The following is a 138,529-nucleotide window of genomic DNA, read 5'->3' on the forward strand; positions in this document are numbered from 1 at the left end:
ACTAGCAAAACAGATGTCAAACGCACGCCTGTGTTCATTTTCCCTGGCTCTCCCCTCGCTTGCACCCACCTCTCAAAGCTCTCGCCATGGACTGAAAATTCATTGTGCATAATATCACTGACCTTAACTCATTAAGAGCTTAGGCTTATAGGCAAATATCAAGGAGCGAGGCATAAGTGTGCCTCTTAAAAGAAAAAGTCACATTTAAACTGCCAAATAAAGATCAATATCGTGAGTCAGTGTCACTTCTTTTCAACATCATGCGTACTGCCGTTTGCGTTTTGATATGACAGCAGTGATTTACGGCCTTGTAAAACGGTGCTCGCGGACACAGAGGAACCTTTATATTATGTAGTGCATGTGTGTCTCTGTCTGTAATATACGTTACCCAGCACCGCTTGAAGGAGATTTTGTTTTTCTTGTGAATGTTCTGGCCCACTGTAACAATTCGGGATTAATTTATTATTCCACATTTAATAATGAACTGTTATTTTTAGGCTTTGTATAAATAAAACATGTTTATTGATGTTGTATTGTTTCCTTTATATTTCTAAAATACTCCTTAAACGATGATATGACCATGGATTGGATGATTTCTCAATTGCTCTCAGTTTTTGTTTATTACCCAGCACATTCAGCGATCTAAGACTGCTAAATCCTTAAACTGAATCTGTTTTATCTAATTTAATAGGCGATTATCAACTGCCTTTGATTTTTTTTTTCATTATTATCTTTGGAAATACAGCTAAGGCTTTTAATTGAAATCAGATCAGAAAACAACAATGAACATGAACATTATTGTTTTCAAGAAGTGATTAGATTATTTAGCTATTGCATGAATTATCTTATTAGGCTTTTTATTTTGTTTGTTTTACCACTTATTACCACTAATCCTTAGAGGGCTGTGGAAGCCTATCCCAGCTGACATTTGACGAGAGGCGGGGTACTCCCTGTACAGATCGTCAGTCTGTTACAGGGCAACACAGAAAGACAAACAACCATTTACACTTACACACCTACAGACAAATTAGAATCACCAGTTAACCTAATGCGCATGTCTTTTTAATGTGGGAGGAAGCGACACAGAAAACCTGCACAGAAACGCATCATAGACATTATATGATCCAAGCTCCGCATCAGTGTTATTTTATGATGTTAAAATGATGTTCAGCTTCATTACGTGTTTTACAGTCTAAATCAGAGCATGCAAGGTTAGGCCTAAAATCAGAATTGAGTTTTACTGTCTAAAGCTTAACTCTTACTGTCTGTTCCCAGTACAACACAAGGTTTTTGGTATCAGCGCAAGGAACTACACATTATGCAATCATTTAGGCTGTTTAGATGTTTACATTCTCATACACAGCACAGTATCATGAGGTGAGGTGTGTGATCGATCCCAGATTCATTCATTAGCATGACAGTGACCACAAACATACAGCCAGGGTGATGAATAACTATCTCCTGCTAATGCGTAATTTATGCTTCAGCGCTCAAGTGTCGCAGAGGCTCCTGCGTTATAAGTCTTATGCTGTCATGGAGTTTACATGGAGAGATATACATTCAACAAGCTGCTATTATACAGCACTTCTGTCACTGTGTATGTAGGTTTATTTCTCTCCCCCTCTCTCTCTCCTTGCATATATATACACACACACATATATGAATGTGTCTGTGCTTGTGTATATGTTTCTATATATTTTTTTTAATATTATTCTATAGAAAATTGATAATCATCATTAAATTTTGAAAATATATAATTAGAAATAATGAGCCAGTATGTTAGTGATACAAAAGGGAGCTACATTTGTATAGCACATTTCACACAGAAATATGGCATGAAAAACATAAAAAATAAACAATAAAAAGCCTGAGCATCATAGTGAGAAGGAGTGTTGATTCAAAATAAATAAGGACCATTTAATAACTAATTCCTTAAGCCTGGAAACCAAATGAAGACTTTGTTCTCCTCCTAACCCACTGAATGATTAGAAATTATTTCATATATACACACACATATATATAGATATATAATATTGATTTGATATTGATATATAATATTGATTTATTTTTCAGAACCTATGGAACTGACCCATGGAGGTCTGGACCGACTAGTCCTTGCTAAGAGTTGGTTTTGATCTTAGCTTATTCTCGTCTAAGACGTGCTTCTGATGAGGCCCCAGTGGAAGACATGAACTAATTCAAGAAGTCACAATCAGGTCAAATCTGAAGGGTTTCCAACTAGTATCAGCACGGCAGCAGGAGTCCTCTGGACTTCCTGACATTTCAGGGACTGAGGTATCACACCTCTGGAGCATGCTTGCACACATTTTCTTCGGTCATGACTCCTTTTTGTGAAATATTTTAACGAGATTTCATTTCATTTTTAAATGAACTACACCCGAGCAAAAGTCTTTATTTGAAAATATAAATAAGATACTGGCATTGAAGGCTTGAAAAACTATTGGGATAAACTATTAACTGTGATTCTCCAAACCTCTCGTTGTTATGCCAACGTCGCTTGCCGTACATTTACGCCAACTGTCGCGAAATGACGCAATGGCCATGACGAGGAGGGACAGAAACGGAAAACAGCGGGCTTGTTTGAAAGGAGGAACTGCCGTCTCCCTGGTTACTAGCGTCGGTGTCTTCCACTGACAAAGTTTATTTTGTGTTTGTAGAAAAGATGCTCTGGACACTTTTTTCTTGGGTGATTAAACATAAAACCGCTGGAAACATGTCGTGACGTTGCCCGGAGCAATGACTTCCCGTGGAAAGCTGTCAACTAGAAAAAAAGGAAAATATTGCTGTGATTAGGGGCTAACGTTAGCTAAGCTAGCTACAGTAGCACTGCCCTGTATGGAAAACAACGCAGTGTTTTTGTTAGCGGTTCTGTCACGGTGTTAAAACTCAACTGCTTAGAAAGTTAACGAAACGGGTGAGAGACAAACTGCACACTGCAATCTTTGCCAAAAACACGTTGCGTTTATTATTAAATAAAAACACAAATCCTCTGCTAGTATTGCTTCTTAAGGCTGAACTGATTTCAGTTATATATGCTATTGTTGACTACACATGTCATCTGTAAATGTGTAATCCTGTTAGTCGCTCCTACAAGTGTCTGTCTTTTTCTTGACTGCTAATCTAATCTCAACGTTTTATGTTTCTTCTCTTTAAGTCTGAAAATGTGCTCCAACGACGTCACTTACATCCTCGATCTGGAGGAGCAGGTGAAGAATTTGTCAAAGGAGTTAGTAGAATGCCAGGTATGTATGAATATGAATGTATTCATGTGCACACGCTTCTCTATGGCGCATATCCACGATCAGAAGAAGCTTTTGTTAAGCTGATTAGTATCTATATCATGAGTATTTAGTTGCATCTGTCTGAATTACTGAATGTTCACTCAGAATTCTTAAGGCCTATTGACAGTTCAGTTCACATTGAGTGCACAAGTACCATCATGATTATATCACTATCCAGTCTCCAGGCAGTGTTTTTCTCTAATTATTAAATGATGCAGGAATGAGCAAAATGCATTAATGCTGACAGTGTTAAACAATGTTATTGACCATACATTTTGTATGATGTGTCACTACAACAAAACATCTGAGGTTTAAACCCTTTTCTCCTATTTATTACAGAATCTCACCTTGTGTTTTTCATAAAGCTACTCTTTTCCTTTCTCTTTTTTTTGTCAGACCTTTGTAGTCTTTGTTACCTATTGTAAAATTTTTGCTCTGACAATATTGTCAACCCTCATTAAATAGAAATTGAGGGTTTGTGGGAAGATAATATTACATGCTAGAAATCACTTCTTTTTTTTGGCCCAAAAATGTGCCTGATAGTCATTCACGATTTAAAGATGAGCAAAATCACTAAAATTGTGTATAGCATACCACCAAATGTGTGTAAATGTCCTGACCATGCTGTACTGAATTCAGCAAATGCAGTAAATAGTGTGAGTCTACTGAAATTTTAGTTCAGATAAATCCAAACAGAGGCACGACATGCCCATGAGCAGATATGAGAAACTTTCGTCTTCACTTTGTGAGTTTGTGATTGAGGGAGTCCTTGCATACTCACCACCAGGTGGTGTCTAATAACATGAGTGACTTGATCCCAGGATTTATCACTTTGCATATCCACACTACCTTGCCACAAAGGTACGTAGACCACTGTGGGGTTCAGCAGATGAGGTGCATTTCGGTTTTTATTAGAGCATAGAAACCACCTGACACACAAAAACATTTGTTGTGCTGCTGTTGGGCTCTCTCCACATCTGTGCCTGTTATTGTATTTGTCCAGTGTAAAAACTTTGGTTTGACTTTAGAGTTTATTCAGAAAACTGTCAGATCTTCATTCCTTGATGTGTCTTTACGGATTTTAGAGTCAAGCAAATCCATGCATGCACCTGTGGGATTTTATGAGTTAAAGTGCAACACATGTTAGTATTCAGTGAGAATAAGTTATGTTTTTAAAACTTAATTTACTTTTATTCAATATGAAACAGAAAACTGAATGTACAACAACTACATCATGATTTCAGCAAATGTTTCTGAAGGTGTTTCTAGGCAATAGATAAATCTGTATGTGACCAAGTCAAGCACAGCTACTTTTATAATTTATCATTTTATAGGTAATAATCTCAGAATTAAGTATGACATTTCATTTTAAAGCAGTGCTTATGAGATTTCCTTTCAAGTGTAATACCATTTTTGATGTTTGTTTCAGTTGAAACGCACTGCATTATAGTGCTACTACTTTATCAATACGCTTTGTTCGCTTCAAACTAACGGTTCTCGTTGCCGTACGTTAAACTGACACGGAAGCCGTCCTTGGTGGTCTGGGCTGGAGTGGAACATCAGTGATTCCGTGTATGTAATAAGGACCTTAAGTTGTACAGTGCACAATTTAAATAGTGGCATTTGAATACCACTGATGTCTTAAGTCTCTGGCATGATGTGTTTCAGGACAGCCATTAACTACAAAGAGTCTCATCTGTCAGCCGGCAAATGTTCCTACTAGACCGGGCTAATTTCACTAATATGTGCTGAATTTCAGTGGCTCTCACTGGTATGTTTAGCCCATGGTGTTTCAGTGTCTGGATTGAGAATGAATAATTCAGCGATCATCAAACACACATTCAATGCATCTTTAAGTACACATACGGCAGAGGAGAGCTCTTGATGAGGGTCCTGGTTGAACATTTGTCAGTGCAACGGTTAATGGCAGCCAAAGGCCAGACACGGGGAGACCGCGTATTTTGAGTAAACCACGATGCTTAATTTCATCGTTAGCCGCGTACCAGCGTTGATTCGGTGAGATCCCTGTTCCCCTTCGCCCCGCTCCCTCTGCGCATACATGCACACACACCAACACCCAGATGCGTATAGAGACAGGGATCTACAGTCCTTCCACTTTATATGTTCAGCTCATGGCCTTATCAAGGTCTGCTTCTGCCATTTTAGTAAATAATTGATTAGACACTTTTGAAAAGGGGGTTAAAATTCATGTACTAATTGGAGACCAGTAGATTCCAGTGGGAGGAATGACTTTTATCTTATGATGATGTGAACATAATTTATCAGATAATTTTATATTAAGTCGATTTGGTATAATTCTGTCTTTTAATGTCAGAAAATGTAGTTTTTAGATGTCCCTCATTAAATGTAATGTAGCTTAAAAATGTTTGAAAAACCAGCGAGACAATTTGAATTGGAAATGTGTCAGGGGCTGGCTGGGTTTTTCCACTTGAAGATGACTCTCTCTGTCATCAGTTTTGAGTTTCTTTGGGGCTAGTTACTTTGGAGCTGTAGAGGAAAACATATCTGGAGTGCAATTGATTAATAAGGAAAATGCAAGCTCGACTGCTGTGTTTTGATTTGGATCCCAGCTCTCCCCAGTCATAAATAGTGCATAATGACAAGTGTCAATGCTCGCTCCCCTTGAGTCGAAGGTCACATCTCAGCGATGGAGATTACTGCTAAGAGAGCCTCATGATTAGAGAAGGCAAGCCAGATAAAAAAAAAAAAAACTATTTTGTACAAGATGTTTGAATTATTGATTGACTACCCCTACTGTCGTATGCTAATGTCACTGAGCATCCAGTAATTATTTATTTATTATTTTTTTTTGTCTGAATTGCAATGCGCTGCTGCTTTTCCTTCTCCGGAATCCAATTTATTACATTTATAAATAACATTTAATGTCAATTAACAGCCGAATCCGTTATCTTCGCAGGCAGACAAGGAGTTTGTGTGGTCCCTGTGGAAACGTCTGCAAGTGTCAAATCCGGACTTGACCGAGGCCGTGAGCCTGGTGGTTGAGCGGTGAGTGGATTCGTGTCTTTCACTTTGCTACCTGAGAAGCTCAACAGCTGAGACGTTCCTTTTTTTCTCACAAGCGAAGAGAAATATGTGTGAAAGTCGTTCAAGGGGTGTTTAAAGCACCTTGGCCGTTCTGCTGGGGTTATGACGGAATCTGGCGCAGATGCTGATATAAGCCCTCTTATCCCCGGTCTCGCAGTTCAAACAATGGAAACCCTTTTAATGAAAACACTCTGCCGCTCACACGCTGGACAGTTCGAGCAGTCCTTCGAAATACTTATCTTCGTCGGATAAATTGCGAGATTGAATGTGGCCTCTTTTGCAGGATGGCTAAACCACTCGAAACGCAGCGGCATGGGAACGATCGGAAAATTATTTCCTTCCCCTGATGATACACATTTGGATAAATGAAATATGTGTTTTTTCGGAAGAAAAATGTGACTTCTTTGATTCATCACTGAAGTTTGAACACTGTTTTTTCAACTCGTTCCAACAAATTTCAATTTATGTACACTTTACTCAGTACTTTGGTTTCTACTGACGTTGTTCATTAGGTGATACATTAGAATTACATTTGCCTTCACTGATGCTTTACTTTTGAGCCCTGTCAGTTGCTAGTAGACGCTTAATAGAGGTAAAATGCAGTGCAGCAGCATGCAGAGAGTTCCTCAGTACCTGTGCCTCTCATTTCTCTCCATAGCCTCTTCAGTTCCTTATAGCCCCTTAGGAAACCCATCAAAGTATGTTGGTCCGCTGAGACAGGTGGGGGAACATGCACCCAGAGAGCGTATGTGTATTGTATCACCTGATGCGCAGGGGGGATATTGACATGGTAATTGTGTCGACTCCAGTCAAGCGCCGGTGCCCTCTGGGAGCCGCCATTCATCCTTTCCCTCCCCTTTCTGTGTGGATCTTGTAGAGTGATTGGTTGGTTGCTCAGGACATGGTGAGCGCAGCCCAATATACAAGGAGATGCAGCTAGGCCTGCCTGTGTTCCTGCCCCTCCAGAGACACCAGATACTTATTTCAGTGTCTGCCAAGAGAGAGGGCTGATCAGAAGAGGCAGGGAGACTATAGAAAGGGCCTCAAAGATGGGAGGTGTACAAGGAGCAAGTGATGAGTGGAGGGAATGGCTGGTCCCTGGCGATCTAAAGCAGTTGAAACAAACAGGTCCCCAATTGAAGCCTTGTTTTTGTCTCCCTAAAAGTTCATTATGATAAAAGAGGTGCTAGTAGTGGGCTTGAGAGAATTCTTAGAGTTTGGTGCTGCAGCGTTGGATTACTGTAGTTCTGCTTTAGTAGTGAACTTTTAGTTTTATTGACAAATGAACATACATGAAAATAATAAAACCAACAATAGTAGCATACTGATGGATGCTAAGGAATCCTCTTAATTTGCTTTGTGTAGTGGAGTAGTGAAGTAGTAAATGACTTGGTACCGGTACCATATTTTGCTTCTTTTTTCCCCGCTACTTTCTTTCAGTGAGAAGCGCAAAGCTGAGGCTAAAGACAGCAAGGTGTTGGAGATCCTCCAGTGTAAAGACCACAGGATACAAGAGCTGGAACAGGTACAGTATGGTTCAATCAAACAGGGTTTACCAGACATTTGTATTAAGAAAAATGTCTGGAAGATGGCAGACACAGGAATATGGAGGGCATCATTGAACACTTAAATATTAATTAATTAATTAGTGGGCTTTAACTGTAAGGAGCGGGGTTAATAAAAAAAAAATCAAGGATGCATTATATTCAGAAAGTAAGTTGTAAATATCTGAGAGAGGTGTTGTTTGTAGTACAATTGTATTGACACGTTTCTGTTATTGTGACAATCCCATTTTAGTCAGTGTGCTAGACTAAATACCAGACTCACTTTTGTATTTCAACATATAGTACATCATCCAAAATAGTCCTTCACTTTTATTATACTGTTTCAGCATAAAATGAACATTATAAAGACATGGAGAGGGATTTAGTGCTGTTCTATGGGGCATATATCCTGCGTTTGTTTTCATTAGTGAACCTACTGAACCTGCAAGTGAGTCAATGTATCAAGGTATCACTGCTTTCAACAAATGATTTATAAACTTAACATTATTGCAAACCAATTACAAATCAGGCAAATCAGCAGGTCTACTGAGAATTAGATATCCTCCGTATAAACTTGACCACAGGTCCAAAAGTAGGACACATCGTACTTATTTCCTCTTACCACTTTAAATCTCCAGCTAAAACTAATGGAAAAGTCAGAAGCCTTTATGTTGAGATTTTAGTCATTGTCATTTTTGTATATATACTAATTTAGTTTTATTTCAGATTTTTATTTTTCATTGTCCCCTTTTGCCCTTTCTTTGATTGTTATTACAATCAATTGTTTATTCCCAGTTTGGTTAAATATTAACTGAAACTTAAAAAAAAAAGAAAAAAGAGAGTCTATTTTTAATTTGATCCCCTTAGCACTTTTCGTATCTCTTACTTTACCTGCTTCGGCCCTGGAATAATATGTCTTGATAGTGTGATGGCTAATGATAATGACATCACTGATGTAATTTACTCCAAATCATCATCCCTTCACTGAAGCATCTGTCAGTCTCCTTCATTAGCGCCCTTCATCCAGAATCGCGTTCATTCTTAATGAGACTGGCTGTAATGGAGTCATCAGCTTGCCAGGGCTTTTTGACATTACCCTCCTCAGCAATCCTAATAGGAGCTTGTAGGACCACAAGATATGTAATTATGACAAACTTCATTATAGTACGAGATGTGTGCCTTTAGACTGAAGGCAGTTAAACAATGCGGGAGGCCGACGGTTCTCTGACAGAATTCACATGGACGTGAACAAAATATCCCATTAGCACGGGGACTCCCAAGTACTGTAGCACAGCCCTGATTGATTGTCCCCTAGATGTAGATTTATTATCATTCAAGGCAATGCTACTACGTTGTATACAAGAGGAATAAATAGCATGTGTCAGTGTTGCAATGTTCATAACAGTACAAAGTTATAATGGATAAAAATGCCAACTGGCAGCCCTATCTCTATCTAGCTTAACTATATCATATGAAGGAATAAACTATAGAACATAATGAGATAAATAATGTGGACTAACAAGGTGTTAGAATGGTTCCCATTCTGTAACTACTGTTGTTGTGTTTTTGCATAATTTCAGTATAATTCACTACCCACCAAGTTTTCAGTCACTATGTCGTACAGTAATAAGTGGTGTAGGCTTCTGCATCACTTTGATCCCGTAGCTATGGCGACAGGCCAGACCCTCCACAGACCCTAACGCTGTAGCCTGACATGCACCTCCCCAGATATGTAACAGTACAGTAAATGTCGTGGCTTTGCCGTCTGCAAGAGCTGTGATTGGTCCGCTTGATAGTAGCTTGTTCCCACTTAGGTATCTTTGGCTGCTTCTCCATCTCCACAATTTTCTAACTGGCCTGTTGACATCTTATTTCATTAATGTATTGAAGGAATCCTGAATATGCTTTTCCAAAATCCTTTTTTTTTTTTTATTTGAAATTTGCAGTTCGTTAGAAAAGCTCATTAATAGCACCGATCTGTGTCGCCCCACCCTCAGACAGTTATCGTTTCATTGACGCTTTTGAGCCGTACCCACATTGTGATTAATTGGTTTTTCCCCTCTTTTTTTTTTTTTTTCTGAAATGTGATGGTCTGCAGAGTCCACTCAGGATCTCACATTTTTCTTAACGTATCAGCTCTCCCAATTTGATGTTTTGTTCTTCCACCTCTTTCTCACTATACTTTTGTAACATAATTAGCTTTCATTTTTGAGCTGCAATGGGAATTTTCAAATGCTAATCTCTCTGTCCTAGACCTCTTAACTTGGCAGCCCCCCCCTTCTTTCCCCTCTCCTATAAATTGAGTGCTACTGGGGTTCAAATTGTTCTTGCCTATCTCATTATCAACGTTTGAATTTATTTTCTGCTCTCCAGTATAAATCTCTATTAAAGCCCCTCTATTCTTAACACGGCGAGCTAGAAGTAGCGAGGAACGCTAAATCCACTATCTGGATATATCTGAGTGATTTCCCTCAACATGGCAATTAATTGCATCCCAGAGCTCAGTGTTATTGGAGAGGAGGGTGTACCCACAGAAGGCTGTGGATTACCAGCCAATGCCAAACCCCAGCTGATGCAGTGTTGAGAAGCTACCCCCCCCCCACTAAGGCCACAAAGGCTGCCAAAAAACATGAAGTGAACATATACTAGCTGCAAAAGTGGGTGGTCATTAAATCATTGTATGATTTCTGCTGCCCTCTGGTTTGATGAATCTTGAAAATCATTAAATTGATCATCTTATGGGTTTTTTAATGTTCTGTGACTCACCTCTTAAAATAATAATACTGAGGAGTGGTTATATCTTTATAGCTGAGTGTGTAAAAATTGTGTGCGAAAACTAATTGGCAGGTATTTTGATACTAAATTGTTTAATGATATTTTGTAGAGGGAATGATTAAATATTTGTCGTATGGTAACAGGTGCTGTATGTTTGTCCTTATTTGGACAGTTATGCTTTAATTCAGAGCATATATTGTACTGTATGATCTTGTTGGTTTTGTGTTGTTCACTTCCAGTCGGGACATATTCCGCACCCTATCTTTGATTTGTTTTTTTTCCAAGAGTTAACAGTACAATGTAACCCGTGGCTCCTTTTTCTCTTATTTCTGTGTGTATTTCCGTCTCCCACAGACGGTGACAGAGCAGCAGCAGGAGATGAACAAGATGGCACAGAGCAGGACGACGGTGGAGGAGGAGAGGGATTTAATGAAGAGGGAGCTGACAGCTCTGCGTGAACAACTGGTCAATAAGAGTCAGGAACTTCAGGTCGGTGGAACAAATTTTCTTTGGCAGTCTGGGCCCTGGATTCAAAAAGTCTCTTTTCTGTGTGGCGCTGAACACGACACGTCCCCCGTGGCTGTAGCCTCGGGCGTTTGAATCATTTAGAAGAGAAGGAGGATTGTTCAGCCTTCTTGAACACAGTGTCTGTGTCTTTGTGGCTTCTCCTGTCATTTTCACCCTTTCTTGCTTTTGGCTTTCTTTCTTTCTTTCTTTCTTTCTTTCTTTCTTTCTACTGTCGGAGAACACCATACAGCTGGAAAGACTGTGTGTGAGAGATACAAAGAAGCAGGAAAGCAGGTTGTTAACTTGTAGATAAATACTTAATGCCCCCTTCAGTTGGGAAAAGGGGGAAATTGTGCAAGAGGTGGTGTGGCTTCTCCCTAATTATGCTTAGATGGGACATGGCTATGATTAATTGATAAAGGAATGGTCCTTACACAGTCTTGGTGAGGTCTCATGGCGAGAAATCGTGGGGGGACAGCATCAAAGGAGACCTAGGTTGAGTCTAATGGGTTTTGTAACAAGCACCATTCTCATTAGGAGCCTGTCATTAAAGTTGACAGACTGGCCTCTGCACCTACATGAGCCCAACTCTTATAGTGCAGCTCGGCCTTCGCCAGCATCTGTCCGTGTGGGCCCCGTCGGCACGGGTGACCTTGGCCAGTCAGAGACCCATGCAGGGGTCTCCCACAGAAAAGCCGCTCCACTCTTTACATATTCATTGAGCCCGAACCCCATGGGTTGCCTCTTTTTTTTTTTTTTTTTTTTTTTTTGTGTCTCCATCTTCTATCTTTTCATTTTCTCCTTTTGAATTGTTACTTTTTGCGCTCCCGCTCTTTTGTCGCCATTGTTTTTCCGGCCCCGCTGACCTCCGCTCTCCTCCAACACACACGCGCCCCTCTCTTATCCAGGAAACGGAGACGGAGCGTAGGAGGAGAGCGGAGGAGGAGCGGCAGGTGGTACGGGCTCTGGAGGAGGAGAAAGAGGGATTAACGTCCCGCTGCGCCGCCCTGCGAGCTGACCTGGAGGAGAGGCAGAGGCAGGCCGACAGCCAACGAGACCAGAGGGATGCTGCACAGGCCAGATTAAAGGTGTGAACACGGGGACAAGTCTGTTCAGACACACACACCTTGAACCCTCTGATCCCTCACACCCCCTTTTCTCCTCAGCTTGTGAATATAAAGAAGATCTCTGTAGCAAAGTGCAGAAATAAATATGCAAGGACTCCATTCAAAGGGAGAAGAAATATGATTTAACATGGGGGAGACAGGTCTTCTGTTGGCACGTGTGGCTTCGAGTGTTCGTGGTTGATGAGGAAAGACGAGGAGCAACCAGCAGGTTGTGTGTTAGCAGGTCATTTTCAGAATCCGTCGACTACTCCTTCGCGTCATTATTGATCCACAGTTCTCGTCGCTGTGGACGTGATAAATTCTGTGATCGGACAATGGCGGTGTTTTAAAAATTCATCCAATCAAAACGCATTCAAGCAAATCCCAACAAAAGTCCTTGAAGAGTTTTACATTCCCTGAGGTTCCAGCTTCTTGCCGGTGCTAGAGACTCAGGACAGAAGAGCCGAGGAAGAACCTCACATTCTTCCCCTTACTTTTAGCCCTAATTGTTATGAAACATACCCCTCGCCTAGTCAAATGGAGTATGGATGGAATGGACAGAAAGTCTTGAATAAGTCAGGACTGCAGAGTAATTACACTTGGACGGGATGTAGTGCGGCGACTAGTATATGCACATCCATCACTGCCTAAGATGCTCCACCTGTTCCTCATTTTTGTATCATCCATTGATTTGGAAGGTGGAGAATATGGGAGGCACACAGGATACACCATGCTAGTTTGTTTGACATGGCAAGGATTTCTCCAGGATTTTATCATTTGATCCTTTGCATGCATAGATAAGATACACTGTTATTTCCATAAACTGAACAGAAGCGGAAAAAGATGAAATAACACATCGTCCTGAAGTGAACACACATTTAGCATTTCATCCAGTGCTAGAAGTGGAAAGACGGCAAACAAGTATGATTGTCGTTCAGGTGTACTCAACGTGTTATAGCGTTTTTGTCTCATAATTGTCACTGATTTATTAATGTAGCATAGAATGCTCTAATGTTTATTCATAATCACAGCAGCTGCACATCTAACAAAAATATTGACTCAGTCAAATAGTGACTCGTCTAAATTCTGCTTTTTGCACCCTTTCACATCTAGTTTGTGGTTCCAAAACTCAGAGCAATTTAATTTCAGTGTGAACACAAATTAAAAAGAAAGATTTGACCTACTATCCAGCAGCTTATAATTATGTAACCATGAAGTATACCTGATGCAAAATAAGGAATCGTGTGCCTCCAGAGCGCACCTTCTCCTCCGAATATGTCTGGCAGCAGCAGCAGCAGCAGCAGCAGCAGCAACGCACCATCTCAGCATATAGATCCTTGATGAAGCTGAACACGCTGTTCAAATACACAACCACAGAAGGGTAATTAATGCCAGTGTCCACACTCATTGCAGAATCTCCATTTTTTTGATGGGATTATTTCCGGATTTCCTGAAATCCAATTTTCCCACAAAATTACGACCAATTATGTTATTACCACGTGTTATGCTATAATGTAATGAACGAAACTGTTTACGAGCTCGTAGTTTTCTAAGCTTGTCAGAACTTTGTCTGAATTGCCCGTTGAACGCATACACAACCACGGCTAAATGGAGCCCTGAATCAGAAAAAAATATATGTGAAAGCACACTTTGATCCGTTTTTTTTTTCCAGTCACTTCTTTTTTCCTCGTGTTGTATTGTTGCACAGAATTTCTCAGTAAGTGTGAGGTACAGACAAACAGTAACAGTCAGGACATTCTAATCTGTATATAGTGTCCTTTTTAGTTTGTTTGTTGTACATGCCTTGTCTAGTTTAGTTATTTACTGAATATTTATCTTTTGCACTGACGGGAGAGCTGTACCTCAGTTTCGTTGTGCAATGTATATTGTTATATGCTACCATGCAATGACAATTAAGACTCTAATCTAATGTACAATGTTTAATATAAGCACTATATCCATATGAATTATGTACAATAAACCAAATTTTACGAATTACATTTTGGAAAATTCTCACAAATTTGTCTGGACATTTTTAAAGTTGCTTGTACTCTTCTACACCAGGGTCTGGAGGAGGAACTGCACAACGCCTGGCAGCAGCTGTCTGCCGCCCAGAGCCGCAGTAGCAGTCTAGCAGCTGAGCTTTCTTCCAAAGAGCAGGCGGTAGCAGCAAAAGAGGAGCAACTCGATCAACTTCGGTGAGCCCTACCAACCGAAGCTGCGCCTCTGTTGTTGTGACCACTGCGCCGTAGCAGATGATAGTTCTGGGTAATTTAGTTCGTCAAAGGCAGTGTGGATCTGTCCTGGTTAGGCGTACGTGTTTATATCACTTTACCTGGGTTACTGCATTGAGGAGTTGCTATATCGCTCTCTTCGCTGTGAGGCTTGGGGGTGACACAGATTCCTTCCATCCCGGCTCACCTAAAGCCACTTGATAAGCCCTGCATAGAGGATGTGCTTTAAAAGAGGGAGAAAGGGAAACAGGGCCGGCTTTGGCTAAGCTTTAGTCGATATGATAAAAACTGTGAGAACTGTAGGAGCCTTAGTGGTAATCTCAACCTTTTTTAACTACTTTTCTGTTTTAATGCCAGAGGCACTCTGTCATGTCAGTCACACCGGGGATAGAGAGTGTTCTTAAGGTTTTAGCGAGGTGATTAAAGATGTCCTTATAAGTTGAAGGATCACATCTTGGTGATTCCATGGAAGGACCCGTCCAAATTTCAGAAATTAAGTCATTGCTGTCAAAAGATGTGGAATAAGAATGTCCATGATTGAGTACAGGGATGAATTTGCAGCATTTTCAGTGTAAGTTTATGATTATGAATGTTTTGATTGATATTACCATCATTGCTTTTGTGTGTAATATGTACTTATTTAAAACTAATTTCCATCCTGAGCAATAAAGACTATATGTGTAAAAAATAGAACATATCAAACTGAGTGAATAGGTTTATTCTGAGTCAAATGTACATCTCTGAGAGGCTCACATGTCCTCTACTTTATAGCATTTTTATATGATATAATGAAAATGTTAGTGGATAAAGTTTGGTTGGAAAAATGATTACAGTGCTACGCATACACACCATATTTTGACTGCAGCGTTGTTACGCCCCTTGTGCGTCTGTAGTCGTGAGTTTGCGGAAGTGCAGACTCTGTACAGGCAGAGCACGGAGCATGCGGCGGAGCAGAGCCACCTGATCAAGCAACTGGAAGGACTCAACCTAGACACACAGCGAGTCCTGAGGAACCAAGAAGAGGCTCATTCTGCTGACACCACCTCCTATCAGCGGGTACTCGCACACGTGCCAAACCTCAAGCTCATCACTATCATGGCCACTCTGTGGCAAATCACTCAAGGCCTCATTCACTGTGGTGATTTATTTCCAAGCTCGCTTCAACATACAATTATTTTACTTGTTCCAGAAAAGTACTTTTCCCAAAGTATCTTGTTACAGTGAACGGGTTCTAAATTTATTGAGTGCTACAGTCTGTTGACTGTAGCACTATTCCACACACACTACACAGGGACGTGTATATAGAGACATAGTCTAGATCATTAGCCATGGCCATTAAGTAACGCACTTCATATTTTATTCTTCACGTTATCTTCTTTGCATGCTTTGTTTATTCTGGTTGCCCTGTGATGACATCCACTCTCTGGTTAACCTGCCTTGTCTCCTCTTGTCCTTTGCCTGATTTTTTTTTTCTGTCGTCATCATGTTTCCCAACAGCTCTACCAGGAGTTGAGTCAGTGCTACCAGACTCTCATGTCTGGTGAGGCCAAGCTCCGTCAGAGTCACCAGGAGCTCAGCAACCAGTTGACTCAGAAAGACCAACGCATTTCAGAACTCCAGGCCCAGCTGCAACAACAGCAGGAACAAATCCAACTCCAGCAACAACAGCAGCAACAAATCCATCTTCAGCAACAACAGCAGCAACAAATCCAACTTCTGCAACAAATCCAGCTTCAGCAACAACAGCAGCAACGTGCTCAGCAGGCAATTAATCCCTCACCAAACAGACAAACCAACTTTAAGGTAAGCAGTCTTGACCATCTCCGCTCTTTTTAGAGTTAATCAGTGAATAAATAACACAGTGTATGTACAGTACCTGTGGTTCACTGAATAGCGTACGCACAGCAGTCAGATTATTTTCTATTTTCTGGCGATGGTGTCTAATTGTCCTAAAGTCCGATGTGTGTAGGCGGACTTAGAGAGCACCGTAATAACTGCCGAGACCAGCATGGCCCTGCCTGTGGTGTGGTCTTTAACTCAGAATCATTCTTTTGATATTGCTCCGTTTCACCCTTGATCTATCCATCACTCTTCTCACAGTGTCTTTAATGTCAGCTATCTGATCTTCTCTCACCCTCAGTCCCGGGCACACGTGCACTCTCTGACTTACTTACTTTATCATCCTTCTTCCTCTGCTCCCACCCAAGTAACTGGAAATCCTTTTAACGCGCTCAGCTCAGATAGCAAAGACAGATACGATGTCGGGAGAGGTGATTTAATTGGAGCCCAGTAATGTTCTTGAAGGTGATGTTAGAGTTACAGTTCTACATCTGTCAGTCAGCGGGAGTTTAGCTTTAGCTCGGTGCGTTTGAACCGTCACCCCAAGGCGATAGAGGCTTTTAATAACTCCTAATGATATGGTGATAAGTGTTGGACCACACCATGTCAAACACTTGGTTTAAAAAAAAATAAAAATAAAAAATGACGGTTGTCTGTAGCTTGTACTCGAGAGCTACGCAACCGCGTTCCGTCGTTGTTGTTTATTACAGCACTCTGCGTTATAAGGAGTCCCTCAGTGTGTCTGCAGATTGGCTTTTTGCTGCTCTGTTTGCGTAAGATACTATTTTTCCAGCCATTGACGGCTCCACAGACTGTAATTTTCTAATTTGATTGGCTGATATTTTCTTGAAGTGCCGCCTCCGGACTGGGGAAGTTTAAAGATATAAGCTCGCGTTAAGCGAGTTACAATCGCGTGGTCTCACTTGACCCTGTTCATTTAAATGGATCATTTAGTCAGTAATTAAATACAGTACTGCAGTGGTTTTTCCAGTAATTAATACTACATTTACAGGAGATGCAGCTCAGTTTTGCTTGTGTAGTGTGTGGATGTATGCACACATGCTTGTATCTGTCTGAGTGCACCCCATTCTCTATTTGACACTTAGGTCAGAATGAAGAAAAAAAAAAAGAAACTGTCGACACCACGTCACTGCTAATTAATAATTACAAAAATATCACATGCATAATAACTAAGAACAAATAAAAACTTTTGTTTACCGAACACATGTAGCTGCTGTCTGGCTGATTTGTTTCTTTAACTTTCTTACCTACTGACATCAAAGTGAACAGATCAGGTATCCCAAGGTATAGCACTCAGCCAGGAGGGCTTTCTGTTTCTCACTCTGTAATTTCACTGACAGGTTGCCGGCGTGTGCGTACGCCTGTGTCTGCGCGGGCGCGCGTCAGACTGAAGGTGTGTGTATCCGAGCACATAATCGCAAATTCTGTAACAACTTCCTCCCGAACACCTGTTAAATTCAAATGCTCTGGTTGTTAAGGCAGATTTGATTTTAATTTTAAATGTTTTGGTGGAAGTTACCATTGGAGGCGATCAAAGTGTTGATCGCAACAGGAGCACAGGGGGGAGACGCCGTGCTTATTTGAATATGGACCAGAGTGACGGCTTTGAACACCCTTCCCGCCGCGGTTTTGTGGTGGGGGTGGGGAGAAAGGAGGAGGGTGAGAGGAATAACACCCATTGTGTGTTATACTTTCATGCTGTTCACTAAGATTGACTATGGGTTCTCTCCCGTTAATTCTTTAGAGGATGCCTGATAGGACTTTAATATGAACAATGTATCTCGCCTCGCTGTCTGTTGATGTTGTTACTCTGTTTCCAGTGATCTAATGACACCTTTTACATCAGCCGTTAGGAAACCGCAACATTTTATGGCTGCGTTCACACTGAGAGCCACAAAAGCTTGCTAAAACTACAACCTGCTATTCATTATCAATGGAAGTTGGCAGTAGGAAGCAATATTTGTATGTAAATAGTATATGTAAGGTGTCCATGCGCTGCTTTTAGTGTAGTTTTCTGTGTTTGTATTTTGAAAATGGTGAAATATCTCATCCTGGAAATGGCCTAACGCCCTGATCTTCTAGCTGTAGGGCCTGGCTTATCATCAGGCACCTGGATGACCCACACACACACACACACACACACACACACACACACACACACACGAACACACACAATGAGATGCAGTCTGGACAAACTGCCAGGTTAGGGAGGTTTCGGTTGCCAGGTTGGGTGGTCACCATCACCACACAGAGGCAGAGGAGACCTCTCAAAGGTTGACAAAAACTATTTGGAGTGAATGTTTAATTATTTACGGGCATATTTATAGTGTTTGTAGTAGTGTAGTGTTTGGCTACTGTCAGCGCGGAGCAGTGATTAAAGACCAACATTAGAATCCATAGCAGACCTCAGGCTTTCTGGATTCATCTCCACACTAAATGAGTGGTAAGTTGTTATTCGTGTGGGCAGTCATTCAAAGCTCTGGTTATTCCCTCGTCAACTTTGGGAAGGGAAAAACAGGCAACGCACTCCAGAAAAGTTTGATCTAAATATAATAGAAACAAGCACCTTTGTCTAGTGAAATAGCAGGGAAGGCACGAATGGAAAATATGAAATTAACGATTCCAATTAGCTGGTTTTAGTTTTGTTTTTTTGTTTTTTTGTGGTGTGTCTCCCCGGGACACTGACTGCCGAGGAGCCACCATTAAGTAGTTTATAGTACACACTTGTACTTTTCCAAAATATTTTTAAGTTGACATTTTAATTCAGCATTTGCATCGGACACACAAAATGTAGCTAACTGCTAAAAAAATAAAAAAAATCCCTAGTCGACCAGTCTTTTGGTTTCAAATTGAACCCCACATGTTGCATCTGCATTAGCTTGCTGTGATGTGTTAAACATCTGGTTCTGGCTTGTTATTTATTAGCAAATCTAAACGCTTTTAGATGTGCAATTAAAATGCTAGTTACACACACATTCGTATACACCCACTTTTTTTGCCAGGTCACCTTTGACTTGGGTGAAGCGTTTCTTTTGATCATCATCATTAATAGCAAACATCAAGTGTTAATGGTGAAACTGATGCTTGCTACATGCAAAGTTACTTTTTTTTTTTTTTTTGCCAGGGGTTCTTGATATTGTATTCCAAATGTTCTGCATCTTTGTATTTATGTACTGTACAGATATGAAGTTTGTTATGCTGTTTTTTTGTGCTTTGCAGAAAAACATAACGATATAAGAAGTAGAAAGTAGAAAGAAGGAGCATGGAATTAAAACTGTACTTTTTTTCCCATCTTTTTTGAATAAGCTGGAAAGCATGAAATATTGTTACAGCTGTAAACACCAATAACACAAATGGTTAAACACAAATGATGCACAGTAAAATTTTTCCATTCAGTTTCCATGTAATAAAACATCAAGACCTGCACGTCAAGAAATATTTTTCAGGACAAATTTAGGACTAGTCATATTGAGTTTCATTTTCTCTGTCATTGAGTGATTTGAATTCTCCAGCTGTAACCACCACATTTTAAATAGTCATTTTATTCTAAGCTTTCTTCTCCTTCTCCTTCATGCAGCTCAGTAGTAGGTGATGTTGGACCAGTAATCCAACTTATTATTTTTTCTTTTTCGTTTCCTTTTCTTACGCTTATCCGAGTCCAGGTCGCGGTCGAGTGTGTTATTTTTTTGTTAAAGTTATTTATTTTTGTTAATATCAGTCCCTCATGCGACTACTCAATTTATCCCAAAGCTGATTCTCTAACCACGTGTCCACTATCTACATACAGAAGAATGTGATTTAAACCTTGGATAAGTCTGACACTGACTGCATAAGTCAGTGTGTGTGTGTGTGAGTGTGTGTGTCATCACAAAATGTCACCCTGTTTGTTGGTCTTTGGACAGATTTTGTCAGCACAGTAGTTTCATGACTGTGTACGATGCAGTCACAAATCTTTACATGTATGTAGCTGAGATAAAAATTAAGGCTCGTGTGGACCGAGGTCTTACTCAGTACTCAAGGCAGGGTCAGTATGTCAATATGCACTATTGAAGAGCAGTTAGTGTAGCCTCCTGCTAATGTCTCAGGTTGCAACTGGACACTGTGTAGTTCGGGAGTGGAATTGACTTTTGCACCAGCGTCGTAAGATATCTAGCTGCCGTCTTAGTCCGACTTTGCTCATGATCAAAAACTCAGGGCGGTGAGTTGCTATCTTAATAAGGCTGGGTATTGTTACGGATTTTCTCAATCGATTCAATTCCCACTCACAAGGTCGAGATTAGACATCAGCATCGATTCATTTAGAGATATTTGAGCTTTGAAACAATTTTGATGAGATTCGATGGAGGAGGTTTTCACCAAACTAATGTTGAATGGTTGAAGACATTTGTGGTATTTCCTGAATACTTCACCTGTAGCTGAGACGTCTTGCGTGTGGCTTTGCTTGTGTCCAGCTCAGCTCGGTTGTTATTCCCCCGAAATCCGAAACACTGCCACACTTGGGCTTCAGGTCTGGACGGCGCTCTCAGAGTCGTAACTTCTGTCGTGTTTTGGATCTCCCTCACATGTGAGTGACTAATCTCACCGCGTGGTCTTGTGAGACTAGTCATGCAAAACAAGTCACGCCAGGACGCAGGAAAGTCAAGCGAAGATCAGTTCGAATGGGAAAATAGATTTTTTTTTTTTTAAACTTGACCCTGTAATTCAAGGTTAAATCATCCCAAAATCTTGCTTTAACACAAATGTCTGATCCTCCTTAAGTGTATGTTTTATGATTGTATATACATGACTCTACTTTTCCAGCGATTGAGTTTGAACCCTTTGATTCGAAAGTATTGTGTTAAGGTTATGAATATAAATCACGCTCAAAAATTCAGTTTGATGACATGCCACGATGTTTTTTTTTGTCAACCCCTGATCTCGCGTATGCGGAGCGTGTTATCCGCAAATAGCATTGTCAACATGAATTTGGGTATTACCGTGTGTTTGGAGCGGGGGCCACGTCCAGGGCCAGAGACATACTAATGACATAGACGCCAGTGGTGTGTTTTACAAGCTCAACAGCTCTCATTAGATGAGAACCTCCGCGTTGCACAGCTCGCCTCATTAATGAAGCGCAGCCATGTGCCGCTGCTGAGACATACACTCGCTCGCCGAAGCGCATACACCCGGGTCAAACAGGCTGTGTGGGAGGACTCAGGGCTGTGTACACACACCGAAAATATACACGCATCTACATCCTACTCACTGCGCGCTGTCCTTCTGTAAAGTCCCTTTCCGCTGCGCTCCCAGTAACACGCCTGCTCATACATACCGTGGTGTGTGCACACACACATTCTTTGAAGAATCACCACCTTGAATATAAAGTGCACCTGGCCTGGTGGGGGAGCGTGCCCCTTCCAGCCCCCCCACTTTCCCAGGCCTCTCCAATCACTTTCGCGTACGCCGTCACTCCGCAGATGGACGCGATTGTGCGCGGGCGTGTTTGTATACGCTCGGTGTTCTGCGCGCGCGCGCGTCTGTGCGAGCGCGGCGGCGACGGCCCCTCCTGATTATAGCTGCTCCATAATTAACAGTGATCAGATTTGTTTTGTGGCATAAATGGTGCATGTGTAGAACATTAGGCCTGGCAAGTCTCATTTCAAATTCAGCTCAAGGGCTCGGCAGCAGACGGGTCACGAGCTTCGGGGAGCACAATCACAAGCCTCGCTCCATATGGTCCTGCCTGCCGCATCCTCACCAGCGAGGGCGGCGAGTGCCAGACAAGTTCCCCCAAGAACCTAATCGTGTTCAGTAATTACCAAGACCAGCTTTTCTCCTTTTTTCCTCCCCCCCCCCCCCCCCCCCCCCCAACCTCCTCCCAATCTCTTGCTCTTTTTTTTCACCACACCTGCACGCTCTCCCCTCTCCTCACGCTCTCTCCCTGTCTGTTGGTTTCTATAACCTTCTTGTTTCTATGTTTATTTTTTTCCCTTCTGTATCTTTGCCCCCTTTACGGTTTCCCTTTTTTTTTTTTTTTTTTTTCCTGTTTTCTGCTGGATGAAAATCCGGACGGGGACGGGAGAGAAAGATGGGGGGGGGGGAAGTCAGACACTCCCACACCGGTTAATTTCTAAATTGCTTTATGTGGCTGATGCCGAAAAACTCACTCCATCCTCCTGCCTGCCTGGAAATTATAAATAATTGTAACAGATGCGCCAATATGGCCGGCCTCCAATAAACGAGGCCCCAGATAATTTGACCAACCCCCTTTGACAGGCCAATTTAATAAAACATGAACAAAATCTTCCTCACTAATAATTTATCATCCCCTCTCCTCCCCTTTGGTTAAAGTTGATTACCCTGGCAGTTAACAAGGTCACGCCCAGATGCCAGCTTTCTGATAATGCAATCAGGACTTGTTGGGGAAAAAAGGTGATGACATCCTGTGTGGTTTTTCTTCACGACCTGGCCCTCTCTGTAAAGCACACTTGCGAAGGCCTTTGTTTGTCAAAAGGCTTTGATTTGACGTGTTAAGTAGAGGTGTTGTTGATAGCAGCAGGAGAGATATTTTTTATTGTTTTGCACCTTTTTAGTAAGAATTCAAGAATAGACGCAGGTGATAGAGTCAGGAAGTATGCGAGGGTAGATGTTCGTCGATGAAGCGCATCCATTAATCTCATACAAACTGGGTATGCAGCACATGTCCTTAGGCACTTGAACGTACAGTAGCATACTGTACTTGGTCCATTAAAGCTTTAAAGCATTATGAGCTATTTCCACCCCTTCATAACAACCACGGTAAGATGTGTGCATCACTCCTCTGTACTTTGACCATTTACTTCATACTTGAAGGTGTGCAGAGGATGAGGATAGTGGCTAATAGATACTTAAATATTTTTAGCACTCACATCGCACTCGTGCTAGTGGATCGTGGAACTGCCCCAATGCTGTATGAAACATCTGGTTTTTGACTATAGCTAACAAAGGGGTCAGTCTTCTGAATTACTGAGTAAATAGATTCATAATATTACTAGTAATCTTTCCATTTCTGTTGTGTGTGTGTGTGTGCAGTGGCGTTCCTAGATGCATGTGTTCTGTCTACCCCAGACTAAATTAGAAAAGATCTGTTAAGGGGAAAGGTGGGATAGAGTGTTGCAGATGCACTGTAGGGTTTTCATCGGCTTCAGGTAGTCATTGCAATGTATGCTGAGAGGTGCACTGCACCCTCTTCCCTATAAGGCTGTCTCATCTAGCCACATACACTGTCACTCTTTTCTTTCAGGCTGTGGGATCAGACCAGGCAGATGTGGCAGCGCAGAGACCTAGCCCTCACTCGGACCAGGCCTCCTCTCGAAGTTCAGATCCTAAGCCAGAGGACCAGAGTCTCCACCGCAGGTCCACCGGCTCTGTCAGTAGACAGCAGGTAGGTCATCACACACTACTGGTAATTATTCCAAACATAGCACATGGGTGAGCAGCTAACTGGCCCACTACACTTACCCATTACCATTTGGTCGGATTAGATCAAAGCCATAGAGAAGGGATATAAAGGAGACGGTCTGTTGAGAATCATGGGATTTATCAGACTCAGCCTTTGACAACCTTTGTCCTGAACTTCGCACAACCCACACACACACGCACGCACACACACACACACACACAGATGCCCCTCCTACTGTGACCAGGCCGGCGTGTGCTGCTGGTTTCACGCATGCCTTGGGCTCAGGCACTGGCTAATTTACCGCTTCAGCAGCACATTATGAACAAGAAAGAATCTTTTGATCTTCTCAGTATCGCACTCATAAGTTTGGCAGGACATGTTTCTAGATGGCCTCGCTCACTCTGACACTGGCCCGAAGACAAATTGTTTGATTTTTGCCGCTGACCTCATTATATCTTATATCTCCTGTTCTTGCAGTTTATTTGTGCGTTCTGATTATACTGTATTGTGCAGGATAAATAAATAGTATTGAAATTAATTGATTTGAATACTGTGGTTCCGTAGGTGGAGGAAGCTGTCCACAGACCGAGGTGTCTGACGTGTCTGAACCTTAAGTTGCTCCCACTGCATCTGGTGTAGGAGTGTGTGTGTGCTTGTGTGAGTGAATGGGTGACTGTAGGTGGTAAAAGCGCTACATAATAACGAGACCATTTACCATCATTATGTTTTCTTAACCTCTAATTAATTCTAAAGAAATGTGCCAAAATGGATCATAGTGCTGTAGCCCTGACTTAGTTTCAGACTGAAATGTAGCATTGATATACTACATTTTTGTTACTTGCTTCTAATGAATAAAAATGTAAATCTCAACTTCGTAAAACAACATATGAATTTTGATCTATGGAAATACGAGTCCCCCACAATGCTTGATTTACGACATATACGTGCACAGCTTTTCTACATACATAGAAGTGTATTCATCGACAGTGGAAAACCTTAAAATTAATAAGCTCCTAAGTTAATTGAATCAAAGTTTAAGATATGATTTTGAGTTTTATTTTTCACAATTTGGTTTCATTTTGGCCACTTTTTGCTTCTGTGTCCTGAGACGTCAACGCACTGACTTTACACTTTTAGACTTTTAAGGCCACTTGAGATGAAGTGGACATAGCACACAAAAAAACTAAAGCTTTTGCTTTTACGCATGTAGACATTATATTAACTTCATAAATCCCGTCCAGTCCTTCTTTAGAAACATTTTCAGTTGTATTATTTCTGTTGTATTGGATGATGGTTAAAAGAAGTAGTTTGTGCTACTTAACCATGTATTGAAACAGTAATACCAAACAGAAAAGTCAAAAGCTTATATAGTGAATGTTCTCTGTAGCCCACTGCTACCACCTTGGACACAATTTGCAGCTCTTTCAGTAAGTGTCCAAAGTGAAATGTGATTATTGGCTGTGGCGACGAGTAGTTCACAGTGGTGCGTGGCTCACAGTTTGCTACATTCAGTTAGTCTTAAAGTTATGTCGGCCATTTCAGAAATTACAGCCTCTCTTGTCTCCCAGGAAATAACCTCAGTGTGTGACCTACGATTTGAGTGAATAAAGTTTTCCTTGGATCTGGGAAAGTCTGATTTAAAGGAATTCGTTAATAGTCTTTTAAGATTCATAAGCCTATGAGCAGCTTTGATTAGAAACACTTTTTAAAAATGGATCTAACTAAAGTAGTTTATTTGAGCGGTCTGCCAATGAGACTGATGTTGCTCAACTTCAAGCTTGTGCAGTTTTCAAACTTTGGTTGTTTCACTTTCACTCCACTATTTCATGTATAACTGTGCCACTTATATTACCTGCATCTACACATCTGTGGTTACTAGCTCTTACATCAGTCAGTTGTTTAGAAGTGTGTCTTAATAGTATTTTCTTGTGCTGATGTACATTTGCTTTGTGCTCAGGTGTGCACCCATGTGAACTGTACGTCTCTGCATCAATGTGTGTGTCACTATCTGTGCATGTGTACAGTGTACAATACATATTCACCAGGGAACCTGCACAAGTTGAGCTTTGAGAGCTCCAGGCACATGACATGCTGCTATAAAGAAACCCATTGATGACAGTGACCCCTGTCCACGCGGGTTAGAAGAAGAGAGTGGATCAGAGGTGAAGGGAAGAGGGAGACAGCTGATTAAATGTCGCTCCGCTGAGCCGTCAGTAAAGACTTTTGCTCAAGTAGACATACAAAAACTGTTTAGATGCTAGCATTTTTTTTTCCAGATTTCCCTCTCACTGCTGTACATGCCCCTCCATCTGCTTTGCCGTCGTGTTTACACAGTTATCACAGGGGGCTGCGCACATGTCAGGTCATGGCCACCAAGCAGCTGCTCGGCTGACGTAGTAAACGTCTTTCTTTTCCATGTCCTCTTTCTTTAGGATCTTCCCTCACAAACAGAGGTCATCCGTATGTCCTCTGGTCCTGTGGCAGACAGGCGTCCAACTGGACCAGAGAGAACATCTGCACCAAATCTCAGTCATTTGTCAGTGTCGTGTACTCCCTCAAACAAAGCACACAACAGATCATCTCCTGTAGTTACCAGTTTGCTCGGTGTTAAATAGTTCATCCAAAAAAATGTATTTTTAGCTGAAAACCAATTTAGAGTTCATGCTCAGCATGTCATACTTTATAATTGGTCATCTTTACTTTAAGTTTAGGGCTTTTAGTTGGTTTGGATTCCCCTTTTGGCCTCTGTGTTTCCCCCTTGTACATACGCACTAAGCCAGTTGGCTTGCCACTCATCAGGAATATGCAGATCAATCTGCTAATTAGTTGCATAGAGTCATTAAGGCTGAGTTAGAACACATGGTTGGCACCCATACAGGCATGTTAGCAGAGCCTGGTGCATCAGGTCACTGGAGTCAACTATAGCCCCAGAGCACATTCCCAAAGATGCTTACAACAGATGTACTGTACATTATTGTCACATGCTGTTGTGCACGGTAATATTTTTTTAAATGCACCTCATGTGTTCTGTAAATACTATATATACTATACTGTAGTTTTAATTGTTACTGAAGAATGCAGTTAATGTTTACCTTTCACTGTAATTTATCATGTGCTGCATATTAACCTATCAAATGGATTCGTTTTGATCTATTCTTTTGGACTGTGGCTGCTTGGTAAACAGATACGCCGGTTGCTGCTTTTCAGTAGCAGTAGTTAAACAGGTTAATCTCCGTGTATTTGATGCGTGAATGGTTTTAATTAAAACACTGTGATCCAAATCATTTACGCATACTTGCTGTTTTCAGTACTGGACAACAGGTGTCACCATTCCAGAAAAGACTGGCAAGTTTTTAACTTCAGCAGATAACAACTTGCCAACAGCCATAAAAACAACATTTCAGAGGGTGGGGTGTTACTGATCCACCCTCATATCGTTAACCTCCTCGCTCCACCATCACCATCACCTCCTCCTGTACGCATCATCCTCTTCCGCCCAAGGACTGTTGTGCATTTAGTCGCATTGCATATTTGAGCCTGCCATCTGGTCAGCCCTGCCCGTCTCCGCAGGGGGCCTCCCATCCGCTCATATTCATATTCCGCTAGCATATTGTTCCCACTGCTTTTTCTACTGCGCGGCCCCAGCACTTCTCCGTTTCTTTATTTATTTCTACACGAGAGGCTGGCTAGCAAACTGCACCCCCTCCTAATCGGCGGCTCTTCCAGTTGTCCTATCAAGTGTAACCTGGAGGCCCCTAGTAGAGCAATTAGAGCGGCCTCCCTGCCCACCTCTTGTAATGAAGCCCAGCACATTCTGGAATCTATAGCCCCTTTAGTCTCCCCTAATGGGACATCATTATTGTCAAAGAAACAATGTAAATGGAAATGAACATACTCATTAGCCAGTCGCAGGGAGAAACCTTTGCTGCTCTCAGCTTGCAACTGCCGCTTTCCAAACACACATACACCCGGACACACACGCAAAAGTGAGCCTCCTCCCTCCAGCTTTGGTGGACTGCTGCTCCGGCTCGCTTTATTCCTCCGGCAGCATGTTTGTTTGTGCGTGCATATGTGTGCGCCAAGGAAGACGATGTTCATGTTTTCACTCAAGGTGAGAAGGGAGTGGAGTGAACATAGATAATCTCATTATTGGCATTCACTCAGTGTTTCTACAGATGCTAATTGCTTGCGCGGGTTTTTGTAAGTGAAGTGAATCCAAGTTTTCACCCGAGTGCGTCTTTGCTTACCTGTCCCAGGGTGCACCTGTGCAGAGGTCCAGGTCTCTGTCCCCAGCCAGCAGTGTGGGGATGGGAAGTGGGAGGATGAAAGCAGCAGAACAGAAAATGCAAGACCTCGCGGAGCTACTGCAATTGAAGGTAACTACGCTAAAATGCTGTTCTTCCATAGTAAGTCACTACTCATGGTTTAACTATTTATATTTCTTAAGGCTGCGTCATTCCTGAATCTTTTATCCCAGCTTCCTCACCAGCACATGACTAGCACTGAAGTGCATAAAGGTATTGTTTGCAGAATAAGACACATTCTTCAGCATTGTGTGGTGTCCATCTGGAGGACACGTGGAGCACCAAACATGTCTAATGGAGCTGATTGTTGCTGTGGCCGCTATCTTACATATGATTGCTGCTATTAGAGGCTGGGGTTTGTAAAGAGGTTTGTAGCAGTGGAACCGTCACGCTTTCCAAAAGGTTCAATTGCACTACCTCTGCCACTGCCTCCTCCATGACCTTCTCGCACGGCGTCTTTCACACACACATAAATACACAGAGTGTGCGTAGGCAGTGAAACAGCAGGAGAGGAGCTGCTCTGGTCAAAGTGGATGCAGCAGGGTTTTTTTTTTTTTTTTTTTTCTTAAACGAATCAGCTTTATTGGTCTTTTAACCTTCACATGCTCTGTGATTTTCTTCTCACACTATTTTTCAGTCCCATGAGCCTTTTCTTTAGTTCTTGCTCAGATTGACCAGAACTTGAAATATGATAAATTTTTTCCTCTGCCTTTTTTATTTGGACCTTCCCCTGTACCTGTCCTCCCCGGTGCCTTTCCTTATCCTGCCCATCTTTGCGTCTAACCAGCGAGTGAGTGATTACACAAAGGTCATCTCCCTTTGAACACTTTCCCAGGAACACATTAGGCACCATTTCCTTGTCAGATCTGAAGTGTCTGAATTACATCACTGGCAAACACCTCGGCGGTAGTGCTCAACATAGATTCAGACAACACGCATGACTGTCTTAGTTAATGGTGCCATTTACTTGTCTGGCGGCTGAGGGGCATTTAGCAAAGGTATGCAAAGAAAATCATGACCACATTAATGTGGGCATTAGTTCAGAGCATGATTTAGAGGTTTTTGTCTGGTGCTTGGCTCTGACAGTAAGCAACATACCCTCCGTCAGCTTTACCTTCAGCCTCGCGCGGTCCCTCGCTCCGTCCAGTCCATTGTTCTCCTGTTAATACAGTTCTTTCCAATAGAATGCCTTTCAAATTGGGTACAGCAGCCATACCATTGACATGTTGACCTTAGCAGCTAAAAGCAGACAAACAAACAATTCTCTTAATAATGGGCTTCCTTTTTTTCTTCGGCAGACTTTCAAGTAAAAAGTAGCTGTTGCTGTGTAATTATTTTTCAGCTTGAGAACGTCCACAGGGTGGAGTGGGTGGAGGGAGGGGAGGGGAGGGGGTTATATTGATCGATAGGCGAGGGCCTGTGGCCCGATGACCAGAGCAGGGCAGCCCAGGGGAAGCTCTAAAAGGAACCTGGGAAGCCATGATGTGGCTAATGCCCTGCCACTTGCTCCATCCCACCCCCTGCCCCTCCATCAGTCAGCCACAACTCTTCTGCGTCCTCCCTCAGCTCCTAGTTTCAGCACTTTACACTGCTCTGGTCTGGCCCCTTTCATTAGAGCTTTGTTTTTGAGAGGTTGGGGGCTGCTTGAAGGGGCAGAGGATGTCTTGCAGATGTCCTCTGTGAATAATCCGCACAAGGGAAAATCCATACTTGTCACATTGGCAGCGCGGATGTGCAATCTTGTGTGTGCGCACCCGTTGTGTGTCCAGTGCATGTTTGTGCGCTCTCTCTGCTCTCTTTGTCCTTGTTAATAATAACAGGGCTGAGGGCTCGCATTTCCCTCTCTGCAGGGTAGCCGTGTCATATCAGCAGTAAACAAGCTCCTTCCCTTCAGAAAGCGCTCGACAACTCTCCCCAGCCCTGGCCACTCAAGCAGAAACCTGTCCTGCACTCCTCCTTTCACTTTTCCTTTTGCCTCGCCCTCTCTCTTCCGTCTCTTTCTAATTTCTCTGTTCTGCCTTTCCCCCGCTTTCACGAGCTGACTTTCTCTCTTTCCTCGCACTCTTTCCACCTCTGTTTGTCCTGCCTGTTGAAAGTATTTTCTCCATCGCCCTCGCTGTTAAGGTCAGTGTGATGGGGAGGAGGGGTGCCCCTGACAAGAAAAATCTATATGTTGTCTTCTCTTACTCCTTCTTTAAAGCAAGAGTGCAATCTTGCTGTGTTTTAATAGCTGTCAACAACAGTGTCAGCAACAACCGCACGGCTACAGCCCCGACATCACAACACACGCTGGCCGTCAGTTGGCAACTGAAGTGAGTGTGTCTGTGTATGTGTGTGTCTGTGTGTGCACGTCCCTGCAGGGTGTTCTGTGGCGCCACTGACTTGCGAAGAAAAAAAAAAAAAAAAAAATGCCGTCCTTTAATGATGTCTCAGTTGCCCGGTAAGAGTGAAAGCACTTGTCCAGGAGGAAGGAGAAGATGGAAATGAATATGAACCCGCTGATTTCTGTCAGGCCCTTTGCCTGCTTCCCCTTAAATATATTCAGTTTAAATATATAGATGGCGAGGGGCTTTTCTCAGATTTTCCGCTGTACATGGATGAAGCAGACTCCGTTCTTCAAATGAGCTACGTTTCATTTAGCTTGCACAACTTTTTGAAGACCCCGCGAATTCCTCTCTGTTTTTTTTACAGATCGAGGAGAATGAGGAGCTGAGAAAGGCTCATGATAAACGCCGGGACCGCCTGTCTTTGATTCAGGCCAGCTACAAAACCGTCAGAGATCAGCTGAAAGAGGTGGAGAAATCGAATGGCGCGTGAGTATACAATTTTGCAGTTTAATATTTAGTGTCAAACCCTTGTCATACACACACCAGGAAAACTGGGAGCAAATATACAGGACACAATTTATAGAGGAGACGTTGCTGCACAATCAGTCAATTCATAAAACATAAAATACAGACATACGGAAAGCACCTGGGAAACCTTCCAGTTCCACCCGGCCGCAGTGAGTAAGAGACATTTCAAAGCACATAACTCACCTTGCCTTATGTTAAAAGCCCATATGAAACACTACAACCCCCTGAAACTGCTCACAAATAGTCTTATGGCCCCATTGGTCTCCACATGTTGTCTGACAAGACCGGAGTACTGGATTTGGGAAAGTGGGAGAAATTCCTCCCTCTGCCTTTAAAAAGCTCAGAGGTTTTAAGCCCAGTCAATTTGGGCCGTTCTGTGCCAAGTGTATGTGCTCTTCTGCGTCTCCTCTCCCTCAGTGTTCATTAAGATGTGAGAGCCAGAGGCTGGAGGTGTCTGGTCCGGGGGGGGAGGGGGGTGCAAGGTGTTTGAGAAGTCATATGGAGGGTGGATGGGAGAGGGAGGAGGGCCATTTCCTCCTTCAACCTGTTATCTTCACCAGAAACCACAGGATCTTTACACAAAGTAACGAAATGTGCTGGAAAATGTCATCAACATGAGGGTCTTGTTCTCTCTATTGCCTCCCCCCCCCCAGTCTTTTCTCACTTTTCTGTCTGCTTCTTCTCTCCACCAGTGTCACTGAGGCCATTTAAAGTGTAGCTAAAGGTGCATATGTTTGAAGGCCACGCCGGAGCAAAGTGTTGACCCCGTCAGCTGTTTTCTCTCTGGGTTAATTAAAGAAAACAGCGGTGCAATGTGAGCCCGTGTGAAAGGGGAGTGAGTGAGAGAGCATGTTCAGCCCTAGGCTCGACTCGGCTCATGTTAGCTCAGTGCAGCTCTGCCGTATGAGTCTCAGACAGTGGGAACAAAGACACAGATGGAGAGACAGAGTCCTCAGTTGGTAGGTTACCAAAGGAATGTCCTGGTCGCTTTTGTCGAGGTCTGCATGTTAATCTTGATTTAACACGTGTGTTCCTTTCACATATAAATGAAAGTGTGGTTTTATGTGTTGGTGGCCTAAAGCTCTACACATGAAATTAATGCAATAGGCAACTTTGCCCTTTTTTGTCAGCTTCCATGGCACCAGCTAGTCACTCAATATTAGGATCTTGGCATTCGTTTGGCATGAAGCCACATCCTTAAATAGCTGTTAAACCCACTGGGGTAATGCCAGCCTGGGTGTGAGACAATAGAGAATGACTTAAACACTCCCATTAGTGTTTGGAAATCAAGGCTCTAACAGGTCAGTGGGGATAGACATTGAGACTCATTGCATTTTGAGCATGTTAGGGACTGTGCCAGTAGCTTCCATGCTGTGTTGTTGCCTTTTTGGAAATATACAGGGGGGTTGATTTGGTTCCCCTTCTGTGTGCAGGGCCAAAAGATCAGATAAGACAGTATGTGAATTTTCACTCAGTTTAGTATATGAAAAGGTGGACAGCCTTCTGAGATGTGTGTGTGTGTATATATATATACACACACACACACACACGGTATTTGAAAATGCAAAAATAATGTCTTTTTTTCAAAAACTTATTTTGAACAAATAGTTTTAAAATAATTTGTATTTGAGTACAAGACAAACATCCTATCAAAAAGCTGCCTTTCCTCATGTGACCGCAGTGAATATTTGTGCATCTGCCCGTATTGAGTTATGTTCAGGAGTCCAGGTGAAACGTCTGACACAGGCTGATCGGCTCTGCAACAGAGGAGGCTCTGACTGGATGAAACACGACTTAACTGCATCACTATTTTTGCTGAATAATTTCTTTTTATTTTTTTTTTTCCTTCACTGGGTTACGGAGGAAGCATATAACTTTTGGAAAGCAGAGTTTGACCGGGAGATTATTGTGTTACATTACATTAGTACTGAGACGTCTGTGATCACTATCGATTGGTAATGGTAAATGGTGTCGCTTTTACATAGCACCTTTCTACCTGATGCTTCTCCTATTACCTATTGATAAAGCACTTTACAGTCACAGACACATGTACCCATTCACTCACACAAGCACACACACATTCTCACACACCATTGCCACACTGGGAACAACTGGAGGTTCAGTGTCTTGTTCAAGGACACTTCAGCATGTGGCACATTCTGGGGATCAAACCACTAACCTCTCTACCTACTGAGTCACAGTCTCCTATCGTCTCTCACAAGCACCAAATCATCATTACAGTCATATTCTGCCCCTTCAAGTCAGCCTGAATCACCTCTATTATCTGCATTAATGCAAAACATCAACCAATAATTATTATAATGGATAATTAAAGAATACTTATTTTTAACACCTACATACGCTAAATTAGTAACTGAGTGTAACTAAAAAAAAATATTTTTTTTACACATATTTCGATTTTTTTGTTTGTTTGTTTTGCTTCTTATATTAGATGTTATCCCTCAAACACAAAGTATTGAATGCGTGGGTTGCTGTACAAGCAGCTGCTGAGTGATGTCAAACAGAGTATGTAATAACAGCTCCACCCACATTTTACTACTAGCCAATCGCAAAGCGGATGAAGGGTCCATTGACTCTTCAGTATTCAGACAGTGTGCTGTTGGCCAGTCCCAGTGAAACCACCCTGCCATTCACCATTACTGTACCACCACATTTTCCCAAAATGGCATGGAGGAGAGGGTAAAAAAGCCAACTTCTTATTTATATTAGAGAAGGGAAAAAGTTTTTTAATCAGACTGGGGATGATGGGGGTGAGCAAATAAAATTAAAGGTTATTAAAGCATCCGTACTCTGATCAAAGTTGCGCCCATAAACAGATTCCCCCTGATTCAGAGCAATTAGCCGCAGCAGCGTGGAAAAGTTCTCTCTATTTCCTCCTGCTTAATAATGGAAACTAGGATACCATAGGGGAGGATGCACTGAGGCCTGAAGAAGATAGCTCTCTCATGGCTCCATGTTCAACAGTTTTTAGGTCCACTGTAAACAAATTAAAATGTATAAAGCTTTGCCATGACTTAATAAAGCTTAAGGAATGCAGCTGATACACTACAAACCTAAAAGAAAATCACGGAGAGAGCTTAAACAGAGCTGTACATAAAGGGTCATGTACTTTTACCGCTCCAGGCACTGTTAATATAATTCAGCCTCCGTGCACTGCGCTCTTGTAGTACATGATCTTTTTTGTATGATGTATCAGTGGCCGAGTCTATACAACTCAGTGAGATCGGCCAATAAACAGCTGTGCGCTTTGGAAAACTAAAACAAGCCCATAGATGGTTCACATATCGTCACACGTACACTCGAAGTAATTCAGTGGCTTCAAATGGCTCACAGGGGCATTAGCAGTATTAAATGAAAACATTTGCCATTCCCCAGTAGCCTCTAACTCCCAGGCACCAGGGTTTAACTAGTATTAGTGTAACATGGCTGCGTCTACATGGCCAATAACAACCGCAAGAAAAAAAAACAGCGCAGCACAATAGCAGTGACCCTCACAATCCATTTGCACACCTCTAGTCCATTGATTGAGTGAAAATGAGAAACTGTGGCCATGTGTGTCTGTGTGTGCGCGACAAAAACAGGATTCTCTTCTCATCTGCTACTTTTGCAATCTGTGGATTTCTCACTAAAACCTGTTTTAGTTTGCAAATGAAGGGCTAATTGGAATTGAATGTGCTGGGCTAAGGCTGATTGATGAGTTAGATGTGTGCAAGGATGCAGTTGGGGGCAGTAGGGATAGTGTGTGTGTTTGTGTGTGTATCTGTGTGTGCACAAATTGAAGGGGAAGTTCAATGGAGGCAGGAGCTACTGAGCACAAAGTGTCATTAAGTATTCATAAGTGAGGTGTAGACATTTGAATGACCTCGTTTGCGAGTGTGTTTTTGCCATTATTTACATTTGCATGGCACAAAGGGAATGCTCCACTGCCCTGCCACATGGGCAGTGCCCTGGGCTTTAACAAACATGCATACGTGTGTACATGATTTGCCACTGAAATGTCAAACTCAAGGCTGCTCATTTGAATACCGCTAAAGATGGCTGAATAACAAAAACCGAGTGAGACTAAGGGGCCTCGTTACCCCTTGTGAATTGGCCAGAGGCAGCAAGGTGCTGTACAGTACCAACCATTTTCCCTTGTTAGTATGTTTGCTCTCCGTGTGTTTGTGCCGAGCGAGTCTCTTTGTTCTGTTTCCGTCTGTGCTGGCCTGCCTTTACGTTTCCATTTTCTCTGCTGCGTGTGTGTCCAGGTCAAACGGAAGGACGCAGCGCGCAGCGTCGTGGCAGCTACGACAAGAGAACAGCGATGCGGTGTGGAATGAGTTGGCCTACTTGAAGAACCTCACCAGGAAACTGTCCCTTGAAAAGTAAGTCTCCTTACTTTGAAAAATACATAAATAGCAGAGGTGAGTATTTCAGTGCCTGCACGCGCAGTTGTTTCAAACAGTTTGTCTCTCTTACATATGTACACACACACACACGCACACACACACTCCCCCTGTCCCCTCGTGTTTGTGGGTGTTAAAATGTTCGTGTGCCCTTCCCAACTTCACAGCATCCACCTAGCCCTCCACATCATTACCAGCCAGCAGGGGCAGAAGCAAGATCATTAGACTCTACTCATTTGTAAAATTGGCTGCTCAAAAATTCACACATAAAGTGCAGGAAGTAAAATCACATTATCAAAATCCCCAGCCGAATCTTTGTAAAATAACTGCATTTATGCCAAACTGTAGTTTCGTTGGCGGTGTTGCTAAGTAAGATATCTGACATTCTTCTAGTCTGTAAGTTGTGTTTGTGCTTTTAGTTTAAATGTTGACCTAGAGTTTCGTGACAATGTCAACAATCACACAGAGAGAGGGGCTTTTCACGTGATTCCTTCCTTTGTTGCTTTGGTCTTCAGTCTTCGCTCCTGCCTTTGTTTTCAGTCTTTCTCTGCGTGTAGTGCAGCCATTGTCTTGTTTGATCTAGAGGAGCCCCTGTAACCGCACCACTAACACTGACCCTCTATGATGCTACACAAAGCTTGGCCTAAAGCCACAGACTACCTCTCTCCTGTCTTCCCTGGCCTTCACCTCTCCTCACCTCTTCCCTTGTCTGCCCTGTGCCTGTGTACCCACTTCTTCCCCTCTTCATACTTGTCTTCCCAGTTGCCTCCCTCCGGCCCTCTGTGATGCTGCAGTAGGCTGAGGCCAGAATTCTGGTACTTGCCCCCCCCCCCTCCCCGCCCCCCCTCCACTACTTTCCCCTCTGCTCACCCCCCTGCCCTGTCCTCCTAATCCCAGCTGAGCTCATTATGATATAGCCTGGCTGCCTCTCTCCAAGCCTGAGCTGTCCAAGCTAATTACAGGCTAGCAGCCCTTGTGCCGCCGATGCTGCCTGTTAAGGGATGTCCGTCCGCCTGCCTGCCTGCCTGCCTGCCTGGCCACAACTAGAAGTGAGCGGAGCACTGGACGGTCTGGGGGCGGGGCGTGTGGGGGTGAACAGACTGCGGTGAACACGTAGGGTCCTCGGTACTGACCTGTGAGGGAAACGAATGAAGGGTGGCTGACTTATCTCCTAGCTGTGTAACTGGCTTGTCCGTCGGGGTTAGTGCTGATCCCCTTCATGTCCTCCTGACTAGCTCCATCTCATTTCCTCTATTCCTGGCCCTGGGACACCCTCCTTACTCGGCCGGCTGGCCGGCTTGTGCAAAGTAAACTTAGGGCTAAGATCTTTAAACTTTTGCATTCTCCTTTGCTGGGCACGCATCTTCACGCACAAACAGCTCAAAGGCTTCCCTGTGTCTTGCCATCTCTATTCTACACCTCGCTTTCTGCTTGTGAGAATTGGCAAGAGGGAACAGATAGGATTGTTAGGGCTGTGGGCAAAGCCAGCTTAACCAGACAGCTTAATTCCACTGCAACACACAATGCAAATTTTTGTTGAGTGGCAAAAGACAGGGCATAAGTGGGTCCATCCTAGTGCAATAATAAGATGGATGCTGATGCTGTAAGCGTGCAATAGCTGGCAGGAAACTCTTGGGGCACACAGTTAAAGCTTGTTGTTCCATTGACCGTATTGTAATGATAGTGCTTGTGAAGGTTATGCTAGATAAGTGTTAGAAATGATCCACTAATGGCTAATTAACTCGTGGCAGTTGAAACATTTAGGGCCAAATAAAGGCCCTTTAAAAAGCTTTACATGCCCTGTGGTGAGCTTCAGAGGAGAGTCTCTGTTTAAACTCCATTTGTCTCTCATTTGCTTCCCTCGTTGTCATGATATCATTCACAGATGCTTTCTCTCACCTTCCCAAAAAAAACAGCACTTGTGAAACACTGCATTGAAACCCAAAGGACCATTTCCTGCGATGAATATTGCTCTGATGTAGCCAGCACAGTGGGTCCCCACACTGTTAATCTAACCTAGCTCCCACCCCCTGTAATCTTTGCACTTTATTACGAGGCTGAGCAGGAAGGTGAAACACGTCAGTTCTTGTGCTGATTTACAGTCTCCATATGGCTTTATTCTAATTATTTAAGGATGCATTAAGCTACCAATTCTTTAACAACTTTTTATATCATTCTTGCATATGACAGTAGGTAGAGGTGATCGTCTGGAGCAATTAATCAAACCACAGAAAATGTGTTTCTCCATAACTTGGAACCGTTTCCCTCCAGAGCCAAAGTTGACTTTTAGAGAGGTAGGAACACTTTTCTGTCCCTGAAATTAATGTTGTAGCAGTGGCAGCCTGGTTTCTCTGAACAGCATTCTTTTGTTTTCTGAAATGGGGTAACGTCTAGATCTTCATCAAAAAAATTTTTTTTTTGTCAGCGTTTCCAAAAAGGAGTTGTCGCTGTTCTATAGAGCTGCTGTAGAAACTGGCCTCAGCTTTTCTTTTTTAATATTTATGATGTATAGCTACTGCGTAATCCCTCACTAGACCTAAATGAATACAGTTTAGGCCTAAAACAGATTTAACGAAGGACGTCACTTGCCAGAGCTTTACAGGTGCATCATGAAATCTGATGCTGAAAATCTAAAAAAGAAAGTTTCCTAAATAAGATTTTTAAATGTCATTGTACAATGTAGTATATAACACAACATTTAGGTTTCACTACCACAACAGCCTGAGTACGTAGAATTTCACAATAAATAAACCAAATAAAATCTCTTAATTACCCTCGGTCACACATCCATCTGCGTATGTTTTTAAACCAACAACCAGCGCCGACATCAGGAGTGAAATCAGGTACTAGCATGCTTGTTCTAGCCAGCAGCAGTAGGGGACCACTTGCCTGCTTTCATTGTTCATTCAGCAAACTGTATAATTTCACAAGCCCCTTTAAGTAGTAATATAATCATAAACTCTCTAGAATAGCCCATATTAGACCATAAAGATGACCTCTGTAGAATATCTCTCGCCTCCTTCCTCTGTGCTTTCAAGGCAAAAGCACTGACAAAAAAAAAAAAAAAAAAAAACCTAACTAATTGACAGCGAGGATGGCTTCCTTCTGGTTGTGGTGCATGGCAAGTAACTATGGGGTGATATGATATGCTTGAAAATTTGCAGTGGGATCATTTTATCTGCCTCATTATGCATCTGTCTGAGGCACTCCATGTCCGTGCTTGTTAATTGTTGATAAAGGTCTGTTGGTAAAAAGAGGCAGGGATTATTTAGGCTCCATAAACAGAATAAACACATGCAGTGCACTCTCAGACTTAAGATGCTATACTCAGACGACATCAAAGCATAAATTAGCTAGCGATTACTGGGGAAAAAGCCTTTGAGATCATTTGCACTGCTCCTCTGTAGAGAGTGACCATTACGGACGTGAACCCTCCCCAATAAGCGACTTTGACTCTAATTAAGTTTAATAAAGTTTACCCCGATGTTCCTCATATTCCTCCATTTCTTTTCGTTTCATCTTGATTTGGTAAAAGGTATTAAAAGTAATGAGAGTCTTTTACCCCCTGGACCATAGCTTAGTTGGAGGAGGGACACATTTGTGCGCGCAAACAGAATGTTTTATGCATGACATTTTTTAGGCGACTAAGGCTTTTTCGTCATTAATTATTTGGTAAATCAATTATTGGTTTAAAAAAAAACAACAAAAAAAATACATCTTTACGCTTAGCTCCTGATTATGTGTGCCATCAGATCTTCTCTGCTCCCTTTATAAAATATTAGCCTTGAGAATGCTCTCGGAAATACACTTCATACATCTTATATTTAAATTGGCATTGATGGAAAAAGTCGTGTTTAGCTTTGCAAATGTCAATTTCTTTCCCATGTTTAAGAAAGATTATTTTTTGTAATATTAGGATACCTAGCGGCATCAACAATCCCATTAAACAGTGAATATAGCGGACCTACTTGGTTGTTTCCACCAGTGGTTATTACACAAATCCCTATTCACTTCTCATATCAGTGGCCTATGGCTGGAGAATCCCGCTCTTAAAGACTCATTGCTGCCGCTGCATCGCCCACGGCTAGAGCACATCACCGAGGAACTCCACCAGTCGCCGTTTCTGCTGACTGCAGTGGCTTATCCCCCCAAACTCCCTCCATGAACCAGCAGCCTTCTAGTTTGTGTTTAACCATGGGGGAATGCCCCCCCAATACACCCAAAAACAAGATTCTTTCCCCAGTGATGAAAACGCCAGTGGTGTTTTCGCTTTCTTGTACTATTCCCTTCTCGTCCCGGGCATTTTTATGTGCCAAGCAAGAAACCAAGAAGAGGCTAGCATGTTAAAGCACAATGGCTGCAGATGATTTCGTGTTATGCACCCTTGTGGATGAAGGCAGGCAGTTTGTGCTCTAAGCTGTGTTCATTGGAGCACAGGTAGAGACAAGATCAAATGACATGGAGTGGATAGCTCAGGGCTGAAGTTCGAGCACTGCATGGGAGCGAAAATGTTTTTTAAAACAGGGCCAAAAGAGCGGCGTGAGACACAGGCTTACATTGTAGAGCACATCATTACCAAACATAACACCTGTCTGTTGCCTTTAGTTTCTATTTTGCTTTTATGCCTGCTGAGTGTTATTCTTCCTTAGGTGAAACGGCAAGTTGAGAGGGAATTGAAAATTGTCCAGCTAGCTTCATTTGATTTATCATCAAGATAAAAACAGAAGACCTGGACTACACTGTAGGAGGTACGGCTGCAGAGAACCCTGTCTCCACTGTGATATGTAGGCTATGACAGAAAAACATGGTTTCATTTCAGATAAACTGCAGCTTACCACGGGTAATCTGACATAGGGAAAAGATGTGGAAAGAGAGTTTCAGACGCAGGCAGTTCTAGCGTGATGCAGATTGCGTGGAGACTCACAATGTTGCGAAACAAATTGTTAAAGCTTCTTTCTTTTTGCAAAGGAGAAGATAAGCATTCAGAGAAAACCTACAATGAAAAAAATCAGAAGACAAATGAGTAGTTTTATTCAACAAATAAATCAAAAGCTAATAAATCGGTTAAATCTGTTGCTGAATATTCAAAAGCAAGTCACCAAATTTGTGTTATTGCTCTTGTAATATCCCATTCTCTGTTAATTTCTTTCACAGATGCAACAACTCAGTGTCACCAAATAAAGGTGTGATAGTCTTTCACCTCCAGCATGTTATTTTATCAAACTCAATGGATTCCATTTGAAATCTAATCTCTTCTTCTTCGTGTAAGAAACTAGGCTTATCCTTCAACAAAACTGAATGTTTTGCGTACGAGCTTTGGTTTATCGTCAATACCGTCAGTATCCGAAAACGCATAAAGGAGAAACGTGAGATGGAACCCATACTGCATATTTCAGCTCATTTGTCCCATTAACAGCCTGGACACATAAGGCAGTGCCGGTGTCTCATCGACTTGGGTTCATTTATGGAGAAAAATCTATATGAGAGCGACACATATCTATCTGCTTCCTCGCCCGCTCTAGGGAGAGTCATTTGTGTACTTATTTAAGCTGCGGTCAGCCATTAGACCAGGCCTCTGCTGGACTGTGTGGGCCTTTTTCTTAGCTATGACATTTTACCACGTAATTTTCCTGGCGTGCAGATCCATTATTCCATGGTTGATACAAGGAAATGATCTTTGATTAATTAGGAGTCTAGTTTAGGTTAATTGTCATGGTGCTCATCGTAGTTCACCATAACCACAAATGCCCTTTTACTCCTCAAATGCTTTTGTAATGGAACGTACACGCTGTAGCCACCTCGTGCCTTAAGAAGTAAGCCAGAAGCCTACCTTTGTAATGAGGTTAACCGAGGGAAGAATGCCACTACAGTAGTAGGAGCTTGTTACTAGTGTTTCTCTCTGACTCTGTGGAGCAGAGGGGAGGGAAATTAGGTGTGTGTTTCAGGTGTGGTTGTCTCAGTGGGCTTCTCCCTATCCTCAGTAGACTTCAGTTGGGGTCCTAATAATAACTTGAAAGTGCAAAGTCTAGAGCATGGCTCCACATAATTAGCCTTTAGCAGGAATCAAGCTAATTGCAGAGAGGTAATTGGGCACGCTTTACTGTCTGTTTGTCTGTTATGATGCGCACACACACACACACACACGCCCGTGCACAGATGCACACTGTACTTTCCTACCTTGCCGTTTCATGTTGCTTGTCACTTTGATTTCCAGATAAATTAAAAAGCATTTTAATTAGTTGATTTCTTTACCGTGTCGTCTTTTCTGTGGGGAAGGGAAGCGAGAATGTAGTTAAAACGTGTATGAAAGTTTCGTCAATAATGGCTCCCACTGTGGATCCCCAAGTGTTTTTTTTGTTTTTTTTGGAGATGTAAAAGATACTCATTATGCAGAGATTGCATTGGTAGTGTGTTCGCATGTCTTTTTGTTAAACCATTCATATCTTAAGAACAATAAATATGACGTCGCAGTGTTGTGAAGAAAGGACTGTGATGTGTGTTTCTGCAGAGCTGGCCTGGAAGAGGAGCTGGACATGCTGAGAGTCCAGGCAGCTATGGACCGAGCCACAGTGAAGGAGCTCCATCTGTGTCTTGCTAACGAACACCAAGGTGAACCCTTTTTATCGTCATATGGCGATCTTTGCCAGGCTGATAATTATTTTCCTTTTTAGTTGGTTTGCAAATTCTGGATACTACAGAATTACTCATTCTTGTTCATTGTACTCTATGGTTCTCAAACATGTTGTTTTAGGATCTAAGCTCAGAGAACTCGGCACAAAAAAGCAAACAGCAAAGCCAGTTCCACCTGTAATGGTGGAAAAGTGTGCCACCTTTAAGCTTTCCCGTTTCCTATGGGCCATGCTTATTAGAGAGCAGAATTAATAAGACCATTCCCGGTGGGATTAACAGGACAACTCAATTAAGACTTGATCAGCTCCTGAGAAATTGAGTGGGAGATCAAGTGGTGTCCACCTTGTCTGCATGTATCATTCCCAATGTTAAAGAATACATCACTTTTAATCCAATTTGCAACCTTGTCAGATGCTGACCAGTGCATCCAGTTCCCTTAATTAACTAGTTCAATAACAGATCTGTTCTAGATCACTTTAATTTTCTTCACGACCACTGATGGTGTCTGTTGGAGATGCAGCCATGTGATTTAAGGGATTGCACTAATTAAAATAGTGGACATTCTCCTATCAATAGTCTGGTCAAGAATGCAAGGCAATAATCTTCTAAATCTAATCTTCAAAAGGACATGCTTAGTTTTACCTTGTTTTACATAGATTTTTTTTTCTTATAGTTCAAATAAAACAGTAACTCCTTTATGATTCTGCCAAAGATAAACTTACTCTAAACTTGCCAAATCTATAATTGCTGGATGTGCTGTTTTCTCTAAACAGTTATATTTGCAATTAGAAAGATTTAAAGTCAACATTATCATGAAAAAAAAAAAAAATTCAATGGACGGCCTCAGCATTTGCTCCCGAGGAACCTCTGTGACCCGATCAAAAGGACGAGGGTATGAAACACTCGCACATCAGGATCACGCTAACGAAAGGCAGCAGATGAAAGGAACGGGGTCTTTGTGCTGCATCCTATGAGGAGACACGGGAGGGACGTTAATGTATGCTGCGGTGCCAGAACCTCCTTCAACACTCGGTGACTAGGGAGCCACCATGTCTTCTTATCAAGGTAGTGCTGAGGTGCCAACTCCCATGCCACCGGTGCTGGAGCTGGATAATTGTCTCCCAACCTGGTTATGTACCCAGCGAACACAGCAGCCCTCCTGTCCTATTTGGTGCTCCGTCTGATTGGATGTGACATGTTGGGAAGACAAAAGGGCAGACTAATTCAAAGTAACAAACTTCCCTGGGCAAAGCGTCGATGCAAAGCAAAGGAGCGGCGGCTCTTAACAACAGACCCCTCTCTCTTTCTGCGCGCTTCTGTGGCTTCTTTTTCCGACTCACTCTCCAAAAGATCAACTGACCTGAAAAGTCAAGGTCCTGAATATTTAATGTTTCCAGCCTCATTGTACAAATTATTTTGGCCGTCCTGTCATGAATGTTTAACGAGGGAGAATGAAAGGCAGCAAGTTTAATGTTGTTTTGTGTTGCCATTCGCATATAGGTGATTGGGAAAGGTACTTCTGCCATGGCAGGTAGCTACTCTGTGTCAGACGGTGACACGGGGGCCTGTTAGGCCGCGTATAAATTAATAAATATGTGCACATCAAATCCCTGAGCACTTGGACTCTAGTCTGTATTCTGTTGTTATCATAAAACCTAAATCATATGTTTGCCAAGGCCACTATTGAAGTTCCCAGAATAAAGCGGTATGTATGTTTGTCTGTGGAGATTAGATGTCCTTTGGGGAAACACAGTGGACTACAAAGCAGTGCAGCCTGGGGCTATCCAGTCACAAGGGATTCAAGCACTTCTCTTCGTTTGTTTAAGATCCCTAGAGAGAGGTTGCACGTGGTATTTGCCTGTGTGTGCTTTTTAACGCAGTTTTCCTGTTTAATTGTGGGCTACTAAATAAAGGGCCTTTCTCTTGATCGCAAATTTGGAAGGAAAAAAAAAAGGAAAAAATTGTCAAGATTTTACGAGATCCAAGGCCGTGTAAAAACAGCATTAGCAATTTTGTGTTACTTCTGATTTGATTGACACGAGAAGAAAAAAGAAACTGGACCTCGGGAAGCAAATTAGACCTTACTAATGATAATTGATTTAATGTACCCTTTATATTACTATTCTATTGATTGAGCAGTTGAAATTTGGCACGTGTCACAATAACGAGCTTTGTTCCTCTTTGCAGAATTGCTTCACAAAATGGTTGAGGAGCACCAGGTCAAAAGCAGCACTCCGAAAAAGCCTTCTCTTTCTTCTGGCCGAATGGAACAGTCATTTAAAAAGGTACAGCACTATGCCATCACTAAGTGTTCTTTTTCATTGCCAATAAAAGAAACCCAACAGAGCCATGGCGACGGCACAATGTCTCTCGGAAAATGTGGTTTTGCTCTGTCAAGCGTAATTCGCATTGCGTCCGCGCTCGTTGAGAACTGGTTGTGTCGTCAGTTGTTTTTGTCCAGTTACAAAAACTGTAGGTCGATATAAATGCTACAGGTACACCAGAAAATGTTTTTTTTTTTTTTTTTTTTATGTAAACTTGGTCCTAGAGCTATTAGCGGGTTTTAACATGTTTTACACGCGCTTCTGAAGCCCTGTTTGTATTTTTCCCCCTTTCTGCCTTCATGGCAGTGAATTATTTGGAGTGTGGATAGCCATCTAATTTTGTTTGAAAGCTACCAGGCTTCACCAGAAGGCAGAGTGAGAACCAAATAAAAGGAAAAAATTGCCTGGAGGCACAAACCCAGCAGGCATCCACTGTTCTCTTAAACAGTCTCCACCAAAGATCTAACAAATAGACTAAGTGCTCCTGGTTGCTGTCTAGTTAAAGGTGATCAGGGTAACGGCTTGCCAGTCAGATGTCCACAACCTTGTCTGGCTGGAGAAGAGTGTGTTACACCCCCTCCTCCCCAATCCGCAGAATTTAAACTGTGATTACACACCAGGGAAATTTTAAGTGGAGAGACAAAATACTGCGTGAATGGTATCACATGGGTCAAATCTGCAATTGGTTTATCTCATAGAAATGTAGTGTAGTGATGCATCGTCTTCAGGAGATTTGATGGTAAAAGCTGCAGATGTGTCAGGGACAAAACCTGACTCCTTTTTACCACTGAGGCCACATATCTGATCCTTTCAGATTGAGCAGCTGGAGCGGAGGATGATGTCCCTAGAGGAGCAGACAGAGAGGCTGAGGGGAGAGAAAGAGCAGCTACTTGAGGCCAACGCACACTTGGCTCTCGACTGCCGCAGACTCCAAGCCACCGTGGATCATCTGCGGACCCAGGAAGCTGAGCGCGAGGAAGCAGCCTGCGCCCAGGCCCTGGCCCAGGGGGAGCGACACCGCGTCGAAATCGCGGCTCTGGAAGGCCGGCTGGCGGCGTCTCAGAAGGAGGCGACGAAGCTGCATCATCAGCTGCTGAAGCTCAGGCAGGACCTGGGGATTCTCAGAGCCGCCAGGGACTTTTATAGGAATCGGGCAGCGGCACGTACGCGGGCAAGCGGGATCGCTAACAACATTAGCGGCAAGGTCAAATTCAAAACAACCAGGCGCATGGGTCTGCCGCGCCAGCACAGCCACCGAACGCTCAGCCCCAATCAAGCCATCAGCTGGCAAGGCCGCAGCCCCAGTCCCACTAAGGACGAGTGGGAGGACATGAGCATAGACAGGTAATGATACACATGCACACGCACAGACGCGCTTAATCTCGCCGCCTCTCTCCCCCCTCCCCTCATTATTTTTTTGGTGGTCGGAGGGGTGCGGGTGGGCCGGCGGAATTGCGGGGGGCACGCGGCATCGAGGGGACAGCGTGCATATGCAAAGCGTAAGCAAATGGGTGATTGAATTTCATTGTCTGTCTAGTTGGTATTCAGGAGCCAAAAGAAGAATGTGAGGAAGAATGATAGAGAGAGAAGGAGAGGAGGGGGAAACTACTGTCAGATCCTTTGAAATATCCTGGGACGCCTTGCTTGGAGCTTATTGACTGAAATTTGCATGCAAAATTAGCCACCTCTCTACACAAAGTTGAACCGATGCCAGAAAAGCCCAGGGATAAGGGGGCCGCCAAAGCCTTGATACCTTCCAGTGATGCCATTTTCATGCACTAGTCACGCTACCCCGAAATTGACAGTTTGGCAGTTTGATTTAATTTACTGGTTCTTTGCATATTTACCAACCACCCCCCACCCCCCACCCCCCCGACGGCACTAAGGACCTATCCACCCAAGCATATATAGCTCGGAAGCTTACCCCACCTTGTGTCTAGTTATGTTGGTTATCTCGTGGCATGTCAATTCAGGAATGTGTATGTGCCGTTCTCATTTCCTCTAGCCACCCCTTAACCACCTCCCAACACACACATACACGCATACGCTTCCTCTCCATCCCACGCTTCTCCTCTCTCTCCTCGCTTTAATTTGGTTAGATAAATTTTGAATGACCCTACTCGGATCAGTACCAGATGTCTACAAGCTGTTTAACACCCTCTAAATTAAGAACCATCGACAGTAATTATTTCATGTATGTTTTATGCTAAAAAGCCACTGAGCCAACATCTATTGAGTGATGGTTGGAATGATTTGATTTCAAACACTCGCTGATATTTATTTCCCTTCTCTTTCTCTCCCTGTATGCCTCCCTCCGTCCGCTCACTCTACGCCGAGTCCCGCTAACTCGCCGTCTCCACACCAACTAATTCATCAGACCGTAATCCACCCCAGCTCTATCCGCATGAGGCCGTTTAACGGGGACTGGGTGCAGCTATGCCCTGCTTTCCTAATGCCCCTCCATGTGGCTAATAAGCAGCAGTCTAATAAACGCTTTACCTGAGAGGAGGATCTAAGTGGATTTGTGAAGAAGGTGTCTAAACTGAGATGTTGTCTTATTTAAGGCGCCTGTCAACTCATTTTCTACTGTAAATCCTTCTGCGGCCTCTTATCTAACAGGGGTCCTCTTCACAAATATGTCTGGTGGATGCTCCCTGAAATGCTCGATCTCTTTCTAAGGAGCTTTGGCCTAAATAGTGTCAAATAAAGATGTCAGCCTCGTTAAGGCTACTGACAAGTCTTTGTTTTTTTTCTCCTCTTATTTTTCTCACTGCCTCTGGCTCCCTCTCTCAAGTTGCGTGCTGCTGGAGGCAGCTGACCATTTTTGGCAGATCAGCAGTTTTGCTGGTGAGCAGGGCAGAAAGAGAGCAGGTAGGCACTGGATGGTTATTTCTGAAGGAGAAAGGGAATCGTTTTTCGTATATGCTCTTGATGGCTGCTGGAATCCCTCCTTGAAACCAACGTACATCAAGACTTCCACTGGAATGACGAAACAGCCCTTTATTCACTCAACAGCCTTGACTTGGAGAGAACCGGCCGTTTAATGCGTGGCTGGTAGTTTGTTTGACGTTTTCCTAAATTCATATATTGAAGTGTCCTTGACCACCAACAGCCAGACCCATACTTTGCACGGTGGCTTAGCTTTCATTGATGCGTGATAGTGTGTTTATTTCAGAAAAGTTCATTTGCTACGCGGTGGGAAGCATCTGTCCGTGAGCTCCCTTACGTGTTCATCTGAGTTAAGTTCTGATGACCATAAAGACATATGATTTCTATCCTCCTCAAACCACCCAGTGTCCCTTGTGTACGGAAACACCTGTGTTCGTCATGTTTCAACATTCATTTATTTCCTTAAATTTACTGCTCTCTCTATTACTCCCCACGTGTCCCGGAGTCTTGGACCTGGCCCCCGTAAATGCCAAGACACGTGTCCATATGTACGTGAGCTCCTCAAACATCTCTCAGTGTCGGCTTAGCATTCTTAACTATATTGTTGGTATCTTGTGGATGCAGTTACTCTTGTTGACTGATTTCCCTCCTGTAGACCAGTCGAGGCAGTTTCCTGCTGAGCAGACCTTGTCAGTTTGAGTGTGATTCCCATTTTAAGTATGTTCACATTAATAATGAGATTAATTGAAACGCACCGAAACTGCTAATGCTAGATGAGGTAAGTGGCATTTCTTCCTCAAATGTGTGTAACCTTGGTGTTAGCGATGGCGATAAGTAATCCTCAGCAAGTCCCTGTGCCCCTGCCAGACCAGCTTTAACCCTAACTAGCCGCCAGCCCTGTCATGTTCCGGTTAGATCCTCTCTCTGTGGTCTTTACCTCCGCTGCTTCTCCCAGGCCCCACCTTAATAAACCCGGCAGCGTAAATGTCACTGGCTTCCACCTTCACGTCAAAGGTCACTGTCAATAAACCTGTGTGTGTGCGAGCGTGTGTGCCTCAGGAAGCCCTTACCGTGCGTCCATCAGATACAACTTTGCTTGGCTCCGCTCAGCCGTGCCTCTCACACATGTCTGTCACACACGGAGGGCTAATGAAGGCCACAGCCGCTCTCATACATGTTGATGCATTCACCAACAGCACCAGACACTGCAGCTTTTCACTTAATTTACACCCACATTTACACTTCCAGCTCAGAAATTGGATGGGACATTGATTTTCTGTTGGAAGGAGGGGGGGCGGAATGCACATATTTTTGCTTGATGTCAACTAAATCAACCATAAAAGGTAAATTGGATTTTTGTCCAAGGGTGGTACTTTCAGAACCGTGGTTTTGGGTTCGACTTCTGGCCTCTAACAACTAACTTCACTTTTCCCTGCAGCGACAGTGGTGAGGAATACTCGGACAGTCTCAACAGCGCGCCCTCTGGGACAGCACCTTACAGACTGCATGCTAAGAGAAAGGTTGGTCCACGCTCACCTTTTAATCGTTTTTTTGAGTTTTAAAATAGGTATATACCTTTGCAGCGAGATGGTAATACTGGGGCTATGTACTCCCCTGATGACTGCGAACGTAATGTTGTTCTTGGGTTTGTGTGATTACTCAGCCCTTAATTAATTTGTGTGCCTCCAGTTTCTTTATGCTCATTTTAGCAACATTATTTCATTATTTTAAGACCATTATTAAAAAGGAAACTGGCTGATAATTTGGAATCAGTAATTTCAGGATTCAGTTTCTGTATGAAATGTATAAAATGGCTTGTGCTTGTAATTTTTTCTGACAGGTTACAATGTGATTTTCAGCGCGTTACCTGTAAATGGCTACATATTTACTAATAAGGATCTGTCGAGGTAGTAAGGAAAAAATGAAAGCAGTTTTTAATCATTTGATTTACACCAATCTGGCAAAACATTATGACCACTGACAAGTGATGTAAATAACACTGATTATGGTGATTATGGTTAGTGGGCGGGATATAATAGGCAGTCGGTGACGGTTTGGCCTAAGTTTGACAAGGGCCTGATTGTGATGTCTAGACGACTGGGTCAGAGCGTGTGTGTGGTTTTCCTGGTCTGCAGTGTTCACTATCTGTTGTCCAATGATGGAAAAGCGGTGAACTGGTGACAAGGTCATTCATGGCTCATTGATGCACGAGGGGAGGGAAGACTTCGCCCGCGTGGTCCGGTCTAACAGACACGTTACCGTATTTCAAATTGCTGAAGAAGTTAATGCTGGTTCTGATGGAAAGGAGTCAGAATACACAGATCATCGTGCACCACGAGTCGTGGCGTATGGGGCTGCATTGTTGCAGACCAGTCTCCAGTCCACTGCCGAAAGCACGCAAGCATCAGATCCAGGTCCATGCGCATGACACTTTAATCGTCAGTTAATAGTTTTAAAGTGAGGGCAAATGTGACAAACATTCCCATTTCCCATTCCAAAATGTGAGGATTTGTAGCATTTCTTCACCGTATAGGATGATATACTTCATACGTTCTTGTTGAACTGCTGATCAAATGAAACAAGACATTTGTTTAACTGGCATTTTTAAATACATGACATGTTACAGGCCGGTGCTCCACGAAGCACGAAGATGAACTGATAATAAAAAGCAATCTTTCACAACCCCCGGGGTGTCTCTAACTATTTCTTTGCATGCTTAGGTCAAAGCCTGACTGTACCTCTTGTTACTGGACCGCTCTCTTTACACTTGCATTCGCAAAGGCTTCCCCGTGTGTGGCTGTCGGTGCGCCTCCTTTTTCAGTTTCCTCTCCACGCCATGAAATCAATAGGCCTGGACCCTTGTACTTGTCCACATCAAACCACCTCACAGCAGGACATGGCAGCTCCAACCCCCAGAGAGAGAAGTCCGTCAAGAAGAGAGGGAAGACGGGGACCTTTAAAGATGTTGTATCTTTCTCCTCTCTTTCCTTTCGCAGGAGGAGATGAGCGGGGTGGAAAGTGGAAAAGAAGTGGAGGTTGTGGTTGTGAATGCGACCGGGGAGCTGTCAGCACCCTTATCTAAGATCCCCCCCATTCACTCTCCCCTCTCCGGATGCGCCAAATGTGGCCATCAGCTCCTGCCTGGCTCATTGCTATGACAGCCCAAGCCCCTATGTCACAAACCAAAGGGTTCATCTCCTCTCTCCTCTCTGCATGCGTGATCAAACCTGGCACTGATCAAATCCTGCCTGACCCTCATACAAAGGATGTAGGCAGAGAGGAAGGAGGTGTGGGATGGGGGTGGGGGGTGGTGGGGTGGTGGAGGGCTTCTTTGATGTCACTACAAACGATGGTGCAATTGGGAGGTGTCACATACACACATGCGTGCACACTCCCATGCAAATGACTGTACACTTACGCACTCGCACGCGTGCACACACCTGTCATACTGTAGGAGTGAATCAGGGCTTCCAGACAGTGATTGAACAAAGGCAGTATTTGCAAGCATCTGTCAGGAGTAATATCCTCGGCTGAGAGGTGTTCAAGTTGGAGTCGGTTGAACACGCTCAGGTGAATTATTAAAGCGCGTGGTGATTTGTCTTGTCGCGTTAAACTGAGCACACCGTGCGATCGCGGTGTCATTACGAGCCGCGTCTCAGGGAGCACAGCATGTCGACTGTTGTGTTGCATTAAACGGCCGCGTTTCATCGGCGCCCCTGACTTTTCTGTTCTTTCAGTCCTACAGGTGCTCACCGATCTCAAACACGGAAGCGGCAAAATCTAACAGAAGACAACCTGATGTTCTGGCCCAAGGTAGCACAAGTTTTCCTTTTTCCGCAGCGTTGCAAAACTACAAAAACCTAATCAACTATTAACCGAAGCAGAGACATCTCTCTGCGTATTTACGTGCTGTCGATCGGAAACAAGTACTCGAGAAGTTAACAAGCTTTGTATGCCTTCACGGCTTTACACTCCTGAATTGGTTATAAATGGAAAATGTTAATCATTCGAGCTGTTAAAAATATCACAGTTTGCACTTGTGCATCCACAAAGACACTTTTGCATACGGCTGTTAACTCCCAGCAGTAGCTTCTAAAAAGGGATTTTCTGGGTTTTCTGCGCACTTGTCAACTCTGAGGCAGCTGCGTGTACTTCCTCCTGTTAGACGATAAACAGCGTGAGCCCTGGGAACGAGGGACAAGAGGAGAGAAAAGGAGGCGGAAGAGGAAGAGGATGCTGATGAAGGCCCAGCGCTGCTCCTCCTCCTCCTCGTCTCTGCAGCAGCAGCGCGTTGAGTCTCTACAGCGTCACGTCGACATACTGCGAAGTGCCAGGAAAGATGCTGTGATTTCAGCAAGAGATCTGCGAAAGGCCAACGAGATGATCACTGCACAGCTCAACTCCCTCTCGGAGAAGCTCTGCAGCAGCAAGCAGCTCACTCAGGTAACTTGGGGGAAAGCGGGGAGTCGGGTAAAGGGGAAAGCCGGCTGTAAGCGTTGGGAAGTTTCTTATTTTTCCCCGTCTTTGTCTTTCTTCCCGTGATCCTTTTGTATTTTCTGGGGGCTGTGTGTGCAGCAGCAGCATGCCCTTATCATGCTTAATAAGTGTGGCTGACAAGCCTACCCTTGTCTGCGGAGGTCAGAAGAGAGGAGGAGAATCTCTTACTCTCTTTCTGTGCGGTTGTCTCCTCCTGCTGAATGTTTCAGTGGGCTGGTTCTGCACAACAATCCATGTCACCGGCAGTTTCCTTTCACCAGATATGTGCGCTCGTGTGCACGGGCGATCGCAAGGTGACTGTTTTTTTTATGGAGTCCAGACACACCCATTTAGTAATTTAGCAGTCGCCTCCAGGAAGGAAACTCTGAGACTTGACATAGAATATAAATAAAAGACCAAGCACTTTGGCCCTTAAACCGTATCTTTCCTGTCAGGGCCTCCTTCTATATGTCAACATACAGTATGCGCACACAAATACACCCTAGCACACAAATGGCCGACACAATTGTTAATCTGACAGGCAGAGTAATTCCTTATGAATTCAGACATGGCGGCAAAGGCCCTCTAGATTTCTGATTAGGTGTTTGTGCCCGTATGTCTGTATATGTACGTTGTGAAACAGTACAGATACAGTATAGTGGAATTGTACTCTGGGGTCAGAGCACAGCTCTCGTAGCGATGCTACCGAGGCAGTGGCCCTTGTGCACCCACCAGGGCATCTGATTGCTGAAGCCCGCGGAGACCTTAACACCCAGCCACAGTAGTAAAGGCACATGTGTACACACACACACACACACACACACACACATACAGTGTGAATGAGTGGACAGGGAGGGAATTGTTGTCTTCCTGTTTGTTTCCTCTCTCCTCTTGCAGTATTAATGCCGCTCCACCAGAGAAAGTTGGAGCCGACTGACTGGCCAAAGCTGAGGCTTGTTGCCCTCTCTGGAAAGGGCAAGAGGTGATGGACTTTGGGCTTGTTCCAGCCGGTCCTGGCCAGCTCTCTCACTAAAACTCTCTGCTTGTAATTGGCTTAGGACAGACTCCACAGGGGCCATCATGTGAGAAGTAGCATGGCAGTTTCACAGAAACTTGTTTGTGTTGCTCTGTCTCCTGATCCTTCGGCCATTCTGTCCTTCCTCGTTTCTCCCTTCCTTGCCTCCTTCCATCATTAAGTTATATTTTCACATTTCCTATATTTTTCTTGCTTTTCCTTTTCTAGTTTTATAGTACAGGTATGGGTTAGATTTCTAATATGTTAATACCTGCAATTAATAGCTGGCCTTCAAAGAATATTTTTCGCTCTATACAAGATATTTTTATTGGTATTATTGCATTACAGGTCTCCCTCAGCTATTTGTATCATTAGAAACAGATTTCTGCTTATGAATCTGCAGATTGTACCAAAACCTTTCTGGCTTCTGTTTACGTAGTGTCCACCAGTCGTGTTAGAGCAGGCTTTGGCTTCATGCAGGTAAACAGTCCGTGTTTAGAGAAAAAGAGCGTCCTGTCATACCCTGTCAACGAGTAAGATTACACATCGTGTTGTTGTCAAGCAAATACCTTACACAGAGACTGTTGAGATCTGGCTTCTTGTGAAACAGTTGTATGATAGACGTTGTCTCTCAATTCCACTTGCATTCTTGTGTCTCAGGTTGCTGGTCCTACTGTAAACAGTGACTGCCCACATATCCTTTGGCTACACCGGCGGCCTTGAAACACTTCACCCTTGCCCCCAAGGGCCAATTTATCAGACAATAGCCAGCGGGCTACTATTTTTTTTTAACAAAGTTCAATATGGCAAGAGGTATGAGAAGTCGATTAGACGTGTTGGAAACAAATGAACCATTTAGCAATATCCAAGCTGCGTATTTTGAAGCCAAATAAACCCAAAATATTGGTCCTGATGCCGTCTGTCATGGATTTGTAGATTCTTTTCTACTACTTATTTCTCTAAAACCTCAATGTACAATATGATCATCTTACTGTTTCCGTTTATTGCTTTATCTGGTTCGTTTTTATTGATGTTGCCAGATTCCCAATTTGTATCAATAAGAATTACCCTTTGAGTTCAATGTTATTGAAGATGGACGATCACAAAAACTCCAGAAAACAGGAACTAATTATATTATCCCTTATGATGGAGAAGAAAAAAAACGTATTGCGGATAAAGGAAGCTCCTTTTTTCCACCAGGTGTAATGTTTGGTGAAATGTGCTCCTCATGCATATCATCCAAACATGGGATTATTTGCTGCTTAGATCTCTTACATTACCATGTCATTCATTTCACATTCGCTTCACTTTGTGTTGCACCATGACACTGCCTCCCATATTCGCCAGCTTTATCTCTTTAAGTGTGGAGTGTCCTGCCCTCCCCTAACATGTTTAGGGACTGGGATTATTACCGGATTACAGGGGCACGAAGAAGAAAACTCCAGGCATTATTTAAATTAATAATTAATAATAGTTCCACAGCAAATCACATGAAAGGTCTCTGGGCAGTAGAATAAACACAATGTCAGTGAGAAATTCCTACAACAAGACATTAAAGTATTGTTCTACTCATTTGTCTTTGCTAAGTTTGGCTATTGTGAGTATAAAGGGATGAGCATCTGTATATATGTTTGGGTGTGTGTGTGTGTGTGTGTGTTTCAGCAGCCTGCTTGTCCTTATTTGTCCTCCTAACGATTAATTGGGACGGGATAAGCGAGACCACTACTGAGAGTAAAGAGAGAGAGTGGTGTCCTTTCTCCTGGCCTAATGGAACTACCAGTATATCAGTCCATGTCAGTGTCATCTCTCACCCGGGCTGAAAATGGCCCGTGAAATCAAAGCCTGTCTTACAGGAAGTGTCATCAATGCCTCTCTTAATTCGTGCACCACTGCAGCCACTGCCCCCCCCCCCCCCCCCCCCCTCCCCACGGACATGGCACGTGTGTCTTCGACAGAGTAGAGGAAACCTAAAACAAGAGGGATTCTATTAAAAGGTGTCAGCCAGCAACCAGATATCAATAACCTCCATGTATGCGGAGCAGCGAGCAAACCCCCGGGAATCTGTGGTTTCACTTGGGTGTGTGTGCACGGCTCTGTGTGTGTTCCATCATTCACCCTATGTGTGCAGCATATATCTTCATGTATCATGTCTCCTGTTTGCGCCATTGAGCATCCTTGATGTTTGATATGATACCAGATAAGCTAATTGTGGCAACATTAACCCAAACGTACAGCAGTGTGATGTGTCTGGTCCAAGTTTTTTTTTTTTTTTTCTTTTTAATTTCCACATGTCTCTTTAGAGTCTGGTTCCATGTGTTCAACTCAGACACTTATGTTCAGAATCACTGATACACTGCACATTGGACATGATCAGTTAGTGGAATTATGATTCACCGATCTAAACCCGACCACTCTCCAAATGCTGAACTCACTCTGTCCCAGAGGGCTCTCTGATTCTGCAGGATGTCAATCACTCTGGAGAAATTTAGCAACAGCATCATCTGTCTCCTAACTAGGAGTTAAAGGCGTTTTATCACCGACGACATTTAAAAGCAGAGCCTGCTCCTCTCCTTTGCATAAAATGTCCATTTTAGACATTGTTTACCGAGCATATGTATTTGTCAAAAACTAGTAAAAGTTTTGTAAGTCAGAAGAACTGTTATTTCTCTTAGCAGTAATAAGTTTTGACATGTGCTCAGTTTTGGTTGGACTCAAACTCCGTGTACAAGTCCATGTACCAGTAGATCATATCTGCCTTTTACTTTTTTAACTCTAACCACCTTATAACTCAGGTATGAAATATATATATATATTAACAGTAAAATATACATTATTAACAGCAGACAGAACTTTTGTTTTTCAGTTGTGGTATCATCACCGGTAGCCTACCTCACCTATCCTGTCCGTTGGTCAATCTGCAGAAGCTGACCTCTGACCTGGCCGGTGTGGAGCAGCAGAAAAAGGTTTTGGAGATGGAGCTGGAGCAGTGGAGGCAGATAAAGTTCCCAGCGCAAACTGCACCACCACCACCACCACCACCACCACCAGCACCAGTAAATCCAGAGTGCTCCTGCCAGGCCCTCGAGGCTGAAGTCAAACAACTACAAGCGAAAGTTAAGGTTAGCCGTTAAAGAGTTAATGAATCGCCTTCATGCTTTGTCTTACTGTGCATGCCTTATGAGATAAATCTCTTAATAGGATGATGGTATTAAAGGCCGTGTTCATTTCCAATTTTGTGCACTGTGAAGCCTGAGTGGATAATCCATGAATAACAAGGCATTTTGTAGAGATTTAATGTAGCAACACTACACTCAGTTGTGTATGTACAGTTATACGGAAGGGAGGTTTTACGGAGGGGAAAAAAGTGTCATTTTCTTTTTGATTCTCATCTATTACTATGTTGTACACCACAGCCGAGCACCACTGGATTATACACGCATTTATGTTTTTAGTTTAAGAAAAATCCCTGTTATTTCTTTAATCAAAGATCAATATTCCTAAGTCACTTAAACATGTCTCTGGTTTGAGCAGCCTGGAGTCCTTGAGGACTTAAGAAACTCTAAGAGAATCTGTCAAGGTTTTACTTTCAAATCATGCATGGCGAAAGAAGAAGAAAAAAAAAAAAAAAAGATTCCCGAGCCTTTCAATTTACACTTAACATCACCTGAAATTGCATGTGATTTCAACATGAATTAGTGTTTCTTATCATTTGATCTTATTTCGGAGGACCTGTCAGAGAGATGAGAAATGAGGAATAACAGTAGAGACGTGCCCTACATCATAGGGAATGAGGTGTGAGTGGTACCGCCGTATTATCACCCTCTCAGCAGCCAGCTCATCAGTGTCACCGAGCAGATTGCTGCTGTCGTTGCACACAGCAGAAGAAGTCATGTCAGGTGACAGCGAAAAAAAGGGGGAGGCGAGGGATCTGCTGTGGGGGGGGGGGTGCACGCACTGAGTGAGCGCGTTGTCAAGAGCTTCTGCTGGTGCGGTTCCCACAAGAGACTGGGGTCCTTTAAACCAAAGTGAACATGCACATTCAAATATCCATCATTTTTATGATCAGAAGCCAACCTGTCAACAGGAGTTTTACGTCTCTGTTACTCATACAAAAAAGGGCATCGCACACAAGTGTTGTAGTTTATGGAAATCTCACCAGTATTTACACAAAATAAACAGAATATATATATATATATATGTGTGTGTAGAGAGAGAGAAGAGCAATATTAATTAGAAATTAAGGGTTTCTTTAAGTGTAAAATCTGTTAGTAACCATATTAGCCACTAATTTGCTGTTCACAATTAAAATATATGTAATACTATAAGTCTAAATACAGATATTTTTACTAATTACCGCTCTTATCTCATCCACTTTGAAAATCCAGTTTTCCTCTTAACCTCTTTTAGCACCTTCCGCCCTCCCACTGTACAACTATAATGAGGAGGCACGCTGTGTTTGACCTGTCATCAGCTGTGTCATGAAACCCTTCCCCACCCCCATATCGCACGCCCTCAAACACATTAACCAACACATATACCGTGTGCCCTCCTCTCCCCCCGCCCAGAGTGCAAGTGCAGAGGTCACAAGACAGGTGGCGGCGAACAAAGCTCTGCGAGGCCAGCTCCAGGAGAAGGAGGACAAGCTCTGCCAGCTGCAGGACAAGTCAGTTCCACACCTTTGTCTTCATTAACGCCACCTCTCCGTCTTTTTGTGTTTCCGTCCTGGCCCTGCTCTGCAGCACAGCTCCTGTTTTGCCTTTTCTCTCTCATTACTCACCCCTCTCTCTGCGGCTCTGCATGTCTGCACGCTCTCTGCAGCTCTCATCTGCAGTGTTTGATTCCACCGTGTGGCAGCACTCCGTCTGCTGCACTGCACTTATGCACGCCTCTCCGTGACTCATTTGTGAGATTGTGCGCCGTCTCATGAGCGAGCGAACGAAAAAAAACAACTGAAGGAATTGGTGTGTGTGTGTGTGTGTGTGTGTGTGTGCGCGTATGTGTGTGCGTGTGGGTGTCTTTTGTGTCATGTAGTGGGGTGGTGCTTACGTGGGCAGCTGATGTGGAGTGCTGATCAAAGCAGCGTATTGATTGTCTGTGGTGCCGCAGGAGGGACCGTTTTGGCCCATGACACTAAAACCCACACAGCATCATTCTGGCCTGTGGGCCACAAGTCCTAATGAGTTACATGGTTCACCTGCTGTAGCGCTCGCTGCATCGCATAGTCATAATATATGGTTATAAACAGTTAACTCTGGGAAACTGTCGAGGTTTGAACCGCGTAAGGCGCACATCGCCAGTCGGCATTAGGATCTCGTTTTTGAACCGAGAGAACGAGAGGAAGGTAAAAAGAACAACTTTCTCTTTGTCTCGTACGCTGTGTCCTCCGCCTGCCATTTGCAACAATGCGTCCAGGGCGTGCGTACAATCACAGCAGATATGTGTTTGCGTGTGACCAAAGCAGAGAGGATCACAGACGGACAGAGTGAGCATCCCTCAGCTGTGTTCCTGCGACGGCCTCAGCACTCTCTCCTTGTCGCACACTCACTCGCTCACACACACACACACACACACACACACACACACACACACACACGCGTAACTCGCCCGTCTCTGCTACCGCTCCATTTGCCTCCATAGAGGGACCCCTTCTCAGAATGAAAGACATGTCTAGACATCTCTGAAATATACATCTCAGCACACACACAGGGAGCAAGGCTGCTTCGCCTTAAAGAAGAGAACGGGGGGAGAAAAAAAAAAAGAAATGAATTTCAAAGTACACCGGCATGTCCTCAGTCAATATCCGGCACTATGGCACTGCCTTATTTATGAAGCTGCTTCTTTCATCTTTAGCCCTGTTGTCTATCAGCCACATGAAACGTCCACCCGCACTTCTTTCTTAACAACGTACACAGAACCGCGCGCTCGCACTTACGCACACAGACCACTGACTGCTATCATTACAATACACGCATGTTTGATGAACAATATTGCCAACAAGCACAGAACAAAGGGAACAAACGTGCGAGTGATCGGGATATAGTTGGAGGCTCGCTTTCTCTCCTTCCACTAACACTCATAAATAGAGATCACACGCTCTGGCAGAAACTCCATATATCCTTCATTCTTTTTTATCCTCTATTCTTTTTGGGGTGTAGAAGAAGAGAACATCTAAAATAAATGTTGTCGATCTAATTGCCATTAGCATTGGGGCAGAGGGAGCTGCTGGGGCTCTTATTGCTGCTCTCTGTCTTTAAGTCAACACCAGACAGTCATCTGAAAGGTTCAATATGGGTTTTCTCATTAATGGCCAAATCCATGGGGTAACCAGCCAGCACTACTTCCCCCCAAAGTCCCCAGGCTAGACTCCTCTCTCATTTAATTTAATGTCACTCCAATAGGACAAGCTCACATTTATTTAACCAGCCTGCCCTCAGGCATTCATCCACCTAGGGAGGCAGGGACATTTACTTACACGAAAGCATTTGCTCTAACGTTGCGTCATCTGTTTATTTAAAATACACACACCATGATGCGTGCGGGAGCTGAGAGATCCACTACATCTTTGAAATTAAAAAAAAAAAAAAAAAAACACAGCAAAAGCCATTTTAATTAACTGCATCCTTATGATCTTTATTCTATTTGTTCCAATTCCCCAAGGTGTAGGCAACCATGAAAATGCCTTACATTTTCCTTTTATGAAAACAGAATAAAACATGCTAACATACTGAGACCATTTAAAACAAGGCCTCTCTGCCCGAATGCAGGAATATTAAACATGTCAAAACAGGAGGTTATTGAAATAGGATGTGACACGAGGTGCATGTTTGCAACAGTTAAGACAAGAACAGCTCACAATACAGAGTCAGTGCATCTGTGTAGGGAAGTATTGTCAGCGCAGTGCAGCGCGCGAACTAACAAAGTTTTTTTTTTTTTAGAGCGTATTCCCTCCATAATAATAATAATAATAATATCGTTCCCGAGCCAAGTCCCCCCGCTGAAGTGTTTTTACATGACTCGGGGTAACGTGCCCTGAAAATAATAAACATTTAAATGCTTGATTACAGTCTTTCAAGTAGTGTCACTGCTGATTCAAAGTGCCGTTTGTCAAAAAGGAGTCCCCAGTCACACTTAGCACGCTATTCCCTGCCAGAGCACTTGCTCTAATATATGCCAGTTAGAATTATATATGCATCCTTATTTCACCCCCCTCAGCTTACCCAAGCAGCATGCCAGTGTATTTAGTTGTCATAATGAGCTGTCATGCCTGATGTACTGCATGGGGACACTGTGCCTTCCAGCTTTGTGTGTGTGTGTGTCTGTATTAGTGTCTGTGTGTGTCTGCGTTCAGTCTGCTGTGTAGATGTGTTATATGAGGTTCTGCTTGTGCAAAAATAAGGGTATTTGAGCAGTCTTTATTACCCGTCTGTTCTTCACACCATATTTTTTGTGTGCACCTGTCTGTCTGTCTGTCTGTCTGTCTGTCTGTCTGTCTGTGTGTGGGTGTTCTTTCATTTCTGTATGTATTTAGGGCGAGCCACACAGAGCGAGATGTGAACATGAAAAGGCATCTGGTGGAGGACCTGAAGACAAGGCTGAAGTTCCTGCAGGAGATGGAGAAAAGTTACAGGGGGCAGGTGGAGGAGCTAGAAAAGAAGGTACACACAGCAACACCACAGCTGATCGTAGTGGCATCCAGTTAGTTTGAGTCTTGTTGGTAGAATAAAATTACTTTTTTCAGTTACTGTTCAGTTGTCTTAAAATAGACAGTTGTTTCGAGTAAAACTTATGACCAATATATAATTTGAGTGCCTTCTTTCTACCCCTGTGTTTTCCGTTTTTTAAATCTTCCCCTTTCCACCTTTTTTTGTACAGGTGAAGACTTTATCAGAGGAGGCCAGCAACAGGAAAGCCCTCGTTGAGTCTCTTAAGAGAAGGCTGAATGTGGCTACAACTGAGAAAACCCAATATCAAGCCTCCTGCACAAAACTGAAAGAGGACCTGGAAAAAAAGGTTGGAAGCAGCTACATAGTCACAGCACAGTTTTGCCTCATTTAACCTTTGTGTTCAACAGAGAATAAATTGTGCTCGGTTACCGACCAGTATATATAATAATTTTGTAACTGTATCTGGACTTGTTCACAACTATGGGATCGGAAGCCGTTTCCAGATGTGTCTTGACTGAGCACTTCTGATCGAATTTCAGTTTTGCTGCAAACAGCTTGTGGTGAGATCGTGAGACAGAAAAACATTCCATGATTAAAAGACTTTTGACTTGAACAGATGAAACATTAACTCCTAGTGAGCCTAAAACGCAGCATGGAAATACGGAAACCTGACGGACTAATTTGCATATATCAACATGAAGGCATATTTAGTAGTTTAGTTGTCAGCTACAAGGACAAACTTAAATTCATATAAATTAAAAGCTCTCCTTAATAGTGAAGAGATGACTCCTACTACACTGTGTTGTAGTGCTTTGAGACAAAGCTCCACTTGGCAGAGGACATCAGTCCACTAATCATTGTGGTCCAGGACACGTATGTGTTGCAGTTGGCGACGCTACATAACCCTGACTACTTCTGAATCTGGTCTGAGAGCTTGGATCTCGGTGCGTCCTCAGTGTTTTTTTTAGTTTGTTAATACCTGAACTTAGAGTTGTCCACTTGTGATCAGATCATAATTTAATGACCGGTGTGAACGCGGCTGCTAATCATGAAATAGCAACATTCAGTGAAATAAAAAGTTGAAGGATTTGGGAAAATGTTGCTTCTATCGACGCACATTTTCTGAAGCTTTGCGTCTTCAGTCCTTTTCTTGGATGGACCGAATATAGAATTTTTTCACGTCGTTCATGATGTTTTGCATCAGTAAATTAAACAATTTTGATATTGATTTCTAGATGTGCAACTTAAAAAAATGAAGGCAGGATAAATAGTTTTCAAAGGGGTTTGTGTTTTGATAATGTAAAGTTTTATTATAGATTTGTGCTTCTGTCTTTTTTAAAAATGAGAGTCTGTGCTGTAAATAGTAGTGGAATCAGTGGGAGTCAACAGCAGTCAGCGACTTTAAAACTATTTCCGCAATTGTCTCACAGACCTATGTGGATTCTCTTTTTTTTTTTTTTTTTCTCCCCTGAAACAAAAGAAGACGGTTTTCTTTCAGCTGACCAGTTCTGCCTACTACTTTTCTTCACAGGAGCAGCGCATGCACGCCCTACAGGCTCGTTTGGGAGCCAGCGAACAGGCTCTGGCTGCACTGGAACAGACAGCCACTGAGCAAATGGAGGGGTTGACCCAGCAGAGCTCCCATGCCTTGGAAAGGCTTCAGAGACAGCTAGGCCAGGCCTATTCCCAGCTGGAGCAGCTTCATTCTTTTATTAAGGTACTGTAGCAAAGGGGCGAGAGTGTAAAGGTTATAAGTAGAGAGTTTTTAGTTTTGAGTTCTTTTACACCACCTATATGGTGAGGTGTTTCTGTAATGTCTTCACCTGTGAATTCTGATGACGTTGTGTGGCAGGTGCTCCATAGGCAATTGGACAAAAGTTGAATGTGAGGCCTTGACATGCTCGCCTCTACAAATGAAACTGGCTCATTGAACGCACAATGTCCTAACAAAAATCTCGGAAAGTGAGGGTCACCTCTGTGTGGCACCTCCTAAGTAATCTAGGTACCCACAAACACCACAGTTTGGCCCTGTTGTTGTTTTCCCTTCAGAATTATGGTTACGGGTTGTGCTCAAAGTGAGTGCGCTGAGAGGCTGGAGGGAGTAGAGGGACCCATGTCTGTGCCAGTGATAGTGATTGTTTTATTGACTGAATTCACTGAATTCCTTTTCTGTCATTGCAGGAGGCAGGTTATGCACTTGCTTGAGCACTAGCCTTGATTAGCAACTACTGTAGCATCCCTGGCTAATCAAATCCTCCAGAATACCATGAGTAGCCCAGCGTAGGCATTCACAATCCTAAGGACCAATAAAAAACCAACCTGGTGAGGTGTAGTGAAGCACATTGCACTGACAAAAGGCATCAACGTCGCGTTACTACAGCTGTCGCACAACCTGGAAGTGTAGGGTGGTAGTTTAGTCATTTTATAGGAGTGGATAGTACTAAATTGTTGACCTCAGCTGCAATTGCATTAAACAAGTCCTCTCATTTACCCACACAAGGCCCAGGCCTAACACCAATAGCATTCAAACCACCAGTCCTGTGATGATGAATATATAACCTTGCCCTGCTCTGCCTGTGAAGCAGACTCACTGTGGCGAGCTAAATCATGCCGTGTATAACTTGCGAGGAGGATGTTGCCTTTACCACGCACAGATGGAAAGAATTGTTACATTTCAGATATGTGTAATAGGGTGAATCCCCTTTCTTTCCAGCGTAAACAAAGACCCGCCCACCACTGCGAGAATGCTGTGTGCCCACTTGGTGCAGGCGCTATTGTCTTTGTCTAAACCTAATCCATCACCAAGAGGTGTGTTTGTGCCTCCGTGTCAATCTGTGTGTGTCTGCCAGAGACCGATAAAGACTGTCCCTCGTTTATGTTCGGTTGACGCCTGTCTGTCAGAGGAGGGAAGGGCTTGGCAGAGATAGAGTGCGGTGGCAGTATTTGTGAGCTCACATTAATCAGGTGGCAGATTATGGACGTGATTTTGTGGCAGTTTTCCACTGCTTTTCTGGGTAGTAAAGCTTTGCTATTAGTCACAGTTGAATGAAAAATAAAAATCGTGCAGTATAGTATCTTCTCTCTTTTCTTTTTGGGACTCTTTTATGCAACTAAACCTTTAACCTCCATTGTTTTTTTTGTTTGTTTTTTTGAAAACTGTGTTCTTACTCAAACATATTCACATTCATATGTTGGAGAAGACCCACATGCATGCAAATCTACATGTAACCTAAACACAGGAGCTGCAGTTCACGCTTGTAGTACCTTCTCCTCCATTCCCATAACCCTAAGCTGTTGGGGCCATTGTGTTGTTGTTGAGGATTCACATCATTGTTTGTCTCCCCCTGGCTCTTGTGATCCCCTATAAGAACACCAAGCCCTTTGATTGGACTGTCTGACGTCCGGAGGAGATTTACTCTTGTCATGTATTGATCAGGACCGGAGGGCTGTATGTGTGTGTGTGTAGATGTGTCTGTGTCTTTATGAGCTTGTTTTTTTTTTGTTTTTTTTTTTTGTTCTTTGTGCCTGTATGTGCTGTGTGTGTTTGTATTTGTGTGTGGATATTTTTTTTATTGTGTGCCAGCAAACCCTTTTGGCCCCTGCACATGCCCCAGGCTGTAAGCACTGCTCTTGAACTGTTAAACAGTGGCCCAGCATGCAGCGACTACTCCACAACACACAGACATACACTAAGGAGATTGTTCTCTTGCAAAGAATATTTGGGTTTGTCATCCCTGCTGAAAAGCAAAAAAATTTGCACAGTTTGGTAATATCTTTGTGTGTGTGTGCGTGTGTGTGTGTGTGTGTGTGTGTGATGAAACATGTACGTTTTTTTTCTGCAGGATCTCATATCGACGATCTAACAACACATTCACCAGTGGGAGCCACATATACTTTTTTATACATATTAAAGATGCTTCCATAACTAACATTATTATCATTTTAGGGTGTGTAATAACTGATAAACAGCAGATTTAATATCAGTGCCTGGATAATCCATTGAAATTAAAACAAAATCCAGTCGATTTCTCCTCCAGATCTGCTCCTTTTATTTTTGAATGGCCCATTGTGCTCTAATGTGTGTGTGAAAAGTAATTCAGACGTAGCTAGTTATTAAAGAGGATATCTTTTAGCTGCTCATTTGATCCCTTTCTCCACTCCCTAATCCTCGTCCTGTCTAAATTGGCCCTCTGGCGCTGGTGTTTGTGGTACGAGCCAGACTAAGAGCTCTTAAGAAACACACACACACACACATAACATTTTCCATGTATGTATTTCTATAGCTTGTGTGTGTGTGTGAATACTTGGACTGACCTGCCTCTCCAAGAACTGGGAACAAGCAGTACATTCTCCCCTTAATCTCACTATAGATGAATCCACATGGAGGGTTTACGGTAATTCAACGTAACCATTCACTAGTGACAGTGGACGTCTATTAGGCTCTGAACAAAAGAATAGGATTTTGAATTTGGATGTGTGTATTACTTAAGACTGAACTCCTGTATCAGATCACCAAATTAAACAGTAACTTTCTTTTATTTATCAAGAAGTGAGTATATCTGTGGTTCTCGTTTGTCTCTTTGAATAGAGGGTCGGACTGGGGCCAAGCCCCCTTAAGGGCTAAAAACATGGCAAAATGTAGCAGTAAATACAGTGAGATGGTGAAAAATATGGATTATCAGAACAAATTTAGGACAATTGGACTCAAAAAATAACATATAGTCCAGGACATGTGGCCAGAAATCAGTTATCCAGATATTTATATGGACCTGGTTTCAACACCGGAAAATACTATGCTTATACGAAAACACATCTCTAACGGCTTTGTATTAGAGTGCCCCCTTATTTAGAAAACTGGATTAGCCTCAGTTTTCATTAGTGTAAATTAGTTTTAGTTCATTTCAGTTATAATTAATGTAGCTGAATAAAAGATGCTAGCCATACAAAACATAACTTAAGGTATTACTTCATCAAAAACAAAAAATACAGTATAAATGAATATTACCTGACACAAAACGTGAACCACAACACCAGGTTTTGGTGCCTGTTTCTTCTAATGCAACAATCCATTTTCTTTGGCTTTTGGGAGCCTGTAAAAATATATCTCCGACTACTTTTCAAATCTGTTGGTACAGCCAGTAGCACAACAGCTCTTCCCCATTTTTTTAAAATTAGTTTTATAGTTTAGATGCTATTAAAGCCTTTGATTCAAACTAATGTAGCTAATCTCCACGCTCAAATGTCCCCTTTTGCCACTCACTGGCCGTAACCACGGAGACCTCTGCTTGCTGTGACGTCTCGTGAATACCCTTTATGCTCAAATCTGCATGAAATAGAAGGCCACCTATGAAAAAGTTTGCAATGCTGCACATTGCTGTCAGTACACTTTGTTGTCATAAATAAAGGGGCAATTTAAATTGAGAAAACCTGCTGAATATTCATTGACAACTCACATTTCTTAATATATGGTCTGAAGTTTATACATTTGAGCAGAGGCCAGGAGTAAATGGGAGAAGTTGTGTATACTGTCATCTGCAAGCTTTCAAACACTCACACACTCTCCAGTGGGAAACACTGCTGGTTTTTAAACTGATAGAAAAATGGGGGTGTTTGTCGCTTCGACAACTATTAGATATTGATCATGTGTGATTACCCTTGTTCTTCACAATATGCAGCGTTTCTCCATGTTTGTGTAATGCTCAGCGCCCGTTGTTTGCTTGCTTACATTGTCTACTGTCTTAAGAGCAACTGATTTTTTATTTTGTTTTCGTGTACTGCAAGTACTCCAGTCTCCTGCTTTCCCTCATCTGACCATCTATTCCAAGGTCAGCTTTTCAGCAGGCTTACAAGGGAATGATACAGAAGATTATTGCCTCGATCAATAAGCTCAAAATGAAGCAAAGGGGAGTTTACTTTATTGACTTTCTCGTGTACAGTGGCAGTTTTAACATTTAATTGTCTCTCTGTATTTAGAGCAAACTCCCATTTAGTGCCCGACAACTGTGCCATCCCCGGCCTTCCTCGTCTCGCTTGCCATTCACTCGGGCACCATTTGAAACAGCCCCTCGTAGCTTAATTATTAACAGTGTTATGCTGCCCTGTTGTACTGTGAGACATTCAGAAAGCAAATAAATAAATGAATGGCTGTATTTTCAGTAGCTCTCTGTCTTTCCCTCTCAGATGCATGATTCTCTGTCTGTGGAGAATTTAGCAAAACTTGGGGTGCGTTTGATATCAAAGCTGTGTTCCCTCAGCTTTCAATCGACAGGGCAACAAACCCTCAGGTCCACATTCCTACAGGGGAGCGTGAGGCGAAACCGAAGAGAATCTGAGTGTGTCAAACTCAATATTCCTCCATAATGTACTAGGCCTCTCTGGCGCATGCTTGATCAATTTCATTTATTCATCTGCCAGGCAGAGCTATCCCTCTTGTTTTTCTATATCCATTTCATCATCCTCTTCTTTTTTTTTTTCCCCCTCATTTCTTTTTCTCCTCCCCCTTCAGGCTCTGGCCAGCGAAATACTCTTAGACGTTCAAGAGGTCAAGCAGCAGTTGATGAAGAGGAGGAGGTTGAGGCAGGCCAACTCTGTGGCGGCAAAGGGCGGCCTCTCAGCCAAGTCCATGATCAAAGCCAAGTCCATTGCTGCCTCCATCCTCAATATGTCAGAGAATGATCTCGCGGACATAATGGAAACTGATCAGGTAAGGCCAGGGGACAGCGGTTCAACAATTTATACAAATGTTAACTTGAGGATTTGTATCAAATTTATATATAGCGCCCACAGCACTCGACATACCTACAATAGATTTCCTGTACTGTAAAATTTAAACCAAACAAAAAAAAAAATCTTTAATGTTTTTGGAGCGCTTTTGGTTAGTGATTGCACTGAAGACCGAAATAGACGCCGTCCTCTTGGGAGAGGTACTGTAGATTGAAAGAAAAAACAAAAACCCTCAGTTCTTCATTTCACCTGCACCTAACAGTATTTAGCCTCGCTGGAAATATCCGCCTTTGTCCGACCTTCTTATCGATGGCTGGATAGGCGTCTGCCAGTGAGCAAGGCTGAACCGCAACTTTTCTAAAGGTGAAACACACCAAGACATGTCATGAAATAAGCAGAGACGTTCCAGCGGAGCAGAGAAGGATGTGGCGTCATGTTTAAAGCCAGTGTTCTCGATCTAGACAAGATCAAAACCTGTCAACACTTGCAACACCTGTCAATTTCATATAATTTAATATAGCACAAGTTGAGTAAGTACAACTTTTCACTCTCAGGCAAAGGCAGTCATTGAACTGAAAATCCTTGCTATCGACTGTTGACCTCTTGCAAAAAGTCTTGAGTTTCACTCTGTTTTCCAACTTGGTTGGTCCTCTCTGTACAATAGATCATACCCCGCCATGTCATCAATTAGCAACTCCACGTTACAATCAACCTCGCATCCCTGGGGACTTCCTCCCATCTATCACAAGATGAGAGAGGGCGCACCAGGCACTTACTCAGACTTGAAACCAATTTTAGCCCTTTTCAGCACAGCTCCACCCAGGAGATGTCAGGGAACCGTTTCTCACTTGACAAAATGTCCCCCTCATCAGAGCGGAAACCTCCGCGTGCAAAATCGCTCCTGTTTCCTCAACATTTAGTGTTGGTTGTTAACGGGCTGCTTAGCGCCATGTTTACCAAAAAAAGGTTGAAACCCTGAATAATGGTTAGGGTTAAGGGCAGAGGTGTGAAATAAAACACGATGCCTAAAGGAGGTATTTACAAGTAGAAAAGGTTTTGCATCTGTGTGGATGACGAAAAGACGAATAAAATCACATTTTGGGCTAAATGAAACTCCAGCTGCTCACATTTAAAGACGGCTCATAAGAGGATGCCAGTCTGGAGTAGGAGACGACGCAAAGTAACTTGTAATCCTTAAAAAAATAATTGCACAGTGGCGTAGTATTGAGCATTATCTGGAGTTTTATCAGATCTCCAGTTTCAAGTTCAGAACTTGGATTTGTCTTTCGTTCCTCGTCACTCAGAAGAATCCAAGAAAGAGCTTCTTACGCAATCTTTGTGTTTTTCCGTCGGACTTGAGAACGTGACACAAGGTTATCAGGATGTCCCAGCAGTTTTCAACAAATCCAGCACATAGCAGAAAGCATTCATTTATTCACTTGGTTGTGCGATACCAGTGTGCTGAATGAGAGCGCGAGGCTCACTGGGATTGCTTTTACTTTTCTGTTTTACTTTTAAATGAGAATACTGCATTGCCAACATGGTTACTCTGCTTTAGTTTTTGCCAGATGTCTCTTGTCAACAGCATTTGCAGAAGTTTTCAGCATTGTAGAGCGCTGGTGCTTACTTTGGAAATCAATGCATTTTTGAATTTCAGACTTATCAAAAATTTTAAATGAATTATTCCTGGTGGTGGTTATATTTTAAGAGAAATTTGGGAATAGATGACCTTCATCTAATGAACACTATTTTTTTTTATTTTTTTATTTTTTTTTCCAACAGCTACATATTTTCTTTCCTCCAGCACATTAGTCTTAGTTTTTTTGGTTTGTTCCTGCAAAAAAAAAAAAAAAAAAAAAAATCTGTGTTTTACTGAATGGAAATGCAGCTGTGACAGGGGCATTTGTGCAGTTTGGTTTTTTTGTTTTTGTTGTGTACGTAGCACAGGAAGTGAGAGCAATTTTAGTTTTAAATAATCTCACGCGAATGTATGATTTATTTATTTATTTATCTTAACACTTTTCCACTCCGCACAATAACACACAGAAAGACATAAAATCAATGGTGCTGTATGTATATGCATACGTGCAAAACAGGTTTGTTAGTTACTCGCATGCATCATCCTACTCACTCCTGTTCGCCTCTACGTGTTCCATGGTGTGCAACAGAGCACCAGAAAGGCCAGTGCAGCTCCAGGCTCCCTGGGTAACTTGTTGTTGAGTTAATGATCCAGATGTAATAAGGCTATAATTGCCGGGCTGGTTTGCTTTGCACCTAAAGTTAAATGGAGTGTCAGTGCTTTGTGATATATCTACCAGGGGTGGACAACCGCTCTCGCTCTCACACACCTACGTTGTGAGAGGTTTCAAGGCAGCAGTCACAAGGCCTCTCCGTCCTGTTTGTCTTTTATTACCATCGCCGCACACTTTCTCCGCGTAGTTCTAATTAGGCAGCGCAGCGCTAATGTTATAGATGATAACACACAGCTGTGGAACAACAGGCAGAGATGCATACTAATCCAGGTATTGCCGCTGTAGATCTATGGACTTGTTGTCCACACTGTGCTGCTTGAAGAGCTCATTGGGTCTAGGCTACATGTGCACTGGGTTAAAATCAGACGGGACCAGTGTAACAATGTTATCCATTTTAAACCTGTCGCCAGGACAACGCTTGGCAAACATCTTTATTTGACTACTAAAATAAAAACTACAATTTTATTTTTGTTGTTGTTAATACAGTGATTTAAAAAATGGTTCACCTTTGGCATTCTTGCGTTTATGTGCTTTTATCACAGCATCTTTAATACTATTATAACGCAGCACTTTGAAAAACTGACTAGTGACATTTATTCTCAGCCTAAGAGTCGTCAGTCTGGTCCGTGTCACTTTTGCTGTGAAACACCGTGTCTGTCATGTATATCGTCTTATGTGGTTTGCATGAACCCCTTTGCACATTTGAGGCTTTGGACGGCCGTCTCAGACTTTCCAGGTTTTTGCACGTCTGCAAGTGCACTGAAATTTGGATTCAAGCGCACCCCTCTCCTGCCCTTCCCGTGTCCCTGTGAGGCTGTACCTGCCTCGTCACCTCATTACCAATGGCAACACTTGGGGTTTAAAGTCGGGAGTTAGCACATTAGTGCTGAGGGGTACATGGCCACGCAGTCGCTCTTCACCCTGTTCATTAGCAGTAACAAGGCTACCACTCTGTTAGGTTTTCATACATGAGTAGTATGCAAAGGTGTGCTGGCGTACCTTGCCACTGACTCCCCAGAGATCCTCTTCAAGGTCCTCGCTGGAGTGATGCTACATTTTCACCCTTTAGCAAAAGACTGGTAGAGGGAATGTTCTCTGTAGAAACATTATACCGCGATACTGACTGACTTGACGTGTTCGTACCACTCATCTGCACAAAAGCCGACAGTTTGCTGAAGGTGTTCTCTCTAAATATCATAATAATTACATATCACTGTAGTCTCCTGTCATCGAAATACATTTTTATGTGCGCGCTGTTGTATTTGCAGGCGATCGCAACCTGCCCAGAGGGTGCCAGAGACCAGGAGTGGCTGGAACACCTCAACCACATTCTCCAGCAGAAGGTCAGGCTCACCCACCTATAGTGATGATCAGATACGTTACTCATTCCTGTGCAGGCATTGAAATGAAGCAGTGTAGTACTCTCTGAGAACAAGTGGCACTCTTACAGTGTCTGCCTTATGCAAGTGTCAGTGCCACAGGGGAAGCAGACATGACAGGTGCTTATTGCTAATAGAAGGTAAAACGCTGCTTGTTATTATAAAAGACAATTGTCCACTTTTCCAAAGGAGCAGGTTTGTTGAATGACACATTTTTTTTGTTAAATTTGTTTCTTATTTTATGCAGTAATTATAGCACTTGTTATTAAGAACTTGTTTTAGAGCAACACACAGAAAGTAGTTATTTTGTAGTATTGTTGTGTAGTTTCGCTGTTTCACAAAGCAAAATTAGTTGAATGACTTGTTTTACATTTTTGTTCTGGCGACTGAATGTAGCCATAGGTTTTCAAGTTTTATCTCTTAAATGCTGCTATTTAAAGTACAGTAAAATATTAGTTTTTAGTTTTAGCGTTGGATTGTGGTGCCCTGCCCGATGATCCCGTCTCTGGCTCTGAAATATAAAACAGCGATGCAAAAGATAAAACAAAGAGCAGCGGCTACATCCTCGGTGTGTGCCGGCGTCTTTGTGTGCACACAGCCACTCATCTGTGAGTGCTCTGCTGGAGCTTTGCTCAAGTGCTGTCAACGTCTGCTCGCTGTGATATGTGTATGATTGAGAGTGTCGAGTGTGTGTGTGTGTCTTGTCTGTGTTCTTGTCAGCGGCTGCCGCAGGCACTCATGCGTCGCCTCCGCACCACGACACACACCAGACACTGTTCTCTTGTTCCCCAGATCTTCTTCTGACCTTTCCACCTTCCTCTCCCCCTCCCACACTAACGCACACACACACAACACTACTGAATCCATGTTTTTCCCTTCTAGCTGGACAGCTCTCAGTCCCTGCTCTGTCTCTCTCTGCCATCCTCCACTGTCCCGCATTCCTCTCTCTCTCTCTCTCCCTCTCTCTCTCCCTCTCTCTCTCTCTCTCTCTCTCTCTCTCCCTCTCTCTCTCTCTCTCTCTCTCTGGCTCAGACCCCGAGGCAGCTTGTTAGTGGGGAACTAAATATTGATTTGGCGGGCCTGTCGATGCCGGGAGAATGAGCTAGTGTCCACCAGAGACCTCGGCACCGGCAGCCTGCTATCGACGTTTTCCGTGGGCAGAACAGGGGTGGTGGTGGGGGGGGGGCTGCAGCTGGTGTGCTGAGTGGAGGAGGAGAAGAGCGGAGTATGACAAGGCTGAGACTCGCCCCCAGGTCCCTGTGGGGACCGCTGGGACCACCGCAGTCATCCCCCCCCTTCACTGAAACAGACTTTTTCTATCTCCTTTCAAGTCCATCTAGTTCTGTTTTTTGTTTATTTATTTATTTGCAAACTCTCCTCTCCGTCTTGCGGTTTCTCGCTGGCCTGTTTCAAACGCGTGTTGTCGTTACAAATGGCGACGCGTCTGCATGTGTCTTTCGTATTTCTTGCTTTTTTTGGGAACATCTCACACGGCGCCTTTTCGTCAGATCGTCTTTTAGTTCGTTGGCCCACGTTCTGCCACCGAGCGCGTACGCTTCAAGAACTGTGCTGCTGCACCCACTTGGTTTTCTCTACACCCTGTCATAGCTTATAAAGGGCTCACCAAGCAGAACATCTGCGAAGTGGAATGGCCTGGTCTGTCACCCTGCCTGTGACACTAATAACACACTCTCCTAATAGTGATATGATCTCGGACGGGTCTGCACTCACACACTTCTTCGGATAAAAAGACACGGAGACAGAAATAGACACAGCGAAAGGAGGATCCATGTCCTTAACTGGCTGGCTGTCACTGACGGAGGATGAGGACGTGTCCGCCTGTGCGAGCGCGTGTCTGGGTATGTGTATACATTCGCGTGTGTGCGTGTGCACTCTCACGACAGCCTCATCTTGTCACTGTCAGGGCCTAATGGAGCCGCCGGTGGGACAGCACTTTATTATCTCAGTGGCCCTGTCAATAGCGAACCCATCACTCACTCTGAGTGTCCGTGTGTGTGCGGGTTTGCGGACGTGAAAGCGCCTGAGAGGTATCTATGTGTGCATCCGTGTCTCCGCGTGTGAGCCATTGTTTGCAATCACTGTCATGCGCTGCCACACGTCAATATAACAAGAAAAGGGAGACATCCGCAGCGGACGAGGCGAACCATGTGTTGCAGGCGCTGAGACATGTGACTGTGTACCGTACGCGATGCGTTGCCGCTCCCTTAATGCCTGCGATGTGCCATAGATTCTCGGAGCCCCCTCGTCGTGCCCCACATGTCCACTCAAAGCGAAATGAAACATTGCATTCATTTCCTCGTCTCTCACCTCCACTGGTGAGTTAATGAAATCAAAACCCTACGCCTCTCAGTAGAGAGCCACCGTGAGCTGCGCTCCATTGCCAGGATCATGGGACGCTGCTATCTAATAATCATGAGCAGGCCAGGGGGTGTGCTCTATGGCTCCACCGCAACCTACCATGAATAAGGCCAGCAGTGAAGATGGAGTGTCCATGTGGGCCGTGGGGTCCAGGCACTGGCCCGGGGAAGCATTGATTTAATTGCCTTTGGTTTATTTGTGGAGTCCTAATTATTGACTGGAGGTAGAATTTAATGGGCCAAGTCTTTATGAAGACAGGGAAATGACTGGCTTCTGCTGCTGGCCAATAATGAACGGGAGGAGCATGCAAGTGTTTGCACATGCACGCAAACACACACGTTCCCCCCAGATCATTTTTCAGACTCATTTTGTACACACACACACCCATCTCCCAGCCTCATGACAGCATAATAACATTTAAAAAGTCATTGACTCTGTTGATTTCTTTATGAGAGGACAGTGGTTTGGTTTACTGGTATGGGGCGGCGCTGAGGGCCTGCTAATATTTACCTCACAATCACACCCGGGGGAGGCGTACAAGCATCACTTCTTATCAGCCTCCGAGCTATAACAAGCAGGTGAACATTACATTAAGACACTGGTAGAGACAGGCCCAGACCATTCTGGACTGGACTTGTTATAAAACATCAAAGGCGTTTATGGATGGTCTCCGGGGCAGATATTATTCCTGCAATTTCAAACCCTTATCAAACTTTATTGAGGGTTCACAGTAGCTCATTTGTACGAGGGTAAATTATGTTAAATAGTAGACTCTGCTCGTGTCACTTCTCGTCAAGGATCCCCCCCATATATATCTGTACTGAACCGTTACATTATTAACCCCTGATTTTAGCAGCTCCGTTGTCTTCACAGTGCTAATGTACCAAGGAACTTTTCTATTATTGTCAACGCCATGAGGGTGAGGGGTAGTGAGTTGTGTTGTGTGGCTCATTATGCCTCCGTAATGACAAAGAACAGCTTTGAGTCCCGCACTTCCCTCTGAAGGAAAGTGACTCTAATTAAGCCTCATTTAATGATTGAGCTAATTAAATCAGCCACAGTTTTTCCGTCTCCGTGTGATTGTGTGTGGTTGTGGAGGGGACTCGAGCCGAGCCTTTGTACTGTAAATATGTCACTGGAACAGTCGCGAGGACGGGGAGGGGAGGGGAGGGGAGGGGAGGAGGGGGCAGGCTCCCGGAGGAATGGTGCTGTTGTGATTATTATCAGAGCGCACTGTGACTTTTATGCTATGTTCAGCTTCGCATCTCAGATAACTAGAAACAGCAGATGCAGCTTGTTGCTGTTCCTTACAAAGGAGTTTTTTTTTTTTTGTTTTTTTTTTTTACGGGCAAGCTACAGCCTCGCACATTTCAGGATATCACATCGTCTGATAGGCCAGGTGAAGAATCTTTTTATTATTCTTCAGGCATTTTGCGATTTCTTTCTTAGCTTTAAGGTTGCTGCCTGTCTGATTGCACCCAGGGGTGGTCCTCTGGAACACAGTGGACTCTTTAAGTTAACGCAGGGAGAGAATTAATGATAAGAAGAATGTATTTCCTCGCTGAATAAATGGTTAGACGCACAGAATCCCCCAATGTCGCAGAACAAACTGTGAAAGGTAACAAGTCTTAGCGCGGCCTCGTCTGGTGTGTGACACTTTGGTCGACTGTAACTGCTTCTCAGTGCATTACCTCGGTCAATGAGCCACACTGATAAGTTGTTATGTTCTTGATTGCTAGATTCTGCCTAAAGGTTGCATCTCTTTTGTATGGATATCACCTTTCTATATTTATACCCCAATCATGCCTGAATCACCTCATTTTCACACCTAATGAGTAGGAACCTGAAACAAAGACCCGGTGCTTCCCTGTGTTTAATCTAGGGTGTATTTAGGTCAGATCCCTAACAAATGCATGTTGCTCACCGAAATGATGTTTCCAAACAACGTATCAAGAAAAGGAGAGATTTTTAATTACAGTATTTGTGGCCCCAAGTGTCCAATTCCCTTTCATATCAGTCCCTGGTGGCCTAACGGGGAGAAAAGAGAGGGATCGGCTCTGCTGCAGGGGTGGATAATTACGGAGGAGAGCAGGAGAACAGGCTCATCGGTGCTTTGGTGATTTTCTTACCTGAGCCCCTCTTTGCAAATGTGACATATTCATTATTGGAGATAATCAAATGCAAGACTTTTTAGTGTGGTGCCTTTGTGCTTTTTTTAATCTATTTATCATGCTGTTGTTGTTGTTATTCCCCCGTTTGATAAATTTGATTTTCAAACAAAAGTGAGAAGATCAAAGATCAAAGAGCTGTTTTCCCCCCCTCTCCGTGATAAAACTACTGTAACTACTTCTCCCTTACCTTGACTAGTGGCCTAGATTGGAGATGACTCACCAGCCAGGGACAAAGATTCACAGCAGCGATCCTTTACCTTTATTCTGAAGACGCTCCAGTCAAACCTCACGCAGTTTTGTGGTGGGTTAGGATGTTACAGGTATACAGGTACACACTCAGAGTACAAAGTATTTGACTTAAGCGGTAGCTAACGGTGTCTATTACAGTTATACTACCACCACTACTTGCACAATGTTGCACAACTTAATAATGTAATTATATTTTAACTGAAAAGTGCAATTTCTGTTTCATATGCTTTATGGAGGCCATATGCAATGCATACATACATACATGTAATGTTTTATCAGTGGTGTTCGTGCTTTTAATATAGGTTTTATTTGCAGTCTTCTTCTTTGTAGTCTTAACTGTAAAACTTCACTCACTCCTCTGTATGTCCTGTACGTACAGCTGATATGGCAACAAAGGTGACTTAGATTCAACCGATTCAAGTTGATAACGATGGAATAACTGAAATAGCTGAGTTGATTCAGGTGCACCCTCTTGTATCTTTTTTTTTTCCAGGCTCTGTGATCCCCCTCCCTTCATTCTAAGACATTTAGATATCCAGCAGTCCGACTCAATCTCTACAACTACTCACAAATTGGACCCTTGAAAATAATTGCGCTAACCCGTTCTGAGGGAGAAGACAAAAGAGGTGGAATGATCGATCTTTTATGGAGAAAAAAAAAGTTCTTGTGTGTAATGCCACTGCCAGACAATGGTCACTGGAGTGCTGCAACTTTGAGCTGCTCCTTGCCTTGAGGTGTGCCCCGGGCTATAGAATAGTGATGTCATTTAATTGGCTCATGAAAACACCTTTTGCTTGCAGCCCCTGTCCTCGCCTTCACACTCGCACATACATATACACACACGCTTGTCAGTGTCAGTGGCTTTCCATGTCAGTTCGCTTCTGAAACATGTTCATGAAATCATCCCCAGACCAAAGGTCTGCTCTGCGGGGCCTGTTGAATAGTAATGGATGTGAGTTAGCATGGCTTAATGCTACAGTAGCTATTTTAGTGTTGCCAAAGGGGACAGGGCCTCTTGCAAAACAGCGGTTGTGTTGCTTAGCGCTGGTGCTAGCTGCGTCTGCCAAAGGGGACAGGGGCCCTGCTAAATCAACTGTAGCATAACATTAGTGCCAGTCCTTAACACTGCCTTAAGCTGCCCAGGGGATCCAGTAGAGCAGCTGCATCACAGCTTACCTCCAACCATCCTGCAGGGTACCAGTCCCCAGCCAATGTCGCCGTTAGATGAAAGGGAATGATAGTTCTGCTTGTCCCGTTTGCGAGTGTGTGTGTGCGCGAGCGCTTGCGTTTCTTGAGCCAGAAACTGTTGATGTAAGGAAAAAAATAAAAAATCATAGGGAATCAGAACGAGAGTTGTTTCACCCAATGTAAAACTAAAATCGATCAAGCAGGAGACGATGGAAATGCGGTCGTCCAGCAGTTAGTGGTTAAATCCCACCCGCAACCTGCAAAACCTCGGGTTCAAGTCCAAATGTGACCTGTGTTGTATTTTTGTGTTGAATAATTCCTGGTGTGTCTCCGTAACAGGAAATAATGCTACAACCTGGTGAAAAGCACTAGAAGGATAAATGAAGAAACTGAAAGTTTTCTCATGCTTTTCACATCTGTTTGAGTTAAGTCTCATTGAGTTTGCTTTTCTAGATCATGTTTACCTGTTGTGTTGTTTACCCATATTCCCATATTGGGACTTCTAATGATCCAGTCTCCCACTTTGCTGCCCCACGGAGCCTCGTGCTGTGTCTCTATTTTCGTGGGTTTGTTTGCATAGTTAGTGGCTCTAAGTGCAATTAGCTGATTAAGAATGTGTGCGTGTGTGTGTGTGTGTGTGTGTGTGCGTGTGTGTGTGCGCGTGAGACAGAGAGTGAATACTCCCTGGAGGCCAGAGGCAGAGGGAGATGTCTCAGCAGTTACTTCAGTGTAGTGGTTCTCTGAGGAATAGCTTCGATGTGTTTGATGCATCCAGTGCTGCTGGAACTGACTCCCAGCTGCACACGTGCGCAAGTGCACACACACTTTCACACATAGGCACACCCGGCCTTGTGTTCCCTGCTCCTGTTACCTCTAATGAAGAAGAGAAGGTGTCAAGGGGGCAGGAGGACTGTGTGCGTGTGTGTGTCTCCAGTATGTGAGTTTCTTAGGTTCTTCTCACTTAGCAGACGTGCTGGAAAGTGATTAATGATGATTTCAGATCACATGACAGTCCTGTTCTGTGCCCTTAGAGCCTGTCACCTGCAGACCTAAATCCAGCGTGTGTTGCAAGATGTGGCAATCTTGATATTTTAATATGAAGATCCTCAGTTTCTCTGTGAATACTTCAGTAGTTTTCAGTTTCTCTTTTATTAAATGAGAAATGTAAGAATCTTATCATCTTGACGTCACGACTGTTTTCATCTCGGCCTGTCCACTTCTCGTCTCATTCCGTGGGACGTATAATAATTTGTTTCTCCTGCTCCAGAAAAAAAAAAAAAAAAAGGCGAGCACATAACTAGAAGAGAATATTTATGGGTGATACGGTTCGAATGCCTGCGTTTGATCTGCCACACTAATGACCATAAAACCCTTGTGTCGAAGCAGAAGAGAGACAAAAATTGACTGAACTCTGAGGAAAACCTTTTTTTTTCCACTTTTCCTGCATTTCCATGACAACAAACACACACACAGGAAGTTCCTTTAAGCTTTGTAGTCCTGTGGCATTTAGTAGGCAGGTTCTCACCCTCTTACCTGTAAATACAATCCACAAAAACACACAACAATAGCTGAAATTATTAACCCAGGGATGCTGGTTATGTCTCAGGAAAAATCTCTAGAAAAAGTTTGGTCTTCATTTTCAGAACTCTACTCACATATTTTTATGTAAGACGTTTTTGGTTGCTGCAGTCCTTATGCGTCACACAGATCGCCAATTCCAGTGTAAGATGAGAGACAAAGGGACAGGAGACACAACTACATAAATAGACACACTCTGTGAACGTGATGGGATATCACTCGTCAGAAATGGAAGCTTATTCAAAGCAAGCTGTGAAATTAGGCTTTGAAACCACTACTGTGTATCCTGCTTTGTGAATTGCTCTGTCAAAACACTCAGTGTGATGGTCCCTCAGAAGTTTCCTGAGTCCTCAGGCCCCATCTGAGTTTCTCTTGTTTCACAAAACAGCAAACAGGCTCTCTGAGAAGCTGCCAGGTGTTTTTTTTTTTTTTTATTTTTTTTTTTTTTTTGGTGCATTTGTGTGTTTTTCTCATTTTCTCTAACCCTCTTTCTACCACCACCACCGCCCCCACACCTCGTTTCTGTCCTTCCCCTCCCCTGCAGATCCCCTCTGCCGGCCAGCTAATGGAGGCTGTGCGCGTGAAGATGAAGGAGAGGAAAGTGCTGACAGAAGAGCTGGCCACGCTCGCAACACCAGTCAGCGAAAAAGCCTGACTCCCTGGGCTGAGGCTGGGAAAACTGTCATCCTCTTCTTTTTCCTCCCTCCCTTTCTCCTCTCCCTCCCCAGTTCCTGCTCAGTGGGAGCCGGGCTGAGCCAAGCTGAGCCGGGGCAGCAGAACCAATATTTGTGAGAAAAAGCGCTGTCGACTCACTCTGGGCCACTGGCTCAACGCAGCAGCCCCGGCTTTTGTAAATGAGCCCTCGACATCTGTGTTAGCGCTCACCGCACTACGTCTATCAGACAGGGCCCTTCAGTGCCAAGCTAATTTACAGTACAGCCACTCTGCTCCACAGTCGACGCAGGCCCGGGGTGATAAGGCAAGTGCTTACTCTAATGTTTAAGTTACACTTTTTTCAAAAAAAAAAAAACTTTTTTTCTTTACCTTTCTCCCTAATTTATTTGGCGCCTCGAGGACCTTAGGGTGCAGGGACTTGACCTGCCAATGCAAGGTCGACACTTTGAGAAAGTCCAGTGCAGCACAGAATATTCACTGAAGGAGGTTAGATCCATTTAGCAAACGTCATAGTACAGTGTCTTGTGAGAGCCCGTCCAGTGATAAATGATTCTGTTTCATTTATCATATATTTATTTTTAAAGGATATTAACTTTGTTTTGGGGTGATTGCTCTTTATTTGTTGTTTTTTTTTTAATAAAAAACCACATTGAAGTTCTTTCCTGCCTGTGTTGTGTTCTTTAAAGCATCCTTCATTGTGACTGGTTCTCATCTAAACGTTCTCCTGCTCGTTCCAGCAGGTCAGCGGTCCGTCCGTCTGTCTGTCTGTCAGTGTGTGATGGTGACTGAGGATGCTCTGCCGGGCAGCGGGGCTCTCGCGCCTCTCTCCTGATTGACAGCTGCCTGTTGGCATGGTTCCTGTCTGTAACAAGTGACCCCTGCTGTTGACATGGTTAATAAGGGTCCGGAGGAGCGCACACATACGGAGCGGCGGTGTAGTGGAGGAGCGGCTCCCTCCTTGACGTAGCCACCTCCGATCCCTTTTATCTGTTTGCCTTTTCCTCCCTCTCTTATTTATTCATTTTGAATATTAAACCGTGATCCCGGTCTCCTCTGTCCTTGAGCTGGCATCCTACACAGGAGACCCCACACTACTCTCTCTCTCTTTTTTCCCACTCCTTTCTTTACTGCGCTCAGCTTTTGTTTTTCTCTTCGCCACTTTTCCCCTTTCTTTTTATTATGTGTAATTAACAATGGTGTGAAGAATCCTCCGTTCAGGAATTAAAAAGAAATAATTCCACTTTTTAATCCCCCCCTCCTTCCCTCCTCCTCCTCCTCCCTGTGCCCCCACCCTCCTCAAATATATGCTAATGATGTCGTTTTCCTTTATCTTTTTATAATAAAGGATTAGGCCAGGACTGTCTCTAGCTGCAACTCGGGGACCAATTTAGCTGGGATCCAGGAGAGACAAACCCTTGTGATTAATTACCATTCATTAACATAGTTTGCATCTTTTCTTCTTCTCCAATACCCAGGAGCCAGCTATTGTCAATATTTGTCCCATATAAATTTCTTTTCCAGTCACTGTCCTCCAGCGTAATGCGGCTAATGACAAACATTAATAACTCCGGAGAAATCCGGTGGCACACTGGGTGAAGAAGAGCAAAACATCGGTGCCACGCAAATTATCTCGGAGCCCCCACCTCTCGCCGCCTGAGTGTCTTTATTCCCCTCTCTCTTCCTTTTAGCGTGTAATGCATAGTCAACATATTTGCTCGCCCGAGCCCCGCCATCCGGCCTCGGCTGACACACTCTGTGCTATTTCTGTGACATATTCAAATGCGGGCCCCCTCAGCTGGTACTCCCTTGGGTTTAATTAACCTGGCCTTGCCTCTGACGCTCCCTCAGTGAAGACGTTAAAACGATCTTGAAAACACCCTTCAAACCCCCCCCCCCCCCCCCCCCCACACACACACACACACACACCACACACCACCACCACCCCAACACGCGCTCTTTTCCTCGACGAGGTGCCGCATATGATTCATCTCTTCTTTCTTTTCTTTTTTTTTTCCCCGTGTAGCAATGGCGCGCCATACCCTTCTTTTCTTCTCTTTCACTCTCTCCTTGTCTTCCACCCTCCTTTTCTCGCACAGCTCTCATTAAACGGGGCTTCCTGTGGGAATTACTTTGATCAGTAGTTCCAAAGTTTTTCCTCCCTTCCCCTTTTATTCGTTCCAACACAATCAGTGCTGTGTCACTTTTTCCCCCCCTCCGTCTTTATCTTCTATCCCACTTGTTTTTAAATACGACTTTTCCCGTACTTTTGGTTTCTTTCCACAGATTCCTGCAGGAGATTGTTCCTGCACGGGTGGCGGGGCGGGGGGGAGGTTGGGGGCCACGAGTTGACTTTGGGGTCGATCGATGATTTGCGCGCACGGGTGTTTTTGTTGCGCGCGTCCCAAGGCTTCTCCGTTGTACTTTTAAGTTCCCCTTTGTCTGACATGAGTGCGTGCCACTTGGGTGGGAAGGCGGGTAGACGCAGTACAAAGAAGAAGACTCGGAAAACACGGTCTGAGAACGTCTTCAGCTTCCAACTGATGCGCAATTAGCCCTCGCCGATATCGTCAGCCAGCTGTGGAGTGAATAGAGAACAGCCTCTGGTGATTTCCCTTACTTCACTGACACAGTTTCACACCCTAGCTATTGCTGCCAATACATCAAGTCTGCTTTGATTTCGCAGGCGCGGGCTCTTGGCACTGTCTGAAATAACAGGGTACCTGTGACACGCAGCCAAATGTGTTTTTGACAAATGCATAATGCAACATGTTTACGGTTTTATTGCGTCTGCCCTCCGCGTCTGATCAGCTGAGAGACGGTTCAGTCAAAGGTAAATGCTGTTTATGAGGGGAATCTTGCCACACTTTTCTCTTCCAGCCCAACTATTGTCTAAACTCTGTCTCGGCCCGGGCCTCTCGATATATATCCATATGTGTAACTTTCTTTTATATTACATCAGGTGGCACCACAAAAAAGAGAAAAAGGAATCTCAGTGTCCTGACGCACATATGCTATGTATACAGCCTCATTGATCTTCACTTGAACAAGTCCCTTATCCTCCTCTACAGTGCTCCAGACATGAAACAGCAGCAGATTATGGGTGGATGCGGCCCGCCGTGGGAAGCTAGGGAGCAGATAAAAAGGCAAGCCACTCGAGGGACTAAAGCTATGTTTTGATGCTGTGTGATAAAGCAGAGGAATAGAGTGAGAGGAAGGGGAAAGTTACAGGATCTGTCCATATGCAGTGTATATATATATATCCTTTTTGGGTTTGTACTCCTTCCCTCTCACTCGCCTCAGCCATTGTAACCAAACTCTTCCTGCACTTTTATTGTTCTTTGACACTCACACTTTGCCCGTCCCCACGGACTGTCCTAAGCCTTGCTCATGGCTGCTGTCTCTCTAAAGCCATGGCCTGAGCTCCCGGGGAGAAAAAAAGAGAGGAAGGGAGACGGTGAAAGGGTTTGATCTGGCCTCTAATCCACCTATTCTTACTGCAGAGGAGGGAAGCTGCGGTCGCTGACATTACCTCAGAGAGAAGTGACTGTGACTCCCTGAACTCTCTGGCGCTCTAATGATTACTGTGAGATGGTGTCTCAAATCGTGCCGCTCTTAATCTTACAGATCAGTCAACGTGCTGCGATAATGTCAGAGATGTGCTTTACAAATTTGCCAGTTGGCTAATCCAGGGATTTAATGTTCTGAGGCTCCAACTTAAATTGCCACGCTCTCCATAGTAATATTTAGTTACATCCATTCAGATTCTGAACTACATAAGTCTTTATTTGTCTGACTTATGTGTTACAAAATGGGCAGCCCACCATTGTTTTCTGCTCCGGCATATATAATAACAGCTTAGTCTGGGGCATATAGCTCCTCAAAGCACCTCTCCACCTTGAGTAACTTTTCCAGGCGCTCATTAGCGGACTGGCTGAAGTTTGGAGGGTATCTAGCAGGCTGGCAGATTACCCCCTGTAAAGTAGCACACCTCAGGTAATCACACTAATGAATTCAAGCACCACCCCCCCCAAAACACACACACATATCCACACACACATCCGCCCATCGTTCCCATCTCCTGTTCTTCCACACTGGCGGGTCGGCGCAAGAAGTGCCAAACAACAAAGTGTTTGTTTGCATAATATTAGCACTGCTCGCTCGCGCACAGTGGCGGGGGCCTGACTGCAGGACCGACTGGAGGCTTCCCATGAACACAGGTGGAGCAGGGCGAGCATCACTGGGACCAATTAGAGTAGAGCACAGGTACATTAGCATGTTTGAGTGGAGCGGGATGGCGTGGGGATTGGTGGACCTTATGAAACGCATAAACACATGACTACAACCTGGCGTGTGTTAGTTGTTTGTCTCCAGTGACATGGCTGGCATATGTGTGACAAATGACCCCTGGTCTGATGTTGAGGTACGGTTGTTTTATTTATTTTGTCGTCCCGTCTGCGCCTGCACACGTGTTACTGAAGGACGCAGCGGCGTCTTCCTTGAGAAGCGACTTCTTTGGGGCTTTATTTGTTTTCAGATATACACACAACCATTTGCTGATGTTTTAAAGATTAGTGTTAAAAACTGAGTTGGCTTCTTGTGGGCTGTTGCCTCAAAGGTGAATGGAAACAAGGAGGGAAATGGGAATCACAAGGTGTTTAGTTTCACAGCTGCATGCAGACAGTGATCGTGGAGCAGGGTGTTCCTGAGCATTAAAAAAAAAAAGTGTAGTTCTTAGCAAAACTGCCACGATAAAAACAAAGGCGCGAGTTTCACTATTATTAATGAGTGAGAATTAAGAATCCCAAGGAATTCCCAAACCAGGTTTCTGACACAGAGGATTCAAGATCTGATTCAAAACAAAGGAACAAACTTATTTTTTCTCAAGATGCTTTTGTCAGAATCAAAGACCTTAAACTGTCCCTAATAGTGAGCACAAACTATAATTTCACTTCTTGCACACCATGCCTGTAATGCAGGACTTTAGTTTGGCTTTAAAGGTTAGTTTGTTCAGTGAATGAGAAGTGAAACCAGGCATATCTGAAGGTGTATTTGTCAAATTCACTAAGGTAGTCACGAGGTCTGCAATGGCTGGTAGCTCAGGGTCACATTTTTAGAAAAGAGGGAGGTTTACTGGGGTATTAAAAAAAACTATATCAAAGATTTATGACAGTGATGAAAAAAATGAAATAAATAAAAAGGAATTATTTAATTTATTTTGTAATAGTTTTGTTCACAGGAGAAAATGCTAAACAAGCTTATAGATCAAGGACTCTTGTAAACGAAACTTTACAGAATCAAGAGTCTTTATTGTCATTATGAGAACATAATGAAATTTTGCATTGAGACCCCCGGCTTAAAGACACAAAGACACAGACATTTAAATAACACTAATGAATAGAAAGTAAAGTGAAAAACAAAGTAAAATGATCAGGAGAGGACTTCATTCATCCAGAGATCAAGATTCAGATGGTCCTCCAAAGAAAAAAAAAAAAAAAAAAAAAAGCGTCCATTTTTGAAAACATACAGAAAGAAACTTGTATTGGCTTTTGGAAAGAAAAAAAAAGTTTCATAGATGGATTTAAATAAATAAATAAATTAAAAAAAAAAAACTGTTTTGAGAGAAAAACAATAAAACCGTTCATAACCCAAAACACCACCACCTTCTAACTTCCAGCAACCATATAAATACAGAGGCATACAGGAGCATTTAGTCTGCTCAGATTCAAATATATCAAAACCCCTGAGACAACAGTTCATTATTCAGCAGAACAATCAGCCGTGGATGTTTTCAGTGTGAAAAGGTGGAATATCCAGGACTGATCTCAGTCCCACTGAAACACAGTTCAGTCTCAGCAGAGTAAACCCAGAGACCTCACATATGGCAGCGGCATCGACCTGGTAGAGCTCTACTCAAGGCATCAAAGAGCCACGGCAACATGAAAATTTCATCCCAAAGGTGAATAACATGGAGGGTGACTGTTGTTGGGGTGTCCCAGTCTGAGACGCAGTGCAGATAACCTGACAGCAGGCATCCTAATGATAAAGCTGAGCCGAAGCTGTTCCGAAAAGAAGAATTGTCTAAAATTCCTCCTGAACGTTGTGCACGTCTGATTGCAGCTACAGGAAACGATTGATGCTGTTTCTGCCAGAGCAGGTTCACGGTGTCATTACATCAGTCAATGCTTTTCTCACGTCTCTCACCAGCACTGAATAAAAACTCAACAGATTAAAATAGTTTGGGTGTTTCTAGATTAACCGGGATGCGTTTATTATTAGTTTATGAACTATTGATGCAGAAAACCTGCTATTTCCAAAGCCGTCCCGTGCTTCCTTTTGCCACTTTATTTGCCCTTTCATTGCAGCGTTCAATGAAGTCAGCGTCCACAGTCTTATATTTGTCTTCACCTCAGCCTCCATCTGTCTGTGCACTGCAGTTGAGATTTGTTGTCTCCTGTGTTGAGACAAATGGACGCTCAGCTCAGGCCACATTCTTACACACAGATCACTGAGCCGTGAGACCGAGCGGTTTAATCAGAGCTTCCTGCCGAGGCCACTGAGCAAAGAACTGCACCTCGTCCCTTTTCTGTTCTTAGCAAGAGCCGCTCAGACAAAACTAACATTTCTTGGTGCATTTCACTGTGGAGATGGTCACATTTAACAGAGGACTCTGTTGATGGCTGATGTAGGGAGCATCGTCATTGCTGCATCATTTTCTGCCACTAGATGGAAGCAGAACACCACAGTTTGTGAAGATGCATTGATTGAACTCTAGGCAGATATGATAGATTTGTAATAATATTCAGAGCACTTTTATTTATTTATTTCATTTTCTAAAAAGGTAGTCTAGACAGCCTGTGATGGTGTTATTTGTGTCTCCATTAAAAACTAGAAAACTAAAAATCATAAGTTAAACAAATAAACAAATATGAAAGACAGCACAAGGTGTTGACCTGGCCTCCAAATTCACTAGATCCCAAACTGATCAAGTGTCAGTGGGATGCACTGGAACAAGTCTGATCCACAGAGGCTCCTCCCCTCAACCCATAGGACCCAAAGTCTCCCATCAACATCATCCGTTTCTAGACACCACAGGACACCCTCAGAAGGACCATGTCCAGTCTCTGATGAGTCACCACTGTTTTAGAGGCACAAGGGAGACCTACACAATATTAGGAGGTGGTCATAAAGTTGTGGATGATCTGATTTTGATAGGTCACAGGTTCTCTGGTTTGTGTTCAGAACTTCTCCACAAGATGGCGCCACTTACCTAACTTAAGATTTTCCTCCTTCCTGTCAAGCACCGCTTCAAGTGCTGTGTTGTGGCGAATTATAGTTATATAGTTATTGTCAGAATTCAGAACTGGAGGGAAATTAAATAAACAGCTCAATTAAATATTAGTAAAACGTTAGTAGACACGAGAATTTGCAATTTAACGAGGGAACATATATAAAGTAAAAGAATACATTAAATTATTTTTAAACATTCGTTTTGTGAGATTGTAAACCAACTTGGTGCTAGTTCTGTGTTACAGTAATATTGAGACCTCACACTAAAGGTTACCTACAGGTTATTGAGAAAACAATGCAAAGCAGTGTGCTACTCCTACTGATAATAGTCACATTGATTAAAATAATGCTTTAAATGTTCAGCGTTTAACACATTCATAGATTTATCTGAGCATTCTTACTATTATCTCTTCTTAGCGTGTGTGCATTTTCTACGGACACACTAATAAATCATACAATTCTTGGCTTATGTCTTTAACACGTTTAACCCAGTAGGTATAGTCAGCGCAGACTTTTACTTCGGTAGGTACTTTGTTAATTCCTGCAGTTCAACACTTCTTACACCCAGTAAGTGTCCTGGTGGTGAGAAACACACCTCCCACCACAGACAAATGGACACGGCGTTACTGTTATATCCATACACGATCTGCATATCACTTACTTTTCAGTAACTAATGACCTTTCGTGAACTCTATAATAATATTAGTATTTGCAGGTTATAGTTTGAGCCTGAATGTTTTTACATGGCACCCTATAAATAGCCTACAGCAGAGACTAAAAGGCCGCCTTAAGGATCTGAGGGCATTGCTTTGCGGTGTCTTTGCGAATCAGCCCCCACCCGCCCCGCCTTTCCGCCATCTGGCTGCCACTGATCTGACAGCGCTTTAATTCAGACGCATTACTCGCATTAGTCCTGCTGGTCTGTGAAAGCTATTATTTATTTTATCTGCACGGAGAAGGCTCGAGAAGCCAAGAAAGAGCTGGGTGGTCACTGTGTTTAATGTCAGTGTGCGCAAGGTTACGTTACAAGCGCAATGCATATGAAATGAATGAGCGTGCCTGTAGTGGAGAGCTGCTGCAAAGGACGTCGGCGCATCGATGTAGTTTGGACGTTAACCAGCATCAATTCATCAGCGTCGAATTTAGTGACGAAGTCGCGTTTGTGCCATTACGCACGGGTGTTGCCCACAGGCTGGCTCCGTGTACGTAGAATGCACGACAATCGTTGTTAACATTTCGGTCGGAAATAATTTGCCCACGGCGTTTGTGAACAGTGAAGACAAAAATCAACAAACGACACGTGGAGGACATAATCAAAACAATGTCGCAAGCAGCTCATTTACTTCTTGTGCTCAGTAAAATTAGAATCTACAATTCTATGAAGACTCTGTCTCCTAGTAAAGATATATATTTTTTCTTTCTTTCAGGACAGTGGATCGTGGTGAAGTCCTTTATATTATTGTAGTGTTCTCATGGTTTCCTAGTGCTTGTATAAGGTTTGCAGTAGCTATTGTTATTGTACATTATGGAAAGTGCCGTGTGTGTAACACTCTGTTTTGACTTCCGAACCTGTGATCTGTTCATCTGTTATTCTGTAGCCACGTGGTCTGAGAGAAACACGAGGGACAGTTGCTGGTTGGTTGGATCCTAGTGGGACGTTTGTCTCTTAGATTGATGGGCGCTGTCCATGGTGCTGGAAGAGCTGGCGGGCAGCTAAAGCGGTCATTTTCTTTCTTTCTTTCTTTCTTTCTTTCTTTCTTTCTTTCTTTCTTTCTTTCTTTCTTTCTCTTTATGTATAGGCATGTATAATTTACAATTAAGGACAGTGCAACAATCCCTCTACATCCCCCATCACCTGAAAGAACCACTGCCTAAATATTTTGAGTTGAAGATGATGGACTAGTTTCTCTGTATCCGAATCAAGTTAAATTAAACGAAAAAACTAATTATACACCCCTCTCATCCGTCATTCTAGTAAAAGAGCTTAACCAGATCAGCCTCCTCTCTGGCTGCGGTGCCGAGCTCAGCTGTGATGGGGGGAGACGGTCGCTTTAAAAGGAGCGGGCTCCGACGTCAGCGCCGTAAACGACATGTGAGTTGGACGTCCAATAGCCTGATCGGGGCTTTAGTCAGCCACTCTCTCGCAGGAGATCCCTCTGGTGAAGAGCATCGTAGACGGGGGTTAGCCACGGCTGCAAGATCGTCGCCAGATTCAGTTAGGACCGAGATTTGCTCCTCGCAGCCGCAGCATCACCTCACACTCCCCAGCTAGAACCACCGTGTAGCAACCATGTCTGTAGCGGGGCTCAAGAAGCAATTCCACAAAGCCACTCAGGTAAGAGGACGCGGCCAGGTTTCACTAGATGTTCCTGTGTCGGTGTCCTGGCGGAGCCGTGGTCTCGGTGTTTGGACGACCGAGATTGATGCTTGTCTCTGTGAATGCTTAATTAATGGTTGCTATCGCTGCAGTCCCAGAGTTCCTGCAGCCGCGCTCTGTCTCTTATCTCAAGCTACTTGGCGCTGTCCTGGTGCTGAGATGCACTCTCGTTGAATAGACTGGCATGGTGCAGCAATGCACCAATAGAATAATTTATTGCTCCGGCTTTTAATCTGCAGCCAGTGTTTCATTTAACAGCGGTTATTTAACGCAAGGCGAGGACACGATAATATATTCAAGGCCAGGTAGGTTTTTTCGCGGCCGTCTGGGAGACAGATGGCCCAGCAATGTGGTGATAGTGATATCAGGGACGTCAGTTCCTCTCGGTACCCTTCAGATGACATTCCGCACAGAAAAACCAGCAGAGCTGCAGCTCATGGCAGCAGCTCGCGGTTGTAATGCGCAAACCGGGGCCCTAAACGAAGGGCGGTGTACATCACCGTCTCCTTCAGTCGGCCGCAGTGGGAACTCCGCCGCGCACAATGTTATGTAATCTTTAAGTGCGTCTTGGCGGAAATCCACTCCCACCGGCAACGGCACGCCATGACCTCTGCGCCCTCTAAACGCTCTTATCGCCTATTGCGGGATGCCGGTTTTAAATTTAATCACGCCTGCACCATCTAAAGCGGAATCCTCCGTTGTTATTGCACCCAGTCAGTGCATGGGATGCTAGTCAGTTCAAGGTTATGTATAGACTCTCTCCTCCCATCCTGCTTATTCTACCATCATATTCTGTTACTTCCTTGTCCCTGTGTTGAGCTTTAGAGTTTAACCACCACCATTCTCTCTGTGGTTAAACTTAACAGTGGTAGCCACTGGGCACAAGAGCTCTCCAGTGAGGCCTTCATGGCTGAAGGTATCTAAAAAAAACACCACAGATCTGTCCCTGCAGCTCACCACCAACTCCAGGGCTTAAAGCAAGTTTAATTTCCGGTGCTCGGTGGGACTGTGGGGGCTTGTCCGTTTGCAGTGGGTGAGTCACAGTGACACTGACAGTCAGCTCGAGGCCCCTCACAGCAGGGGTCCTGGAGCCTGAATGAGTCACACACACACACACACACACACTTGCTTCCCTCTCCCTCCTCCTTCCCTTCTACCGGTCTCCTCCTGGCCTCAGTTCCACCATCCAGTTTGCATTATCCTTCATCTTTATGAACGTCTGTCACTGAGATCAAGGGTAACGATGATTCATGTGTGACACTAATAATTGCGTGTCTGTTGAAGGTCACCGCTCGTAGTTATTAAACTCTCTTAATTGCACGTTGGACTTGAATAACTGAGGATAAGGTTGCGGTTTATGAGGACAGGAGTTCATTTGCACAATGACTAGCCGCGATAACATACGGTGATGCAGCAGAGTCGAGTATTTGTAGTTAATTTATGCGACCACTGGTCATTAGTTATTGACAGGCTGACACTTGAGAAGCCCATGTTGCTTTCTGGAGAGAAGCTGGAAGATTTACAGTGTGGGAAGCAGCTTAACGGAAAGAGATATAATAGGGAAGAAGCATTTCTCACTTTTACTGAATTGCACTCTTTGTCCGCCTAGAAATAGACAGCAGCCCACACAGAGAATTAGACGACTACACAGATTGTGTTAATTCTTTTTGATGAGTCTATTGTCGTCCATTAGCAGGGCCCATCTCTCAAGCTGCAGATGTTCATCTGCATCTTCAAGTGCATCTGTGCGTACGATGAGGGAGAGGGGGGTGCATGTGGGCATTTGCCTGAATATGCACAACTTGTGTGACTCTCGTTGTGTACGTGCCTAAAGAGGTGTCATGGATTGTGTAAATATGCAGAGAGTGTGTCTGAATTTGTAGATTCCTCCACAGCACCGTCTTCATTCCTCACTTTTATTCCCAGTGTGTGATTCAGTCGGCTCCAGGCTCACAGTGAGTTGTCTCTGTGGTCTCTTGCCGTCTGCTTGTCCCCACCACCCCCCCTCAAAAACCCCAACCCCCAATGCACACAGGCGCACACTCACACAAACGGCGTCTTCTTCCCCAGACTCCCAGTGGCAGAAGGCTCCACTCAGTTCCTCTGCTCTCATGCCACAGCTCAGTAATCCTGGCCCAGACTTACATAGGAAGTGACCCTGCAATCTGGCTACTTGCACAGACGCACATGTCGTCCAACCGGACTTTAGGAAGAACCCTAACACAAAAAGAGGGGATCAAAAGATTAAGGGTTGTGACCAGGGATTAAAATAATCAGATCAGAGTTTTGGGCCAATGTATATCTGTGTTGTTGCTTTTTACTCTACACAAGTTGGATATCTATCAAATTAATCTTAAGTAAAACCACTTGCAACTTCTCCAATTTGATGTAATTCAGTTTTCTGTCTTATAAAACCAGACTATAAATAACCTTGAGTATTCTCTCATTTAATTAGCTAAAAATACAGTTCATTGTAAAGTTTACTGAAAAAACGGGCTGCATCAACAAGTTATGGAAATAATTGTTGTTTTTTTTTTCCACGTATATTATTGCCAAGACACTGACACAGAAATCCCATAAAAACCGATGCCGTGTCTAATGGTTTTACGTGTAGATTGGAACAGATTGCATATCCTTAAATGCTGAATCGTGGACCTTGGAGCCCAATGAGCCTCTAATTACTAATTAGATAAGCAGTTTGGTCTGAAGCTTAATACACAGCACCTGCTCTGAGTGATAGAAAATCCTCATTTTTTGCAGAGGAGGCGTTTCTTCCGTACAGTTTATGGTCGCTGCTGACAGGGACGGCTCGTAAAAGGCACAAAGCCATGAAGTAACTGGGATTTTATGAGATTCTCTCTCTCACACACAAACACACACACACACACACACACATGCTCGCACAACCTCAGCTTCACCTTCCCACATACATCACGGAGTAATTTATTTCACACAATCACACTTTTCTCTGACAGCGGACATCTCTCTCTCTCTCTTTCTCTCACCCAAGGACGTGGAGGCTCTGTGGTGCATTAACAACTGGGGCCATTTTATAAAGAGGCTCGCAGAGTGAAATCCAACGGATTCACTAGAAATGGCTTTTTTTTTTTAATTTATTTTATTTTATTTATTTATTTACCAAGCAATCCATCTGTCACTCTCAGTTTGGCCTGTGTTGCAATAGACTGCAATTCCTAGAAACGACTTGTATTTAATCTGAAAAAAAAAAAAAATTAAATACGAAGAAAAACATTCTTATAGAATAAAAGTGTGTTTGTCCGCTTTTCGTTTTTAAGCTAAGTGACTGTGCTCGTCATCTTTTTAAACGACTGCTTGCCTGTTACGTCACGAGTCAACTTCACCTCAGAGTCAAATGAGTCATGCTCAGAGCAGATGCTACTTTCACGAGGTTTCAGCCGGAGTCAGGTTCTCCAGCTGATTGTGCTCGCGTACATACATGTGCGTCGTGCCAGCGCGGTGGTGGTGGGGGGGCTTTTTATTCTGTACCGTCCACTAACGCTGTCAGAGTAGATGCTCGTCTTTTTGTTTTAATCACGCTCTACTTCCACCACCACTTTTTGCAGAACCCGTCTTATCTCGGTGGAGTGAGCGTTCGCTCTGAGCAGCAGGTAGATAAAGGACGCTTTCATTAAGTGGAAACTGCAGGAGAGGGAAGAGGGCGCCAAGAAAGCTTGAAAAAGTGTGCCAGAGTGAGTGAAAGGGGGGAGAGGGAAATGAGAAACAGTCTTTGGGGGGTTTCGCAACTGCAGCTTTTTTCCAGAGTTCTGAGAGAGAGAGAGAGAAACTGACTAGTTTCCTCTCAACTTTGGTTTTGTCTGCATGCACAGCATCTATAAATGTCTAAGTCTAATGACACCTCCTGTTTTTTTTTTCCTGTCAGATCAGCAAATATAAGTTCATGTTATATTAATGGTACCCAAAAACTAAAACCAGTTATCTGTTAGCTACCTCCTAAGATGAGATGCTCAGGGTGCTGCGCGTTATTAAACACATGTAGACTTATCACGTGTTCATGCATGTTCTTACCTGCAGATGAGAAACCTATAACTATTTACTCTACACGCCATTAACTATAGTATAGTACACAATAATAATGAAATATGTCTCTGATTCTGTATATTTCAGTGTGAAACATATAAGACACTGTACATACATTCGGTATTTGCTGACACCACACTCGTGTGCACTACTTGTTCAGTGCATGCAGTGGAGTATCCAGTGATCCAGATAATAACCGTCCCCCGGTACGTCTCATATATCATCTGTTTAGCTGTTAGCAGGAGAAAAGCCGGACCACTAGGCTCAGGCGCTGCTGAGGAACAGCTGTATAAAGTGTTAACCCTGCTCCGAGTGGAAACCAAATAATCTGCTTGGATACTGCGGCTTCACGCGGAGATCTGTGTCCGTCTGAGTACACTCGGACGTTGGGACATCAATAGTGGTCATCGGATTTGAATGGTGTATATTACTCGGCATGGGAAATGGAGCAGTGATGTTATTTTATATTCAGCCATTGCTACGACGAGAGATTCCCTATGTGTGTGTGTGGTGAATGCTAATAACAGCGCTACCACCAGTATCAGACGGCTTCATGATTTTTCTCTTAAGTTGCCAGTTCGCTCTGTAGCTTAGAGGCAAATAATTAAACCGTTCTCTTGGTCCATTTAGATTTAATTAATTATGTGCACTGTATGTCGGCACATAAAGAAAGCATTAGCTCTTGCAGTGTAAATAAATAAATTAAAAAAAAGAAAAAGCCAACATGCATGCATGTAATGTTCATAGATGCACATCCATGCAAGCCTGGGGACAGAAGTGGGGTCCTTGGATGTGACTGACGCCTGCAGGGCTTTAGGGCAGCAGATTGCGAGTGGGTGACTCATCGAGCCGCCTCAGTAAAGCCTACTGCAGTGCAGCGTAAAACAGATCCAGCTGGAAGATAACAGATGGGGTGGGAGGGATAGATGAGAGCGGAGCAAGGAAAAGGGAGATAAGAGGAGAGGGAAAGAGGGGGAGATAGAGAGCACCCTTGAGCAGGTAGGGAGTGGCAGAGAGATAGGAGGGGGATTCAGCTAAGAGATGCCGAAGGAAAAGAGGGACGGCTCGGCCGAGTCCAAGAGGAGAGCTGCAGGGAATTAGTCTCTCTCACTGTCTGAAGGAGACATTTCTACCAGGCTGAAATGTTTCAGTTCCAAGTATCATGCCAGGTTTATTAATTCTGGGCCATGATGCTTACTGTACCTGCAGATTAGGTGTCAAAATTAAATAAATAAATAAGTAAATGTGCTGAATCTCACTGCTAATTTCTGATGGAGGTAGTCCAATCCAAGAGTCCAGTTGCCTTTAAATTTAACCCCCTGAGACCCAAGCTTTTGGTTGGAATGCTTCTTAATTTCTTTAAGATAAAGATTAAGATCTTTAGGTATTTGTTTTTTGAAATAGAATAGAAAGTGGACACAGGGATTTTTTCACTGTATGTTACAATTTGAGTCACCAATGTGAACCTAAATATAAAACTGTTTATTTTAAAGCAGAACTTCAAACTATGAAATCCCAATGTCCTCAAACGTGTACATATCAAACTAGAAAGGTTTGTTCATTGTTTATCGACATATTGTTTATTTAAGTAAATAAACAAGTGTATTGATGCTTCGCTGCCGGTCCATGGCAGACAAAAGTGTCTCCTTACGAGGACAATGAAACAGAATAAGCTGCCACAAACCTAAAACCTAATGTCCCCATATGAGGACAGAGGGTCTCAGGAGGTTAAAGCCAAGAAACACAGCACATCTCATCATTTGTAGCGTCCACATTTTTATTTGAAATCACATGATCAACAACATCCCAAACCAGGACATTTAAACCATCTGAGCAGCACGTGAATAACCATAAGACAAGTGTAAACAGAGCGAAAAACGTTAATTGTAGGTTTGTGTCCGAAAACTCTGAATCAAGGTCAAATGTGTCACCACTCTCATGACGCAACTGGATTTCTACACCTTTATTTTCCACCTCATTACATTTATGACGCACTTCTTCCTGAACTAGATCATGGCCCTGTATTTAAAGCGTGAGAACCGTCCTGTCATGTACTCATGAGTCAGACTCGTGAGAATGCTCTATTTTTTTTTTTGTTGTTGTTGTTGTTGTTTTCTTTCGTCCAAACCGGTGAATCCGTATTTGGCCAAGTGTAGATCAGCAATGCGGTAAAAGCGATGGATCGGGTCCAGCAGCACCAGTACCTGCATCAATGCACCTCCTGTCTTTTACATCTCATTTTCTTTCCTCCGTTCTCGAACCCCACATCTGTGTTTGTCAGTAGAACCCTTTTTCTCGGAGGCGCCCATGAGGAGACCTTTTCCCCGCTTGTCGTGGAAATATTCCTCCACCGTTTGACAAGTGCAAATATCTCCCTCAGGTGTTTGATCTCTTCCTGAAAGGAAGCCTTTATCTGCTTCTCAGACAAGTATTGCTGTATCCTAAGGCAGGAGTGACATTTCTTTGGCTCATGTGAGAGTTAAATGTCACTTCCGTCGCCGCACCCCTGACAAATATCCTCAGTCATTTTCCCGGTGTTGCATTAATCCCCAAAAGATTACAGCAAGTTTCTGTCTGTTGACTCTTGAGCGTGTTACTCACCTTCCCCAGTCACCACACACTGCAGTGGGGAAATGCAGCCAAAACAGCACGGTGGACATACTGTATATCTCCCATAGAATCACTAAAACTATTAATAGAGGGTGAACTTTGGCCTCGAACAGCCTGTCAGCAGTATTCTGACAGTAGTGGGGAGTTATGCCGTGACATCCACAGACACGGCTTATGCCAGTCCTATTCTTAGCTTCCCCCGTGGCTAGATGCTGTCGTCACATTTTGAATTAGAGCGCTGGCAAGGTAAATGCCCTCACGCAGGAGAAAAGTGAATGAGCAGCGTTTGGCTAGTTTCAAATGTGTCAGAGGAGAAGGACGAGCAGGAACGTTGATCGTCATTCAGTGGTTTTTGGTTAGCAGTAAGCTGTTGTTCAACGCTGCCCGCGGTTTCCCTCTTCTCTTTTTTCTCCTTGCTACTCTCCCTCAGCATCCGTATTCAGGCCATGGATGATATTTTATTCAGGACTTGTGTATTATATATTCTAGGCATCAACCACTGCAGGAGAGACGAGGGCGATGGATGATACTAGCTCGGAGAAGCAGAATCCTCATTAGGCGTTAGGACGAGGTTTGGCTTAGCAAATGTAATTAAAATATAAAATTGTTTTCATTCTCTGTTCAAATTTGCTCACCTTTTTTTCAGACTTAAACAATATTTTGACGAGTCTTCAGTTAATGTGTTGCCATTCTTTCTTCTGCAGAGAGCGAAGCAATTCACTCTAATACATGGAAATAACACAAACCATGATGAGGCTAAATTAGGAGGCTGTGCCCTCCCTCACGCACAGCTCCATTTCAGGGACATTCAGGTCGCATCATTATTACGGCGACGCACAACCCGGGAGCCTGCAGTCCGCGCTACTCGACGCCCATTCGCTGCCGTGGTTATCGGCTTTTGCTTAGCTGACGGAGTGCTGCGGACGTGATGAGGAGCCGTGGAAGATAATTTGCAGATGCAGTCGCGTTTACGGCCACGGAGGCCTCGTGTGAGGCAGTGAGTGTGTGATGTGATGTGCCAGCATCATCTGGAGTTGAAAGGTCAATGTCTGGACCGAGGTCATGAACCTAATCACATGACAATAATGCTTTCAGTCAAAGAGTAATGACACACAGCACAGATGAATCATTGAATGACCAGTGGTACACACCAGCTAGGATATTTGTGCTGTTACTCGTAGACTGAAAGATGGTTTTAATAAGCTCTCATAAAGCAGAACAGGGTTACGCACAAAACTAGGTATTCCAAGTCATTTTGGCTTTTGACCCCCGGGCCTTTTATCTTTGCAACATCTATGCTTTTTCGGTATAGACTGAATAAAGACAGACAGTGGACCTGCTCCTGAATATCCATATCCCTGGGAATGTAGCATCAGTTTAGGCGGCACAGTGTCCATAATTATAATCAGTCAGAGGTTTCCAGCCCTTCCTTTAAATACGTCTTGTACCTTGTAAGGCAACTGGATTCAACCTTAGTTCACATCAAACACCCTCCTGTGAGGATGACAGTTGCTGCATTTCCATTAACAAAACCGCAAATATTATAATAAAAAACTACTAATAGAAACATGCACATTTAAAAAAAAAAACTCTCAATTATCACTGACACTCTCTCATGAGGTGGTTTTCCATACGTATCGATATATAAGTATATCACAAAAGTGCAATGGAAGCACTTTTTTTGCCTGTCACCGGAGATGACGCAGGGGGTCATGTGACCAGTTCATTTGAAGTCCACCTTCCTCAAAGTGAAGCCTCGCAGGATGAGACTTGACGAGAGACACAGCTCATTCGCAAAACAACTTTCAATGGAAATACGTGCAAATTGTACTTTATCGAAATTTCAGACTTTGAAATATTGCCTTTATTTTACGAAAAGTGTAATGGAAACGCAGCTAACGTCTCCTAAAGAAGTTAGTTTAGACGCTGCTATGGCATCAGATTCATTAGAACTGGACAGTATTTCTTGACTGAAGTGGAGCCAGACACTTAACCTGCTTCCAAGGTGCATGAAACTGATGTAATTACCATGTCTGACTAGACCAGGAAGGTACGGTCCTGATGCCAAAATGTCCTGATGCCAAAATGCCTCTTTCCAATATTAATATAAATATATCTTCATTGAAAGAAGGAATCGTTCAGGCTTTTCTCAGTAGATGAGATCGTCAGACAGAGTTTTCTCTTTGGGCCTTTTTTTTTATTACATTGTATGTTGATGAAATTGGTTGAAGTTAGTCTGTGATAGTGACAGTGGTTGAGGATTTATCTAATCACCTGCCAAGTATTTCCAGTATATAGACATATTATACGTGTCCAGTCTAAAATAGCAAAACGTCTCGGTATGGCCTGGAGGAGGTATTGTGTAGTGTGTCACAGGTTTAATGGGGTTTATGGTTTTCATTGCAGCATGTGCCAAATGGAAACAATCTTTTCAAAAGGGGCCTCTTGACTTTTGTGATGCTTGAACGACGAAGCCATTAGGTGCATTTTATTCCTTTGCTACAAAATAAAGAGGAAGAGGACATTGGGGGAAGGGACAGTGTGCAGCAGAAAAGGTGGAGAGCAATTAGAAAAGATATGAAAAGGAAGGACTGTAATGTAAAAGTGAGCAGGAAGAGACGACCGGTGGCAGCAGTGGCGTTGGGCACACAAAAGTGGAGGATGTTTGGGAACAAAAGAGGAGGCCAGGGAGTGCACAGTGTCCTCAGCCTGATGCCAAATTTGCCTCATGAAGGGAAGGAACAGAACGTGCTTCATTAAACGTCGGCTAGAGCGACTTTCCAGCAGTGTTTTAGGGAGGTCAGTATGTATTTTACTGTGAGGCTGTTCCCTCCGTAGAACATCCGTGGACACACACACACATATACTCACCGTAAACTCACCTGCCCCCCACACAAACACAAACATACACACACACACACAGTCTCCTCCCACCAGCTGCAGAGCTGAGTCTGAATGGTCTGTCAGGGATTATACTCAGATTAATCAGAGCATAGTGACTTTGCATCATGTCAGACTGTGTGTGTGACTCAGAATCAGAGCGCTGCAGCGGTAATCTGGGAAACGTGCTGCATGTGCCTGGACGAGACCACCAAACGGACCATGTGACCGACTCAGATCCGTGACTCCGCCTCTTTTTACCAGAAGTATGGTTTTCACATCATCCACAGTCAACTTTATGCTGATAAACGAGTTTCAAACAAAGATTTGATTCTACAGATATGTCCTATATGTATGTGCGTTTTAATACTATATGTTTAAATACTAATTAATGCTAACTAAATGTTTACCCTAATGGCTTGTAATGGACCCTGTATTTATTGTTTGCTGCTCGGTTGAGTAATTATTTACTCAGAGAGTTCTGTGCATAAACAATCCTCATCATTTCTTCTCAAACTGTGCTGCTGAAAATGTGCCACAGGCTTAACTTGTTGTTTTTTCTGCTGTTGAGACGTGACACAGCAAACACCACCCACAGCCCGAGTCGTGGTTTAGACGCCTCGAATTAAATGCAAATGAAATATAACTTTTTAATTAGGGTGAGGTGACAAACATTTACGTAGGTGAGGACTGAGGATGACTGTATATATTACACAGGATAGGATTTAAAGTATGGGTGTAAATGTTCTGTTCTGCTTAAAAATGGAAAACACACAATGATCACGACCATTAATTTCTATACAAAGCTTTCAGCAAAAATACAGAAGGATTCAGTGTACAAATATTTATTTATGACCTTATGTTACATGTTCCTACGCATTATTGTTTCAGTTCATTTTCATACAAATTTAATTTATTTTAAAATCCATGACTTTTGTTTGGATGATAATCTTCTCTCTCTTGTGGTATCTGACTCTTTCCTACCTCATATTTTCATTGCTTTTAGATAACCGTTTCATCTTTTTTCTTATTATTTGAGGCGTTTAAGGGGGATCTATTTCTAGAAATGCAATATTGTATTCATTATTATGTTTTCCTTCCTGAAGTTATAACTCATGTCATTATCATTAGCCCGTAAAGGTTTATTTGTACAGTTGATTATAACACCCTATGGCAGTAGTTCTTATCAGATACAATAAGATGAGTGTTTATTAGTGTTTCAGGACCTCTCCTCCGTCAGTAGAAGTACTTAAAGAGGACAAATGTAAAACATTATGTGCTGGCAATATCCCATTTTTCCACTTACACTTTTTTTTACATATTGTATTCCCTGAAAAAATGACCCAAAGTAGATGTGTGTCTCTAGTGATACGGGAGCTTACAAGGTGGCAGAATGTAAACTAGCCCTGACTGCTTTCCTGACGAGTTTATTACAGCAGAATTATCAGTGGAAAAAAAAAATAGGTGTCAGCTTCCAAACATTAAATGCACTGGCACATTCCCAGGGTGTGTGTATCTATAAATGATTGTTTTATTGTTTGGACCTGTTTTGGGGGCAGGGCCTTCACGAGGGGAGGATTAGTTTTATCTCAGTGTATTCAATAAACTGACTCTATAAAGGTTTGGGCCGTTTCAGTTCACATGATGCTTTAGTTTTCTGGGATGAGATAATTCTGATGAGCCCTATATAACTTACATAGAGTGGTGTATGGTTAGTTAAGGGCAAGGTCACAGGGATGCCATTTATTGATCCCTTTCTTTATTTATGAATAGCTGTTTGTTCTCTCGTATATAATCTTTAGATTGCAGTTTTTACATGCTATGACTGAACTTTCTGATAGTAACGTTCCAAAGATTAAACAAATACGATGAATTGCAAACTGCATCCTTATCAATATAATCCTTTTTTTTTTTTTCTATTCATTGTCATATCTGCATGTGCATGTTGTTATGAATGAACGGTGCAGCAGCAGCCATCAGTATTCTGGGTCTCATTACATTCCTGCTTTGTCCGTCTTCTCCTGTCGTGACCTTCGTTATGAGCAGGAAATCTAATCAAAGCGGACCAGCGTTGAATAGCACATAGTCAATATCAGATATACAGGATGTCGGCCCGCGGACGCTTTTTCAATTTTCTCTTCTTTCACTGGGCCACGGCGGATTCTTGACGTATGATTATTGTTTGTTTTGTGCTGGATTTGTGAAGTGTGATTGAACGTTTGTTGTTCTGTTTATCGATTCTAGTAAACGCACCGTTAGTCGTTTCCTTCAGGATTCGTCGCTGTGCTGTTGTTGAATAATAGCTGGCAGCTTAGATGTGTGTGATAGACTCGTGTTGATTTCAGGGGCTTTTGGTGGACAGCGGATAAACAGCCTGGTTCACATTAATGGCACATCCACTGTTACACACTGTCCGCTCCACTTCATGCCCCAGAGATGGTTTGTCACTATGTACTTTTACACAATGACCAAATTAAATGTATACACCGCGCCACGGCAGTGACACTTCAGGGAGCCTTATATTTCTCAGTAACAATTCACCATCAGAGGAACAGCAGAGACTAATAGCAGACGTTTTCTCTCCTGGAAGTCCGTCCATAGTGATGCAATGTGTTGTAAGCGTAAAATGTGCCACAAATAGTTGTGCAACACATGGGAAACTAAGACATTGAGAAAAAGGTTCACGCCCTAAAACGCAGAAATTGTGAGTCAAAATTCAAGAAAAGAATTTGAGGAGGAGGATTTGCTCTTCTACCACCTGAGAACCAGTTCTGTGGGAACACACGGGTCACTAAAACAACAAGACGTCCGTACAGAATATAAACATGTCCAACACATTTTTATTTCAGTAACATTTTCTTACCCTTTTTTCCCTGCGACCACAGATTAAACACATTATATACGAGTCCATTTATAGTTATTTTCCCCCAAAGCTTTCGAAAGCACCCGAACATGTGCTGCTGATGTCATGCTGATGAGAGCTTAGACGCAGTTGAAATTAATTATTATTGCTCTGCTTCTTTGCGCAAGGCTTGAGGGAGCTACTGAGGATAGTAATTCCTTCAGTCAATGAGTCACTTTCACATATTTTCATTTAGCCTTCATCACTGATTAATGGCCGCGCGCTGTGTGGGTGGAGGGTTTTCGACGCGGATTGATCGAGTGGGGCTGCTCTTTTGTGACGAGCGGAGAAAAAAAAAATCTTTTTTTTTTATATAATCAGCAACAACGGACTGCTTGTCTGTTGAGTGGCAGCAATTTGAGCAAAAGGTCAAACGTCTCCTCAGCAGGAAAAACCAGCGAGTCTTCTCCTGCTAGGAAACACGTGAACCTCTCATTCATTCCCCCGAGACTGAAACCAACCCAGTGGCTTCCTAACACGTTAATAAACCAGCAGAGCCGCGGACCAGGAGGTGGACTTATGTGTGGATCATTAATATCATTGGGTTTATAATATCATGTAGTTCACCTTCTCTCTTGTAGCAACAGCTCCAGGAATATCATCAGAGAAACACTCGAAAAATATAAAATGGATAAAAATAGAGTTAAAGATGGTTCAGCTTTATCAAACTGACATGTAATATGTAATAGATGTGTGGATTATAGATTCGCAAACACACTCTTCAGGCATCTGTCTGTAACTGAGCTTTAATAACTATCATCAATACTGATCTGCAGTGTTCATTATCCCAGACAGCGCCATCATTACGCCCACGCACATTTAACTCAGCACTGGGTACACATTAAGTTGATATTACTGTGAGCCTTACCGCACACGTATGAGATGTTTTCCTGCTCAGTTATGCTTTTGAAAAAGTGAGTCCCTTCCATTCCTCAAAGCCACGTCGTTACCGCTTCCGAGAGACTCGCTCGCGTTTGAAATTGAAATTGCAGAGTGAAAGTCACTTGCAGAAAATAAAAAGGAAACCGCAAGAGCGCATGTGCGTCTCCATTTCACATTTACTCTGTGTGTGTGTGTGTGTGTGTGTGTGTGTGTGTGTGGATGGAGTGTTGTTTATAGGATGATTGTTTCGGGGTCGCACTCTGCTCTCTGATGAATAAAAATGACTTTAAACCAGTAATCATGCTGGTTTGTGAACGTTGCGTGATATTTTGAGTAAACTCTGAATATCAATGAGAAGTGGTTCCATTTTCCAAGTAAAACAAGGCCCCAGAGTTGATTCCTTAACTGTTAATCTATTTTTAATCCTGTGTCACAGAGCACGGATGATATTATGACATTATAACATTTCATTCAGACCTGAATGCTGCCTGTGCAACACTTTCATTTTTAACTGTTTTGTGTGCTCCTGGTTCTAACACCAACAATCCAACAGTTTAAAAAAGACAACTATTATATTTTGAATGTTGCATATTTTGTCCCTCCAGGAGTTTTTGGGTCCAGACTCTGACAGTCATGGAGGTTTTGCTCACTGGTCTGGCTTCCCTCTATCAAACTGTCTCTCTTTTCTTACAACTTCCATTTTTTTTGTCCTTTATTTTTTTATTAATTTCATTTATGGTTCCGTAAAATAAACCTAATTTTAGCTACAGTTATTGTGTATTATTGTGAGGCGTCCACATGGCTTGGATCAAATGGATGATTTCGAAGATTGGTTTGGTTTGTGCTGCTGCTCTGTTCAGTGGTTAGTAGGTATTTTAATAGTTTTACAGAAAGTGTTCTGGTGTCCGTCAGCACAGTCTAAACACAGTGGTATCTCCATCTTCAAATGAATAGGATTTTCTTTGTAAACCTGAGACACTCGGCCTTGATAATCCATCATACATTATTTACAGCAGGTTGAGAGGGAGGGGTGAACAAACAAGAACAGAACTTACTAGAGGGATGAGATTAAAAAAGCCAGAAGAGAAAATTGAACGCGCTGATTGTTTCACACCAGCCAAAACCGAGCGCTGAACACTATCTGTTAGAAGCAACTCTCTAAATTGACGATATTAATTTCTTTATTCACAGTTCGATGAAGTGAGCCGAGAATATAACGTGCCGTGTGTGCTTCAACGCACGCCAACTGTGTCGCTCAGCAAAGGCTCGTTATCATTCATGTCGCGTGTGCAGTTATTCAATCTCCATCTTTGTCTCATCCTCACGCAGCCCACTACTCACAAACTCTGGCACACTCTCCTCACACGCACACACATCGCCAGCTGGTTCTCACCCGCAGCCACGACCACAACCACAGCCAGCCTCTCCTCCACTCGCCAAGCACTTCACAGAGGGATGGACGCGCGTGTGCACACATTTCCCCAGCTACAGACTCATCCTCGCTGTTACATAAGAGCCATGTAGAGGCTTAAAAAAAAAAAAAACAGATTATAATATCCGGAGGCCACGCGCTCAGAGGGGATGGGGGTTAGTGAAGCAGCGTGGTCGACCAGTGGACTGACGCCACCGTGAGTTTGAACAGCTGCCACCGTGTCCCGTCTGGGTGTCGGTCCGATCAGTCTGTGCTTCGTGTTCACCTGTCCTGCAGGTGCTGAAAGGGCTGAACTGAGTACAGTTTGAACCCCACTACAAACCGTGTCCTGATCTATGTCATAATCGTCCTGAAACAGCTGTAGTTGGAGCGAGACCATCCTCGCTCATTGTCTGTGAACGCGTCAATTGTCCTTGAATCCACGAGTGCACAGGGCTATTTCCAGGACAGACAGCACAATTATAGGCCCGCTTCTAAGTAAAATATTAATATGTTAATGTCACAGATTGGACCTCCTGTTGCTGAAGTTGGGGTTAGGCAGTATGGACGTCAGTTAAGACGCGGACATGTTGCTGAGTCACGGTGCAGCAGTGAATGCACTCGCTTGAGACCAGTGGACATCTGGAGGTGAGAAGAGGAAAAACAAGAGGCAATGTGAAAATAAAGAACAATGCAATTATCTCCAGGGCACGGTTACGCAATTTTTGACTTTTCGGAATTCGTCAGCTTATTGTCGTATTCCCAGCTGACCCCGGGCTTTCGTGTTGTGTGCTCGACCTCCTCTCCTCTCACGAAAGTGAAAATGGAGAGAGATTTCAAACCTGTTAAGGATTAAATGAGAGGGAGGAGTGTGATGAGATAGTGTCACACTGTAACAAGTCCCCATAGAGGAGAGCAGGAGGGGAGGAGCGGTTCAGCGCTGTCAGGAAGAGTCAGAGGCTCCTGGTATTGTCCAGCAGCAGGGGCTGTCCTCCTAATAGCCGCACTAATCACTCTTGTCATTTTTAATCTCCCTCTTCCACCCTGGGTGTATTTAAAGCAGGAGCCTCCATGTGCCCGGCCAGGATTAGAGTAGTGAGCAGGAAAGGAGGAGGAGGAGGAGGAGGCGGAGAGGTGTGGGAGGTAGGGGAGGGGAGAGATGTGGGAGGCGTGGGGGAGGAGAGTACCAGCAGCAGCGGCGTCGGCGGCAGCAGCACATTGGGCGCCATGTGACTGATGCTAATGCTAGCAGTACTGTTTTTTTTTTTGATATAGGCTAGTACAAAGATACTGATTGGAGGAAAGCAGATAAGAGATAAGTACTTGCATGCAGCATGAGCAGCAGGTGATGCACGGTGCAGTCCTGCATCGATCGGGAACATCAAGTAAATGAGAGCCGTCAGGTTTTATGCTTTTATTTTAGTGTGCAGTAATATTTCAACATGAGGTGACTTTGGGATTCTTCCCACCCCTCAATTTGTTCACTTCAAGGAAGACATTCTCACCAAACTAAAAATCGTGATATATACCTGCAATAGCAATTATTCACACGATCAATAGCCGTCATTTAGAGGCTGTACTTTGTGCTGTGAGCTCATCTGCATGTCCTGATTTCTTGATTTCAAACAGAAATTTCCATCACACACCTCAACTGTTCTCGTAGTTTAGCCCTGGCTAGCGCACTGAATGTCAAACACCCCACCCGCATAATATCAGCATGTCAGCGGTGTCACTGCGAACACGTTAGCATGTCAGTATAAGTTCTGGTCTGATTTCATCCTCATATAGATTCACTATATTGCCAAAAGTATTTGCTCATCCTTCCAGATAAGTGAATTCGGGTGTTCCAGTTACTTCCATGGCCGCAGGTGTCGGATTAGCTCAAGAGCAGCGTGTAGAGAGCTTCATGGAATGAGCTTCCATGACCGAGCAGCTGCATCCGAGCCAAACTTCACCAAGTGTAATGCGAAGCGTTGGATGCGGTGGGGTAAAGCACGTCTCTGGACTGAAGAGCAGTGGAGACACGTTCTCTGGAGTGATGAATCACGCTTCTCCATCTGGCAATCTGATGGAAGAATGTGGGATTGATGGTTGCCAGGAGAACGGTGCTTGTCTGACTGCATTGTGCCGCGTGTGAAGTGTGTCGGAGGCGGGTAGTTATGGTGTGGGGTTGCTTTTCGGGACCTGGGCTTGGCCCCTTAGTTCCAGTGACAGGAACTCTGAATGCTTCAGCATACCAAGAGATTTTGGATAATTCCGTGCTCCTAACGTTGTGGGAACAGTTTGGGGATGGCCCCTTCCTGTTCCAACATGACCGGGCAACGGTGCACAAAGAAAGGTCCATGAAGACACGGATGAGCAAGTTTTGGTGTGGAAGAACTTGACTGGCCTGCACACAGACACAGACACACTCCTAAACCTCTCCTAAACTCTTCCCAAGGGAGTTGAAACTGTTATAGCTGCAAAGGGTGGGCCGACGTCACATTAAACCCTATGGAGGCAGATGAGTGAATACTTTTAAAAATATAGTGTATATACAGTATATATATATATATATATATATATACACAACCGTTAATGAAATATGTTTAGAAAGAAAAGCTTTCAGTGGCGACCAATGGGTGTAGTGTAAATGCTGTAGAATCCACCGTGGTTATTTTTAGATGATTCAACACACTAGCTGTAGTAGCTGTAGTTATATCTGCAGTATCAAGCTGCACTTTATATTACACAAGCTGACCAATCCTGATATCCGTGTGTAAAATGACAAAGTCAGGTGTAGATATATGAGAGGGAATATCACAGGAGAAGCGTCGTAACGTCAGGCCGCTGTGTGCGTGTGCAGAGATGAGCATGATGGCGCAGCATTGATCACACCGTGTTCCGTAGTCAGCAGCGTAATCTAATCCTGGGCACCAGACGCTTTCTGTGTCAGAACGCTTCTCAGGTTGGTTTCCTCGTCAGCCTTTTAATAGCATTAGCTGAGCGTGTCCAGCACAGGTGTAAAAGCCTGCTGTTTAAACTGTCCCGCTGTTATTTGCCAAGAGCCTCTCCATTAATCCATGTGGGCAGATCCCTTTCTCAAAACCAGACAAGACCGAGGGCCTGCAGGTTAAATGTTTCAGTGGTTAAAATATAAGAGAGTAGGAACCTCAAAGCATTGTCACTTCTTCTTATATAAATAGTTTTCTTTCTGAGAATGAGATGAGGAGATTAATGCCAGCAGCCAGGTGGACTCACTGGTTTTGTCCAAAAGCATCAAAATACACCAACATTTAACGCCTCCACTTTTTTTTTATAAATGAAACCAACAAGATGTAGAGTGTTAACTATTGAGATTCAGAGGAGCTGGTGCGTAAACATGAAGATCATTTAAAATAACAGTAAATTAGAACAAGCACATGACAGTTGGTCCCAGTGCTTGTCACTATGAGTCAGGACTTACTTATTTCCCTGATAGTTGAATCTCAGCAGTAAATACAATTAGACATGTTACACCACGCTGGGTTTCAGATTTACTACCCTGCTTCTTTCATCTGAGCCTCTGACACTGTAAACGTACCCCTAAGAGCTTCAGCACGTCACGTCAGGACACACTCTGCCGTCTGACCTCAGCGATGATGCAAGAGATTCTGGATCTGGGAGGAAGGACAGCTTTTGGCAAGATCTCAAGGCTATTTTCCTTTCCCCTTTTAGCGGATCTAATCTGCTCTGATTTGGTTTACACGGGCGGCATTCGGAGAACCAGCTTTTTTTGGATCAATCCACCAGTCTGGTCCCGACTAAAATATTCCAGAACAATTAAAGGATCATCACGAACAGATGTTTATTGTCTCCAGGGGATTTAACTTGGAAACTTGTAAAAGGCTGAACTTCGCTGTAGCGCCACCATGTGGGTGACATTTGTGGTTTTGAATGACCAGCTGCTGGACGGGACATATAGAAAGTCTTTTTGGCCGGTGCTAAACTCGGGACACGGCTCTTGAAAAGAAGTGCTGTTATGGAGTAACACCTATTCCTCAGAGATTTACAGTTTGTCAACTGTGTGAACTTTAAAGTACCTTGAGCCCTGAACCAGCAGTTTGTTTGCTTTATGTTTTACAAATCACAGAAGCTCGTGTGAAGTACAAATAAATCAGAACAGTGGTCAAGTTGGTGCCGCTGGCAGAGTAAAACCGTTTGTCAAACAAACTCAGACCGACGAGTGCCGCGTCAAATAACAGAACATCCCAGTTAGACTCCAACGTTCACAACACGTCGTTTACAGGTCTGAAGAACCACTCACGGAAAGAACCAAACCTGCCTGACTACATGTTTGTCAAAACGTTCAGCGTGCAGGCTGCCAGCTCCGAGGATGTTCTTGTTGTTTCCTGTTGCAAAAAGGATTTGGCCAATATATACAAACGGGAGGAGAAAAGCATGTGAAATATGCATCCAGTGGCAAGAATGATGAAAACGTATCTATACCTGGTTTGGTCAGACTTCTCCCGGGATGACTGGCAATAACAGCTCAGGAGCCTTAAATGCACCACAACTGACGTCATTAGATCAAGATTTTAAAAATCTCAGTGTTTTGTTCTGTGTGCAAATACACACAAAACTAGTACTGCGCTCCTCCATCTGCACGTTGTGTTCAATAATAATTAGCAAATGATAACATGCTAACACAAAGACTATGAACATGCAAGAATCATTTCCGTCTTCCTATCTTTACGTGTCCTGGTGCTCAGCTTAAATCTCTGTTAAAAACATGTACGTGTGATGTTTGGAAGCCAAACATGATCACACATGAATCTTAATATCATCACATTCGCCTCTGCTGTCATTCAAAGCAGAGGTTCTGTGTCTATTTTTTTTGTGTCAGGAGTAACCTGGCGCAACAACACAGGAAACTGTGTATCAGTTCCTCTTCCTGGAGCCAGTTTCTTTTTCGTGCACTCACGCTGACGACAGTCTTCACCGCTATGTGTGTGTGACGCTGTAAGCAGCGACGTCACAGGGAACATATCATGTACGCCGGTAATGTTATTTCCCAGCAGCCCACTGTGCGTTTTACTCATCTCTGTAAGGTTCACTTCACTCTGCCACCTCCGCTGCTCATTTCACCTTGTGGCGTCCTTCTCCCACCGAGAGATTGAGGAAAAACAAGTAGGAGGGCTAAGAGAGAGAGGGGAGGAAGTAATGCGTGAGATTGATGGTTGAATGACACGTTTGAGGGACAAGAAGATCAGTTATGTGTGAAAGCACAGTGACATTGCTGGTTTCAGATCACTGGTCTCACTCGTGACGTCAGGTTAACATAGTGGTGTGTAGTTAGTCACTGGGAGTGGCAGAATCAATCATCGCTCCTATGGCTGTTGGCCGTGACATGCTATATATAGTCATGAAGTGCAGGGCATGCTGGCATGCATCTTTCATCCCGCCACTGCACTAAAATCCTCCCTCCTCAGCTTGAGGCCACTGCAGCACAGTAGTGAGTGACGTTTCTCTCCAGTATGTAAGTGTCGTGGGGCTCGAACGTTCATGGACAGCAGCCACGGGCAGCGGCATGCACAGCAGCACTGTTTGACTTTCCCAAAACAGCCGCCCACCCACGGCTCAGTGTCATTCAGTCAGTGGTTCTCCCGCCTGAAAAACTGAATGTGCTGCAGGTCCATTTAGCTGAAGAAATACAGTAACTTACTCCTTCTACTTCAAACTCAAATCACTGGCTACTGGACATGAAATAAGACACAAATGAGATGTCTGGACACGGTGTGTGCTCAGTCTAGCACAGCTGTTACCGTCGGAAGATCTAAAACGACCCTTTCCTTTCCAGTAGAGTTGAGGTTTATATGAAATTGAGATGTCGTTACTTCCTCGTTTTTTATTATTCTTCTATTATTCTGTCTATTTCTGTGAAAATGATCAGACCAAAAATGTCAACGTGTTCTTGAAATATTGTGATGTTTGCGTCTCTCTACTCAGACACTTTCAAGCAGATGTGAGTTTTAGGCTCTGGGTCCAGGAAACGTGGATGTATTTGACACTATATAAATAAAATGTGCTTGAATTCAGTGTCAGGACAGTGACAGAAGAAAATAAGCTCTGGTTTGAGGCTTTCTGTAGATTTGAGAATCTTCTTAAAGATGAATACACTCAAGGGAAATGGCTTGGTCACAGTAGCTCTGTTGCACATAAAAACAACGAGTAAATAGAAAAATAAGTGTAAGATAGTTGAAAATAAATCAATTACCTAACTCTACAGTGCATTATATACTCTGTCCTCTGTCCTATCATCTACAAACATTTCAATTAGTGATTGATTAGTGATTGTTCAGGAAAATGCAATTATATTTTTAGAACATCTTACAAATTTGAGAGGAAGGGCTGGAAAAATAGTCTTTTCTATTTGTGTTTCAAGCTACTGCACCACTTTATGAATCATCTTAAGTTTTGAACCGGTGCCTTGACGTCAATGCAAAATGTAATTTTGGGTCGGAAGACAGACTGAACCTCTGTAGAGACACACTAATTGTCAATATCCTCCCTAAGGACCAAAACAATGAGTGTGCCGTGATGCGCGGCCATCGTTCGCTGATAAATATGGTGAGCTTACTGTGAGCCTACGCACCGACAAGACCAGTTAAAAGATGCGTCCTTGATGTTATGCTCTGCGCTGCTGTCAGAATACTGAGTGTTTCACAGGTGGGATCAGACGCCGCTTTGCTAAGTTCAGTCAAACGGCACCAACCCTCAGAAAGTTTTACACCGCACGCTGTCAAAGGCTCAGGCTAATAACGCTCCCTGCTCTGTCTGACACAGATCATCCCTCTGGGTTTTTTTTTTACCAATGGAAAAGTAAGATCTGACTTCTGTTGGTGTTTCTAAATTTCAGAATCTTCACAGCTATTTTAAAAGAAATCAGATAAGTAACGAGAAGTTCGTGACACAGTGTGATTTTACTGTCTCTTACTCGAGGAAACGTTTCATCTGCTGACCTTAGCTTTCATGCTGTCTTTTTGATCACAGTTTGTGACGTCTCCTGAAGCGTTATCCCCTCCTTCCCCCCTACAGTACGTCCGCTGAGGGCCGTGTCTGGCCTCGTTGTGTCAGAGTGCTGCCCCCTCAAGGCGCCCGGTTACATCATATGTCGGAGCTGGGTGTTGACAGAGCTGGGAGTATCTACAGTTGGGGGACGGGAGATGTTTCTGTGTTTACGTCTGCACGCGTGGATCTGTGCCATGTATCGATGCATCGATGAGGGACAATGCCTGCAGTTTGTTTAATTCTGTGCTGCCGCATCGGCCGGAAACACGAGCCACGACGGTGGATTGTGGAGAGGGAAGCTGACACTGAAGTTTAAAATGCTAACACACGGCCTTTCCTCTAGACTGAGTTGTGACCCACAGACACAAATTATTAAAACTAGGAGAACAAAGACATGTGCTGATGTAAAAATAAAATAAAATTAAACTATTAGACCCGTAACCTGCTACAGAACATATAGTCCTTTTTAATTTTAGATCTAACGGTTTAATCTTAATGAGTTATTATTACTGAGTGTCTGTCATTTTTATCCTGGTTCCTTCTCTTATTTGCCCCAATGTTGTTGTTAGTTTTTACTAATGTTATTTAAAACATACAGCCCCACCACTCTGTTAAAGAGAGCAGTGTTCATTTTTCTTAATCTCCGTTGAAATCACCATTGAAAACTCTCTGAAAGGCGTCTTTTATTTGTTGTATCTGTGAAGGTTTCATGTGAAACACTTGAAACGTGGAAACGACCTTCCACTCCTACATGTAACAGAGGCTTTTTCTGAACATGTTATCTGAGCAATGAAACATTTTGAAATGGTTTCGGGCTGATGAAACCTCTTCCTTTGTCTGTTTGTTTTGCAGAAAGTGAGTGAGAAAGTCGGGGGAGCGGAAGGAACAAAGCTCGATGAGGACTTCACTGAAATGGAAAAGGCACGTCTGAGCTGTTTCTCGTGAGCTAATTCTAGAGATAATTGGGAGTTTGCTGAACTTGCACAGACCCCCTACGAGCCCAACTCACATTATGGATTATTAAACACCTGCAAAGAGGGCACCAGTGTAAAGCGCTGCCATATATTCACTGATTTAGCAGAACTGAATTCAGATACGTTTCTCAGTTGCTTGCACCGAAATTAAACTTAAACTCCAAGAAGTGTTCCCTTGTTATCACTGTACACTCGTCCGCTGTGTGTCTCATATTTTTCATCTGTTATTTCTGTTTCACTTTGTGATTTACAGAGGGTGGACACCACCGCTCGAGCAGTGCTGGACATCATGACCAAAACCACTGAGTATTTGCAGCCAAACCCAGGTAACATCAGCTCTGCAAGAAGGTCACTGACCCTGAGCCTGGATTGGTCTGTCTGTTCTCTATACAGTATATAGTTTGGACATGATATTTTGCATTTAAGTCATGTTGCAATATGAGAAAATCTCCTAGTAATAAAAATATAACGACAGTAGATTGTCTGTTGTTATTCCTATACTATAACTGACCTTTAGTTGAAGGCAGTTGTTTCTTCTCTTGGTTTACACCGATTGCTTTCAGCTTTTTTTTTTTTTTTTTTTAAATTCCAATGAGCAGCACAGAAATCTGAGCAAATGAAATAACCTTTCTACATTCGGTCCAGTGGTGTTTGATGTAATTAGTGCTTTGCCGTCTCAGCCACCAGAGCCAAGATGAGCATGATGAACTCCATGTCGCGCATGCGCGGCCAGGAGAAAGGGCCGGGCTACACGCAGACCGAGACCATCCTGGGAGAGTCCATGCAGAGGTTCGGCCGGGAGCTCGGGGAGGACTCTAACTTTGGTGAGCCGCAGCACATTAACACTTCTGACAAGAGCTTTAACAGTCTTCACGAGAACAAAGTGGTATAATTCTATTCCCTGAAGACCGCGGCAACAATGAAAAATGTATGAGCCACTTCTCCAGACAAAATGCCTGCGGTTCACTTTACTTATTTCACAGAGGAAGGCATTAAAGTGATGTTTCAATAAAGGCACGTATCTTTAAAATCCTAAACTATAATGAGATGTCATGAATTACCGTACAGTTAATTTCTAAATCTGTGTTTCTCTTTTCCAGGCCTTGCCCTGATTGATGCTGGGGAAGCCATGCGTGAGCTTGGAGAGGTTAAAGATGCTCTGGACATGGAGGTGAAGCAGAACTTCATCGACCCACTGCAGAACCTCCATGAAAAAGACCTCAAGGAGATTCAGGTACAGACCAAGGAGGAGAAAAAAAACGAATGAAAGTCACCTATATGTCAAAGATTCCTGTTAATTTTTTGTCTGTTTGTGTTTTGTTTGCAGCACCACCTGAAGAAAATGGAGGGCCGCCGCCTGGACTTTGATTATAAGAAGAAACGTCAGGGCAAAGTGACAGATGACGAGCTCAAAGCGGCGCTGGAGAAGTTCGACGACTCCAAGGAAATTGCTGAGCAGAGCATGTTCAATCTGTTGGAGTGCGACGTAAGGATCCCTTTGTCTTCCTGAACGAACTGGGCTCAACATATGTGACACCACCCCCATCTCATTCTACATAACACTATTTATGGAGCAAATATTTTAAAAACCCACAATTCAGATACGCTAAAGAGCCACAAGAGTCAGACTCAGTTCTGCTGCGTGGTTTGAGTTTATGAATCTGCCGTCAGTCTTCCATGGTTTCATTCTCATGGGATAACGTCAGTTTGTACATTGTGCTACATCACAAAAAGTGCATCTGTTTACTTGATACAAACATAGACTGACATGAAAAACATTTTAATGTCATAATGTATACATCTTTATGCCTCACAATGTCCCAACACAGAAACAAGCTTGTCAGATTTCCTTCCTTTGTGTTGCTCCACACACAACATCTCCATGTAAAACAGACTAGAAGACAAACAACACGTAATGTTTTCTTCTGCAGTGGTTGTATCTTTCTCAAAACAGTATCATTCCCAGTGTATGCTTATATTCTAACTACTATATTTATAGTAAGCACTTTTTGAATCCATCATTTAGTGATGGTATCATTAATCATCATATTAAACAGTAGTTGGCTATTTATCAGAAGCCATTTTGGATCATGAGGTTTTCATGTACGGTAGCTCTGAGTGTTCAAACTAAGTCATCAGATGAGGAAATAATTGAGACGTTCGCCCCAAGTCTCTAAACTTAAAGTTCATTCATTCATGGCTGAGTTGTGTGGATGTGTAGTGGATCCTGCTTCTTCTCTGGGTGCCCACAGATTGAACAGGTGAGCCAGCTGGCCGCGCTGGTCCACGCTCAGGTGGAGTATCACAGCCGGGCTGCTGAGATCCTCACACAGCTTTCCAGTAAGATAGACGAACGGTCAGTACCGGCTTCGCAAACTTCAGTGGCTCAGCTACAATAACACGTAGAATGTCAGGCATTGTTGTTTTCACAGTAAGACGTTTGAACCAAGGGTTGTTTGTCTTCCTCCCTGAAGGATAAGGGACACTTCCACCAAACCGAGGAAAGAGTTTGCCCCGAAGCCACGTACATCTCTGGACTTCTCCATCAGTGAGAACCATAACGGAGGCATCCACGGGGCTCGTTCTCCAGGTGAGACCCTGAATGTAACCTCAGCGTTCAGAAACACGTCCAGAAACTAGTCTTGATAATGTACATATACTGATGATTAGCATCAGGGAATCCCGTGGAAACACACACACACAAAAAAAATAAATAAAATGTTTTAATATTGTTTCCTAAAGGGTAGCTTCTGGACTGGTTTCAGTTCATTTCTTTATTTCTTTGAACCCTTCCTGTTTTTGATTTTTACTGTAAACTCTCAAATAGATTTTTTTTTTTTTCAGTTGTACTTCACACATTTCACGGTATCTATGTCCTGATATTACATCATTCCCTGCAGATATTCCACAATAAAAGCCTTCCAGGGAGGAGAAAGACGCCTCCTATAGGAGCAATAATGCTTCACCTCCTTTTAAGGCTTCTAGCATGATACATAATACATTTTTGCACAAGCATAGACAAAAGCATAAATACTCAAAAAACAACATCTTAATCATTTTCTTTCATATAATAGTTCTATTTTAAAGTAAACTATTCCAGTTAGTTTTTTTTAACCAGTGTAAAAATAAATTTAAGACTAAAGCAATAAACCATATTTGAGCGTTTACAGTACGTTTTATTGTCTAATTTTTGTGTTTCTTTTCCCCAGACGTTTTCCCCACATTTATTACCTGCACTAAACAGAATGTCCTCCAGTCCAGATCAAATAAATACAACTCTGCACTCTTCTCTTTCCCTTTATGATTTTTGTTTGTATTTTGTAGGTGCGAGGTCTCCAGGTGAGCCAGGTCAAACTGTGCTTTTCTTTTCTGTCGATTAGCTTCCAGCGTCTTTGTGCTCATCACATCTTTTCATTTTCATTGAAAACTCAGAGCTACTTCTACCTCCCCCACCCCCACCCCCCACCCCCTTCGTGCTGTCCCCCCTCCCTTTGCAGCAAGGTCTCCAGGTGAGACAAAAGTGACTCCCCGAGAGATACCACCATATCTCGTCATCACCTTTCTCATTTCCTCATTTGATTTTTTTATTTATTTATTTATTTTTTTTGTGGAAAGAAAATGGTTGTTCTGAAACGATCCCAAAAAACTGCAGAAAATCAAGTGCCGTCCACTTGACTTACGAAGAACGGCCGATCAACAGTGGCAATAAAAAGCTCACATAGCAGCGGACGAGCATTTCCTCTTTCTGCTTTGGTCTCTCGTCAGATTTCTGATCTTATCCTCCCGTTTCTCTCCACCTCTGTTTCAATTCGTTGTCCGTTTGTGTTTCTTTTCACTAATACCGTTTACTGACCTCATCATTGCCGCGCCCTCTGTACTTATGTAGGGTGACCAGATTTGAGTTTGTGGTGGGGGGGAAAGGGGGAACACGAATGCGATGTAAACATGTTTAGTAGAACAAAATCCTAGACAAGTTTGAAATTGTTTGACACACTTTTAGGTCTCAAAAAAAGGACATGTATGGGAGAAAGTAGACGTCTGGTCACCCTAACTTATCCATTAGTCGGTTATTTCTCCATCTAAAAGTCTGACTGCTAAAGTTCTCGATTCATCATTGTTTTCTCTTTGTTTTTTTCTCTTGCAGCAAGATCTCCAGGTGAGCAAGAGTGACATGGAGAGAGATGGAAAATCTCTTAATCACTCTTATTTCTGTCTTTCTTTAAGTGGACTTTTCAAAGTGTATTTTGTCTCGTTTTGTTTTTGGTTTGTTTTCAGTGCAGAGTTCTTTCTGTCTAACCTCCGTTTCTTCTCAGTTTTATTGTTAAAGGAACAGTTTGACATTTTTGGGAAATGTGCTTAATTGTGTGTTTGCGTGGATGAACCAGTTTAACAAATCCCACTTACAAACGCCTCTAAAGCTCACGAACAGTCGGCTTTATGTGGAATACAAACTCTAACAGATAAAACATTAATGCATGAATTCACCTTTGGAAGCTTCTAGTTCAGCACAGTGTTCGTCACCTTCTTGATTCCTTGGATCCAAAAAAAAAAAAAAGGCACCAAATTTTGATCTTTGGATCTGACTGAGAATCTAAGAACAACATTCACACTCCTATAATAGTGACTTGCCATACCATGTTTCTGGTGTCTATTTTACTCTAGATCTGACCATAATTTACAAAAGAAACCATATCCATTAAGACTCCTACTAGAAACTGAGATACTGAAAAAAATAAATTAAGTTGTGTAATTTTCTAATAGCGTTTCTACTGACTTCTGACTGAGAAGAAGTGCTGATTTAAATCTTATCTACAGAGGCTTCAGGTAACCTACATTACATTTATACTTGTGCCTCATCAGTCTGGCTCACTCCGTAAAAACAGTCACTATTCTGCCTTGTGTTTTTTGCCCACTGGATTAATTTTAGTTTCTGCTTCCTGCTTTACTTTCAACAGTGGTGTCGAAATTTTCCCAAAGATATAAATTTAGTATCTACTGAACCTCCTCAGTTAACCTTTCCTCGATGTGATGAATCTGTATCGATCCAGAACAATCAATTCAGCAACTGTGGAGATGTAAAAACAGCCAGAAATACAAAGGTGGAGACATGCGACTACCCAGCGGCCCAATTACAGCTCTTTCAGTCTGCGTCGTCACAGTGTATAATTATATTTCTGGGGAGGTGCACATCAGTTATGGTGCACTGCAACTGTAGCTACGTCATCAGATTGACACAGAAACCTAAACCGCCTATAAGTGCACTGTTTATACTCAGTAAACTCTGTGATGAGTCAGACTTTTTCTTGCTTGACGGTGACTCAGAGCTGAGAATTATCTCTCAGCTAGTGACCCGCCTGTTATTCATATACCTTTGAATTTTAGCAGATTTTAACAATTGAAAGTGAGCTTTAGAGCTGCTTGTACGCAGGTTTTTGTCACCTCCGCACAAGGCCACGTGAGCCCCATCAAGTCTGGAAGGTCACGTTTACTGCTCTTTAACACGGGTGCAATGTTTAGCCAAAAAAATATATATATTTATAGTCACTTTCCATCCTTCTGATACCGAGCTATGCATCGACTTTGCTTCAGTGTTGTGTGCTAAGCTAAAGGTGGCTCGTGACTGCCCCCTGAGGACAGAGGGTGGAAAAGTTTGCTGTGGGTATTTTTCCCTTACGTTTGACGGGCAACGCTTGTCAAACTCCACATTCAAAAACAAACTTTAACAAGCGACAGAAATGGGGTGAGAGTGGTCTAGACCCTCTCATCTGGCCTTTCCACCAGAAAGACCACTGATAAGCGCATTACCCGAAAACACTGAACTGCTCCTTTAAACGTGTTTTGCCAAGTTCTTATTTGCTGATGGTCACGCTGATCTTTCTCTTTTGCTTTGTCCCGTCCTCTCTTCCTCACTTTCAGCCAGGTCTCCAGGTGAGCCTTTCAAAAGCTTTTCCTGTGATCGTTACGTTTCTAATCTTTACGCTGCACCGTAAAGTTGGAATAAAAGATTTTTACCTGAAATGTAACAATGTGATTTACTCTTGAGAGATAATGAAATAGTGTATCTTCTCAAAAATGTACTGACCAGCGTCTACCGAACAAATAGGAATGTAAAGACTGATGATTCCAGCTTTATGGTGAACAGTGTCTTTGCAGCATTTCCTCTTCTCGCCTCCTCTAACCCCGTCCCTCTTGTCTCCAGCTCCCATGGACCAGCCCTGCTGTCGCGCACTGTATGATTTCGACCCCGAGAACGAAGGTGAGCTAGGCTTCAAGGAAGGCGACATCATCACCCTAACCAATAAGATCGACGACAACTGGTACGAAGGGATGCTCCACGGCAACTCTGGCTTTTTCCCCATCAACTATGTGGATATCCTGGTGCCGCTGCCCCACTAGGACGTCACCACTACCAGCTGTGTCTGCAACAAATCCTGGCCTCCAGCTCCTCGTTCCTTCCAGTATCCCCCTCCCCCCCGTCCCGTAACCTTTTTCCTAAACGTTCCCACTACTAACCACCTGCGCTCCGCTTTAAAGGAGCCAATACAGCAACAACACAATAACGAACAAAGATGTGAACAAGGCTAATGAGGAGTAAAAGCAAGTGTGCACCGAATGAGCGTTAAAAAAAAAGAAAAAAAAAAACTTTTAAGGAAAATGAGGAAAAATCTGCATTGATGTTGTTGCCCTCCCCCCCTTATTCCAGGAGGTACCTTCAGGCTTCCATAGTCTAATACTTTGCCCATCGCTGTCCCCGGCTTCTGTCCTGGTTTAAGTTGGCTGTCAGTCCGTCACGAGTTTATCAGAGCAGCTCTGCAGAATCACACTTTCTCTCATTCACTGTATTTTGTGCAAACCTCTACAGTAGATAGAATCTTTTCTCTCACATACTACGAAAATAATGTTGGTCCACGTGCTTCATGTTTGTTAGAGACTGTACGTCAAGCATGGTTTCAAGTGTTTTAACGTTTTATCTTATTAAAAAAAAAAAAAGAATATGTTGAGTAGTTTTGTTTCAAATAGTCCTCTTTTTAACAGTAGTCGTCTCTCTTGACATGCTCGGACAGTTTATTTATTTAATTTTATTTATTTTTTTAGAAGAAACAGCGTCCTTGTCGTGCCCTAAAAAGTCTGTCTCTCTCTAAAGGAGTTTTAATAATAATAAAAACGTTGTAGGCGGATTCATCGAGCTGACAACCGATAGTATTTTTATGTTTTACATATCAACGTGCACGTGTGATTGACTGGTCATGTGTGATTTAGATACCAAAGTTATCTGCTATTTAGCTCCGACGGGACGCGTCGGCAAAGCCAGCGTGACGCCACAGGGTCAAGCTTGCGATCTCTAGTTCTTTGGTATTTTATAAGGAGTGGGTGAAACTGTATTCTTGAGTGCGTTACACATTACATATCTGAGCCAGTGATTAGTGAAGTGGTGACATGATTTGCAGAACCCCAAGTCGTGAAGTTTCAACGGTTTGAAGTGAAAACTATGGTGCATCAGTTTCAGTCCTCCGACATGTATTTTATCAGCGACGTGAACAGTGGTTGGTGTTTTGTGATATAATAACTTATAGGACTTAACCGCTCATCGGGGGAAGACGTTTTTTTTGCTGAAGACGTGGCTCTTTCTGCTGCGTCCCTGCTAGGCCAGTTAGCGTTCCTGTAGTTTAGGTTGTCGATAAGCCACTGATTAAGATGACACTCGGTGTGAGGAAGCTGAAGGGAGGACGAAGGACGATGCGACTTAGGCTAAAAAATAACACTTTTCTTCCTGATGATATAGACGAAAAGCCACTGCGTCCCCCTCCCCGTGTCATGTCAGACCTCAGAACAAACTGTTATACATAATGTTTAGTATTCTCTGACCTGTTGTGGGCTTGTATGCGATGTTGTGTGGGATTGTGTTCACGTCTTTAAGTGATACTGCTGATAACCTGGAACACAAATCCACTTTGGTTTTTATCTTTTAGTCAGGTGAGGTGTTATTCGCCACGCTTTCACCCATCTTGTAGTAATGTTGTGCGTGTATTTTGGAGGAGGGGTGCATGCTGGGGTTTGCATACCGTCGTTGGTGTTATGCGCAGGGAGAGGGAGGGGGAGGGGGGGCGGGGCTGCGGGGGACCTCGGATGCTGAGGTATTTAAAATATACTGTCTCTGACAGTGTTCAGCATTAAAACAAACATGGATGTCTCTTTAATCAAAGGACCAATACGTTATACTCAGTAGAAACAAAATTACGTGATGCAAAATCTACTAATAAGCCGTATTATTTTATTTTATTTTATTTTATTCTATTTTATTTGTTTCCAGTGGAGAAGCACAAGTTTAACAGACAGTGTATCGGGGAAGAATAGCTATACAGGTTAAAGAAGTCATATATTTATTTATTTTCTAATTCCTTCCTTCTTTTTCTCTTTCACTTTTTTTTTTAACAATCGTGTGTATCTTTGCCCTCAATGAGGACTGTACAGCTTTTTGTGTTTTGTTTTCACCTTGTGTGTATAGTTGCGCATCTACAGTAACGTATCTTATTTTTGTAACTGTGACAAAAGTATACACATACAGTATAGATGTATATATACCGTATATTACCCAGAAGTAATGTGACAGGAGGGATTCTCTGTGCTGCACATGATTGTCTTCGGATTGTTTTTGTTTGCTTTCTGTTTTTTTTGTTTTCTTTTGTTTTATTCTTGCACTGGATTCGAAAACTGCTTGATGTAAAGAAAAAAAAATGTGATAAGTAAATGTAATTTATTCAAATAAATACCAAATAATGGTTATCGGCCTCGTGACTTTCCATTAAGACACGCACGCCTCTTTTGGGGTTTTTTTTTTTGTTTTTTGTTTTGTTCAATTGAAACGACAACTTTCCACAGTTAATTTGAGCCCAAGCTCGACGTGAAATCATTTCATATCTTGCTAAACATCCATTTTACCTCGGTGCACCTCTCTAGCCCTTGTTTTCACTACATGGCGAAGACGCAGCGTGGACTTGACTCAACAAATAGATAAAAAGATGCATTATTCATACTCCTGGTGGATTCTCTCTTGTAAGGATCCAAAAAGAAAAGAAGTAGGCCGGGTGAGAAAATCTCTTTTATAGCTCCGAGGCGACTGAAACAACTTAATAATCCGTTTGGTACAACATAATCATAGTTAGGACTGCAGCTTTACGCACCTTAAAGGCTCAGAAACATACTAAACACACGGAGTGTGTGGGAGATGGGATATACAGTGCAAACTTTTACAACCTGTACAAACAAGGAATTACAGCAGAGCTGTTGGAAACGCTATAAATCAATTTCTAGCAGCGGTAGTGGACGGGACTTTAGTGTACACACTCCATAAGCATGTAACTTTAACCACTAATCTGCTTTTACATACATTATACGTGATTCAATTAATGTAACAGTTATGATTACAGTGTAGATAAAAATCTGACAGAAATATTATAATTTAAAAAATTATATAATAATTATTTTAAATGTGATTATATATATAATATATATAATATATATATATGTGTATATATATACACAGACACACACACACACACACATATATGTATATGTATACATATATATATATATATATATACATATATAATATATATATATATTGTATAACTTATATACATTTATATACATTTTACACCTTTGCTGTTTGTTCTCGTGGTGTGTTTTTGTTTTATCCTTTTTTCTACATCATACGTCTTCAGCACGGGATCACAAAATGCTTGATTGGTTAAGCATTTAATATATATATATATACGGCCACCCTACTGTTGCACAACTTTGAAATAAAAAATAATAATAATAATATTTGAACCTGTGTATTCTTTGAATAGCTTAATATTGAATGCAAAGTTGCTCTATATCATCAGATGATGGAGCCGGGTGCAGATGGTGAGCTGGGTATTTAACACATAAGATGCCTCCACTCAGTCGTCAGTGGGTCCTCTGCACCGCAGCCACCCATCCACCCTCCTGCTGCCACCACTCCACAAAAGATAAACACGTTATTGTGCCAACACATGGACCGTAATAGCGTTTTGTTCTTGTGTGATTTTGAGCCAAGGCAATGTTGTCTGTCATGCCCTGAGAGGGTTTGAAGATCAACAACAATCTGATATGCTAGATCAAGTTGTTGAGTGTTCAGCTGCCCTCCAGCACTAACACTGATATAAACACGGAAAATACAGACATCATAGCGTGGTCTCCAGTAACGTCCCGCATATAGTCTGCCAGGTCTTTTGAACAGCATCAGAGCATGTCGCACTCTGTGTCACACACCCTGTGGCCTTTCGCTCTGCTGATTACAGCAAATATATGCACAGCCTTCCCTTTGTTTGTCGTGGTGCATGAGGAAAGACGACAAACACTTATGCAAACCATAAATTACAGTAACAGGTATTGTACAGGTGGACACTGTGGATAGAGGGCGTTCCGATTAGAAGTTGTTTATGAAACTGTGCCAGCTATCTACCCGAAGCTCTGCTGCTCTGCTGTTCAATAAAACTTACACTTGAAGTAAAGCATCCTCTAGTGGCGGTAAGCTAAAGGTGCCCCACTGAGAGAGAGCTGGTGTGTTAAAAGTTGCCTTCTCACTTAAGTATATTCATTAGCACTGAGAGGTAAATAAACTACTTCCACTGCGCCACATTTGAGAAGCAGACGTTCGACTTTTAATTTATTTATTTCATGTGAATTCAAAATGGTAATTATGTGCTTTCAGGCAAGATTTGATGCTAAGATTTGTCTTTGCATCACATTTTATTTATAGGCCGAACAATTAATTCACTAAGGGCAAACACTGTCCCGGTCGTCTCACATTTTCCAGGATGTAAATGCTCTGTTAAGTAAGTTGCTAAATTATAATCAGCTCCCATTCCTTTAGGGATTGTGCAATAACTGTGTGGAATGTGAATGTCTGCTTGTGTTCGTCTTTTGCGTCATAGGGATAATTCAGTACGTTTAACTTTTTGGGGGCTGTGCAGTGATGTGGCACTGACGCCTCGCATCGAGAAGGTTCTGGGTTCAAATCCAGGCCGACTGGGGCCTCGCTGGGCGGAGTTTGGATGTCCTCTTTGTGTTCTGCGTGGGTTCCCCCCGACTGCCTCCCATCTCCATGACGCGTTCGCCAGGTTCACTGGTGATCCTAAATTGGCCGTAAATTGTGGTAGACTGGAGACCTATCCAGGGTGCACCCCGCCTTTCATTTCACCCAGTCTCAGCTGGGATAGGCTCCAGCATCCTCCACGACCCTCTGGAGGACAAGTGGTTACAGAAAACAAAAGAACGAACCTTTAACTTTTGCACTTAACGTCTGAACTACACCTAACTTTGTTGTACATGTTACGATGGCAATAAAGTTTTATTCTATTCGATTCTACATTTATGGCAATTCATGTTTGAAAGTGGCATTATAAACCACTTTGGGCCTCATCACGGTCAGAAAAACATTAAAACAGATGCAGAAAAAACTGTTTCTTTTAACGTTTTTTTACGTTACCCACAGTGAAAATTCAGCCTCAACATTTCAGTCACAGATTCAGGTGAGCGTGATGCTTGTGGCTACAAACAGCGTGAGAAGCCTGTAACCTCGCTTCTCACTTCCTTCCTCTCCACACGGACGGACTTTCATCATTTCCAAACTCGTAGTTTTCATCTTCAGCTCAAGCTGCTCCAGGTGACATCTTTTGAGCTAATTCGTCAGCTCCCTCTCGAGTCATACATTTCTTTTTCCTAGCACTCTGCGTGATTCCAAACTGACTTGTGTAAAAACTCGGTGGAGTTTCCCTGTAAACAATGAAAAGTTTATTAAAAAATAAAATAAAAATTGTCGTCACGTACATTTACGGCTGGAATAATAGTTTCAGCTGCATCTGTGACGGAATAAACCGTCCTCCTCAACACCGGAGATGGAAAACCCCCCCTGAAAAAAAAACACACCGGCTACATGCACTCACACTCCGCTCGTCCGGGTAATGTATGTAATGGCACTTCTGACACATGCCCACACATACACACAGCACAGGCCTGAGGAGGAAAGGGGGAGATGAGGAAAGCAATCCAGTAAAAAGCATTCCTCAGACCCTCTCTCCTGGTGGGTGGCCCTCTTGGATGCAGTGCCGCCGAGACGGCAGCTCCTTTCCCCCCTAAAAAGCCTCCACAGCCATTGTGTCTGCCCACGTTGTTCTGCGTTACAGACCCTGACACACTTACATGGCTGCTGAAACTTTCTCATCATGCTGTGCTTAAATGCCAGATGATCCCTGACCCCTTGGCTCATCACCTGCTTCACTCGGTGTATTTTAAAATACAGGTATCTGCCCCGACGGGCCTCACGTGTGTGTGTGTGTGTGTGTGTGTTCTCAGTGAGAGCAGACGTTCAGACCGAAGTTCGGAAAGTTTTCCTCCTAAAATCTAGCTTGACTGGCCCGTCTGCATTAGTTGCACTCACTGATTCATTTAGCTTGCGTGTAAAGAGAGGCGATATTGCACACTCAGCCAGCCGCTAAGCTAGCCAGCCATGGCAAGCTTAAACTGGCAGGGTAGCCAGCCACTCCATCATGTTTGACACTTGAATCACCCTTAATGCATGAATGGCAGACTGCATATCTGTTCTGGCCAACCCCAAACCACAGCAGAACGCAAAGGCAACCCACACAAATCACATGTTCTACATATTCAGTGAATATCTCTCTCTGATACCACCCACAACCAGCAGAACATTAAATCAGACTCTGATACTAATTACACATGTGGAAAACACACTGTGTATATTACTATATGTACGTGAACGTAGACCAGAACCAGGACCAGGTAATGTACGTAACACACTCATTTGACAGTTTATTAGGTAAATTTATTCAAACCTCACAGGGTCTAATCCAACATCACCACAGTAAATCTTTCCTCCACGAAGGCTGCAGGGTTCATGATGTTACGAACCTGTGCTCCGTTTTAATATTTAACATTTATATCCACCTCCAGTAATTTAAACAATAGTTTCCAGGAAGGCTGCGTTATTTCCATTTTTATTGTTTATTACCTGATACGTGTAACTGAAACTTAATCAAGGACACAAAGTGCGTCACATCTTTCCTGCTGTCACATAACACTTAAAAATTCGGTGTCGTATTGTCAAAATAAATAAATAAATGCACTGGTTTTATCGCAGTGTGTGTCAAGCCAACAGGAAATGTTGTGTCTAAGTGTATAAATTAAATTATAATCCTTGGATGAAAAGTCACTATCTAAAAAAAAAAAAAAGAGTTAATAATAAATCCACAGTGTAATGACGCTCCATAAAAAATGAATGAATAAATAAATAAAAGCAATATATATATATAAAGTAAAATGTCAGAAATTTAATTCAAGTGAAAAGTGAAATTTTTCCAGAGTTGTGATTTTTTTTTTTTTTGTTGTTTGTTTGTTTGTTTGTTTGTTTTTTTTTTTTCCATTATTAATTTATGAAGTAGCTGGTTGAAGCGCAGCCAACATTTCACAATTTCTGATCTGCTCAGGTGGTTTTGTGAAACATCTTGTGGAAGCGCCATGAAGGTGAGAACCAAAAGCTGTTACGTAAAATAATTCCCTGCGGTTTGTAACAGACAAGAACAACAAAGAGGCGTCAACTCCAAACACAAACACACATTTACAAAAGTAAATGTACGTACAGATTACTGTCACAACTTTATGTTCTTAACAGCATAAAAGAGCACGTGCTCCTTGCTTTAAAACATGAAGTGTCCAATTTAGATAATGAGCTGCATATTTCTGCACCACAAACTCCTCGTTGTCTGCTTCTCCCTGTGTTTTTACAAGTGTTGGGAAAGTAAAGTACATTTTTATTGACGTGCTATATTCTGCTGTTACGTTCTTCTTTAACAACAAAACTAACACATCATTATTCATCCTTTAACAGTATTAAATTCATAATGACCTACTTTCATTTTGTTCATTTCTGCAGATTTTGCAGATTTTATTTTACCATTTCTATTTTTGTTGCAGTGACTTAGAATCGTAGTATTGTCACTTTTACTTTCAAAAAGCACTTGAACCGCCACTGCTTCATACTTTTAACAACACAAAACAGAGCGGACATTAATGAAAGCGTTTAAACACATTAAATAAAATGAATTAAGGATCGAAGAATGGTGGAGATATAAAGACAGAAAAGACAAAAGAAACCTAAAGGAGTTGAAACTGCAGAGAATTAAAACACACACACACACACACACACACACACACCGAGGAGCAGCTGTTAGTGGGAGTGTGCCATTGTGTGTCACTACATGTTTTCCTGTGGCGTTCATACATAGTTTCTCTATTCAGCAGGGAAGCCCAGCTCTCAACACCAGACTGAGGCAGCTAATACCCCTGTCTGTCAGAAACGCTCAAAGAGCAAGTGATTGGAGATGACAAACGAGGCAGTAAGACAGGTCAGGCAGCTATACGACAGCAGACGCAGACGCACAGAGGGAGAACAGAGAGGAGGAGGGAGGAGGGAGGGAGGCGGGGACGGAGAGGAGCCGTAAGTGCCAACAGAGAGGAGGTATTTTACTTGTGTGCGTCCTTGAATATTTGTCCATCATACCGTGAGGGTCTCCGGGGGTCTGACGCCGCACTTGTCTGTCAGATGTGAGTTTGTTTCCGGGGCTCTGGTCTGAACGCCGGCTCCTTCCCACGTGAGGGCCTCTGTCACTCAGGCGTACGCGCTGGAATTTAAAAGAGAGCGTGTGAAAATACAGCCAGAAAATCCTCAAATTCAAGCCCCGGAAAAAGGAAAGTGTCACGATCGGCAAACAAAAACAGTGTCTGGCCTCACCTCTCTTCGTCAGGCTTTTTCTTGTTGTCAGTGCTGCATTAGGAGGTATTAGTGTGAGGAGGCTCCACGAGGATCAAGGCAGTCTTAACGGCAACATTGTGCATAATTCTTGGCAATTTAATCCAGTTTAATTGGGCACATAAGTGAAATAATCAGTGGAAGAAAATCACCGTGATTAAAACATTTATAAAACAAGCACTGTACCGTACAGCGTCATCACTTTACTACTATAGTCGTACCTTTCATCAGGTGAAACGCACAAGGGATGCAGCATTTATCACAGGCCTCATTTGACATGTGTCCTTTCATGTGTCTTAAGACGAAAAGAGTCTCAAGATGAAAAACATTTCAAATTGATACTCCGTCAAAGTTCACAACGTGGGCACGTCAACAAGGAAGTGTTGTTGCTATTTTATGATGGCCTCGCGCCAACGACAGTTTCAAATTCTCCCGCTGAGATGCCAAACCTCAAGCATTTCTCCCTCTCTGTAGTTCAGTTTCATGAACAGAAACAGATTGATCGCAATACTTTGACTTAGGCAGACTTTAATGATCCACAAGGGAAATTGTTTGCCCATAGTAGCTTAGTTGTGACAAAAAGTCTGGACGTCTGGATGGAGTAAGGAATAAAATAAGTCCTGTAGAGTTCACTAGGGCAGTGGAGCTGAATCATTCTGCTGGAGAACGAGCTCCTCTGTCCCTCTAATGTCTGGTGTAGTGGATGGGATGGACTGTCCATGATGGAGAGCAGCTTATCCAGCGTCCTCCTGTCCCTCACTGAGACAAACGTCTCCAACTCCCAATCACATGTTCAAGACTTTCGGATCAATTTGTTGATGCTACTGAAAGACTCCAGTAACTCAGTTGCACACTCTACATAAATATAAATATTGTGCAGTACCAGATTTTATTTAAAAAAATTACAATAATTACCGAAAGCGTTCAGCCTTTTATGAACAGGTCTTCGGGAGTTCATAGGATAAATTCATTAACTAATCAAATCTAATCTTCCGTATCTTGATTGCTCTTAATACAAAGACACTTTTATCTTTTTTGCTCTTCTGCATTAAAAGAAATAACCTTCACATGCGAGTGACCCCATCAGCAAGAAGGACATGAGGAGAGAAACGTCATATGCTTCACAGGAAGAAATTCTGACAAAATGAAAAGCCTTAATTGTCAAAAAAAAAATTACTTACAGAGAACGCCAGCGAATCGTAACTTGTGCTCAGTTATATGAGGTGAACACATAATATCTGTACCTCCAGACAGAACGATATTGTTGCTCAGGGGAAAACATCAGTTTATTAACACGGAACAACAACACAGCTCCACTCCACCAGGTTATTTATGAAAAACTGGGATTTGAGCCAAAGCTATTTGGCAGAGCTATTAAGCTGTGGTGATAAATTCTCTACAGTAGTTTAGCTTGTAAAAGTTGTGAGCCAACAGTGAACCGGAGAGAAGGGCTTTCATGACAAATGGTGCCAGGTTAAGGGCCGGCCGCGCAGCATGCAAAACAACCCAATGGGACAACATTTGGTGTGCAAATCCATAAGTCCATTCAAATGAGGTCCCAAACAAAAAGTTGATACACAAACAAATCTATTGAAAGTCTAGGAAGGGGGGGTGGGGGTGAGGGGGGGCACTCAGAATAAATGCTTAAAAAGACGTTTCGCTGGCACACATTCACAAGAAGCTCAAGCCTGACAAAAGAATAGCTTGCTAGTATGTCAGATCACACACACACACACAATACAAATAATATGTTAATGGTGCAGCTCCTGTGTGACATTAAAGAGTGTCAGGATTTCCCCCGTTCGGTGTTAAGGAGGAGTCTGAGCGAGTTAGGCGGTAGAACCTGTCTGTTTCTGGATCTATTCTCCAGCTTTAATCCCAGAGACAGTCACACCCATCATGCTGCCATTGTGCAGCTGATGCCTCTCTATGCATGACGGAGTGTGGGTGCTCGAGTTTATTAACCTGCAAGCAGACACACACACACCAACATCAATATGTGCACTTGAGCATGCAGACTCAATGACGTGCACACACGCAATTTAAAGTCTTAGTTTTTCTCATTGAATTTCTCTTTTTTTTCTGTCAACAACTTCCCTGTGTTGGTAAAACACCAACATGTACAAAGCCTGAGAGTTTCTGCAAGAACTTCTCTGCAGCTTGCGGTACAGCTGTGCGTCTCCAAGTGTTGCCTTCAAAGGCCGACTTCAGCCTTATTTCCCTGGTTTTGCTCATTTCTGATCACCACTTGCAATAACATTTCCCTAAAGTGAGTATTAAAGAGTGCCAGGACACTGGAAACAGAGCAACATCTCCACAAGGAAGACTGATGTGGCAAGAATTGGAAGCATTTAGTTGATCATAGAGCCATTTGTTTGGCTGGATTACGCTACATAAACTCTGTGTTCTCAGATCTCAGCAGGTAAAGTCTTATTTTCACAGCGAAATCTACCAAAGTAAGAAGCAAATCGCTCTCCCTGCATTAAATCTGTTGACTGTCTTAAATCAGCTTTACGTATTTGGACTGTTAATATTTGGCTTACTGACGACGCCTTTAATCTATGAACCTTAGATGAACCTCCCTCTCCTTGTTATTCTATGAATGGATGATAATCGGCAGTTTATTATCTAAGTTAAAACAAACCCTCTGATGGAAGAAATGGTGAACAGATCCCGACAACAATCCGTGAAAGCTAAACAAAGAAACAGAAAGCAAGCTCACTTCTTGGGCAGACTTCCACCTGCCCCTGCACAGAGCAAAATCCAGGCAAGTCGGACTCTAATGAGGGAGATTATGATTATTGTACGACAGCATTTCCTCTTTCGTTCCGTCTCGCTCGCTCGTATTGTTTGCCCAACACCTGACCCACTCTTAACCTGCGTTTGAAGCTGAGGTCGGCTACCGCAGCCCAAGCACGAGACAAGAGACGCTCACGACTAAACCACAGAGGCCACTTATCATCTACAAATGACAAGAGTATCAGTAATTGTGCCATATTTGTCTGCAATTTAGTACTGTCTTCAGGACAATGCAGGCTGACTGCGTGTGTTTTTTTTAAAAAACGTATTAGACGTACAAATGCTGACACTGGAATAACATTCTTTTCCGGGTAATTACAGTAATTACACTGGTAGCATATCTTCAGAAGATTCTGATCACAAAGGGAAAGATATGTTGTGTGTGAGTGCCTGATTGCCTGCACACAAGATGCGACTTGTAGTGGCTTTTTGCCATAAGTATAGATAATCCACGAGTGTCAGTGATTGAGGAGGTACAAATCCCGCAGCAACAGACACACAGGTGGCACTGGAAAGAAACCACATACCAGTCAAGATTTCTCGCTCTGTCTTACTTGGCCAGTTATCATGGAAGGCTGAGTCAGAAGGACGACCTTACCTCTGCACAGCCCAGCTACTGGTATGCATGAGACTTACAGCAGCCAAAGATAATGCTGCCTGTCTCCAGTTCCCACACAGAGACTCTCTCACACGCAAATACAAGTGGACAGATCTGCACCACATCCTGTTTGAGTGGTCATGCTCAAGTGTCTCAGGCAAGTCATGCATGGAGCCGCGGTGCCACCAGTGCAGTTATATGTGTCCTGAAAAGAAAAAAGATTAATTGTCCTTGTTCAAAACTTAACCAGACCGTGGTGAGTAAAATTGCAAATAATTAATTGCTGATAAGGTCAAACAGACGTAACTACTTGTGTCAACATCATCGGCAAACAATCATTCAGTCATATCAACAGCAATTCTCTGGAGCGGAAAACTAAAAAGCAGAGTGTCTGCCTGTCCTTTTAAACAATGCACAGCACTTTTTTTTTTTCTTTTTTTTTAGGGCTTTTAGTGAGGAGCAATAGAAAGCGATCCAACTCTTGGTTTCTATCCCCCCTCCCGACCTCCATAAAAAAAAGAGGTCTCCTCTTCCTTGAACTTACTGCAAGTTATATCGCTAAAGACAAAATAAATGCAAATAGAATAAACCAATTTATCTGACAATTAATGCCTAGTATGTGCAAAACAAAATTAATTACCCAATTAAAATAAATTAACTAACAGCTTAGAGAGGAAGGGCCAAAAACTGAAGGCCCTCAAAAGGCCTCATGAGGCTTTTTACGGGACAAATAATCATGGCCTCTCCCCAAACCAGTGACTTACCAAGTTATGACTAATGACGGGCATGACTGCTAAGGATGCTCCTCCAGATTGCTATCTGTCTGCATAGACACCACCCGTCTGCCTCGGCTCCACTCACACTCCACCTTTTTTGCCCATTTTTAAAATAGCCAGGAGTTAGGGAGCGTTCACTGACGCCAAACTGATCTTCAATAATCCCGTGGGTGTAATCATCTTTATGTGCAGTCCACAGTTCACCAGACAAACTTCAGCCCACTGGATAAGCTTCTAAGGTTCATAGCGTAGACGCTGAAACATCTCAGGGGTTCCTGACATGACTTGAGGAAACGTTTTGGGTAACAGACCTGTTTGAATTCTTGCTGAGAGCTGAATCAGTATCTCTCTCTTTGTTGTACAGTAAATTCATGTCTCTCACATGCATATCACTCTCTCTGCATGGTAAGGGAAAAGCCTACATGGATTATTCATTCCATATTCTACATCATCCATCCATCCATCCATCCATCCATCCATCCATCCATGCATCCATTATCTACTCGTTATCCTTCGAGCGTCATGAAAGGGTTGAAGCCTATCCCAGCTGGGCGTGAGGTGGACACACCAGGTTACCCGTCTATCACAGGGACGACACAAAAGACCAACCATCACAACTACACTGGGAATCAACACTTTACCGAAAAAACCTGTATTTGGACTGAGGGTGGAAGATAATGCACCCTGTCCAAAGGTGACAGTTTTTTCAGTTGCTTCATAAAATATGCCCTCTCTGTTCCCTTCACAGCGTAATGTCGCAAAAACTCACTGTTCTACAGGAGCCTTTGTTTTGTTCGGCTTTTGCTTGCCAGTATCCTACTGGAAACTCTTCTGATAAAAGTCAAGCCAGCTGTTACTTGTTACACACTGAATGTAAAAGCGTCACAGCGGTGTTAGACGACAGATAACAGGATACCTGCCAATACAAGTAATAATAATAATAATAATAATAATAAAAACATCTCAGCACCATAAAATATCTGAATATTTGGACTTTTCTGAAATTTGAACCCTCAGACTTTTAACAAAGGTTAAAATCAAACTATTTGACACAGTAACACCACAATTAGGCATCGCTCAGATACAGAGATTAACATAATCCCTGACATTACTGGATAAAGACAACTTTGGCTTTCACACAGATTGGCGTAGGTGCCGTTTTAATTACTGATGACTCTAAACTAAATGGTGACTGTAATCCAGGTTTTATGTCAAGTTGAAATGCCACTTTAAGCACGCCATTTATAGTTTGCAGTATATCTTTCTTATATTTGTATCATTTTGTTGCATTTTATGTAATCTCGTGTTGAAGTCTGCGTGAGCTTGTTGGTTCACTTGGCTGCAGGGCAACTTTCCCTTCGGGAGGGGGCAACTAAATATAGTATGAGCTAAAGTGTGTCAAGCTGCTGATGATGGGAACTAATGAAAAACAGTTTTAAAGGAATCATTTTCACAGATTTAATTAATGGAAAAATCAGCATTTAAACAAATCTACGGGGTCAATATGGTATAAAGGCAAATATGCATTTTCAGAGCCAAGGCCCTTTCCACAAGTGTTTCATCTGCCAAGCTTAAGAAGACATGTCAGATGTCTGACAGGCGAGAAAAGACAACGCTCTGCTCGAGGATATCGGCGGACACTCGATGAATACCTGTATCTTCCTGCTTAGGAATCAGAGGATTTGGGCGGCGGTGAAAGCTTGTCAGCAATGGCTCACAAAAGCCTTGTTGTGCACCACTGAACGACGAAAGCTGAGATATGAAACTGAAAAGGTGAACTGCCCATTATTGTTGCAAAGATGTATGAACAAGGGAGACAGCAGAGGCCATATGACTAATTGTATTTAATATTGGTACGACTGGAACAATAAGGCAGAGCTTACATACTATCCCTCTTTACTCTGTTCACGTTACTTTCACTCACGGTTTGGTGAGAACATTGATAGCATTCCCACGCCTGTACGGCGAGTTCACATGGCGACTGAAAACAAGAAGAAGCCAGGACACTTACGCCTCAAAAGAGAGTAAAAGGGACATTAATTTACTCAGTGTTTACGCGTGGGGCTGTTTCTTGGAATTCTTTTTGGATTAAATAAGAAAAAGAAAAGATTGTTAATTGCAGGGTGTAAGTGAGCTGGGTGTGATGTTATCTGAATTATCTGAATCAGAATCAACGTTATTTGGCTATGTGTGTGTGCACGTGCACAGGTAATTTGACTTTACAGGAAGTGTGTATATATATGTAGATTTGAAGGAAGTATTTGCACATTCGAAGTTTTGAAATATGAGTCTAACAGTCTGTTGATTTGCTGTTGGAGGGTGTTTGTCTGACTGTTAAGTTCATCAGATAGATGACCTGCCTTCTGTGATAAGCTAAGCTAACAATCTGCTCGTAGTGGTTTCATATTTACACTACAGTCATGCCTGAGATGTCTTTCTTCTCATGTTCAGGAAAGTAAATTTGGAGTATTTAATACAAAAAAAAAATGTTTATAACTTTGGCCTCGAATGCATCCTCAAAAATAAAGTTTTAAATGTTTCTCAAATGACATCACTCTACAGGCTGGACTGCGTGCCATGACGTGCCCACACACAGAATGAGTTGCGGCGCACAGTTCAAGAGACAAAACAGCAAAAGCTTTACTTCATGGGAAACACTTCGCCAAAGCCACAGTGGCTCTCTGTACACGCCTCCTCTGAGGCCCTCCCTTGCTCCTCTGCCTGCCTCGGTGTCAGGCCGCAGACACGCAGGGAGAAATGAATCCGCGTTAATGAAGTAGAACAAAATAAGGACGGTGGCTCGGCGTCTTTACCCATCCTAACGTGCGATACTATTGTGCAACCCGGGCTCCTTTCAGGTGCAGGCATGGGTAAAAATGCTCATGTGCGTCTGCCTGGGCTCGGTGCAGGCTGAGACATCTATGAGGTGTTGACACATAGATCCTAACAGAGCCCAACTGACATCGATGCACTGACATTTGCACCCATGTGTGACTTTAATTGTGAGCTTTGTTACAGCAGGAGGGAGAATACTGTCTCTCTACCAAGTAAGTGGTGAGTCACAGAAAGAAAACCACAACTGACACTGAATAGTGATAAAAACACAGATCATTTGGTTATTCTGTAATAAATCAATACGCCAAACCTAATAATAAACCCGCGGCTTATTCTTATTAAATTGCTTGTGGTGTTTTTTTCCCTCTGGGTGATGGAATCCCTCTTCTTACCATACCGCCTTTAATAAGTGTAAAATTTCTCAGAGATAATTAGCTGAAGTTGACAAGTGCTGATTATCCTGTTGTTAGTTGAGCTGGTCCAGCTCTGATGTGGCAAAATAATCTACCCGTGTTTGCTTAGATAATAGGGTGTGGAAAGGCGTCATGAATGCAGCCGTAGCGTTTGCTGTCGACATGACAAGAAATTTATTTACAAGAATTCAGACGCTGAAACAATAATATACATATTTTTGTTTGGAGTAATCCAAACAATTGAAGAGAATGATAGAATAGTTACAGTAGATCTATTCTTCTTAGTTTTAACAAATCCCATGAAAGTTATTTACCGTTGTGAATTGCAGACATTGTTTCTCAAAGATTGTCATAGTGGGAGATACAGTATTTAATGTGAAGGACATTACTGTTTTAATGTGTCAGGCCTACACGCACCATTCTGCTGTTCTATTAGTATTAATCCATGTTAGAAAATAGTCAAACACCAACAAAACGACTAAGGCACAGTCTTATCTTATCTGAGAAACATTTGCTCAAAACTACAATACCCAAATATTTTATAAAATTATTGTGCTTTTTTTTTTTTTTTTTTTAAACATTACATATGTATTTATTTATATCTATTATTGTTGCAGCGTCAGCAGTTTTTCAAGAGGCGTCATCAGTTTTGCAGATTTCTGGGGGATTTTAGCTGTATATCAGCTTCTCTAAGTTGGTCACGTGGGGTCAAATGAGAGCAGCAGGAGTCAAATAGCATCGGACGTGACAGGAAACTGTTTGCAAAAACGATGCCCGTTAAGATGCTCCCAGGAACTTTTATCCTAACGGCAGATATGTGTTCGACAAGAACCAGATTAGCTGTTTGCGACTAGCCACAAGAATTTAAAAAGTCTTTGCTGGAAGGCGTTCCAAGTGTTTAGCGGGAGTAGACGGAGCTGAATGTGTGTGCCTCAGAACGGTCTGTTTTATATTGTACAGTAAATGCATAAATACCAAGTTAAGTTAGCTAGTCTGTGCTACGCGTCCCTGTAGCTAGCAAAGCAACAGAAACTAGATTGCCAACATTCCCTTCTCCACCAGGTCAGTAACATTAGCACAGCCGGCGCAGGGACCAGATCTGCTCAGCTGAGTATCCGGCGCTTCCAGAAGACGTCACGGCGTAGGGGACGCTGACGTGTTTAATAATTGGTCGGACAACAGGAAGAAGCGGAAGAGAGGTTAGCAGTTAGCAGTTGTTATCGATGCAGAGCAGCTTCTTGGGTTTGTTTTGTCCTTTTATAATTTGGATAAATTGGTAAAAGCTGTGTCTTTATTTAATCTTTTACAGGTTAAAACATCTCAAATCCTTTTGCGCCCACTATACAAATGAATGGATTGAACCCAAATTATTTTTATGTTTTATTGCTTTTATTTTGTGTGAATAATGAGCTGTCATCGTATTTACTGATCGAGCTGCGTCTTCCAAACATATTGTGAAAAGTAAATTAAACTCGTGTTGTCTGACCACGAACCGATCGTAGCCGAACATACAGGTCGAACCTATAGATGACTTCATCTTTAAGATGAAGCTGGACATTCGGCTGAGCAGATCTTGTAGGGTGAGCAGACGCCAACTGTTATATATATCTGTTGTGTCTGTTGTGGTTCTAAATGTTGTGCTGCCTATTTTGTGCTCATTCCTTTTGTCATATTTATTAATTATGTGTTTTACATTTACATTTAATTACATATTTATTGACATTTCACAAAAAGGACCTTTTTTTGTGCTATGCAGGTACAGAAAAATTATTACTGAGAGTTTATCAAAGGGCTTTTGAAGACAGAAAAGGAAACGGCGTCATGTAGAAGATGATTATTTTAAGGTCTGTTAAATAAGTTCATTCAAAAACAGTGTGAAGAAGGCATCAAAGACTTTGTAAATGTATTATTTAACAAGGATATTTTGAGGAAGATTTTGTAAGGAGGACTTAAAACACCGGTATCAGCTGTCAGACGTTTGTTATTTTAAACATCAGTATTAGCCCGCAATTGCTTAATGTGTTGTGGCACAACAAAATGAACAAGCCACAGAGGTTTAAATACCAGGGACTTGCCACGGGCCTGAGGGGAGGGACAAAATATCTTCAACGACAGCCCGCAGTTTATACTTTTCTGACTGTATGATATTAATGTTTATTCGTCTTTGCCTCAACATGTGCCAGCCAGCCACACACACACAGCCACACACACACACAGCCACACACACACAGCCACACACACACAGAGCCACACACACACAGAGCCACACACACACACACATCCACACACACACACACACACACACATAGTGATTTAACGGCAGGCTCTCTGGCCAGTGAAGTGCTTCAGTTATGTAAACTGGCCCGAGTTTGGAACAACTCAACCGTCAAGATTTTGCATCCCCACCAAGCCCCTGCAGCTTCTAATGCAAAACAAGATCCCTTCAGTTTCTCAGCGGTGGCCTGAAGGTACCGGTTCACACACACACACACACACACACACACATGCACAAGATGACAACATTACACTCAGAAAGTTAAAGAATCATCCCGAAATGTAATGAAATGAAAATGAATTAAATGGAACGTAAAATGTTTATGTGACAACATAATTAAATAGTTTTAAATATGTGAAAATATAATCTACAAATACACACGTCACTGAAAGTAACCAAAAACCTTTTTAATGTCATTTCTGGTATTTAAAAATAAATTGTCTACATGGTAAAATCTGGATTTTGCTGTTTGTTAATTCCTCGTCCAGCAAAATCCAGCTTTTTCCTTACGTACACAAACACAAAGCAGAACCATGCAAGCCAAGACATTTTTGACTTACCTTATACAGACGTGTAGAGCTGCAAAAAACATTGACCCACAATCTGCAAACTGTACTATCAAATGGAAATACTCCAATAAACAGTCACTTCATTGTGGATTTTATTACACAGTGTTTGTTGATTAGATGTTAAAAATAAATATATATTTATGTTTTTTTGTTTGGTTTTTTTTACTGTCAAAGCTTAAATTTATTGGATCTTATTTTCACCACTGCTGAGTATATGTGCCCTGTTCTTTTTTGTTATAGGCACAAAAGCCACCAGCCACCTGTATAGTTTCAGCCAGCGAATGCCAAGTGTCAAGTGTTCAAATTCAAATGTCTAATTTGTTTGTCTTTGTTTGGACAGAGCCGCTTCTCACCGGCCACACCAGAAGTCTAGGTGACGCACAAAGTGGAAAGCTCTTCATTTGCCTTACCTGCAGCCCAGCTCTCTCCGATGCAGCTGTCATGGTGTCCAGTCAAGTGTCGGACCGACGGAGGTCTCTCACAGTGGCATCCAAGCATGGACTCAGGCCCCTCAGCTGGTGACGCTCCAAGGTTTACTCATTGATGCAAAGTGGCACTTCAAGGGGGAATAGGGGCTCTGTTTGCAAGTAAAGTTACATGAGATTGATGCAGAAGGTTCAGTGGAGGGGGGTAAAAAGGACAAGTTTTCAACTTTAAAGTGAAAGGAAAACAATCAAAGGTCTGACAATAGATATTCATCTTGTTATTTATTGTAAAGGTGAGCTGTCATATAGAGTTGCACCAACTGAAATCATTAAATTTGCGGAAGCACATCGACACCCCAGGAATGTTTTAATTATATATGTTGGCAGTGGAGTCACTTTTCAAATATTAGTCAAAGCTGTTTAAGTTCCAAAGAAAGATATATAAACAAATTATGGCGAACGTGAGCCTGAGCTCACAACGGCCACCCGAGACACTGCTCACCAGTAATTGTCCATAATCATCCAGGATAAAAGGCTGTTTTATAGGCAAAGGGCGAGGTCTACAGCAGAGTTCATTACTTGTCAGTCACCTCTGACAGAAGTTGAAGAGGGAAAAAAAACAATCAAACACATTAGGATGGTCTCATGTTTAAGGGATGCATTAATACAATATTCCCAGTGTTTACACATCTCATGTTTAATGTTTAAAAAACACTCAACATGACAGGTGCAAGTGATCATTTAATCTACGTGCAATAAAATAAAGTGCTCAGGAAAACCCAACTTCCTGGAAACATCTATGTATTTTTTTTTACTCATGTTACATAGTAAAATCTTGTTTCACTGCAACGTCGGTGTAACTGAAGCCAGTGCGTTTTTTTAAAGGCGTGTTTTTACAGTGCAAATTTAAACAGTTTTCAGTTGTTAATGTTGTAAAATCTTGTACATTTGAGGCATTTTGTTTAATTCACTTTTACTTTTCATTCATCACCTACTCCATCGTCAACAAATCAACCAGCCAGTCAGCCGATTCTGTCAGGATGAATAACATGTATTTACATTTACAATGAAAAGTGTTCACAGTAATAATAATACCCCCTTTCTAATCCGTGGTCTATTTGCCTGATGACACTTGGAGGGAGGTGTGTGCACGCATCTGGTCTATTTTCACTAGAGTCAGGCAGCTTCGCCTCAGGTGAAAATTTTCCCATGAATTACAAACAACCCTAAAGGGGTCAGTGGTTTAATTGGCACCTGGGTAACGGCACTATGAGGACACACACGTGCTGGGTTTAAATCTAAAAATGTCATATATACTGTATCGTGGTTGGAATGACTTCACCACTCAGCCTAGACTTCACCCTGGATCATTCCAAAATAAAAAACCTAGATAGTGTAAAAATGTGTTTTTGCCAACTTACATTATTAAATATGTAAACTCCCAACCTCTTTTCAGCAACGTGTGCTATCTTGGAAATCAAGTGTGACTGCAAACTTCAACAGGCTTGAAGCAACACTTAACAGGTATGTAGATACTCACGGTAACCTGAAAAAAAAAAAGGACAAGAAACAAAAAAAAAGATCCTCATCTCATCACGTAACG

The 138,529-nt window shown here is 42.9% G+C and overlaps 2 protein-coding genes across 10 annotated transcripts; both read left to right on the forward strand.

Annotated features, from left to right (window-relative positions):
• Positions 1–2,616: 2,616 nt before the first annotated feature.
• cntln (centlein, centrosomal protein) lies at positions 2,617–79,629 on the forward strand. The gene is made up of 27 exons (XM_047575392.1): positions 2,617–2,935; positions 3,176–3,263; positions 6,241–6,329; positions 7,809–7,893; positions 11,042–11,176; positions 12,103–12,282; positions 14,365–14,498; positions 15,428–15,590; positions 16,032–16,337; positions 23,656–23,796; positions 28,071–28,190; positions 30,810–30,931; positions 35,242–35,358; positions 41,888–41,988; positions 44,197–44,294; positions 45,148–45,677; positions 48,661–48,742; positions 50,960–51,035; positions 51,388–51,665; positions 55,635–55,832; positions 57,279–57,376; positions 60,242–60,368; positions 60,586–60,723; positions 61,909–62,094; positions 66,883–67,080; positions 70,621–70,695; positions 78,841–79,629. The coding sequence occupies exons 2-27, from the start codon at positions 3,183–3,185 to the stop codon at positions 78,949–78,951; spliced, it is 3,969 nt and encodes a 1,322-aa protein (XP_047431348.1). The 5' UTR covers positions 2,617–2,935; positions 3,176–3,182; the 3' UTR covers positions 78,952–79,629.
• An 8,729-nt stretch (positions 79,630–88,358) lies between these two features.
• sh3gl2a (SH3 domain containing GRB2 like 2a, endophilin A1) lies at positions 88,359–120,166 on the forward strand. Of its 9 annotated transcripts, XM_047578187.1 has the most exons (13): positions 102,022–102,028; positions 106,152–106,155; positions 111,261–111,329; positions 111,636–111,708; positions 112,063–112,206; positions 112,483–112,616; positions 112,710–112,868; positions 113,635–113,738; positions 113,857–113,972; positions 114,707–114,721; positions 115,527–115,538; positions 117,299–117,310; positions 117,582–120,166. In XM_047578187.1, exons 3-13 carry the CDS (start codon positions 111,321–111,323, stop codon positions 117,776–117,778), a joined length of 975 nt encoding a protein of 324 aa, XP_047434143.1. In that variant the 5' UTR covers positions 102,022–102,028; positions 106,152–106,155; positions 111,261–111,320; the 3' UTR covers positions 117,779–120,166. The 9 variants fall into 9 exon arrangements, with proteins under 9 accessions (XP_047434137.1, XP_047434139.1, XP_047434138.1 ...); XM_047578181.1 differs by lacking the exons at positions 102,022–102,028; positions 106,152–106,155; positions 117,299–117,310 and adding exons at positions 88,359–88,593; positions 116,468–116,471 and having other exon boundaries at positions 117,574–120,166; XM_047578180.1 differs by lacking the exons at positions 102,022–102,028; positions 106,152–106,155 and adding an exon at positions 88,361–88,593.
• The last annotated feature ends 18,363 nt before the right edge of the window (positions 120,167–138,529 follow it).

This window comes from Mugil cephalus, chromosome 2, assembly GCF_022458985.1.
Source record: "Mugil cephalus isolate CIBA_MC_2020 chromosome 2, CIBA_Mcephalus_1.1, whole genome shotgun sequence".
Taxonomy (NCBI): domain Eukaryota; kingdom Metazoa; phylum Chordata; class Actinopteri; order Mugiliformes; family Mugilidae; genus Mugil; species Mugil cephalus.

Excerpts from the sequence above, each read along its gene's own strand:
- cntln (XM_047575392.1), top strand. The coding sequence starts at position 3,183 with ATGTGCTCCAACGACGTCACTTACATCCTCGATCTGGAGGAGCAGGTG. Across the intron at positions 28,191-30,809 it reads CGGAGCTACTGCAATTGAAG|ATCGAGGAGAATGAGGAGCT; the intron begins GTAACTACGCTA and ends TTTTTTTTACAG. Across the intron at positions 51,036-51,387 it reads ACCTGATGTTCTGGCCCAAG|ACGATAAACAGCGTGAGCCC; the intron begins GTAGCACAAGTT and ends TCCTCCTGTTAG.
- sh3gl2a (XM_047578181.1), top strand. The coding sequence starts at position 88,549 with ATGTCTGTAGCGGGGCTCAAGAAGCAATTCCACAAAGCCACTCAG. Across the intron at positions 111,709-112,062 it reads GTATTTGCAGCCAAACCCAG|CCACCAGAGCCAAGATGAGC; the intron begins GTAACATCAGCT and ends TTGCCGTCTCAG. Across the intron at positions 112,207-112,482 it reads CGGGGAGGACTCTAACTTTG|GCCTTGCCCTGATTGATGCT; the intron begins GTGAGCCGCAGC and ends TCTCTTTTCCAG.